General features: G+C 36.0%; 3 protein-coding genes, 1 long non-coding RNA gene and 2 pseudogenes across 8 annotated transcripts in view; 1 reads left to right on the top strand and 5 right to left on the bottom strand.

Moving 5' to 3' along the window:
• Nucleotides 1-1,099, bottom strand: part of LOC109170907 — a 1,805-nt gene extending 706 nt beyond the window's left edge. Inside the window, exons 1-2 of the mRNA XM_019320044.1 lie at nucleotides 871-1,099; nucleotides 1-778 (exon numbers count right to left, since the gene is read on the bottom strand). The exon at nucleotides 1-778 is cut by the window's left edge and continues 273 nt beyond it. Coding sequence (XP_019175589.1) covers nucleotides 1-778; nucleotides 871-1,099 — 1,007 coding nt within the window. The remainder of the gene's footprint in view (nucleotides 779-870) is intronic.
• Nucleotides 1,100-32,737: 31,638 nt separating this feature from the next.
• LOC109170925 lies at nucleotides 32,738-70,284 on the bottom strand (annotated as a pseudogene).
• Nucleotides 34,224-35,592, bottom strand: LOC109170926 (serine/threonine-protein phosphatase 7 long form homolog). Its single transcript, XM_019320057.1, has 2 exons — nucleotides 35,409-35,592; nucleotides 34,224-35,032 (listed from the first exon to the last, which is right to left on the bottom strand). The coding sequence occupies exon 2, from the start codon at nucleotides 35,026-35,028 to the stop codon at nucleotides 34,411-34,413; it is 618 nt and encodes a 205-aa protein (XP_019175602.1). The 5' UTR covers nucleotides 35,029-35,032; nucleotides 35,409-35,592; the 3' UTR covers nucleotides 34,224-34,410.
• LOC109170928 lies at nucleotides 51,120-53,509 on the bottom strand. 2 transcript variants are annotated; one of them, XR_002052506.1, is made up of 4 exons: nucleotides 53,359-53,509; nucleotides 51,417-51,581; nucleotides 51,229-51,304; nucleotides 51,120-51,144 (listed from the first exon to the last, which is right to left on the bottom strand). It is a non-coding gene; the product is annotated as an uncharacterized LOC109170928 (long non-coding RNA). The 2 variants fall into 2 exon arrangements; XR_002052505.1 differs by lacking the exon at nucleotides 53,359-53,509 and having other exon boundaries at nucleotides 51,417-51,744.
• A 2,401-nt stretch (nucleotides 70,285-72,685) lies between the features above and the next one.
• LOC109170923 (helicase protein MOM1-like) lies at nucleotides 72,686-90,407 on the bottom strand. 4 transcript variants are annotated; one of them, XM_019320055.1, is made up of 18 exons: nucleotides 90,270-90,407; nucleotides 90,071-90,178; nucleotides 87,853-88,305; nucleotides 87,034-87,601; nucleotides 86,474-86,558; nucleotides 85,733-85,875; nucleotides 85,256-85,452; nucleotides 84,989-85,119; nucleotides 84,391-84,852; nucleotides 83,393-83,563; nucleotides 81,395-82,310; nucleotides 81,069-81,286; nucleotides 80,480-80,584; nucleotides 76,179-77,891; nucleotides 75,199-75,882; nucleotides 74,817-75,045; nucleotides 73,155-73,958; nucleotides 72,686-73,067 (listed from the first exon to the last, which is right to left on the bottom strand). In XM_019320055.1, exons 3-18 carry the CDS (start codon nucleotides 88,295-88,297, stop codon nucleotides 72,943-72,945), a joined length of 6,996 nt encoding a protein of 2,331 aa, XP_019175600.1. In that variant the 5' UTR covers nucleotides 88,298-88,305; nucleotides 90,071-90,178; nucleotides 90,270-90,407; the 3' UTR covers nucleotides 72,686-72,942. The 4 variants fall into 4 exon arrangements, with proteins under 4 accessions (XP_019175600.1, XP_019175599.1, XP_019175598.1 ...); XM_019320054.1 differs by having other exon boundaries at nucleotides 72,686-73,958; nucleotides 85,265-85,452; XM_019320053.1 differs by lacking the exon at nucleotides 90,270-90,407 and having other exon boundaries at nucleotides 72,686-73,958; nucleotides 90,071-90,255.
• A 15,642-nt stretch (nucleotides 90,408-106,049) lies between these two features.
• LOC109170906 lies at nucleotides 106,050-111,181 on the top strand (annotated as a pseudogene).
• The last annotated feature ends 32,998 nt before the right edge of the window (nucleotides 111,182-144,179 follow it).

Raw genomic sequence — 144,179 nt, 5'->3', positions numbered from 1 at the left:
CTTTGTAATAACACATGACAATCATGACTTTTTAAACCTATCAATTTTCCATCAGTTGTTACACATCTATATATGTTAGAAGCATAACCATCTGGAAACTTAACAGACTCCAAAAATTCAGCAAATTTCAATCTCTCATTTCTTGTTAGCATGTAACATGGATGTGGAACCTCATATGATCCATCTGCTCTCTTAACCAAATGCAATTCTTTCCTAATATTCATATCCTCTAAATCTTGTCTTGTTTTCACTGTGTCCTTATTCTTACCATCAATATTTAACAAAGTTCCAATGATATTATCACAAATATTTTTCTCAATGTGCATAACATCGAGATTGTGCCTCAATTTTAGCTTGCTCCAATAAGGAAGCTTGAAGAAAATACTTTTCTTACTCCAATTAAGCTCTTCAGGATTTCTTTTTCTTTTTCTTATATTTGGATGCTTTCCAAATGGAGTGTCACTTACACTTTCTAGTTGCTTTAACACTTCCTCACCAGATAATTCTAGAGGTGCACTTCGACTCTCCACATGCCCATTAAATTTTTTGCTTCGACGCCATGCATGGTTAGTGGGCAAGAAACGACGATGGCCTAAAAATCCCAACTTACTCCTCAATCTTTGAGAACATGCATCATCATTGCAATTTGGACATGCCATGTATCCTTTAGTAGACCATCCGGACAAATTTCCATAAGCAGGAAAATCATTTATAGTCCAAAGAATAGAAGCATGCAATTGGAAATTTGTTGAAGAATAAGAATCGTAAGTTGTCACACCTTCAATGGTTGCAAATAAACATCAATGTCTCTACCAGGAGCTTTAGGACCAGGTATAAGTAGTGTTAACATAAAAAATGAGTCTTTCATACACATCCATGGTGGTAAATTATATGGAATTAATATCACTGGCCACATGCTATAAGCATTACTCATATTTCCAAATGGGTTGAATCCATCAGAAGCTAAACCAAGCCTAACATTTCTTGCATCATTAGCAAACCATGGAAACTCTTTATCAAAATCTTTCCAAGCTTTAGAATCAGCCGGATGACGTAAGTACTCACCATCGTCAATTCGTCTTTCCTTATGCCACCTCATATCATTTGCAATTTTTTTTTTGACATAAACAATCTTTGAAGCCTAGGTTTTAGAGGAAAGTATCTTAATATCTTATGAGGAATATTTTTTTCCTTTACCACCCTTGACTTTCCATCTAGAAGTACCACATATAGGACAACAATCAGCTTTCTCTAATTCCTTCCAAAATAGCACACAATCATATTTGCATGCATGAATATTTGTGTATCCTAATCCCAAGTTACGAAGCATAGCCTTAGATTCATAGTGAGAATGTGGGAGTGTATTGCTATTAGGTAAGCATTCTTTTAGCAATTCAAGCAGCATGTCAAATGATTTATTGCTCCATTTATTATACACCTTCAAATGAAGCAACTTCACAGTTAATGATAATTTTGAGAATTTAGTGCAGCCGGGATATAATTCTTGTTTTGCTTCTCTCAATATGTTCTCAAAATTATCAACTTCACCACTGTGAGTATTAGGATTTAACTGTGAGTTGGAGTTTACAAAATTTCCGTATTCATTTAAGAACTCATAGACTCCATCTAAATTTTCATCATCCGAATCATCATACTCAACCTGAGAACCATTATTACTTGGTTCTTGAAAAATCGGTGGCTCTCCATGGAATATCCAACGTGTGTAATCTGTGTCTATTCCATTTTGGCGCAAATGCATATAAACCACGCTTTGATTTAAGGATGTTGTGTTTAGACATTTTTTACATGGGCACCTAATCTCACAATCATGTCCCAAGTGATTTCCCACAAAGAACATAAAATTCTTAAGTCCTTCTATATATTCATTAGACCTTTTATTCTATGTCATCCATGCTTTATCCATATTAAACACAGTACCTATTACAACATATAAGTTGTTATTTATAATGTAAACTAATTTTTCATATGAAAAAATCATTACATACATTGATTCAATATTTTAAGATACATACATACATACATGCATACATACATGCATATATATATATATATATATATATATATATATATATATATATACACACACACACACACACACACACACACACACATACACAATTTGAAAAATTAAAATAACGGATTATAGAACTAAATATTGTTTTAAAATTACTACTTACTTGAAGGGAGGTGCTTTACTGGATTCTTGTATATTAGAGCTAAAAAGTGTTGCCTAATCTGAAAAATTAAGATTAGCAAATAATGAATTAAATATTGTTTTGCAATGTAAAAATATTTTTAGAGATTTCATAGTTATTAAATCTCAAGAAAAGTATTTAAAAAAAAAATACCTCAAGAAAAGCAATAAGAAATTAGTGATATAAGTTTGCTTCTCACACTAAGCAATGATCCATTACAACAAGCAACTAAAATCAATTCATATATTGTCATGTCCAAGAACCATGAAACACACATTGCATAGGATAATTATTTAGACTTAGCCTAGAAACATGACACATAAATCATTAATCTTTTAAGCCAATTCCTTGATTTTCTTTTCAGATTTCTTTATGTTGAATAAGGTCCCAAACCTTGCAGAAATCATTTAAATATCAAAGCTAGTTACTAGGTTACAAAACCCATAATTCAAGAGCCAGCAATCTTCTCTTGTTGTACAGTGATCCTTAATTTTCTTCAACATTTTCAAGTTTGATGATTAATGACAAAAAAAAAATTATGTAGAGAAAGTATTGTTATGTAATTATCAAAACAATAGGTATACTTAAAAGGTTATATATGCATACTTTATAGAGGCTTTGAGGTATTCAAGAATCTTAGCATCATTAGTTTATATTAATTGCTAACTAAGTTCTTTATTGATTTTATCCCCTCCTACTTACCACTCAAAAAGAGTGAAAAGAAAAAAAAAATTCACATCATAAAAAAATACAAAGAAAATTTAAGAATCACCACAAAGCAGGCAACTAATAAATTTTTGTTTTCTTCTAAGATCTGTTCTTAATATCTCTTACATTTTATTGGATAATGGTGGGTGTGATTAACATAAACTCAGACAAACAAACATGTTAAGATGGTAGACACAACATCATTGTGAAAAAATAAAAAGAAATGCACAAAAAAAGAAAGAAAATGCTTTATTACCATGTACTATCAAAGTAAAAGATGAGTATTTTCATTCATTCATTCAATTCAAATCCCATCAGAATCATAATACATACACAGAACCCAAGAAACTTATGAAGCTAAGGTCCATTCTCCCCCCTCTCTTCCATCCCTTCTCAAAATTCAAAAACCTGTTGTAGCACTGGTATATCCCCCTCTCATATGTCTTGTTAATATCATTAAACAACACTAACATATCATGTTGCTATTGTTGTTGCAAATGTTGTTATTACAACTACACCTCAAGTCATCTACAAAATATGCCAAAATCAACACTCGAATATATCTAAGCAAAAACTAGATGCCTCCCCCAAAACCTCCCGAACCTGCAGAAACTGTAACAAACAGCAGTAAATTGCTGCTTCCTAAGCCTTCTTAGAGGCCTCATTCCCCCTTAGCTTAATAAACTGAAACCATCATCTGAACCCAACATCAACCCCAAACAAAACACCTCAATATCCATCACCAATCAAAACCAACAACCAATCCACACTAAACTACAACCACCCAAAACTACAGCAGCTAATCCTTGCAACATCATCCCCTAAACTCACATCAAAATCAATGTCTAGCCTCACCTCAAAACCACCTACAAATACCCAAATCCCACCCCAAATCTGCTAAATCATGTAGCCAAAACTACAAGATTCATTAATACCCTATATTAATATGTTTATTACTAAACCCCTTACTTAGGTATGAATAATTCATAATAAATTTAAATATATATAATAAAAAACAAATAAATCACAACAATGTAAAAAAACAAAAACAAAAAAAAAAACCTAGAGAAAAAGCTATCATATTCTAATTAATGAGAGCAAAAATCACCCAAATAATACCAAAAATAGAGTTTATACATGAATGCTTTGGTGGAGATTAGTTGATTAGGGTTTGAATTTACCTTAACATGAATCTTCTCTTGTAAGCTTGGGTCCGATTCTTTGGAAGACTTCCACTGGGTTTTGTAGAGATGAAGGTTAGGTATTATATATGATGAAATAGTAAGATTAGAAGTAGAGAAAATTATATTAAAGTGTAGGGAGATGAGGGGAAAATCAGAGACACAGAGTGCCGCGGTGGTGCCTGGAGCGGTGCCGACGACGGTCCTGTGGTGGTGCCCGGAGCGGTGCCGACGACGGTACTACCGATTGCTGCTGTGTGATGTAATCGTTGAAGAAGAGGAATAATGTTGCTCTGGTTTGTAGAGAGAAGTGAAAGTACTGCTATGCTATTAACGTATTGGGAAGAAATATTTTAGATTTTTTTTTTCTGAAGAGAGTGTGTTTTAATGGCGCCAATTGATAAATAGTTTTCCCGCAAAAATATTTTCACTTTTCCCGACGTTTTATGTTAAAATTGATTTTTAAAGTAAAAATTTAGAGACGTTTATTATGAAACGTCGTTAATTCTATATCTTTACTGACAAAAAATGTATATTTCGTCAGTAAATATTACCAAAAAAATTTATTGTCTCTACCAAAATATATAGTGACGTTATTTAATATAACATCCCAAATTATTATATTTAGCGACGTTTTCTAGAGCGTTGTTAAAATTTTCGTCGGGAAATGAAAGATTTCTTGTAGTGTATATATATATATATACATATATATATATATATATATATATATATATATATATATATATAATATATGTATATATATATATATATATATGTATATGTATATATATATATATGTATATGTATATGTATATGTATATATATATGTATATGTATATGTATATGTATATATATATATATATGTATATGTATATATATATATATATATATATGTATATGTATATATATATATATATATATGTATATATATATATATATATATATATGTATGTATATATATATATATATGTATATATATATATATATATATGTATGTATGTATATATATATATATATGTATATATATATATATATATATATATATACATACATACATATATATATATATATATATACATATATATATATATATATACATATATATATATATATATACATATATATATATATATACATATATATATATATATATACATATATATATATATATATACATATATATATATATATATATATGTATGTATATATATATATATATATATATATATAATAGAAGTTTAGGATAGTTGTTAAAAAGGACTCGACGTGTCAAGCAGAGACGGCGGACGCGTAGAAAGTACCGTGCACTAAGCTTCATTGCAATGAAGATCTTACTTTGGAATAAGGACCTTGATGGTTTTAAGGCACCGTAAGAAATACATGCGACACACAAAATCACCAACGTCATGCGACGTCGAGAGCAGTTAACCAAATGCATTCCAAGAAAGAGAAAGGCATCACTAAGCATTTGGTCGCTAAAGGATTAAATGGGACCGGACGACAAGCCAAACTTCAAGAAAGACCAAAGGGGGCTTGTCGTTAGCCAAGACAAGGGAAAGATAAGAGATTGGATTACAACCAGCTACCTTATGCAGATCTCAAGATTGCCAACTATGAAAGAGACGCGACCTATTGAGCGATTAGTAAGGGCCTACATGAACCCTTGGGCAAAGGAACCATGGATCACCTCAAGGTTTTGACTTTGGTAAACAACTTAAACCCACGTCTCGTTTCCAAAAAAGGTATTATTGATTGTGTTAGTTGTGAAGTTACAGTTGAACCCTACGATTCAACCAACTAGGAATGATTGACAAAAAAAAAAAAAGAAAAAAAAAGAGAGAAACATGCAAACCAAGAAGTCGAGTTGAGAACTTGTGCTATGGATTTACAAAGGCCTCAAGTCAAGCGCTAAGGATGGGCCGAGTTTCTTACAATCTTGATTATCGTTCGCATCCTCAAAGAACTCTTTCAAGAATTTGTAAAGAGCAAGAATGCCGAAACCTGTAGTGCAAGCCCATTCCAGTCTCTAGCCCTTTTGTTTACCTTACCAAAGATCCTCGAATCCGTGTAGAATAAAGGAGACATCCTTTTCGTCCAAAAAGAACAAAAGAAGACGATTAGAGTCTAAGGGACATTTCTTATCATAGGTTTTGTGCATCCACCCTAGGATCGCACGTTCAAGGGAAGTGTAAGGAACACTCTGGTATCCAGACCTCAATTACCCAAAAAGATCAAACAAGGAAGTAAAACGGCTCGCAAGGATCACCAAGTCGTTTCACAACAAAAATCAGTAACCGACTGCATTTTAAGAAGGAGGGAAGTGTGCTAAGAGCTCTCACTACTAAAAACATCACCAAAAAGGGGCGCAACAAGCCAAATTTCAGGGAGGACACAAAGTCTTGCTAAGAACTTCATCTACCAAGGAAGAGATGAACTGGAATAAGACAAAGGAGCCAACCCGAAGTTCCTTGATCCTTAAGGAATCTCAGCAAGAATCGGGAGTTGAGACCTAAGGATTGACTGTGCTAACCAACTAGGTAAAGACTTTTGAGCGTTTTGGGAAAGTATGCATGGAATTCATCACGGGAACTCCTTCAAAAGCAGTAAAGATGGATAAGACTTTAACTTGGGAAGGAAAGATCGATGGAAACCTTAGAGACAGGCAGTGCAAAGACTAAAAGGGACCATCAGTTCGTCGTTACGTCATAATCTAACGAAGCTACAAACAGGAATAATCGCTGGAAGTCAAGAATCCTTGACCCCATTCTAGCCAAATTCCTTTCTTTTCTTTGTCTATCGAATACCGTTTTGTTGAGGAACCCATTCTACCCTTTCAAAACTCATTCTTGATTCCTTATTTCAAATGATACCATACAAGGTGACAACCTTATTTCCTAAGTTGCAACTTTGAAAACTTTGATCCTATTTCCTAAATTGACTTTGTCCTCAAGTTTGAAACTCGAATCGTCCACTCTCATTATCCTTCCAACCCCAATCCTCCCCAAAACCTAGTATACATAGATATATAATTATATATTCTCCCCCGTAGGCTATTTTCCCTTTATAACCACCGTACTAGTTTTGGCTCCTTATCCCCAAAATAATTTCTAAGCTTCGGGAACGAAGCTTCTTGTGAGGGGGGGGGGGGAGGGGGGGGGGAGAGTATAACACCCCATGTTACACCCTTTAATTCCAGATTAATAATTTAATTAATTCCGTTAAAGAATAGTTAAAAAGGATTTAATCTGGTCAGGATCTCTTAATTAATTTATGTGGTCCACGAAGGACCATGGACCCTTAATAAGAAATTTAAGTCTATTAGGAATAAAGAAAGTAGGCATTTACTACTCAGATTCTAATTCGGAATCCTAGACCTATATACCTGTTAGGAATAGAAAGTAGGCTTTTACTCTTCAGACTCTGATTAGGATTCTTAACTCTATAAATAGGGGATTAGAGAGCAATTAGAACCCTTACCACCCATAGTTATATTACACGAAATGATTCCCAGAAGATTCCCCACCATCAAGCCTAGGGAGATCAATCGGATGGAAATCTTAGAGAAGAACCTTAATAGCCAAGGGAGGATTAATTAAGGCTAAGAGGTAACCCATGTCTTACAAAACCTATTTTCCTTGCTATATCTTATTCATTGGCTCCTTTGATAATCGTATGTGTAACTCTGTGATTGAGTCTTGATAGAGCCTTGCCTAGGATTTATATTGTGTTTACTTGATAATCTTGATGTTCTTGATATTGTGATTGACTATATGAATAATCTTGTATTTTGATTATGTCTAGAGCTTGTCCCTAGGGTTTATATTGTGAATCTCGTTGTTGTGATGTTCTTGGTGTATTTGGGTGGGATTATGCATGATCGGGTGTTGAGTCTAGCCTAGGATTTGTCTTTAGGGCTTTGCATATAGATTTCTTGATATTCTTGAGGTTCCGGATGCTCCTGAACCGTTATATGAGTAATGTTGAGTCTTGGCATGCTTAGGAATCGTGTTATAACGTATTTGGTGCGATTCTTGATTTAATCTCGTTAATTGAATACGTGGTGTTGTCGTTATGTGTTTGAATGTGTCTGGACATGGTTTCGAGTTCCACGAGAGATCCCGGGACCGAAAAGTTGCCCGAGTATCAGTGAGGGGGGGGGGGGGGTAGGTGGGGGCACGGGTACCCACCACCTACCCGTTGCCTGAAGGCACTGTTCCAGCGGGTAACTGGCGGGCGGTGGTCTGCCCGCCGGCCACCCGCTAGAGTAGCGAGTGGCCGCCGACGGGTGGTCCTCCACCCGCCACCTGCCCGCTAGAAAATGTGTGTGGGTTGTGATGTTTTCCCCTGTTTGTTGTTTCCCCGTGTTTCGTTGTACCCCGTTTGTCGTGTATGAGTCTCGTTTGGTGTTATGAGTACCGTTCTAGGAATTTATGTGTAGTACGTGTCGTTATTGTTATGTCTTGATTGTTATTGATTGATTATGTGTTGATTGATTGAATAATGATGAGTATCATGGTCATTGTGCAATGGTCGGTGTGATTAATGATGATGATGATGAGATTGTGAATGGTGGAAATGAATTGTTGGCGGTTGGCACCACTTGTGCCCGGTCATTGTACTAAAGGTACAGACCTAGCGGTTACTGTGCTAAAGGCACAAACCCACCATTGACTTGCTTGCCGTTGAGCATGGGTCAGGTTATAAGTGCTACGGTGTCATGTTAGGGCTATATGCGCTGACCCCTTGATATTGGCACTAGAGGTGCGGATCATGTGAATGGCACTGCGGCGCTATCTTGATATGTTGGTGGTTGAAAGGTGGTTTGTCGGTGGGGGCATGTAGTTGCCCGGAGGAATAAGCGAGGCGATATAAGGGTAGCCTGGAGGTATAGGTTGGAACTGATATAAGGACGGAGGGGAGCTACAAGGTTGGAACTTGGTATAAGGTTAGAAGATGGATTGTGTGACTTGATGCTTACTTGCTATTTGATTGCCTTGAATGCCCTTGTTGTCTCTATTTGCTATTTATATGCTTATCTGTCTATTATACCTTGTATCGTATCGTTAGGACGCATGCTAGTCTTTATGATTGTTCTATAATGTTGAGTCTGTTGTTGTGTCTTGAGTCTCGATCTTGGATTTAAATTAGAGTCTCGTAAGTTATATATGTATTCCAGTTTCAAAATGATTTTCTTATATCTACCTATATTGTACTTAACGCGTTGGAGTGGGTTACCAGCATTATTAGCTGAAGGTTGTTACACCGAATGTTTTTCAAAAACAGATGAGTAGCTTCGGAGCGCGCTGGTTGGATTCGTGGACTTAGTTTATATAATTCTAGCTTTGATGAGATGGCCTGTGTGCCTTGATTTATATTTGGATATTAATTACGCTTTGTTAGTTAGTTTAGCCTATGCATCTGAGTTCTCTAGCTCAAGTGTGGCATAGCACCCCTACTATCATGTTTAGTTTTTGCTCTGTTTGAGAATTAATATTAGATTTGTCTTTATTCCATAAGCTTTAAAATTTTAAAAATTTAGGGGTGTTACAATTCCCTATCCTCCTCATCACTCCATTACAGATTAGACCGTGAGCAGCCATAATACTACGCCAACAATGACTCGGGCAATTACCAATAGTTGCATCAATAAAAGATGTTCTATGGAAATAGCGAGCCTTATATACCCTTGCTACCAACGAATTCGAAACAGTAAGAAAACGCCAAGCCTGTTTCCTAAGCATAGCTAAATTAAAGGCACGGAGATCCTTAAACCCTAAACCCCCAAACTTCTTAGGGATACAGAGATGATCCCACGCCTTCTAGTGTATACCCCTTTCTGACCCACTCCCCCACCAGTACCTGTTCATGGTTCTCTCAATGGATAGACAAATTGTCACAGGGAGCAAAAAAACACTCATAGAAAAGGTAGGCATAGACTGAGCCACACTTTTCAGGAGAATTTCTTTACCAGCTTGTGAAAAAAGCTTCTTGTTCCATGAACCAATTCTCTGTTTAATCTTGTCTTCAATATATGAGAAAAAAGCCCTTTTGTTCCTCCCCACAAAAGAGGGCAAACCCAGATATTTCCCAAAGTTGGGTGCCTGACACACGCCAAACACAACTGCCACTTCCTCCCTGACCACATTTGACGTGTTCCTACTAAAACAAATATTGGACTTACCAAAATTCACAGCCTGGCCTGACAAAGCCTCATACGTGGTTAGGCATTGCTTCATGACATTCGCTTCCTGCACATTAGCCTTAAAGAACAAAAGACTGCCATCTGCAAAGAAAATGTGAGATATGGGAGGATCCCCCCTGGCCACTCTACAACCATGAATGGCGCCATCCAGCTCAGCTTTCTGAAGTAACAAAGAGAGACCCTCTGCGCATATGATAAAAAGATAGGGAGAAAGAGGATCACCCTGCATGAGGCCACGGGAGGGCGAGACTGGGCCACTACTAACACCATTGGCCATAATGTTATCCTAGTCACGCAAAGCATAATCAACTCAACCCAATGAATGTCAAAGCCCAACACGAGCAACATTTTCTGGAGAAAAGATCACTCCATCCTGTCATACGCCTTTGCCATATCCAACTTTAGCCCCCCCCCCCCCTAACCCCATAATACCACACTGTTTCCTGTTCATAAGTGCCCAACCTCCGGTGCAACTAAAATATTATCCGTGATAAGCGTCCCTAGGATAAAATCACTTTGGGATTCAGAGATGATATCTCCCAAAAGTGGCTTCATCTTGTTAGCTATCATCTTTGTCATAATCTTGTAGACCACATTACAAAGAGCAATATTTCTTAGATCGGCCACTGTTTCAGGGACACTCTTCTTTGGAATAAGGACAACATTAGTGTCATTGAGACCCGATGGGAAGGTACAGGAATGTAAACAATTAAGCACGAACGCCGACACATCCACCCCCACAACATCCCAAAAATGTTGATAAAATCCCGGATTCATTCCATCTGGGCAAGTAGCCTTATCAGGGAACATAGAAAAAATTGCAGTTCTCACTTCTTCCTCCTCAAAAAGCCGAAGAAGAGAGTCATTATGCTCTTGAGACACACGGGGGGCAAGATTATCAAAGGGGGAATCCACACACACAGAATTGCTAGAACAGAATATGCCATTGTAATAGTCCATGATAACTGAATTCAAAGCATCCCCTCTACCCAATGGCCAGTATCATTCATAAGTCTAGAGAGTGTATTTTTCTTTTTACGAGCAGATGCATACCTGTGAAAGAACTTCGTATTGGCATCCGCTCCCCGTAGCCAGTGCTGCTTCGCACACTGTCTCCAGAACGCATCCTTCTGAGCCTCCAGTTGGCACAACAATTAATAATTAATTGTTATTTTAACTAGACCGCAGCCAGGAAATATGAACCGCAGCTCATGTAGAAACGTCTGATCGCAACCAAACGGTGGACCGCAACCCTATATAATATTTATATACCTGACCGATCGCAACCGGCCTGGTTAACAGTCAGTATGGTTCTCAACCCATCCAACTGCCCGTATAACCAATTTGATCGCAACCAAATTGGGGTATCATGCACACATAACACATAGCAAGCACATGCAACCCACATTAACACATTGGGAAGGGGGAGAAATCGTATAACGAAACCTATGCATGATCATCCACATGCTAAGAATACTCCTAAGGGGTTCATACTCCTTACACCTAGGCCAACGGGATACCAATCCAACTAGCATGCAATATATAAGACTTATTCAGCCTACGAATGGTACCCGAACATCAAACTAGACATAGGTACGATGGACGGGGTCCGTTGGGACACCACGAGGGTCGGGGGAACATCAAACGGGGAAGCTGGACTCCCAAAAGGGGGTATTTTCCAGCGGGTAGCCGGTGGGTGAGGGTTCACCCGCCGGTGGTGTGATTCCGGGCAGCGGGTGCCCGGCGGGCAGCTGCCCACCCGCTGCCGGAACTGCCCATCTTGGTCGCGGGTAGGTGGCGGGTCCCCTACCCCCCACTGACTCTTTCTCACCAAAAACGCCCCGGGATCCTTTGTGGAACCCGAAACCATGCTTAGGCATTTTCAAATGCAATCGACAATGATACGTAGACAATTAACGGATCACAATCAAGAAACATGCGGCACATATCCTATCATGCTTTTCTAAACATAATTAACACCCAAACATGTGAATCCCTGCTCAATGCACCAATAATAATACCACACGAGTTTCACGATGCAACCTAGGGTTCTAATTACTTTTAAATCAACAAGAACACAATTCATCTTTTAACATCAAGATTCGGTAGGAATATCATATAAACCTCAAGATCATCATACGAATACCAAGGACATCATATAATCATCAAGGACATCATATAATCATCAAGGACATCAAGAACACCATATAATCCTCAAGAACCTCTTATTATCAAGATCACCAAGAACATCAATGGAATCATAACGCCAATTATCAATATAACGAATCATCAACACACAATAATATGGGGAATCCTAAGGGGAAATCATAGCTATGAAAATAGGTTTTGTTGAGACATGGGTTACCTCTTAGCCTTAATTAATTCCTTGGCTATGAAGGGTCTTTCTTTAATCTTTCTTCTTTCTTGATTTCTCCTAGGGGAATTCTTGGAATTCTTGGTGTGGTGAGAGATTATTGTGGTGGGGGTTCTAGGTGCCTTCTAAGTTCCCTATTTATATATCTAAGAGTCTTACTTAGGGTTTATTCCTTCTAGGACTAGGGGTTGGGTTTAGAGATGAGGGCCCATGGACTATGGTGGGCCTTTTCCTAGTTAATTATTGTAATTTAATTCTTTCTTTTGGGCAATTGGTTAAATGATTAATCGGTTTTAGGGGTCGTAACACGGGGTGTTACACTCTCCCCCCCCCCTTACAAGGGGCTTCGTCCCCGAAGCCCGGTGTGTTAATGCATTCTTTCACCCCTAGACATCCCGCATCTTGGCCTCCTGGTTAGGAATGTGGCCCTGCGTTTTTGCCTTAGCTGGGGTAGACTGGACTTCTGGTGTGTTGTGGTAGGAAGGTTTTGGGTCTACCTCGGTCTCCTGCTCCTGAGCTGGATGCCCCGCGAGTGCCCAAGGTGGCCTCGATTGCTGCCACCCTCTGATCTAGTGCGCGTGTTGTACGGGTTAATGATTAGAACCCTTCCTCCATGATTTGGTTTTGTCGGTTGAGCTGTGCGAGTATGCGTTCATTGATTGAGCCCTTGTTTTGTTCCCTGGGGTTCCCTCCTGATCATGGGTGCAACGATGGGTTAGGCTCGTTATCCTCCTCCTGGTCCTCATTTCCCTCCAGACCCCCACAATCTTGCATTGCTCGTTTGAGCCTTTTGTTGGAGATGTCCAACCGATCGACCAATTCTCTTCGCTCTTCCTCGGGTTTGAGGCAAATTTCTTCGAGGGTGAGGTAGTGTCCCCTTTCAGTGTAGCAGATATCATTGCGGCGGAGGTTCTGGGCGTTAAAGATCATGCCATTCGAGGTCTTAACCTCGGTGTGGCTTAGGTCCACCCCCTTCTTTTCCATGATCCAACTTAGGATCATCCCGTAGGGTAGGCTAAGTCGGTTGCTTGTTTTGCAAAACTCCATGTGTTTTCGCATGAGGGCCAGTAGGTTGAACTTGATTTTGTGTTTCAAGAGATAGGAAAAGGTGCACTCTAAACTCCCCACGTCTTTGCTTTTATTGTTCGTGGGCAAGAGGCTATCGGTTACAATCATAACCAATATCTTTTGTGTTAGGAATAAAGTGTAATGGTTTTGATATGCCAAATTTGTATTTGTAGATCCCCCAATTTTGTTTATAGGTCTAGTAGAGTCTTAGACCATGATCGGGAAATTATTTAAATTGGAAAAGAGAAAAACAGAGGAAGATGCATGAAAATAGAAGAAGAAGATATAAAGCCTAAAATCAAGAATTTGTCTGGAGAAAATGACAAATTGAAGAAGAAGATGAATGATACAATAATTCACGTCAATGCTACTCAAAGAAGATATCCCAGAAGAATTTTCGTGAAGAAAATTAAGGTTGGAAGAATGCATGAAATTGACTTGGAGATCAAGCATCTATGAAAAGAAAGGAGTACATCAAATGTGATTGGAAATTTAATCAAAAGCTGTACGGACGAAGTGGATGATGCTTGATATGTTATGTGAAATGGCTCAAGTTCGAAACTCACCATCAACAATTTTACAAGGTAAAATTTGAGAAGTCAAATTAAATTAATCTGGAAATTGGGAGCCAATTGAGGTTGTAGTATGGGATGCAATTTCAAGTTGGGGACCGATTCAAAGAAGACATAGGAGATCAAATTGAAAGGAGAAGTTGGGAGCCAATTTCGAAGTCAAAGTCAACAATTCAAATTGGGAAGCAATTGAGAGCTTGGCCGAGCCAATTACAAGGGAGAAATTCAAATTGGGTGCCAATTACAAGCCAATTGAAGTCAAAGTCAATTGGGAGCCAATTACAAGGGAGAAATTCAAATTGGGTGCCAATTGAAGTCAAAGTCTGGGAGAAATTCAAATTGGGTGCCAATTACAAGCCAATTGAAGTCAAAGTCAATTGGGAGCCAATTACAAGGGAGAAATTCAAATTGGGTGCCAATTGAAGTCAAAGTCAATTGGGAGCCAATTACAAGGGAGCTCCCAGAAGTCAAAGTCAATTGGGAGCCAATTACAAGGGAGCTCCCAATTACAAGGGAGAAATTCAAATTGGGTGCCAATTACAAGTTGGGGACCGATTCAAAGAAGACATAGGAGAAATTCAAATTGGGTGCCAATTACAAGTTGGGGACCGATTCAAAGAAGACATAGGAGATCAAATTGAAAGGAGAAGTTGGGAGCCAATTTCGAAGTCAAAGTCAACAATTCAAATTGGGAAGCAATTGAGAGCTTGGCCGAGCCAATTACAAGGGAGAAATTCAAATTGGGTGCCAATTACAAGCCAATTGAAGTCAAAGTCAATTGGGAGCCAATTACGGAGCCAATTACAAGGGAGAAATTCAAATTGGGTGCCAATTACAAGTTGGGGACCGATTCAAAGAAGACATAGGAGATCAAATTGAAAGGAGAAGTTGGGAGCCAATTTCGAAGTCAAAGTCAACAATTCATATTGGGAAGCAATTGAGAGCTTGGCCGAGCCAATTACAAGGGAGAAATTCAAATTGGGTGCCAATTACAAGCCAATTGAAGTCAAAGTCAATTGGGAGCCAATTACAAGGGAGAAATTCAAATTGGGTGCCAATTTCAAATTGGGTGCCAATTTCAAATTGGGTGCCAATTACAAGGGAGAAATTCAAATTGGGTGCCAATTACAAGCCAATTGAAATTGGGTGTCAATTACAAAGGAGAAAAGCCAATTGAAATTGGGTGTCAATTACAAAGGAAATTCAAATTGGGTGCCAATTACAAGCCAATTGAAATTGGGTGTCAATTACAAAGGAGAAAAGCCAATTGAAATTGGGTGTCAATTACAAAGGAGAAATTCAAATTGGGTGAAAGTTCACCAGACGTGAGAATGAAGAAGATGAAGATGAACTTACAGTGAAAATAGTCTCACAAGGAAAAATACTAGTTTTAACTAGTATGGGATTAAATTGATGAATATTTTTAAATCCCAAAGATACAAGAACCACTTCAGAGCTAATCAGAGAAGCCGTTCTACACCCAGATATTCCCACTCAACGTAAAACCAGAGGAAATATCAGATGAAGTTTGGGAACCCATTTACATGGAGATGAAGCTCTAACAACGGCTAGCTTATCCTTTCTGACATCTTTTGCAGAAGATAAGATAAGATCTCTGACAAAAAGATACAAGATTTCAAAAATGAGAGCGTCTCTTTCCAACGGACAGATTCTCATTACCAGCTATAAAATGATGAAGATATGAAGACTTGAAGAAAAGGGGGAACTCACGAACAAGAGAGCAGAAAATTCGAAACTCATCAAGGAGATCGAATAGAGCAATTAAGCTTGAAAGAGCATAGAGCAAAAATCTCATTTGGTACAGAGCATACCAAAAATCTTCAAGTGAGAAGTGAGAAAAGAAAAAAGAACTCAGAGAGCTTCAAAGAAAAATATTCAGAGAGTTCTTAAACAGAGCAAAGCAGAGCAAAAATATCAAGTGCTTTACTTGATATATTCAAAGAGAGAAAACACTCAGAGCTATCAAGAGAAATCATTCCAGAGTGTTTATCTTCATCAAAGAGACCTGCACATCATTGAAGATCATCTATAGAGTCTCAGAAGTTGGAAGCAAGACAACACTTGTTTTGGAGCAAAACAAGAGAAGGGAGGAAAGTAGCACGGAGCTGTGAGATCCGAAGCAGCAGTGTCGGAGGCACTGGGCGTGATTGGTGTGGGCTTGGTGATCAAAGCACCAGATCACGAGATACGTTTCTACCGGAGTGTGGAAGACGGGGGGAAAGTAACGCGGAGTCGTGAAATCCTGGGATAGTAGCGCGGCGACGTGAAACCCGAAGCAGCAGTGTGGTGTCACTGGGCGTGATTAGTGCGGGCTTTGTGATCAAAGCACTAGATCACGGAAATTCATTGTATCTTGGAACCAATGAGTGGTAGATATAGTGAATTGCTCTTGGAGATAAGAGCAAGTAGAGTAGGAGGATTACACCACCTCGCGAACCACTATAATTGTCTTGTGTTCTTTACTGCTTTCTTTACTTACCGCTCTTTACATATTCGCTCTACATGAGATATACTGCTCACACAATCTCACACACACTTTATGTTTATTTATTTCCGCTGTGCACCATACTCTAAAAATCTAGTTAAGAGTTTTGGTTTATCTCTGGCTTAGCAATTGTTGTGCTGTGCGAAAAAGTTTGAAAGTCTATTCACCCCCCCCCCCTCCCCTCTAGACTTTCACCTTACCTCTTTTGGGACCCACAATTGGTATCAGAGCAGGCTGTATATTTAGGCCAAATTGTTATCTAAGCACGTGCCTAACTGGGTCAACCGTTTCTGACTGCTAGACAGATCCATTCTACAAAGTGTGTGAATTGGATTAATCTTTCATATCTCTCGTGATGATGATGAAGAAAGATTTAGCTCAAAATCTATTATTCTCACTTGATAAATTTGATGATTGGAAAGTTCGTATGCAGGTACACTTATCGGCTTTACACGATGAAATGTGGGAAGCTATTTCCACTGGCCCTATAGAAATATTAAAAGTAAATACGGCGTTTGTTATATCCCCGGATGCTCCACAGTACGTACAAAAGCCAAAACCGGAATGGACATCGGACGATAGAACGCGGAATAATCTTGACAATATTGCCAAGGATATTCTATTCAAAGCCGTAGATGATACAATATTTTCGAAGATCTGAAAGTGTGCCACTGCCAAAGAAATATGGGAAACTCTCATCAAGATTGGCGAAGGAGATGAACAAGAAAAAGACAATAAGCTCACAATCACCATGAAGAAGTTTGAAGATTTCAAAATGCTCTCAAATGAAAGTGTTGCAGACATGGAAGCTCAAATGATCAAATTTCTTGGAGAGATTAGTGATCTTGGCAAAAATATTAGCCAAAAAGAAATTAATCTCAAAATCCTACGAGGCTTACCATCTGCATGGGATATGAAGGTTACGGCTATGCGCGATCACCGAGATCTAAGAATATTGTCAACAGACAAATTGTTTAGTGATCTAAAAGCATATGAGTTCGAAATGAAGGCCAAAGATGATGATGTTCATGAAGCTCGAAATGCTGCTCTAATGGCCGAACAACCGTCAACCTCCAGGTCAGTAGAAAATAATGTTGAATTTATGACTGACGAACAATTTGCTCTTTTTGTGAAAAGATTTAAAAGGTTTATGCGAAAAGGAGACAACAAAAATTCTGCTCGTGGAAAATTCATCTCTCGCATAACACAAGAAGAAAAAGTCGAAGAAAATAAGGATTTATGCTACAATTGCCGCAAACCCGGACATTTTAAAATAAATTGTCCATATCCGATCGTTAGCAAGTATCAAGGCAAAAATGTTGAATCTATGCCGAACAAGCGATGAAAGTTCATGTTCGGACGATGATATGACTCTAGTATGCAAGTCAATTGAGTTGAGTACAAGTGAAGATTGTCTTATGGCTCTTGACGCAGAGGAAGAAGAGGTAACATCTAATTCTTTCAATTCTGTTAATTCTTCTTTTTCTCGTGAATCTATTGACAATCTAATGCGAGAATGTCAAGAGATTATGCTCACTCATCCTCAACTCAAGGAGCGCAATAATATTCTAATTCTTGAAAAAGAAAAAATGAATAAAAAATTGCAAGATGCTTTACTTGAAGTGAGTAAATTGAAGAATGAAAATATTCATCTTCAAGAAGAGTGTAAAGCTAGAGAGGTTAGAGAACATAATCTTAGAGCTACTATTGCTACGTTCACCAATTCGTCTAAAATTATAGATAAAATGGTGAGCCTGCAAAAACCATCAGGAGATAGAACCGGAATTGGTTATGACTCCACATGTTCTCAAACCCCTCAAAATCTGACTAATTCTACTACTACTTTAAATAATAAAGTTCAAGTGGTAAAATTTGTTAAAAGTCAGAATAGCACAATGAGACAAGGACTTGGCTATCAAACAAATGCAAATTTGAATGTTGAAAGGCCGAAACAATTCTATGATACGGCAAAACAACAAAAATTCTACAAGCAAAGATATGCCAAAGAGTCGAGTGCAAAAAGATTTTATAGAAAAGAGGGAAGCTTTTCTAGAAATAAAGTTGGTAGATTTCATTCCACTCAAAAAGATTGGTTGTGCAATAGATGTAATATTTTTTATAGACCAAAGCAACCATTCTCTTCCCAGGTGCCAAAATATAAAAATAATTTTCAAAACCCGGCGCCAAAAATATTTTCTAATGTGAGTTATGATTATCGTGTCTCTAATGGTTACAAATCGCCTCATCTTAATTCAATAAGATCAAGGTGGGTTTGGTTACCAAAAATCACTAACAGTAAAGGACCCAAGCAAATATGGGTACCTAAAGTTAATTAATCTTTTTTGCAGGATGTTTGGTACATCGATAGTGGTTGCTCACGCCACATGACTAGAAATAAATCATATCTAGTAAATTTCAAAGAAATCGATGGACCAAAAGTTATATTCGGAGGAAATCAAAATTATGGAATCACAAAAGGAGTTGGCACGATCAAGAAAAATGGCTTGAAGATTGAAGATGTTTCTTTCGTTGAAGGATTGAAATTTAATTTGTTGAGCACTAGTCAATTTTGTGATAAAGGCTATCTTGTAGAATTTTCTAAAGATAATTGCCTAATCAAAAATGAGCTCACAAATGAGATTATCTTATCTGGAAAACGGCGAAAGAATATGTATATTGTTGATTGGAGCACAAGCAAAGATTCAGTGTGCTTAATGGCCAGAAATTCAAATGAAGCTAATTGGGAATGGCACAGAAAGCTCAACCACTTAAACTTCAAGACTATCAATCAGCTTGCAAAGAAGAATCTAGTAGAAGGCTTGCCAAATATTATATTCAAGAAGGACCAAGTGTGTGATGCATGCCAACGCGGAAAGCAAATCAAATCATCATTCAAATCAAAGACACACGAGTCAACGTCAAGACCGCTAAGCTTACTACATATGGACTTATTTGGACCGGTTGATCCAATAAGTGTAAGTGGTAAGAAATATACTCTCGTTGTTGTTGATGATTTTTCCAGGTACGCTTGGACCGTGTTTCTCAAGAAGAAAATGAAGTTGAGCAAGTTCTACCGAAGCTGTTGAAGCAACTACAAAATGAGAAAGAATTGCAAATATCAGAAATACGAACGGATCACGGAACCGAGTTCGTGAATGGAGTTATACAAGCTTTTTGCAATTCACATGGAATTTCTCATCAATTATCTGCCGCAAGAACACCGCAACAAAACGGTGTTGCTGAAAGAAGAAACCGGACGCTCAAAGAAGCCGCACGAGTGATGATTAGTGCTGTCGGTCTCCCGAAACGATATTGGGCGGAAGCTATCAACACTGCTTGTTACACGCAAAATCGAAGCATGATCCATAAGCAGTACAAGAAGACGCCATATGAGCTATATAAAGGGAGAAAACCAAATATTGGTTATTTTCATATTTTTGGATGCAAATGTTTTATTCATATTAATGATAAATTGCATCTAAAAGCTTTTGATGAGCGTGCAGATGAATGAATTTTTCTAGGATATTCGACTACCAGCAAGGCGTTCAGAATTTTGAATAAAAGATCAATGGTGGTTGAAGAATCCATACACGTGGTATTTGATGAAAAACCACAGATCAAAAATGATGCACTGGACGAAGAAATTGCACAAAATGGTAACAAGTGTCATATTGATTTTTGTGATACTAATGATACGTGTGAATATGATGTTTTGCAGGGAATGGATGAGTTGGAAATTAATTCTCTAGAAAATCCCATCCCTCATCTAGAAGAAGTTGGAAATTCCTCAAATAATAATTTTGGGAGTGATGCCTCACGTGATAATGAGGATGCAGTACGGGTTCCAGTTTGTGATCAAGTTGCATGTGAAGTTGGTAATCAATTTCAAGAAGAATTAAATAATGAAATTCAAACCAACACTGGCAGTACACAACATATGGATCCACCCAGTACCATGCACCCATTTCAACCAGATTTAAGATGGCTCAAAAATCACCCTCCAGAATTAATTATTGGGAATATTCATGAAGGCGTGAAAACAAGATCATCTACCATGGAAGCATTGTTCACGTGTTATCTATCTCAGATTGAACCAAAAGAATTGACGAAGCTCTCAATGATCCGGATTGGATAAATGCTATGCAAGAGGAGCTCGATCAATTCAAAAGAAATGATGTTTGGGAACTTGTTCCAAGACCGGCGAACCACAATGTTGTAGGAACCAAATGGGTCTTCCGGAACAAAGCAAACGAAGAAGGCGTGATTGTTAGGAATAAAGCAAGGCTCGTTGCAAAAGGATACTCTCAAGAAGAAGGAATAGATTTTGATGAAACTTTTGCACCGGTAGCCCGACTTGAAGCAATCAGAATTTTCCTAGCCTACGCCGCACACAAAGATTTCACCGTTTATCAAATGGACGTGAAAAACGCATTCTTGAATGGTCTACTCGAAGAAGAAGTTTATGTCGAACAACCCCCAGGTTTTGAGGTAAAAGGCGAAGGTGATAAAGTCTACAAACTTAAAAAGGCATTGTATGGGTTGAAACAAGCACCTAGAGCTTGGTATGATACTTTGTCAATGTTCTTAATAAGCTGTGGATTCACCAAAGGCCTTGTTGACAAAACTCTATTTAGAACTCAAGATGGTGATCATATTTTATTAGTGCAAATATATGTTGATGATATTATTTTTGGAAGCACTAACAATTCTTTGTGTGAGAAATTTTCGAAGCTTAAGCAGAATAAATTCGAAATGAGCATGATTGGTGAATTGAATTACTTCTTGGGCTTACAAGTCAAACAACTGAAAGAAGGAGTATTCATCAGTTTATAAGGGATCACGTTGAAAAGAAAAATCTGAAGATCGAATATATCCCTACGGAAAACCAAGTTGCTGATATTCTCACAAATCCTTTATGCGAAACGAGATTTTCTACCTTAAGGCACGAGTTGGGAATGATCGAAATGAGCTAAGTATCACTGGACTTAATCTCTCTATTTAAATTGATACTTGTGCTCAAAATAAATTGTTTTATATGAATAAATTGTTTTACGAATTTGCATGTATGTTTTTATTCGAAATTATTATGTGATAAAATTGCAATATGTGTTAGGATCTTATTTGTGCATTTGCATGTGTTATTTAACGTGAGATCATATGCCATGCAAATTAATTTGATAAAATGTGCAATTCATGATTTATTTGATAAGTTGTTTAAAATTGCATGTTCTAATGTGTTAATCAGTTTTTGAGTATGTATTCATGTTTCTGTAAATTAACTAACTTGTTTGCATGAACAATTTGCTCTAAAAAGTGATTTGCCATGTTTGTTAAAAAATATATATGTGTTATGTGCAAAATGTGATTTAATGTGTTAATTGTATATGTGTTTCGTATATATGCAGTATATGTGATATAATTTGCAATAAAATGTTTTAGAAATCTAGAAGTTAGTATTTTTGTTAGTTTCTAAAATTTTTTTTTGGAATCTGATTAATGTGCTTTTTATATAAAGTTGTTTCTAATTATAATTTAGGAATATGTGTGTTAATTTTGTTAGTTTCCAAAATGTGTTTAATTTTTGATTGGAAATTACCGTGTATGAGTTTAATATAATTGGTATGTGTGATTAATTATTTGTGGAGTAATTTTTGCTACTAACGAGATGTTTGAGTGTTATTATGTTTGTGGTACACGATTTTGAGAAGGAAATCAGGAGACAAAGGAGGAAAATTAGAGTTTAATTGGGCATCAAACCTCCACCCATATACTCCTACCCTTTCTAAACCTCCACCCAACCTAAACCTCCCCCCATAATCCTCTCCTAGATCAAATCTTTCCAAACTGATATTCTCTCTCTCTCAAATCGGCACCCCATATCTTTTCTCAGCTTAATAATATCAATCGTCTCCCACAGAGCAATTAAAACCTAACCCCTCATTAAACTCTCCCCTCTAAACCGTTGCCCATCAAATCTCTTCACATCCACCGCCATCTCAGCCAATGAGAAGTCTTGCCGCTATCCATCACATCCGTAAACTCTAAACGACGGCAAAAAGAATTAACTCTCCATCGGTAAGTGAACCGTTAAGTCTCCCTGATCGCCCTATTTATTGGGAGACAGCTGAGACATACCTGTTGTGGAAGATTTTGTTGTTTGAAATTTTTTGCAGGTGCAAGATGGTGTCCAGCGAGTCTCAGGAAAACGAGATAAGGAAGCAAAGTCAGAGAACTTGGGAGAAAGTTCTCAAACAACCCCGAAGGGCAACACGAACAGACGGACGTAAAATGGCAGGAGAAACACCAAGCAACCCTCTGGTGTTAATATCTGAAGAAAAGGAGCAAGAAAATGAGTCGCTTCAAATTCAACCTATTGCAGAATCACCACCGCGTGAACCTGGGTTCATATATGAAGAAGATGATGATAAGAACTCGTTGGCAGAACAAGACAAGATGGAAGGGTCTAAGCCTCCATTCATGAAATTCTCACCAGTTGTTCAACCGAATATGTATGCTGAGATTCTGAATATGAGCAATTCAGAATATCTCCACTATTTAAAACAACTGACTTTTGGACCGGTTCTACCTCCTCCCTGTTTCGGTTTTGATGGGCTCTATCAACCTCCACCTCCACCAGAGCCCCTTCCGAAGTTTCCACCAAGTCTGCCAGTTCCTGCACCTCTGCCACAAGAAGTTCCTGCTCCTCCACTGCCTCCTCAACAGATGCCACTCAACCCGTTCATTCGTCCTCGAGTGGACTTTACTAGGTTTTTTAATCAAACCTACTCATCTTCAAGCTCAAACGGATTGATGTTCGAGGAAAGTGAGTCCAGTGGTGACTCAGGACCGGGATATGCTCCTTCACCACCAGGAGGCTATGACTCAGAAGATTGCATGAGTACTGGCTTCTCTGCTTGTTGAACAAATGCTATGTTATCTCTCTCTCTCTCCTTCTCCCTAAGAAGGAGATGAATAAAATTATGGTTATTTTGTGCTTCTGGTTATCTCTATTTTCTCTTTGTCTCTCTCTCCTACAAAATGAAAGATCCCTACGTATATAAAAAGATCAAAAGTTTCGTAGCCAAAAAGATACACAAAAATTATATGAATAAAATAAAAAAAAAGGGAGAAGAAAGAATAAAAAGAAATTAAAAATTTTTATGGCTACAAAAAGGGATAAAAGAAGAAAAGATTAAGAGGAGAAGTGTCAGTACGAGAAGAAGTAAGAGAACAAGTGTCAGAAGAAAGAAGAAGAGATATACCAGTTGAAGTTGCAGTAGAAGTTGCTACTGAGAGTAGACTGCAAATCACAGAGAATTTATCCAGTGTATTGCCGGTACACCATACCGAGTCTACCATGCCTACCATGGACCCTGTTCTAGAAAATGAAGGATTATTTGCAGACAATTACACGAGAACAGAAGTCCTAGAAGAAAAAGTTGGTGATCTAAATCAAGAAGCCGAATCACCTGAAGAAGAAGGGATGCAACTTATTGATACAGTTGTTCTCACAGATCGGAATAGAAGTCCATTCGGATCCCCCCAAAACTTTGTGCAGATGAATGATCTAGATGATGGCATGTTTTCATCCTTATTTTCCAAAGTAGCCGAATCCAGTGATGTTGTTTGTCAAACAATTGGAGAAAAGTTGGTTGAACAAAATCAAAAGATGGATCAACAACACACGGATACACGAGTCAATCTGAAAGAATTAATGGAGCATCAAAATATTTTGAAGACCCAGATTGACAAAGCAGAAAGAATTTTGAAAGGAGAATTGACAAAAGGCTTACTTGAAGTGATTCAGCTCATGAAGAAGGAACGAGAAGCAGCTGAAAAGATTAACAACGAACGTCACTTGAGACAGATCAAGGCGATTCAAGATCAAGAAAGCCGAATCAACAAACTTGAAGCTGAATTCGCAGTTACAACAAACAAGTTGGACAACGTGCAAACCGTTTCCATTGAAACACACAACAGTGTTGAAACTGTGAAGGCAAACCAAGACCGAGATTTTAAGACCCTTGCATTTTTGGTTGATAACGCCAAAAGGGGGGAAGAAATTCTCAGTCACTTGGCTTTGCAAGAACAAGAATTTATTCATGGAAGCCAACAACAGCCAGTAATGTCTACTCAAGGTAGAGGCCGAAGCCGCGGACAATCCTCACAAGGACCATCTCAGATTGGTTTTGCTCAGTTCGCGAATCCTAGTCTTGGTACGAGTACATCAAAGGTTGCTGAACAGCGTGGCTGGTTTGAATGCTCTAAGGGTACCGCCACTCAGACAACAATATGGACTAAGGAAAATTTACCAAGCATGATCAAGAAATGGCCTGCAGCCGATCAAGCCCAATGGATCACGGTGAATGTTGGTCCCGAAAGGGTGGCGAGAAGTCTAGAGGGGGGGGGGGGGTGAATAGACTTCTCTAACTTTTCAACTTCTTTAGCAAACAACACTTTGATAACTTCAACTCTAAGTAACAAGCATAAACAAGTATAACAACTTAGAGTGTGCACAGCGGAATTGTAACGGCAAAGTGTTATGCTTTAAATTGTGTCGTGCTCAAGAGAGATTTTATACATGCATCACATTAGAAACACTTGATATAGATGTAGGATGATGTATATAAAATTTCACTTGCATGCAAACGAGGGAACTATCAAACCCAGACAGATAAAGATACGTAATAAACCGTAACGGGTTAGTTCACAGATAATATAAGCATGCATGAAATATATATGAGCAGTAAGTAAATAGAGAGAGAGATTTATAGTGGTTCAGAGGTGGTGTAATCCTCCTAGTCCACTCTTCTCCATTCACTTCAAGGAGGAAATTCACTATTCTTCGATCACCTAGATACAATAGTGAATAAGTGCCCAACGACACTTCTCCGAGTGCTTCGCACAAAGCTACACTCCACCAAGGTTTTTCGCAAGCTCCTCTTGTTACTCCGCCTTCCCGAGTACTTCGCACCAAGCTGTACTCCTACACCACGAGAACTACGCACAAAGCTACGCTCTCACCGGGTTTTCACAAGCTCCCCTTGTTACTCTGCCCGTTACAACCGAGTGCTACGCACAAAGCTACACTCCAACTGGGTTTTTCACTCTCTCCAGTTACTCTACCCCTTTTCTACACTCAGTAGAAGATTTACAATGAAATACAATTTTTCTCTCACTCAGACTTGAATTTAATCGTGTATAGCTCAATATATCACTTGATGATTGATTGGATAATTTTCTTCGTTGTTCAAGTGTATTGTGAATCTCTTCAAGTGTTTTTTAAATCTCTGCTTGTCTTCAAGTCTGCTTGGGCATTTTATAGCCAAAGAAAGCTATTTGCCCGTTGATCAACTTTCGATCTCGATCATCCAATTTGAAATGTAGTTGATCAATTAATTTTGCCAACTTGGTCTGCAAAAATCATTTCGCCGTCTGTCAGAAGATTTTGAGAAATCTTGCCGTTGCTCTCCTTTAATCTGACAAAGCTTTTCTTTGGAATGGGTAGCCTCCAAATTTGAATTTCTCTGGCATGACTTTTGTTGAATTATTGATCTGATGTGCCAAGTTGATCAAATAATTTATCTGTTGATTCTTGCTTGAGTATTAAAAAGATCTCCTTCGTATATCAGCTTCTTCTTCTCCTTCGACTTCTTCTGCAGAAACAGAGCTTCAAAATAATGTTTCTGTCTAATTCTATCATGATGTCATAGCTCCTTTTGATGAAGTCATGTCCCAATAGTATATCATGTTCCACCTTGTATCATGGACTATATATCATGTTCCACCTTGTATCATGTTCCATTTCATATCATGAGCTAGCTATCATGTTCCACCTTGTATCATGGACTATATATTATGTTCCACCTTGTATCATGGACCATATATATCATGTTCCATTTCATATCATGAGCTAGCTATCATGTTCCACCTTGTATCATGGACCTTGTATCATGGACCATGTATCACGTTCCATTGTATATCATGAACCAATATCATGAATTCATAAAATCGCTTCAAGTGGGAATCAAACTGTGGATCATTTGCTTTGCTTGGCAAGGCTTCTTCCATCTCAGCTGGGTATCCAATTGATAAAATTCAAGACTTAAATTCTTTTGACTTATCTCTTCCACGTGTTCTCCACTAGCTTTATCACATTGTAATGTCATTACCCGATAATTCTCCTAATATTACTACCATGATGACATCATCTCCTAATATTGCTACTTCACGATAGCAATTCATCTTTACATTGCTACTTCACGATAGCAATTCATCTTTACACCAAAATTCCTTCTAATGCGAATCGAACTGTGGATCATTTTGCATTAGGCATGCTTCAACAAGTTTTCTACCGTCTCGTCCATCTCAACCTTTAGTGACTTGATGCTTCATAAATGTGTTAAGCTATGATCCCGCTTTCATTTATTCTTCCTTCAAACTGCTTTAACGTAGACTTCATGTAGGCTTCATGGCAGTGGTGCACTATACTTTGTGAACCAGAACTGACTCAAATAAAATAAAATTGGGGTCTACAAAATACATTTGGCTCATCAAAACTTATTACGAATCATCAACACACAATAATATGGGGAATCCTAAGGGGAAATCATAAGTATGAAAATAGGTTTTGTTGAGACATGGGTTACCTCTTAGCCTTAATTAATTCCTTGGCTATGAAGGGTCTTTCTTTAATCTTTCTTCTTTCTTGATTTCTCCTAGGGGAATTCTTGGAATTCTTGGTGTGGTGAGAGATTATTGTGGTGGGGGTTCTAGGTGCCTTCTAAGTTCCCTATTTATATATCTAAGAGTCTTACTTAGGGTCTATTCCTTCTAGGACTAGGGGTTGGGTTTAGAGATGAGGGCCCATGGACTATGGTGGGCCTTTTCCTAGTTAATTATTGTAATTTAATTCTTTCTTTTGGGCAATTGGTTAAATGATTAATCGGTTTTAGGGGTCGTAACATGGGGTGTTACAGGAGGAGCACCTCTAGCTACTCTGCATCCATGTATTAGACCATTCATATGTTCTCGCTGCAATAATAATGAAAGCCCTTCTGCACAAATAATAAATAGGTAAGGGGATAAAGGGTCTCCCTTGTCTTAGTCCACGGGTGGGTGTCACTAGAGTACTGCGAGAGTCATTAATCAGAAAATTGTATGATACTGTAGTCACACACAACATAATTAACTCCACCCACCTGTCATCAAAACCCAGGGCCAGTAACATTTTATGAAGAAAGGATCATTCTATACGGTCATAGGCTTTGGCCATATCAAGCTTGAGGGCACCCCAACCAACAACCCCACATTGTTTCCTATTCAAATAATGTCCCACTTCAGCTGCTATGAGTATATTATCTGTGATCAATCTGTCGGGTATAAAAGCACTCTGGGATTCAGATATAATGTTCTGCATCAATGGTTTCATCCTATGGGTAATCTTCTTGGCCATTATCATGTAAACTACATTACTCAAGGCTATAGGCCTAAGATCAGAGACCACTTTTGGGATATTTTTCTTGGGTATCAGCACCACATCCGTATCATTTAAACCAGCAGGGAAAGAGCGGGTATTTATGTATACATTTAATTTCTCATATAACAATTATTAATGTGTTCTAATTTTTACATATATATATATATATATATATATATATATATATATATATATATATACATACATATATATATATATATATATATGTATATATATATATATATAAAAGAACTATTCAATTATGACTTTTGTAGAGTTTTAAAGACTTTTAAAATGAAAGATTTTAATAAACTATGATTGACTTTCATAGAGTCGTTCAAAACTTTTTAAAATTTTATAAGAAAGTCTATATAAAAAAAATTCATAGACTTTTATCAACTTTTTATTTTAAAAAATCTACAAAAGTCATTGAAATTCTAAATTGAATACATCTACCCTTACAAACTTTCAATGATTTTGATTCTTATCATTTATAATTTTCTTACAAAATATTTATAATATATCATAAAATTCTTCTTATTATATAGTTCTTCACCCACATCAACATTCTCAACATTATTATTTTTATCCATAATATGCTAAGACTTATATGCTAATTACTTTTATATATATATATATATATATATATATATATATATATATATTATTAATAAACATAAAAAAACTATTTCATTAGAAATTCATACAATATTGAACAATAAAATAAAATTTATAATAAAAGAATTGATCAAATAAAATATTTGAAAATATAATTACAAATTGCATAAAATAAAAAAATAAAATCTAATATTAATAATATATATATATATATATATATATATATATATATATATATATATATATTTGATATATTTGATATATTGTTAGGCATCACGCAAAAAACTATTATTTGCAATAGCAATTTGAGACTGTGAACAACAACAAGGTGTTACTATTTGTAACCCCAAATTGTTGTTGCGAACAGTAGTTCGCTATTCGTAGTAACCTTTTGTTAAAAAAAATAAAAAATAAAAAATAAAAAAGGGAAAAATATAAATTACGAATATAAACAAAATAATAAAAATCAAAATATATAAGTATTTATATGAATATTATGAAATATATACTAAAGAAGGTGTATTCAATCATGACCTCCATGGAGTTTTAAAGACTTTTATGAACTTTAAAAGTTTGGAGGTATTCAATTCAAAATTTAACGATGAAAAATTTGCTTTGTTCATGTATTTAAGGAGAATTAGAGAAAGTTATGGATAAAAAATTCATAGATGAAGATTGTAAAGTTTAGGAGAGAGAAAAATTGGTAGAGTTTAGGTATGAGGAAAATATAGGATAATGAAGAAAAAATAATAATTTTATAGGTTTATAAAGTTTAAATAGGGAGAAAAAATAGAATTTAAATAGAGAGAGAAAACATTCAAAGTAGTTAGAAAGAAAATTTTGAAATCTTGGGGTTGATTGTTGGATTTCAACTATTTATATTTGAGAAGGAAAAGTCTACAAAAGTCTACAAAAGTTCATAACTTTTTGAATACCACGTGACTTTTAAAAATTCTTTAAAAGTCTTAATCGAATACCACACGACTTTTAAAGACTCTTTAAAAATCTTGATTGAATACCGCCTGACTTTTAAAGACTCTCTAAAAGTTTGAATTGAATACCTCCAAACTTTTAAAGTTCATAAAAATCTTAAAACTCTATGAAAGTTATGATTGAATACACCCCCCTTAGTGTAGACATGGTTGGGAAGTGTTGAGGAAAACAAGATCAAGATATCAATAACAGAAAACAAAAAATGAAAAAGAAAGGGTTATGTGGTTTGAGAGCCTACGTAACCTCTCTCTTGTATAATAACTCACAAACCACACAAGAGAAGTAGGGACGGAGCCAGAAAATTATTCGAGTGGGGGGCGAAGTTTAAATGACGTTAGAAATGATAATTACAAAATATCAAAAAGTCATAATAAGGTTAAAATGTAAAATACATTATAAATTACAATATAATGTTTTTGATAGATTACACGATAGTTAGAGTCGAAGCCAAAAATATCAATTATTAGATAAAATAATTTGAATAACATTATATTAAATTTATAAATACTTTTTAATTTTAATTTTTTTAGTTAGATCAACTTTAAGTTTTTCTAAATTAATTTGAATACAATGAAGTATACTATAACTTGCATACTACACTAATCAAATTATTTATAAAAAAGTAGACTAAAAGAACATTTAATTTGTTAATTAAATGGTTCATAAAAGTAGACTAAAAAATATAAACTTGGCTAAAAAATATAAACAAGAAAAAATAAGAAAATGTGTTATTAATGAGTTTTGAACCTATGACCATACACTCATACACTTTTTTAAAAGTCAAATTTAGAATTCAACCAACTAAACTACTCAAATTATTAGCAATTTAGACATAAATATTGATTTTATCAAACATTTAATGCTATATATATATATGTGTGTGTGTGTGTGTATATATATATGTGTGTGTGTGTGTATATATATATATATATATATATATATATATATATATATATATATATATATATATATACACATGTGTGTGTGTATATATATATATATATATATATATATATATATATATACACACACACACACACACACACACACACACACACACACACACACATATATATATATATATATATATATATATATATATATATATATACATACATACAGAGGAGTGATCACATGTGGCCATGTTATTAGGTGTGGTCATATGGTCAATTATAGGCCATTAGATTAGATAGATCCAATGAATCATATTAATCAAGATTTTTCTAGTATTTTTGCGCACATTCTCCTACCTAGCGAACTACAAGGGTAAACTTGTCATAAAACACCGAAATATTAATCAACATTTTGTTGTGTGTTTTATTACACTATTGGTGCATGTTGTCAACACTGTTGGTGTATTCTGGAACCCGGGCACTATAAATGGCCATTGTAATTACCATAACACGGGAATACACCATTGGTGTGCTTCACTGTGGTGTGTTTTTATTACACTATTGGTGTATGTTGTCAACACTGTTGGTGTATTCTGGAACCCGCCCGCTATAAATGACCACTGTAATTACCATAACACCCCCACTTACCAAAACGCGCGAAAATCCTCAGAATTATCACTGCCATTAGATTAAACTGATTCAACGACACAGATACGACCACACGACCACACCTAATGATATGACCACATATGAGCGCTATTCTATACATATATATATATATATATATATATATATATATATATATATATATATATATATAAAAGGGTGGGTGGGGGAGTGGGGGCAGCTACCCCAACTGGTCCCATACTAGCTCCGTCTCTGAAGAGAAGTAAATCGCCAATCGTTATGCTCTGGACCCGTGTCCAGCATGCATGCTGGACACGGGTAACAGTGCCGTTAGGCACTGTTTTCTTTTCTTTTTTTTTTTTTTTTTAATTTCAGACTGCTTCGTTATAGGAGTATATGTTCATAATTTTATTACTATATGTTCATAACTGTAAGTTCATAATGTCAGAGCTCTATGTTCATAATTCAATAACTGTACATTTATACTTCCATAACTGTACATTCATAATTCCGTAACTGTACATTCATAATTCAATAACTGTAACTTCATAATTTTCGAAGCTCTATGTTCACAATTTTAGAGCTCTATGTTCATAATTTTATCACTATATGTTCATATTGTAAGTTCATCATGTCAGAGCTCTGTGTTCATAATTCCATAACTGTATATTCATAATTGCATAACTATACATTCATAATTGCATAACTGTACATTCATAATTCCGTAACTGTACATTCATAATTCAATAACTGTAAAATCATGATTTTCGAAGCTCCATGTTCACAATTTTAGAGCTCTATGTTCATAATTTTATCACTATATGTTCATAATTGTAAGTTAATAATGTCAGAATTCTGTATTTATAATTTTGTAACTTACATTCATAATGTCATAACTGTACATTCATAATGCCATAACTGTACATTCATAATCCCATAACTGTACATTCATAATGGCACAAACGAATAACGCCGTTAACGGCGAGACAAAATTAAAAAAAAAAAAAAATTTAACTGGAATGACGCGTTTTTCTTAAAAACGACGTCGTTTTGGACTCGTGTCCACAATGCATTGTGGACACGGGTCCAGGGCATAATTTGCCGTAAATCGCACTAAGAATGGGTAATGTGCGACGGTGCTCATGTATAATTGCCAGCAAGGTACACTACACTAGGAAGATCCTATGCGACGGGTACGACTAAGAAAATGTTGACAAGAATTGAACTCGTGACCTTCTGAAAGGATTAAAATTTTTTAATTTTTGTTTACCTCTTCGCATGAAGAGAATGTCCACTCAACTACCTATTTCAGACATTCTGTTCATGCGAAGAGGTAAACAAAAAATTAAAAATTTTAAACTTTTCTAACCACCATCCAATTAGGGTAACAAGCGAACGATCAAACCGACCAAATTTGTCCACCACCAAAAGTAGCCGAAAACCACAAATTGTCAATTTCCAACCACTTCTGGGCGGTCAGAAATTATATTTCAGGATTTCTAATTGTGAGATATAATAAGGTGCATTTTTGAATTCAAACCTACGTTAAAGCTATTTCCCAGAAAATTCTTCCTCTTGGATTTGAGTCATAGCCAAAAATGTGTGGATTTGACATGCTTTGGATAAAAATGTGCTGATTCTAAACCCTAGACTAAAATATGTAAAGTACCAATGCCATTACCTTCTTTTCAAAACCCTATTTTAAAAGAATGTAATGGCACTACCTTCTTGTATTTGTCTTTGCTTTGACGGGAAAACCACAAAAGAATGTAATGACACTACCTTCTTTAGTAATATATTAATATATTAATTATTTAGAATTGCAAACACCATTAATTTATTTAATATATGTGATTATATGATCTTCAAAGCAGTTAAAGAATTGATAATGTTCTTCCTAATTCTATATTATATTTAATTAGAACACAACCCTTGTAATTTTTATTACTTCGAATTTATTTTTTAAAATTTTTATTTTGCTAAATATTAATTATTAACATCAAGTTTTCAAAAAAAAATCACATAAACAAAGATTTTAAAATTTTAAATACTCATTTGTGATACGATGGATTGCAAGATAATAATAACGTATTTTAAATATTTGATTATGTATTTATTTATTTATTTATTTATTTTATTATTTGTATTGCGGTGAACTTGACAATTATAAATGTGTAATTATTAATGCAATTATATTATAATTTTTCATGACATTCATATTAATAAAAGAACCAATGGATTACATAGAGGGCATATCATCATCAACGACGGTGACGTCTAAAGTCCATTTCATTAGGAAATCGACTTGTACGTTGTTGACCTCTATGAGCTTTTCGACGGGCAGTTGAGGGTGGCAGGCACGTGAGTGTTGTGGTCAGCTGAACTTGATCATCCGACAATGGATTCAAGTCTCCTGCATAACTCATTCTGTAATACTGTAACGAGAAGACTTGTGGCACAAAGGAGTCCGGGACAGTCCCTCTATAATGGCATGCGGCAATGACATGCGCACAAGGTAAGTCATCTACAGCCCAACGACCACAGCTACATGTCTGGTCAGTCAAATTTACCTTAACATAGCGTGGTTGGCCCAGAGAACTGGAAGTTGATTCAAGTGTTACCTCTTATATCCCTCTTTGGTTGTTATAGGAGCGAATGGGTGCATTGTGCTTGAACTGTTCCCGAGCGGACATCTCCTTATCAATCTCGGTTGGCCAACACAATCCAGCCTGTTGCATTAACTCACCAGCAGAACGTCTGTTTTGAAACATAGCCGAGATTGTTCAAAGGCAATATTCCTTGGGGCCTCACCATAGGTAGTCTTTCCCATGCCCATATCTGTAATAATATGAGGCATCTGCAAGCTGTGGATGACTCAAAGTCGGCAGCACGACACATTGAACTATACAAATACGCTAATACTGCAGAAGCCCAACTGTATTGACCGCATCCTTCAAAGGTATTTAAAAAATTTTAAAAAAATAGCTTCACCTTATTCTTCGTTGTGTCAGGAAAGAGAAAGCCTCCTAACAAGTGAAGAACAAGGCGACGAGTAGCTTGTTCTACTTCTTCATCAGTATGCCACTCGTTCAAATCAGGCACTGCTGGTAACGCGGTAGCAAATATTTTGCTCGTCGTAACGACTTCAAGAGTAGGCCGAAAACCCAACAACCTGTCACATTCCTCAATCCATTCATTAGGTGGACGCTTGTCTTTGCCAGTGACGGCAAGCCCATCAACCTTCAAACCAAATAACACTTCAACGGCTTGAAGTGTTATACCCACTTCACCAAATGGAAAATGAAAGGCATGCACCTCTGGCGGCCATCTCTCTACAAGTGCTGCGATGAGGCTGTGATCGATATTAATACGACGACCTAAATATGCAACACCGTAAAACCCTGCGACCCTTAAATATGTAATCATTCGGGGCTCTCGAGGTTCATCAGTATACATTTTACCGTCATATCTAGACCCACTAAGTTTGGCATTAAAGTTTGGGTCGTCCCAAATATATGTGCATCGATGCCTTGGTTGAAATTCTAGCATAGACGGATCAGCAGGTTCAGGGTGAAATTGTCTCGCATCCATAACTGTTAATAAATAATAATATATTATTTCATGTTATAATCACAGGTCCAAGGTGAAATATTTGTACTATATGCATCAAACAAAAACAAAAATAATAATAATTAATAATAACTACTACACTTCCTTTCCAAAAAAAATAAAAAATAAAAATAACTACTATTACTACTACTGCTCCTATTACTGCTGCTGCTGCTCCTACTGCTGCTGCTGCTACTGCTGCTACTGCTACTACCACTACAACCAGTACTACCACTACTACCACTACTACCACTACTACCGACTACTACCACTACTACCGACTACTACCGACTACTACCACTACTACGACTACTACCACTACTACGACTACTACCGACTACTACCACTACTACCACTACTACCGACTACTACAAACTAACTGCAATTTTCAGTTGCTTCTGATTTAGCTACCAAGAAGAAGCAATGATATGGTGATGGTGAAAGAAGGAGATGTGCATTTTTCATCTTCTCCCTCCAGTATTTATGCTAGAAGAAGGGGAGAAAAATTTGGAGAAAATTAAATAAAGAGAGAAGAGGTAGTTGGAAGTTGGAACTACCTCTTTTCTCTCTCTCACCGTGTGGAGATGAGAAGAAGGTATCTAGGATAACTTCTTCTCTCTCCTTCTACCTGCGCATTTAATGAGGAGGGAGAAGACTCTCTTTGTCAGTTTTTTTTTTTTTTTTTTTTTTTTTTTTTTGGATATAAGAAGGTGAGCTGATTACCTTCTTCTTGAAAACCCTAATGAGAAGAAGGTAATTAGCTTAGTACTTTACACATTTTTATCCACCTTTTTGTTTCTACCCATTTTTGTCTCTTGCTTGTCAGATTTGCACAAAATATTCAACCACCCCTTGGATTTTTGATCTGATGCAATAGTTGAGAGAAGCTGAACAATCTCACTCATGCTTGGCCTAGAATCAGGATCCAAGAGTAGACACTCTTTTGCCAAGAATGCCATAACCTGCATCTCATCTTCCTCAAACTCCCCTTGCACTCTTGCAGATTTGGGTCTGCAAAACCAACTGAACTCACTTGCTCACTATCTTGCAAATGAGGTGCTGCCTGTAATTTCATGAAAACCCAGAGATCACCACTTTTGCTAAACAGTCAAAGCCAAATCCCAGTTGCCAAGGATCAGTAAATGGGAAAGAAAGATAGTATAGAAACTGGTTTGCCCAATGCAACACCATCAGACCATATAGTGTTGCAATATCGCCGGGATGTCAATCTTAGTCTGAAATTGATAACTTAATCCGATAAGTCTGAAAATTTTGAGGGTTAGGAAGTCCAAAATCGATATATCTGATGATTTGAACGAGCTAGCCCGAAATTTAATGAGCTAACTTGATAGCCCGAACCATTTAAAACTATTCTCTTTGTTTGAAACAAAATACACAGGGAATTTATACATAAGCTCATATTTAATAATTTTTTATTAAATTTGTAAATAAAAATTGTAATAAATTATTACAAAATAAAATATTTTTATGAAAAATAAAAAAATCTTAACTATAATATAGTCATATGGTTTGGTGAGCAATTATCGTTACAATTATTATTTTGGTGAGCAATTATTGTTACAATTATTATCTCTATTCTTATTATTATTATTATTATTATTATTATTATTATTATTATTATTATTATTATTATTATTATTATTGTATTCTTTAATTTTTTGGATCTTCTATATTATTATTTAGAAAATTGTGATGATTAATAGTCATTTATATTTATAAAAATAATTGTTTGGTCTTTAAAGGTCAATTGTATGTTGCTACATCTAGAGCTAGAAATCTCAAAGGTCTAAAAATTTGATCTGTGGTGACTCTGAAAATTGTAATTCAATTAATATTGTTATTTACTAAGTTCTTAAAAATTTGTAATATTAAATACTATGTAGTAAATTTTTAATATAGTTAGCCACAAAATTTTTTCTCCAAAAGCATGAATAAATTGGCGCCAATTCCAGCCACCACGTGCGTGTTCATTCCCAACCAAAAAAACTGATTAATATTTATTGATTTGAGAATCCGCCAAAATAGTTATTTATTGCACTCCATATTTCCTGCAAAAAGAAAAGGAATATAATTTAATAATTCCCGCCAGTGCGAGGGAAAAAACTGATTATGATTATTGATTTGGGAATCCCCACAATCACAACATTTATTTATTTCACTTCATATTTTCAGCATATATATATATATATATATATATATATATATATATATATAATTTAATAATGGAATATTGAAGTGGTTGTTATTCTTTGTTGCATCCATTCATTTACCCAAAAAATAGTTCTTTCATTCTCCAGAATCCAATAAATAATTAATTGTTTTATTAAATTAGGAGCATTTTATTTTACAACGTCATATTATGGAGTCCAATCGAGTTCTTCAAAACACAAGTATAAAAGCAACTGTTTATAAATTCAAATCACATTTCTTGAACAGAACAAAGGTAATCCGGTTGTAATTTCTACTTCAAAACAAAAGACTTTAAAAATGGCCACAAGAATCCGGTTGGTCACAACTTACGAATTTTCAGAACTGCGGGGAGGTGGAGGGATAAGAAGATGAGAACGAATGTCTTTTTAATGAAGAAAAGGTAAGCTTAATAGAATAATAGTTGTATTTTCTTCCTGTACAAATTATTCTGATATGCATGTTTTGTTAATAACAAAAATAATTTCTTTTGTTTTATATAGGGTAAAAGCAGGGACGGAGCCAAAGGGGGGCAGCTGCCTCCCTCATCCCACCCCACCCCCACCCCACCCCATATATAATATTTGTATGTATTTATATATTTGTATGTATTTATATATATATATATATATATTTGAATGTTACTGGCCCTATTACATTGTATTATCTGTTCATATACTTTCTCAACCTACTGAAACACAAAGCTGAGGCTCGAACTCATAACCTTCCAAATGAAAGTCCAACCCGGGTATATATGTATATATAGTATATGTTTTAGTATTAGTATAAAAAAATTAATAAATGTCAACAAGTAAGGAGTTAGATTAGTTGGGAGAGCATGTGTTTGGTAATAAAAATGGTCTTAAGTTTAAATCCTTGTATTAACATAGTTTTACATATTTTTGAGTCATTCTCCTATGACTTCAATACAGTCACTTTTTTAATATTTAATACACATACACACACACATATATAACATTCTTTTATATTAATAGTGAGAAGTGTAATTTATAATGTGTTTTCTATTCGAATTATTTTATCAAATTAATTATGTTTCATATTTTGTTATGAATATTTTTATAAAGTTTCGATGTGTTTTATTTTTTCGCACATATCTAACAATATTTACAACTATATTTCTTAGGTAATGGTTATAAAAATAAAAAATAAAAATAAAAATAAAAAAAAAATCTTAGGTAATTTTTTTTTAAAATTATCTCTTTTGTTTTAATGTTTCACTTTTACTGAAAAAATTTCTGAATCCGTCCTACTTCTTCGCTTCCCACCCCCCCCCCCTCCAATCGAATTTCTGACTCCGTCCCTAGATAAAAGCATACATGATAAAAACACAATGACAAAGACATCAACAAATCAAGTTCAGACTTTATGTAATATGTACACATTAGTTCAGTTCATATTTCCTGCAAAAAATAGATAATTTAATACCTATTATTTAAAATATTTATAATATTTTCAGTAATTTTGAATATGAAATATATATATATATATATATAATCGGAATATATAATCGGATTAATCAAATATTTAAGTCCAATATTTCCCTTTACCAAATTAATTTTTTTTTTGAAAAAATATTTTCCATAATTTCGTATATGAAAAAAGATGGAGATTACCTATATCAAAATGGTTTTTTTGAAGATCCAATTTGTACATATAAGAAAAAATATAGATAGAAAAGGAAGAACCGGTGAACCGATCGAGGGAGAAGAGTCGGAGGATTCGAGGCTAAAAAATCGGAGGATCTGAGTGCAAAGAACCGGATAATCCTTGGTCGAAGAATCTGATGATCCATGGGCGAAGAGTCGGGGGATCCATAGGCGAAGAACCATAGTAGCCGAGAGCGGTGGCCGATAGACGGAGGAGCGTGGAATGCCGGAGAAGGAAGAAGACGTGGAGAGATTATCGGCAGGTGTATTTGAGTGAGAAGCTGCGCAATAGTAATGGATTAGGGTTAGGGTTTGCAGATTTGGTATTTATGTGTGTATATATATATATATATATATATATATATATATATATATATATATATATATATATATATATATATATATATACTATCTACTATACTAATAAGAGCCCAAGAGAGTTAGGCCTATAATGGGTAGAAAAAATGGCGGTCAAATTTTTTAATCAAATGAATGGCTCAGATTGATTAGATTTTAATTTTTCCTTTCAGATTTCCTAATTTATCCTTAATGAATATGATTATCCGTTAACTTTTCCGTTAAATATTATTTTTTTCGTTAATTTCTGTTAGTTCACCGTTAACTTACTCATTGATTTCAATAAGAATTAAAAGGTCTTAGGTTTGAACCCCATCCCATCAAAGTTGGCATAATTAGTACTCTATTTTACTCTTATTAAATTAAATAATAATTTAGTAGCCATAACAAAAAATAATACATTTTGCATTTCTTTAATTTAGAATTTTGTGTCTACAATGTCTTTATTCAAAAAAATAATTCATTATCAATAAATTAAATAAGAGAAATAATTTCATTAGTTATATTGTCTTTATTTGTCTCCAATATAAAAATTCTTTACATTCAAATTCATCAATTGATTATATTCGCTACATTGTCTCTACAATGTCTTTATTATAAAAAATATATATATTCATTATCAATAAATTAATTAAGAGAAATAATTTTATTAGTTATATTGTCTTTATATTTCTCCAATGTAAAAATTCTTTACATTCGAATTCATCAATTGATTATATTCACTAAATTGTCTATTATCTTTTTTGTACACTATTTTTTAATTAAATATGCAAAAATTAAAAAAATATATATAATTATAACTGCACTCATATTAACTACTTGAGGGATTTGTTGACAAAAAGAGTATTCAAATCACACAACAAATTGAAGTGAGAACTACATCGCAATGTCCTTGTTTGACAATCAGCAGTTAGCGGTTAGCGTTAGCGGATTATATTTGCGGATTTGACCAGCGAATTATATCAACAGTTGGTAAAATGATATTTGAAAAAATTAGCTGTTTAGATTAACATGTAAAATGACCTAAGGGTATACATAATAATAATAATAATAATAATAATAATAATAATAATAATAATAATAATAATAATAATAATAATAATAATAATAATAATAATTGTTTTAAAAAAATAAAAATATATAATTAAGCCAATCATATTAACTACTTGAGGGATTTATTGACAAAAAGAGTATTAAAATCACACAATAAATTGAAGTGGGAAACTACCTCGCAATATCTTTGCTCTCCTTTAAGTCCAGTATTTGGTTTCAACCATACCTATACAATTATTTTATTGACAATTATAATCAATCTTGACTATATTATCTTGCATTTGTAAACTTAGAATTATCTATTTAAATGCGCAAATTCAACATTCAATTATCTATACAAGAACAATTTCAATATAATATAATCTTGCATTTATATACTTTAAAGTACTTATTTAAAAAAACATTGGGCATTATCACAATCGCGCAATGCGCGTAAAAAACTAGTATATATATAAAAGGGTTGGGTCTAGGGTTAGTTATTTGGGTTGGGTTTTGTTTTGTATTTTTAGTTTTGATTTTGGACCGATTTTTGGCAAGATAAATAAGGATTTTTATTTTAAGATATGTATTAATGTATTAACTTTTTAATAATTTGAAATTTTGGTTAGTATTTTAATAATATATAAAGAAGATGTTAATAATTTGTAATTTTGATTAGTTTTTTTTTTTTACCGATTATATTTTTATAGTCAAAATAACGATTGATATAAGAGCATAATATTTATGCTTAAGTTTTTCATACCGTGCATCGCACGGGTAAAATACTAGTTATTATATTATAGTGTAAATATATTAATTATTTTTAGTTAAAATTTGGAAATAGAAGTTTAAATTAATTGAATGATGTATAAGTTTATATTTATTAATGTGAATGCGCTAATTTATTAAAATTGAAAGTTTAAAATGTTGATTTGAAAATGTCAAAAGTTTTAGTTGAGCATGTCCGATAAGTCCGACAACCCAATATTTAGGGTTAGGGTTAAGAATTTTAAATTCGACAAAAAATTAAAAAAATATTGATTAGCCCAAATCAATAAATCTGACGGTCGGATAAGACTAGCCTGAAACTAAATGGGCTGGCTAGATTGACATCCCTACTCAAAAGTGAAAGAAATGGTTGGATATCGTGTACCCATCAATCGTTATGCTATGGAACCGTGTTCACAAAGGATTGTGAACACGGCTCCAAACGACACCGTATTGATTTAATGGAGTAACGGTGCCGTAATTGGCACCGTTAACCTCCACCAATCACAATATTTTTTTTCATTTTCGCGCTTATATACACACAAAGCGTCTTGCACAAGCTTCTTCGTCTTCCATTCTCTCTGTTCTCATCCATTTTCACCATAATCTCCAGTTCTCATCAACGCTGTCTCCATCATCCATTCTCGTTGTTCTCGTGATCGATTTTCACCATTCTCTTAGTTCATCAACACAGATTCCATCACCATTCTCACTGTTCTCGTAGTCCATTTTCACCGTTCTCTCACTTCTCTCCGGTCGTCAAAGCTACTTGACTTCATCACCATACAGGTATTAAGTATCTTACATTCTTAGGGTAGGGTTTATAGAACATAAAAACGTACATTCTGTATACATTTTATGATTTTGAAATAGGGTTTTGAAATCGTAATATTCTATACATATAGTTCAAAATGTTATGAATATAGAGTTTAAAAATTGTAAATATACATTCGAAAAATGTGTGAATGTTCATAAATTTCGTGAAATATGGAGTTATGATATTATGGATGTGTGGTTATAACATTATGAATATATAGTATGAACATTATGAATGTAGAACTCTAAAATTTGAACAATGTGAATACAGAGTACTAAGATTATGAATGTGTGGTTATATGATTATGGACATATAGTACAAACACTATGAATATGGGACTCTGTAATTTGAACAATGTGTATACACAGTTATAATATTATGGATATAGATTTATATCATTATGAATATGTAGCACAAACAATATGAAAATGTAGATTTATATGGCATTCCCCATCTCCCCCTACTTAAAGATTATATTTCCATCAAAATCATTTTAATTCCCTTCTTTATTGTACTTTGTTATATATAAAGACAACATTTTAACATTTTTTATGTCAACAATAGACACGAAGATCCTACTCTAAAGAACGTACAAATGGAAGCTCAACAGAAATGGACAAGAGGGAGAGTAACAAAGTTGGTGTTAGGTTCACAAGGTGCGGAGCCCTTAGAACCACATCCTGCACAACAAAGCACTGCAGTGCAGGTTGAACAACAAAGGAAACGAAAAAGAACCACACGAGCCATTTTAAATTCACAATCTGCTGAAATATCACAACCACAATGTGAGCAGCAAATCACCGAGGATATTGCCAGAGAACAGAGAACCAAAAAAATGAATGATATGAAAGGAAAACAGATAGCCCAACAACTAGAACAAATACAACAACAAGACGAAGAACAAGAGAGTGATGATGAAGATTCTTCGTATTTTAACACACGGATGGACCCAAAAATAATGTTTCAACTTGTACAGGGGCTAACGGCAGAGCAATAACAATCTGTCACAGATATTGGGTTTGGATCCCTCTTGCAACTCCAGTTGTGCACAAGTGAGTCGCAGTTGGTGCAGTATTTGATCAATAACTTTGATGTTTGCAAGTCTAAATTCATATTGGAGGATGGTAAGCTCCATGTTCAAGAGGAGGACATAGAGTACACATTAGGCATCCCACGGGGTCAAAAGGAGGTTGAAGTGGCCCCAAAAAATAAAAAATAATTCAGCGCCTGAGTACAAAGCTGTCTTTCGTGCTTGGAGGAATAGGTGGGGGATTAGGACTGGTTCACTAATAACAACTAAAATGGGAGCTGTGATTGTGAGCCTGGGAGATTATGGTGATGAGTTTAAAAGAGACTTTATGGTATTGACGGTTTCATGCATGATACGAGGATACCAGTCACGGAACTGCAACTTCAGAGTCATCAACTCCTTGATCAACATTGGGGAGATAAAAAACTACAACTGGTGTAGCTACACATACAAGTCCCTTATTAGATCCATTGAGGAGAAGGTCAAAAAGCCTAAGCATTTCTTTATTGGACCAATGGCATTCATTCTGGTAAATTCTTGTCTTTACTGAATTCATTGTGTTTAGTGATGATCTGACTTTGAATACAGTGTTATGATATATGCATATATGATTATGAAATTGTGAATATAGATTTATTAATTTATGGTTAAAAGTGTTGTGAAGTTGTTAATATATAGAGTTCTGGCAATAAATCTCTGAGATTATGGATATACAGTTTATATATTATGAATATTCAGATATGGATTTATGAATATAAAGTTATACAATTGTGAACATGGTTCTTTGAAAATTATGAATTTGCAGTTATTATATTATGAATATGTAGTTATGAAATTATGAATTTACAGTTGTTATTTATGAATGTTCATTTATGGATATATGAATAAGTTATACAATTGTGAACATGGTTCTTTGAAATTATGAATTTGCAGTTATGATATTATGAATATGTAGTTATCAAATTATGAATATGTGCTCGGCAATTATGAACATATAGCTCTGACATTATGGATATACAGTTATCAAATTATGAATATATAGTTATGAAATTATGAATTTACAGTTCTGTTAATTTTTTTTTTACCGGTGTTTTTTTCAAAATTGTAGTTATTCTACTTCGATCGGGTTCAATTCAAAGGGATGAAGGTCGACAGGACATACCCCACACTTATTGCATAGACCTCTAAGCTTGTAAGGAAGAGAGTTTCTGCGGAGAGGAAGGCTGGTGGGTTTGGGAAGGGAAAAGTTATCCCAAGAATAGAGAAGCCTGCTGCTGCATCTGTTGTTGATCACACTGCTAACCCTGATGCTGATCAAAGAGTTCCCCCAATCTCTGTGCCACCTTCAAGTGTTGATAGAGTTACCCAGGTGCTACAAAAGCTTACAGCCAATGTCCTAGAATTTGGAGAGGCAATGGCTGCAATTGGGAAGCAAGGCGCACATGTAGATGTTATGAGGACAGCCTTCTCTGGAATTTCTGGCATGCTTACTGTGGCTAGCACAATGGAAACCTCTTCAACACCAACCTCCTCACAGCTTGACGACATTTTCTTTGGCCAAGAGAGTTTCACAGCAGCAGTCGATGCTATGGTGGACGCCTTCCAGAAGACAAACAGGCAAATGGAGATGGAAGCTCCCTCCTTTGATCTAGGGATATCTCTAACCCCAGTACCATTGCATAAACGACCAGCCAAACCGAGCACATTGGAGGAAAAACAGTTAGATGCCCTTGTTGGGAAAATTGGAGGTGGTGCTGCTACTGTTTCAACCTCTGAAGACCAAGAAGTAACTCCTCTCGTTAGGGTGCCATTCAACCAACCTACTGATGCTACTACCCCTACTTCTGAGCTTGATGATGTTGACAGGTAAACTAATATAATTATGTATGTTTAAGATCAAGATTTTCAGCCTCAGTTTTAATATACAATTATGAGTTTGCAGTATTTAGATTATGAATTTATGAAATTATGAATTTACATTTATTAAATTATAAAATATTGTGCTTTAAGATTATGAACATAGAGCTATGAGATTATGGATGTACAGTTGTCAAATTATGAATGTGCAGTTATGGATTTTTGAGAAAAACAGCTTGTTGCATTAAATCATTAGCCAGGCAGCTAATCAAAAAATCGGGTGGTACATCAAACCATTCCCCGCAACCTGCCACAGAAAAGGTCTCCCTAGCAACAGTGTGGGCGGCACAATTCGCAGATCGCCTAACACAACCGAATTGGACATCTCCAATCATAGATGCCAATTCTCTAATATCATCTACTAAAAAAACCATAAGCCGAACTAAAAGGGCTAGCAAAAATTGCATGAAAAACTAGCTGTGAATCTATCTCTACCACAACATCACCCATGCCTGTATCCTTTAGCCAACTTAAAGCTTCTCTCAGACTCATTGACTCAGCCTCCTCAACAGTGTATGATCCAGGAACCCGCACGTTTTTAGCTGCCAGGAAAGCACCATCCTCACCACACAAAACCCACCCAAACCCCATTGCGTTTGCCAAATGATTTAACGCGGCATTGGAGTTCAGCTTCAACTTACCAACTGATGGTGGTATCCAACGAGAGACATTGGCAGTAATAGGGCCATACGTATGGGTAGCCTCTTGAACCTGCTTCCAGTTCTCCCAAAAACCCAAGGTCCTCTGCAACATCACGTTTATGTCAAATGCAATACCACTCCACACATTATCATTTCTACTAGTCCAAATGCCCCAACATGCCATCACGAATTTCGCCAACAAATCACCACATAGCTGCTCAATATTTGCGAAAAACCAGTCCGAAGCATTATACCCATGCGCCAAGCCAGTGACCGGAATCCCCAGCAAAGTCCACACCCTCCCCACCTCAGTGCATGTAACAAAAATATGGCATGCACTCTCACTTTCCCTATTACACATATGGCAAAGAAGATCACAATGAATACGCTTCATATTTAGAGCATCTCGTGTTGGCAAATATGAACTGGCAAGCTACCAACAGAAAAGCCGAACCTTTGGAGGCACATCAAGGTTCCAAATACGTGTCCAGGGACGATGGTCCGGTACTACACGAGTTAGCCATTTATAACAAGACTTAACTGTATAGGCCCCTTTTTGGTCCCAATACCAATACCAAGAATCATGTGGGCTACGCAAACTTACAGGTATATTCATAATCAAAGACACATCACGGGCATTAAAGATGTTAGCAATTTTATTTATATCCCATCCCGTACCTTGATGGTTGAACAAAGTTGCTACCGTGGCCATTATGAAATTATGAATATAGATCTCTAAAATTCTGAATATAGAGTTATAAAATTATGAACATATAGCTCTAACATTATGAATTTGCATTTATGAAATTGTGATTATATTGATATGAAATTATTAATATATAATATACAATTAGTAAATTGTTAGTATTATATTCTGTTATTATTAATTGACTACCTGCATTATATGTAAACACAGTGCATTGCAAGACAGTGAAATTGATGGTGAAGATGTAACTGTCCGAAAGCGGCCAACAACAAGATTCAAGAATATCCCGCTGAATCTAAGATCACCTTTCTGGACTAAGAATGAACAATTTGTCCACAATGCAACTGTTAGAGAGAAAATCATATCTAACTATGCATTCCTGGATGTTTCTAGTGATTATCCATCAGAGTATGTTTCAATCTAAACTAAATACTTGAATATTTAAAATGAATTAGCATGAATTTATTTGTTTATTTATTTATTTGTTTATTTTTTTTGTGTTGTAGAGAGATACTATTCAGCTCTAATGACTTCTATTTGACAAGAGGTCACTTCCACACACTGAGCACTGGAAGGTTGACAACAACTTACTTGATGTATGGTCATTGCGTCTTACAATTCTTAACACACAACGAGCACTGGGGCAACCAAAGTGCATCTACTTCAGCATATCAGTACATGTAAGTGTGTTATGATTTGCAACAAACTATTTTTTAAATTTGAATTCACATTAAAAGTTCTGTGGTTATATAGTTATGAAATTGAGAATGTAAATCTCAATAATTCTGGATATATATTCTAAAAATTCTGAATACAGAGTTGTCAACTTTTGAATAGTAATTTCTGAATTTGTGAATCTACATTATCGATAATCTTGGTGTTAATACATGATTTTTTCCATAGCTGCAAATTGACCCAGTTGATTAGTGGATGAAGGATCTTCCACTAGAGAAAAAGAAGAAAATTTTCAATGACAGGTTGCGTTATGAAATAACAAGATTTGGCAATCTTGACATCACTGATGCAAATTTGGTAATTTCTATTACACAAACTAAATTTTTATTTATTACATCCAAAAAGACTGACAACGCTTTAATTCTTCCTTATTTGAAATTTAGATATTTTTCCGTGTGCTTCGACATGGTCACTATTTTGTTGTCTGCATCAACACCATTTCAAAGACAGTCCAAATTATAGACGACAAATCCCTACCCCCTGATGTTTTAGAAGTGGACAAATATCAAGATTGCCCACATTTACTGGTAACTTGATCAAAAACTTGAGTCTCTTATCATTTCTTATATATTTACTATAAAACATTATGAACACTGAAATTTTTTTTTTTGTCCAGCTGACTGCATTCAAGGAATACCTTGCAACAGAAACTTCGCCCCTGCTATGGAAATTAGATGACATTCCTGTAGAGTTTGTAATATGCACTGGAAAGAGCTGGATAATGCAACTGACTGTGGTGTATATGTCATGCGACATCTGGAAACGTATAAAGGAATTCCAAAAAAATGGACATCTGGATTTAGGCGCAATACTCGTGTAAATGTAAGAGTATAAAATATATTAGTTATACATTAAATTTTCTTAATTGTTTTTTGACATTTCATTAAACTGATTATTTAATGTTTTTTCTTTCTTTCATTTTTTTGAAGGCTGACTTCATTTGTGAACTCAGAGCTAATTACGCAGCTAACATTATCACATGGAGTGCGAACACCGTAAAACACACAGTTATGAAGGCAGCAAAGCAGGTGTCCAAAAAGAAGTGAGACTGTTGTTGTGGTCTATAAACTTGGTGAACATGAAAGCAATGATTTTGTGAATGTTTAATTCTGAACTTATGACTGTGGGTATCTTTTTTTGAAAGGCATGAATTAGACACCTAATTATGACAATCTGGTGTTTTTTGAAAGGCATGAATGTAGACACCTAATTCTAACAATCTGGTGTTATGTAATGTGAGCATATATTTCTGCTCTTTTGAATGTATGTCTATTAATATGAACACATCGTTCACATAGTGTGAACATTTAACTCTAAAGTGTTTTGAAATTGTCAAAATGTACTTCTGTAGTTTTAATTAGAAATTATGAATATATAGTTGTGAGATTATGAACATGTAGTTATAAAATTATGAATTCACAGTTATTAGATTATGAACATGTAGTTATAAATTTATGAATATACTGCTCTAATATTCTGAACATAAACCTTTAATAAATTATGAATTTACACATATGAACTTATGAATGTATAGTTGTGTGATTATGAACATGTAGATATAAAATTATGAATTCACAGTTATGAGATTATTAACATGTTTTAAAAATTTATGAATTCACAGTTATGAGATTATGAACATGTATTTATAAATTTATGAATATACTGCACTGATATTCTGAACATAAACCTCTAATAAATTATGAATTTACACATATAAAATTATGAATATATAGTTGTAAGATTATGAACATGTAGGTATAAAATTCTGAATTCACAGTTATGAGATTATGAACATCTAGTTATAAAAATTATGAATTCATAGTTGTGAGATTATGAACATGTAATTATAAAATTATGAATATACTTCTCTAAGATTCTAAACATAAACCTTATATAATTATGAATTTACACATGTAATTATGAATTTATATTTATCAAATGAAATTATGAATTTACAGTTATGAATTTATGAATATACAGGTCTACAATTCTGAACATAGAACACTTTGACATTATGAACGAATAGATCTACAATTATGACCAACTAAATCACAAATACTATGAACATAGAGTGCAAAACTTGTGAAATTGAAAATAAAGAATTATGAACATAGAATTCAAATTAACCAGTTCTTTAATAAAAGGCAAAAGAATAGTTCACATTGTGTTCATCACATCACTATACTGTATTTCTATTAACCAGCTCTATTAACACAATCTCAGTCTAGAACTACATTGTCATCTAAACTCTTATTAAAATGAACAAACTGTAAACCCCCAGAACTTGGATGTACAAGGTACCCATCCCGAGCAATCTCCGATATATTTTCCAAAACCAAAGACTGTATACTGCTCTTTGTAATTGAAGCAACCTTATTTGCAGCACTCTTTCTCGCCCTTGCTATACTGTATTTCTTCTCGATAACACTCCTCCTCCTTCTATTACGCTCACCTTTCAACCTCTTGGTTAAAGGATTTTGTACAACACCACTTGAGGATGAAACACCGCACTCTTCAATGTTTACTTCCCCAATCTCAGCTTCAACCTTTTTCTTTGCATTCTCGACAGCTTCATCACAAAACTGTCTAGCAACACTGTTGTCTTGACTAGAAACAATCAACCTTTGGAATTTTCTACTAATCTCAACAACCCAAATTGAAGAGGGGACACCAACGTTATAGAACAAAGAATCAATTTCCACATTTCTACCATCAACAACCTTTTTAGTCAATCTTTCAGAATGTATTTATCTGGAATACAAGAAACACAATTCACATGAAGTATACGTAAACAATGGCAGCAAAGTATTCCCAATTCAGAAAACAACTTGCAACTACAAGAAATTTCCACATTGATTGGCTTAAAACTTACTTCATGTCTTATAATATCTATATCTGGTCGCCACACATGATACTTGTATTCAAAATCATCATTCAAAACAATTTCTTGATGACAAGAACTACCTTTCATAAATTGTTCCTCAAACAAATAGTAGATCTCAATAGTATATACCTCTCTAGCATGTGAAAGAAGTTTCACATGCTCCATCATCATAGCAGGTAGTCCTTGTGCACACCTAAAATCTTCACCATTTTCTTTACTTCTCCATTCAGAAATAACGCCAACAAAATATGAGTAGAAATCACAAAGACCGGCAGTCTTAGATAGCCTTCTAGAAATAGAATGATTCGTAGTTTCACTCCTTTGGGAAGATAGAATGCCCCCCAAAAAATAATCCTTGCTAAATGCTGGACATCAATTCTCCCTACAATCATAAAACTTTTCAAACCAAGTATTCTTATGACACTTATACTCAGTCACCATCCTGAAAATATACAGGACACATTCACTAACAGCACGTTTGGTTCACGGGATAAGTTTTGAGGTAATAGAAATGCTATTCCATAAGGAATGGAATATGCAAGGAATAGAATAGGAATTGCATTCTATTGTTTGGTTCGCGGAAGGAATAGACTTTATGAATTATATTACAGTGTTTGGTTGATTTAAATAATAGAAATGAAATATGTTTTAAAAAACATAAATACCATTATAAAAATATGTGATGGTGGCGGTGGTAGTGCTAGTGGCGGTGGTGGTGGCGGCGATGGTGGTGATGGTGGTGGTGGCAGTGGTGGTGGTGGTGCTGGGGTGGTAGTGGTGGTGGTGGCGGTGGCAGTGGTGGGGGCGGCTGTGGTGGTGGTGATGGTGACGGTTGTGGCAATAGTGGTGGGTAGGGGTGAGCAAACGGTCGGTCGGTTACATAACCGACTGAATAACCGACCGTGAAATTTGACCCTCGTAACCGACCGAAACCGATCGAGGGTTGTTCCATGACCGACCGACGGTTATCGGTCGGTTACCAAAAAACCGATTTACAAAAAAAATCAATCAAAATCTAAAATTCTAAATTCAAAATACAAATAAATACACACTATTTTGTTTACTGCCAATGGCCCAATGCCCAAATTCAAATTAGTCTAGGATTACTAGCTGTCTACTGTCTAGCACACTGCCAAGTACAAATTAGTCTTACAAAAACAATCCAATTGTCTTACAAAAACAGTCTAATTGTCTAAGTACAAATCACAAACAATCCAAACCAAAGTCACAAACAGATATTAATTTAATACAACGATATTAAACACATAAATTCATAGACTCCCCAAAATAACATTCTGAAAAAGTGTCAAGCTTCAAATCTTCAATTCCTTCAAACCTATCAAATGAAATATAATAAAACCATTAGTATTATTAGTGTTAATACGATAAAACAATAGCAACTATCAAGTGAGCATTTTACCTTACGATAGTAGAACTCTTCCAAATTGGCAACTTCTATTGATCAATCACAGGCTCCAAACAAATCTTTGAAAATTCTAAAATCACATCAAATAATATAAAAATAATTAGATAAAGATAAATAAGAAATTATAAGTTTATAACTTGAATATTTGAACACAAAAAATAATAAGTAAAGAAAGGATGTACCCAAGTCAACTTTATCAATCTCTCCAGTTTCGTACTCAATTTCACCATCACTTGAGTCTTCAGTTTCATTCCTTAGCCAATCTTGAGCACAAATGAGAGCTTGTACAACTCTAGGAGTTAAAGAACTCCTATAACTATCAAGAACTCGACCACCCGTGCTGAACGCTGATTCAGAGGCAACAGTGGAAATAGGTATAGCCAATACGTCACGAGCCAAGCTTGAAAGGATGGGAAGTCTTTGAGCATTTGTTTTCCACCAATTAAGTATATCAAACTCATCATCCTCACCACCATTCTCAAGTTGTTCAGCAAGGTACTTATCCAACTCTGTGATCTGATTAGCACAACCAGTTTGTTCCAAATACTTTAAGAATTCCTTATTAACAGCTTTTGGTTTCCCTTTCTTTGGAGGTTGAGGTATAGAAGGGATTTCAGCACTTACAAGCTCACTTGATTGAAAAGTCTCATTTATTGAAGATGATGAAGATTCATGCAACCTCTTGTATTGATTAAACAAATCAGCCATAACTTCTCTAAGATTTTTAGACAATTTAGAGGCTTCATCATCCGAATACATCCGTTTGAAACAAAAATCAGCATACACATACTTTCTCCTAAGGTCAAGCACAGTTGCAACATACAACAACATATTCATTTTGTCCACATTTCCCCAATACTTGTCAAATTTATCCTTCATCCTTTGTGCCATTGCACTAAATTTTGGATCCCTACTCTTTATCCAATCACGCAAAATAGAATACACTTCACAAATTTCAGGAAAATAAGCATTTGAAGTAACATACAATGAGCCAGAAACTTTCACAGTAAGATCATAGAAGTGTCCCAAAAACATGCACAACCTCCTAACATTTTCCCAATCATCATGGTCCGGAATTCCTTCACTATTTCGGAGGTCTTGACCATAATGTGGATCAAACTCCTCAAATCTCTCAAAAGCTCTCTCAAATTTTTGTGCCGAATCCAACATAAGGTAAGTAGAATTCCACCTAGTGCATACATCTAAGCTTAACAAAGCTTTGGATTGAATTTTCTCCAATTTAATACATTCTTTAAACTTCTCCAATCTAGATGGTGATTGTCTCACGTATCTCACTGCCCCTCTAACACGACAAATTGATTCATTACTTTCTTTCAAAGCATCATTGACAGCCAAATTAACAATGTGGGCAACGCATCTCATGTGAAGAAATTTCCCACCTAAAATAGAACTACTCAAATTATTAAACTTCTTCCTCAAATATCCCGTGGCAACATCATTTGAGCTAGCATTGTCTACTGTGATAGTGAAAACACTATCAAGTCCCCAATCACGCAAACATTTCTCAATTGCCTTACCAATATCTTCCCCCTTATGACTAGAAATTGGACAAAAATTAAGTATTCTTTTGTGCAATTTCCAATCATTATCAATATGATGCACTGTAAGACACATATAATTCACCCTTTGCAATGATGTCCAACTATCAGTCGTAAGACAAACTCTAGCACAAGAAGATTTCAAAAAGTTGGACATACTTTTCTTTTCATCCAAATAAATTTTGTAACAATCTCTAGCAACAGTCCATATAGATGGCATACGAAACCTAGGACAAGCAGTAAACATGCATTTTTTAAACCCCTTTGCTTCCACAAACCTAAAAGGCAATTCATCAATTATGATCATTTCAACCACAGACTTTCTAATTGCAGTTGCATCAAACTTCCCATAACTTAAAGACTCCCCTTCTGATGATGGGACAATTAGTTCAGTTTGAGTAGGGTCAATACTACTATGAGGACATTTTGGGCAGCTTCTAACATGAGCTTTTAATGAGCTTGTGCCATTCAATTTAGGGTCAGCATGAAGTTCTTTTGCACAATAATTACACCTAGCTTTTTTTTGATGTGCATCATTTTCAAATTTGGTAAAATGATCCCATACCTCAGATTTTGCCCGGCTAATTTTTCGTTTCTTTGACTTAGATGCACCGGGTGTTTTAGTACTTGCATTTGCATCAAGGCTAACCCCTTCCATTTCGATTGCTTCATCTTCAGAATCAGACATCTCAATTGAGTGCGTTGACATCTACAATTTACACACTAATAAGAAAATTAAAAACAGTTTACAGTTTACACAAAATTAAAAACTGTTTACAGTTTACACAAAATACACAAATGCTTAATCAGTTTATAAGTTATAACACAAAAATTTAAAATACTTAATAAACTATTTAAGTATTAACAGTTTATATTAACAGTTATAACACAGTTTATATTTTATATTTTATAATTTAACACTAAACAGTAAAATTATAATTTAACACATAGTTTATATTTTATATTTTATAATTTAACACTAAACAGTAAAATTATAATTTAACACACAGTTTATATTTTATAACACAAAATACACAATGCATAATCAGTTTATACTTTATAACACAAAAATTAAAAATACTTAATACACTATTAACAACTAATAAACTATTAACAAAAACATAAACACTTAATAAACTATTAAGTGAATAAGTATTAACAGTAAAAATATTAAAAATAAAAATTAAAAAATTTACCTTTGGAAGACGGAAGACCGTAGACCGGTGAGTCGGTGACTCCGTGTGACCGTGTGGAAGCCGTGGAAGGAAGAACTGAAGAGTGAAGAGTGAAGACTGTGACTGCCTAGCTGCCTCCCTGGTGCTTGTGGCATGAGCCTCTGTGCTTCTGTGGTGAAGAACTGAAGTCTGAAGACGGAAGACTCTTCAGTCTTCAGTCTTCACTGATGAGATGCGAGAGGCGAGAGCGGAGAGGGGAGCCGGGAGCGACTGAGCGAGAGACGTGAGTTGAGAATTTGAGATTAGGGATTTAGGGTTGTCTCACTTGTTTGACTTGTCTTTACTCTCTTTGAAGCTTTGTCTGATTACAGCTTATGGGTCGTGGGCTTGGGGCCTTGGGCTATGACTATTAAATATTAACTATGGATAGTCATATTAACTATGGGCTTGACTATCTAATATATTAATATATATATAGGTCACCGACCGATAACCGACCTCCACTAACCGTATTATAACCGAAAAACCAATAATTTTTTAACATTAATAACCGTGACCGACCGAAAACAAAATTTTTCGGGCGGTTCGGTTATCGATTAGCGGTTTTCGGGCGGTTAACCGATATTTTGCTCACCCCTAGTGGTGGGGGCGGCGACGGTTGTGGCAGTAGTGGTGGTGGCGGCGGCGGTGGTGCTGTTGGGTGGTGGTTCTGGTGGCGGCGACGACGGTGATGGTGGTGGCGGTGGTGGCGGTGGCGGTGGTGGTGCTGGGGTGGTAGTAGTGGTGGGGGCGGTGGCAGTGGTGGGGGCGACGGTTGTAGCGATGGTGGCGGTGGTGGCGGCGGCGGCGATGGTGGTGGTGGTGGTGGCGGCGATGACGACGACGGTGGTGAAATAGGATAAATTTATATATAGGATAAAAAAAATTAGGTTAAAGAAAGGGGTAAAAAAGAAAATAGATTATAAAATATATTCCTGAGCTTTCAGTAATAGGCTAATACCAGGGGGCTCTAGTAATAGCTATTACCTTATTTGAGGTAATAGGCTATTACCAGGAATATTATTCCTGATAATAGAAATGATTACCAAACAAAGGAATAGGCCTATTACTAGGAATGTTATGCCATTCCCGGCCGGCAAATTATCCTGTGCGCACATTGCAACGTGCGCACGTTTCAAAAACGGCGTCGTTTTCAGGGAAAACGACGCCGTCCTAATTAAAAAAAAATCGAGATTTTAGCCGTTAACGGCGTTATTTTTTATTTGGCAGCCAATTCTTTTGAGATTTTGGTAGTTGCAGTCGTGATTTGGTAGTTTCCATTCGCAAGTTTCGCAATTTTATTTCCTTCTTTCCTTTCGCTTTTTGTTGTGCGTTGGTGTTCTGTTTTGCGTTATTGAGTTCGTCGATGGAGGAGGCAACAGATCGGGGAGATCTAATCGGAGAGGGTTTGTCTACGATTCCAGGTTTGTTTCCATTCGATTTTTGCGTTTTTTGCATTTCATTTATGTGATTTTTCTGCTATTTGAGATTTATGAGTTTAAGATTTGTTTTCAAATTTATATTTGTGTCTGTTATTGGGGAGAATTTGCAATGTATGTGATTTTTGGTTGTTTTTATTTGTGATTATTGCAGAATGTGTGGTTTCTACTTTGCATACAATCCTGAGAGTTATACATTCATAAATTTTGAATCTGTAAATCCATAATTTTTGAGTTCTACATTCAGAATTTTTGAATTGTATATCCTCAATGTTATTTGGTAATCTGTATCTGCTTGTAAAATCCATATTCATAAATTGCAAGTTACATGTTCATAATTTTACACTTGTATATTCATAATTTTTACTGCTATGCTCCTCTGTTTTCTATGTTTCAGTGAATGAAGATTTGGTGGGTGATTCATTAATTGGTGATCAATCAGATGTTAACATTGATGGATCTTCTTCGATTCCAGGTTTTTTCATAGTTTTTTACTGTGTGATGTGTGGTTTGAAACCATTGAATTGTGATTCATAATATTTGACATATATATTCATCGTATTGTACATTCCTGTTATGTGTTATATGTTTGGATGAAAATTTTATTCTTTTTGTAGAGCATGGCTGGATTTATTCGGCATTCCCCATTCTCCCTCTACTTAGGAATTATATTTCCATCAAACATCAATAGTTGTTATAGTTGAGGTTATATTTTATAATTGCAGCTGTTGAAGACTTGGTTGGTGCTGTAGTTAGTAATGGTGATGAAGCTTTTGAGCTATACAACGAGTATGCCTATAGAGTTGGTTTTAGTGTGAGGAAGGGTCAACAACGTTACAAGGCCTCTACTAAGACAATTCAAATGAAGAGGTTTTTCTGTCATAAGGCTGGTTTTAAGGCAAAGGCATATAGTGGTGTCAATTTGTATTCAAAAATTGATATAAGGACGGGTTGTGGTGCATTTGTTCAGTTTGATGTGGGTGGGGATGGGAGGTGGACAGTTACAAAACACGTGAAAGATCACAATCATGAGTTATGTGGTTTAGACAAGAGTCATCTACTTCGTTCACATAGAAGAGTGGGGAATAATCAGATTTCCTACTTAAAAGATCTGAAAAAGAGTGGGGTTGCAGTGGCGGATGGTATGAGGTTGTTGAAACATCAATGTGGGGGGTCTCCATTTGTTGGGTTCACTAATCGAGATGCTTACAATTCACTGGCTTATGATAGTTTGAAGTGTTTGGATGGAAATGATTCTAATTCCTTAATTGAAATATTTAGGAGGAGGCAGTTGAATGAGACTGAATTTTTTTTTTACTTTGAAGTTGATTCAGATTCAAGATTGTGTAGTTTTTTTTGGAGGGATGGTCGAATGAGACAAGATTATGAGTTGTTTGGGGATTTGCTAGTGCATGACACAACTTACCGCACAAATAAATATGATATGATTTGTGGACCTTTTGTAGGGATGAATCATCATTGCATGAACGTAATGTTTGGATGTGGTTTTTTGATGAATGAGAGGACAGAATCCTTTTTGTGGTTGTTTAAAGCATTTTTAAGATCTATGGATGGCAAGTGTCCACAGTCTATCATGACATATCAATGTGCAGCTATGGCTGCGGCTATTTCTCAAGTGTTTCCAACATCACGTCATCGTCTTTGCATATGGCATATCGGTGAGAATTCAAAGAAGCATATCAAGACATTAAGGAATAATAAAGATTTTTTGGATTTGTTTAACTGTGTGTTAAAATACACAGACACTGAAGCTGAATTTGAATTTTATTGGACAAGGTATGTTACTATTCACTGTTTTTTTACTGGTTTTTAAGCATTGGAGTTGAATATTACTAGTATGGAAGTTTTGAACATATAGTATTTAGGTTTATGAAATTGTGATTGGGGTATGATTTTTGTATCTGTTTGTTTTTTTTTTCTGGATTATATTTACTCATCTTGTCTATTTACAGTATAGGAATTATGTGTTGCTGTTTAGGAATTATGAATCTTTTTGTTTAAAAATTATGAATCTAGAGTATAGAGATTATGAATTTACAGTACATAAATTATGGATTAACAGTGTTAGGTTTGTGAACATGTGTTAAAGATTTGTTGATCTCATTGCCTTTTTTCATATAAACTTAGTGAATGCGTCTTGTATATTTTCAGGATGATGACTGAGTATAAGTGTCATAAGAATACTTGGTTAGAAAAGCTTTATGATTGTAGGGAGAAGTGGTGTCCAGCATTTAACAAGGATTATTTTTCTGGGGGTATTCTATCTTCTCAAAGGAGTGAAACTACGAATCATTCTATTTCTAGAAGGCTATCTAAGACTGCCGGTCTTTGTGATTTCTACTCATCTTTTGTTGGCGTTATTTCTGAATGGAGAAGTAAAGAAAATGGTGAAGATTTTAGGTGTGCACAAGGACTACCTGCTATGATGATGGACCATGTGAAACTTCTTTCACATGCTAGAGAGGTATATACTATTGAGATCTACTATTTGTTTGAGGAACAATTTATGAAAGGTAGTTCTTGTCATCAAGAAATTGTTTTGAATGATGGTTTTGAGTACAAGTATCATGTGTGGCGACCAGATATAGATATTATAAGGCATGAAGTAAGTTTTAAGCCAATCAATGTGGAAATTTCTTGTAGTTGCAAGTTGTTTTCTGAATTGGGAATACTTTGCTGCCATTGTTTACGTATACTTCATGTGAATTGTGTTTCTAGTATTCCAGATAAATACATTCTGAAAAGATGGACTAAAAAGGTTGTTGATAGTAGAAATGTGGACATTGCTTCTTTGTTCTATAACGTCAGTGTCCCCTCTTCAATTTGGATTGTTGAGATTAGTAGAAAATTCCAAAGGTTGATTGTTTCTAGTCAAGACAACATTGTTGCTAGACAGTTTTGTGATGAGGCTGTCGAGAATGCAAAGAAAAAGGTGGAAGCTGAGATTGGGGAAGTAAACATTGAAGAGTGCGGGGTTTCATCATCAAGTGGTGTTGTACAAAATCCTTTAACCAAGAAGTTGAAAGGTGGGCGTAATAGAAGGAGGAGTAGTGTTATCGAGAAGAAATACAGTATAGCAAGGGGGAGAAAGAGTGCTGCAAATAAGGTTGCTTCAATTACAAAGAGCAGTGTACAGTCTTTGGTTTTGGAAAATATATCAGAGATTGCTCGGGATGGATACCTTGTATATCCAAGTTCTGGGGGTTCACAGTTTGTTCATTTTAATAAGAGTTTAGACGACAATGTAGTTCTAGACTGAGATTGTGTTATTAGAACTGGTTAATAGAAATGCAATATAGAGATATGATGAACACAATGTGAACTATTCTTTTGCCTTTTGTTAAAGAACTGGTTAATTTGAATTCTATGTTCACAAGTTTTGCACTCTATGTTCATAGTATCTGTGATTTAGTTGGTCATAGTTGTAGAGCTATTCGTTCATAATGTCAAAGTGTTCTATGTTCAGAATTGTAGACTTGTATATTCATAAATTCATAACTGTAAATTCATAATTTCATTTGATAAATATAAATTCATAATTACATGTGTAAATTCATAATTATATAGGTTTATGTTTAGAATCTTAGAGAAGTATATTCATAATTTTATAGTTACATGTTCATAATCTCACAACTATAGATTCATAATTTTTATAACTAGATGTTCATAATCTCATAACTTTGAATTCATAATTTTATATCTACATGTTCATAATCTGACAACTATATATTCATAATTTTACATGTAAATTCGTAATTTATTAGAGGTCTATGTTCAGAATATCAGAGCAGTATATTCATAAATTTATAAATACATGTTCATAATCTCATAACTGTGAATTCATAAATTTTTAAAACATGTTAATAATCTTATAACTGTGAATTCATAATTTTATATCTACATATTCATAATCACACAACTATATATTCATAAGTTCATATGCGTAAATTCATAATTTATTAGAGGTCTATGTTCAGAATATTAGAGCAGTATATTCATAAATTTATAACTACATTTTCATAATCTAATAAATGTGAATTCATAATTTTATAACTACATGTTCATAATCTCACAACTATATATTCATAATTTCCAATTAAAACTACAGAAGTACATTTTGACAATTTCACAACTATACTTCACATTAATAGACATACATTCAAAAGAGCAGAAATATATGCTCACATTACATAACACCAGATTGTCAGAATTAGGTGTCTACATTCATGCCTTTCAAAAAACACCAGATTGTCAGAATTAGGTGTCTACATTCATGCCTTTCAAAAAACACCAGATTGTCAGAATTAGCTGTCTACATTCATGCCTTTCAAAAAAAGATACCCACAGTCATAAGTTCAGAATTAAACATTCACAAAACCATTTCTTTCATGTTCACAAAGTTTTTAGATCACAACAACAGTCTACATTCACTTCTTTTTGGACACCTGTTTTGCTGCCTTCATAATTGTGTGTTTTACGGTGTTCACACTCCATGTGATAATGTTAGCTGCGTATTTAGCTCTGAGTTCACAAATGAAGTCAGCCTTCAAAAAAAAAAAGGAAAGAAAAAAACATTAAATAATCAGTTTAATGAAATGTCAAAAAACAATTAAGAATATGTAATGTATAACTAATATATTTTATACTCTTACATTTACACGAGTATTGCGCCTAAATCCCGGTGTCCATTTTTTTGGAATTCCTTTATACGTTTCCAGATGTCGCATGACATATACACCGCAGTCAGTTGCATTATCCAGCTCTTTCCAGTGCATATTGACAAACTCTACAGGAATGTCATCTAATTTCCATAGCAGGGGTGAAGTTTTTGCTGCAAGGTATTCCTTGAATGCAGTCATCTGGAGAAAAAAAATGTCAGTGTTCACAATTTTTTATAATAAATATATAAGTAAGAAATGATAAGAGACTCAAGTTTTTGATCTAGTTACCAGCAAATGTGGGCAATCTTGATATTTGTCCACTTCTAAGACATCAAGGGGTAGGGATTTGTTGTCTATAATTTGGACTGTCTTTGAAATGGTGTTGATGCAGACAACAAAATAGTGACCATGTCGAAGCACATGAAAAAATATCTAAATTTTAAATAAGGAATAATTAAAGCGTTGTTAGTCTTTTTGGATGTAATAAATAAAAATTTAGTTTGTGTAATAGAAATTACCAAATCTGCATCATTGATGTCAAGATTGCCAAATCTTGTTATTTCAAAACGCAACCTGTCATTGAAATTTTTCTTCTTTTTCTCTAGTGGAAGATCCTTCATCCACTGATCAACTGGGTCAATTTGCAGCTATGGAGAAAATCATGTATTAACACTTAGATTATCGATAATGTAGATTCACAAATTCAGAAATTAATATTCAAAAGTTGACAACTCTGTATTCAGAATTTTTAGAATATATATCCAGAATTATTGAGATTTACATTCTCAATTTCATAACTATATAGCCATAGAACTTTTAATGTAAATTCAAATTTAAAAAATAGTTTGTTGCAAATCATAACACACTTACATGTACTGATATGCTGAAGTAGATGCACTTTGGTTGCCCCAATGCTCGTTGTATGTTAAGAATTGTAAGACGCAATGACCATACATCAAGTAAGTTGCTGTCAACCTCACCAGTGCTCAGTGTGTGGAAGTGACCTCTTGTCAAATAGAAGTCATTAGAGCTGAAAAGTATCTCTCTACAACACAAAAAAATAAACAAACAAATAAATAAACAAATAAATTCATGCTAATTCATTTTAAATATTCAAGTAATTAATTTAGATTGAAACATACTCTGATGGATAATCACAAGAAACATCCAGGAATGCATAGTTGGATATGATTTTCTCTCTAACAGTTGCATTGTGGACAAACCGTTCATTCTTAGTCCAGAAAGGTGACCTTAGATTCAGCGGGATATTCATGAATCTTCTTGTTGGCCGCTTTCGGACAGTTACATCTTCAACATCATTTTCACTGTCTTGCAATGCACTGTGTTTACATATAATGCAGGTAATCAATTAATAATAACAGAATATAATTCTAACAATTTACTAATTATATATTATATATTAATAATTTCATATCAATATAATCACAATTTCATAAATGCAAATTCATAATGTTAGAGCTATATGTTCATAATTTTATAGCTCTATATTCAGAATTTTAGAGAGCTATATTCACATTCATAATTTGAGAACTGTACATCTATAATCTCATAGCTCTATGTTCATAATCTTAAAGCACAATATTTTATAATTTGATAAATGTAAATTCATAATTTCATAAATTCATATTCATAATCTAAATACTGCAAACTCATAATTGTATATAAAAACTGAGGCTGAAAATCTTGATCTTAAACATACATAATTATATTAGTTTACCTGTCAACATCATCAAGCTCAGAAGTAGGGGTAGTAGCATCAGTAGGTTGGTTGAATGGCACCCTAACGAGAGGAGTTACTTCTTGGTCTTCAGAGGTTGAAACAGTAGCAGCACCACCTCCAATTTTCCCAACAAGGGCATCTAACTGTTTTTCCTCCAATGTGCTCGGTTTGGCTGGTCGTTTATGCAATGGTACTGGGGTTAGAGATATCCCTAGATCAAAGGAGGGAGCTTCTACCTCCATTTGCCTGCTTGTCTTATGGAAGGCGTCCACCAAAGCATCGACTGCTGCTGTGAAACTCTCTTAGCCAAAGAAAATGTCGTCAAGCTGTGAGGAGGTTGGTGGTGAAGAGGTTTCCATTGTGCTAGCCACAGTAAGCATGCCAGAAATTCCAGAGAAGGCTGTCCTCATAACATCTACAGGTGCGCCTTGCTTCCCAATTGCAGCCATTGCCTCTCCAAATTCTAGGACATTGGCTGTAAGCTTTTGTAGCACCTGGGTAACTCTATCAACACTTGAAGGTGGCACAGAGATTGGGGGAACTTTATGATCAGCATCAGGGTTAGCAATGTGATCAACAACAGATGCAGCAGCAGGCCTCTCTATCCTTGGGATAACTTTTCCCTTCCCAAACCCACCAGCCTTCCTCTCCGCAGAAACTCTCTTCCTTACAAGCTTAGAGGTCCATGCAATAAGTGTGGGGTATGTCCTGTCGACCTTCATCCCTTTGAATTGAACGCGGTCGAAGTAGAATAACTACAATTTTGAAAAAAACACCGGTAAAAAAAAAAATAACAGAACTGTAAATTCATAATTTCATAACTATATATTCATAATTTGATAACTGTATATCCATAATGTCAGAGCTATATGTTCATAATCTCAGAGCACATATTCATAATTTGATAACTACATATTCATAATTTCAAAGAACCATGTTCACAATTGTATAACTTATTCATATATCCATAAATGAACATTCATAATATAACAACTGTACATTCATAATTTCATAACTACATATTCATAATATAATAACTGCAAATTCATAATTTTCAAAGAACCATGTTCACAATTGTATAACTTTATATTCATAAATCCATATCTGAACATTCATAATATATAAACTGTATATCCATAATCTCATAGATTTATTGTCACAACTCTATATATTAACAACTTCACAACACTTTTAACCATAAATTAATAAATCTATATTCACAATTTCATAATCATATATGCATAATATCATAACACTGTATTCAAAGTCAGATCATCACTAAACACAATGAATTCAGTAAAGAAAATAATTTACCAGAATGAATGCCATTGGTCCAATAAAGAAACGCTTAGGCTTTTTGACCTTCTCCTCAATGGATCTAATAAGGGACTTGTATGTGTAGCTACACCAGTTGTAGTTTTTGATATCCCCAATGTTGATCAAGGAGTTGATGACTCTGAAGTTGCAGTTCCGTGACTGGTATCCCCGCATCATGCATGAAACCGTCAATACCATAAAGTCTCTTTTAAACTCATCACCGTAATCTCCCCGACTCACAATCACAGCTCCCATTTTAGTTGTTATTGGTGAACCAGTCCTAATCCCCCACCTATTCCTCCAAGCACGTAAGACAGCTTTGTACTCATGTGTTGAATTATTTTCATTTTTTGGGGCCACTTCAACCTCCTTTTGACCCCGTGGGATGCCTAATGTGTACTCTATGTCATCCTCTTGAACATGGAGCCTACCATCCTCCAATATGAATTCAGACTTGCAAACATCAAAGTTATTGGTCAAATACTGCACCAACTGCGACTCATTTGTGCACAACTGGAGTTGCAAGAGGGATCCAAAGCCAATATCTATGACAGATTGTTTCTGCTCTGCCGTTAGCCCTTGTACAAGTTGAAACATTATTTTTGGGCCCATCCGTGTGTTAAAATATGGAGAATCTTCATCATCACTCTCTTCTTCTTCGTCTTGTTGTTGTATTTGTTCTACTTGTTGGGCTATCTGTTTTCCTTTCATATCATTCTTATTTTTGGTTCTCTGTTCTCTGGCAATATCCTCGGTGATTTGCTGCTCACATTGTGGTTGTGATATTTCAGCAGATTGTGAATTTAAAATGGCTCGTGTGGTTCTTTTTCGCTTCTTTTGTTGTTCAACCTGCACTGCAGTGCTTTGTTGTGCAGGATGTGGTTCTGAGGGCTCAGCACCTTGTGAACCTAACACCAACTTTGTTACTCTCCCTCTTGTCATTTTCTGTTGAGCTTCCATTTGTACGTTCTTTAGAGTAGGATCTTCGTGTCCATTGTTGACATAAAAAATGTTAAAATGATGTCTTTATATATAACAAATTACAATAAAGAAGGGAATTAAAATGATTTTGATGGAAATATAATCTTTAAGTAGGGGGAGATGGGGAATGCCATATAAATCTACATTTTCATATTGTTTGTGCTACATATTCATAATGATATAAATCTATATCCATAATATTATAACTGTGTATACACATTGTTCAAATTACAGAGTCCCATATTCATAGTGTTTGTACTATATGTCCATAATCATATAACCACACATTCATAATCCTAGTACTCTGTATTCACATTGTTCAAATTTCAGAGTTCTACATTCATAATGTTCATACTGTATATTCATAATGTTATAACCACACATCCATAATATCATAACATAACTCCATATTTCACGAAATTTATGAACATTCACACATTTTTCGAATGTATATTTATAATTTTTAAACTCTACATTCATAACATTTTGAACTATATGTACAGTATATTACGATTTCAAAACCCTATTTCAAAATCATAAAATGTATACAGAATGTACGTTTTTATGTTCTATAAACCCTACCCTAAGAATGTAAGATACTTAATACCTGTATGGTGATGAAGTCAAGTAGCTTTGACGACCGGAGAGAAGTGAGAGAACGGTGAAAATGGACTACGAGAACAGTGAGAATGGTGATGGAATCTGTGTTGATGAACTAAGAGAATGGTGAAAATCGATCACGAGAACAGCGAGAATGGATGATGGAGACAGCGTTGATGAGAACTGGAGATTATGGTGAAAATGGATGAGAACAGAGAGAATGGAAGATGAAGAAGCTTGTGCAAGACGCTTCGTGTGTATATAAGCGCGAAAATAAAAAAATAAAAAAAAAAAAATTATGATTGGTGGAGGTTAACGGTGCCAATTACGGCACCGTTACTCCATTAAATCAATACGGCGTCGTTCAGAATCGTGTTCACAATCCTTTGTGAACACGGTTCCATAGCATAACAATTGTTCCCGGCCTATTCCGTGAACCAAACGGGCTATAAGTTTATATGAAAAAAGGCAATGAGATCAACAAATCTTTAACACATGTTCACAAACCTAACACTGTTGATCCATAATTTATGTACTGTAAATTCATAATCTCTATACTCTAGATTCATAATTTCTAAACAAAAAGATTCATAATTCCTAAACAGCAACTCATAATTCCTATACTGTAAATAAACAAGATGAGTAAATATAATCCAGAAAAAAAAAATCCAAACAGATACAAAAATCATACCCCAATCACAATTTCATAAACCTAACTACTATATGTTCAAAACTTCCATACTATAAATATTCAACTCCAATGCTTAAAAACCAGTAAAAAAACATTGAATAGTAACATACCTTGTCCAATAAAATTCAAATCCAGCTTCAGTGTCTGTGTATTTTAACACACAGTTAAACAAATCCAAAAAATCCTTATTATTCCCTAATGCATGTCTTGATATGCTTCTTTGAATTCTCAACGATATGCCATATGCAAAGACGATGACGTGATGTTGGAAACACTTGAGAAATAGCCACAGCCATAGCTGCACATTGATCTGTTATGATAGACTGTGGACACTTGTCATCCATAGATCTTAAAAATGCTTTAAACAACCACAAAAAGGATTCTGTCCTCTCATTCATCAAAAAACCACATCCAAACATTACGTTCATGCAATGATGATTCATCCCTACAAAAGGTCCACAAATCATATCATATTTATTTGTGCGGTATGTTGTGTCATGCACTAACAAATCCCCAAACAACACATAATCTTGTCTCATTCGACCATCCCTCCAAAAAAAAACTACACAATCTTGAATCTGAATCAACTTCAAAATAAAAAAAAAATCAATCTCATTCAACTGCCTCCTCCTAAATATTTAAATTAAGGAATTAGAATCATTTCCATCCAAACACTTCAAACTATCATAAGCCAGTGAATTGTAAGCATCTCGATTGGTGAACCCAACAATTGGAGACCCCCCACATTGATGTTTCAACAACCTCATACCATCCGCCACTGCAACCCCACTCTTCTTCAGATCTTTTAAGTAAGAAATCTGATTATTCCCCACTCTTCTATGTGAACGAAGTAGATGACTCTTGTCTAAAGCACATAACTCATGATTGTGATCTTTCACGTGTTTTGTAACTGTCCACCTCCCATCCCCACCCACATCAAACTAAACAAATGCACCACAACACGTCCTTATATCAATTTTTGAATACAAATTGACACCACTATCTGCCTTTGCCTTAAAACCAGCCTTGTAACAGAAAAACCTCTTCATTTGAATTGTCTTAGTAGAGGCCTTGTAACGTTGTTGACCCTTCCTCACACTAAAACCAACTCTATAGGCATACTCGTTGTATAGCTCAAAAGCTTCATCACCATTACTAACTACAACACCAACCAAGTCTTCAACAGCTGCAATTATAAAATATAACCTCAACTATAACAACTATTGATGTTTGATGGAAATATAATTCCTAAGTAGAGGGGGAATGGGGAATGCCGAATAAATCCAGCCATGCTCTACAAAAAGAATAAAATTTTCATCCAAACATATAACACATAACAGGAATGTACAATACGATGAATATATATGTCAAATATTATGAATCACAATTCAATGGTTTCAAAGCACACATCACATAGTAAAAAACTATGAAAAAAACCTGGAATCGAAGAAGAGCCATCAATGTTAACATCTGATTGATCACCAATTAATGAATCACCCACCAAATCTTCATTCACTGAAATATAGAAAACAGAGGAGCAGAGCAGTAAAAATTATGAATATACAAGTGTAAAATTATGAACATGTAACTTACAATTTATAAATATGTATTTTACAAGCAGATACAGAGTACCAAATAACATTGTGAATATACAATTCAAAAATTATGAATGTAAAACTCACAAATTATGGATTTACAAATTCAAATTTATGAATGTATAATTGTCATGATTGTATGCAAAAAACCTGGAATCGAAGAAGAGCCATCAATGTTAACATCTGATTGATCACCAATTAATGAATCACCCACCAAATCTTCATTCACTGAAATATAGAAAACAGAGGAGCAGAGCAGTAAAAATTATGAATATACAAGTGTAAAATTATGAACATGTAACTTGCAATTTATGAATATGGATTTTACAAGCAGATACAGATTACCAAATAACATTGAGGATATACAATTCAAAAATTCTGAATGTAGAACTCCAAAATTATGGATTTACAGATTCAAATTTATGAATGTATAACTCTCAGGATTGTATGCAAAGTAGAAACCACACATTCCGCAATAATCACAAATAAAAACAACCTAAAATCACATACATTGCAAATTCTCCCAATAACAAACACAAATATAAATTTGAAAACAAATTTTAAACTCATAAATCTCAAATACCAGAAAAATCACATAAATGAAATGCAAAAAAACGCAAAAATCAAATGGAAAGAAACCTGGAATCGTAGACAAACCATCTCCGATTAGATCTCCCCGATCTGTTGCCTCCTCCATCGACGAACTCAATAACGCAAAACAGAACACCAACGCACAACAAAAAGCGAAAGGAAAGAAGAAAATAAACTTGCGAAACTTGCGAATGGAAACTACCAAATCACGACTGGAAACTACCAAAAACTCGAATGAATTGGCTGCCAAATCAAAAATAACGTCGTTAACGGCCTTTGGAAGTAATTTTTTTTTAATTAGGACGGCGTCGTTTTCAGGCCGTTTTAGAGACGTGCGCACATTGCAATGTGCACACGTGCGCATAGGATAATTTGCCGTGTACCCATATCACAAGGCTTTCCTCTCCTTTGTCTGCTAACTTCTGAATAGGTGGCCACCCGGTTATCAATTCAAGAAGCACAACTCCAAAGCTGAAAACATCAGATTTCACAGAGGCTCTTTGGCCAATCACGTACTCTGGTGCAATATAACCGAAGGTCCCGTGCATTCTAGCTGGAGAACTGGGACAACTGAGCACTCCATCATTTTGCAGGCATTTAGCCATGCCAATGTCAGACATCTGTACATATATCCAAACAGATAAGTCCTAAAAGGGAAGTCTTAAAAAAAATGCAGATATCTTCCCATTCTAGTACTTGAGAGGTTTCTAATCACCTTGGCTCTCCAATTCCCATCCAGTAAAACATTTGTGGACTTGACATCCCGGTGTAAAATCCTTGGCGCTGCCGCCTCGTGTAGATACTCCAACCCCCGATCAGCTCCCATGGCAATTGCAACCCGAGCATTCCACTCCAAACATCTCCCCGACGAAGCTCCATCCAGACAGTCTCGTAGACTTCGATTAGGCATGTACTCGAATACAAGCAGCCTGAGAAAGCGTTTCCCGTGGCGTTCTGAGCAATAGCCCAGCAATGGCACCACATGACAGTGATGCAGCCTCGATATCAGTTCTATCTGAGCAAGAACACACAAAACGTATTGGCCTGCAATAACCTAACACCGCACAGAAACATTGTTGTCGTTTTAACCTCAAACTCATACCTCTGACAAGAAAGAGGATTCTCTGTCTGGTTCTCCCTCCTCGCCGCCTTTTATTTTCTTAACTGCAATAACTCTTCCATCCTTCAGCTGGCCGCGGTAAACGCAGCTGCTCCCTCCAACTCCAATCAGATTGGAACATGAGAACTTACCCGTTGCAATCTCTAACTCGATGTATGAAAATCGTGTGATTGTTCCATATGATGTTCCCACTTTGTTTCTGAACAGCAGTGGAACATTGAACAACACACAACCTGCAAATTAAGGTTACAATAGATACCTGTGTTAAGAGTCCTGCATTGGAAATATAAGAAAGAATATATGGGCTTATAAGGCCATCGGTTAGACTAACTAATTTATTGGATTCAGTCTTTTAGTGTGGTTTGACCCATGTGCATTATTCTAGAAGAGGATGGCACTACCAAAACTCATTTCTTGTTCCGACTAAAACTGAGGGAGATGGATGGAGTGTTTATTCCTTAGGTGGATATAGAACAGCATCAGAGCAACAGAAGCAAGAGTTGCAAGTACAGAACAAAGCAAGAGACCGGGCAACGAAAACGCCTTTGCTGAAAATCCACTTATTTGGAGAGTGCATTTCACTCACAGCCCCTAAAAAGTAGCAATGAAACACTGCATAAGCAAATCAAGAATTGATTCCTTCTGCCCTCAACTTTGTCAGATCGTACGAGCCAAATACCATAACTGCAAGCGCAGGAAGTGAAACAGCCAACATCGTTACGTTCAGCAGCAACTAAAGGCAAGCAGTCTGCAGGACATAACACATCCATCTACTTTCACTAAACCCTTCTGCATAATGTATATTGTTAAGAGTCTAACATTGAAAATATAAGAGAGAACATATGCCTTTATAAAGTCATGGGTTAGATTAACTAATTGATTGGATTCAGTCTTTTGGTGTGGTTTTCAGGGGAGGGTTGTTTCATAAACAAGATCAAGAGGCATACCAAGATTGCAATCACAGGACGAAGAACAATTGGCAGGGATCATACGTCTCGAGTCACTGAAATAGGCGCATTCCCACTTATTTGTCATGAATGCCATTATAAGGCCCCTCTAAGTCAGAGAAGTAAGTAAATAAAACAATGTTCTGTACAGTCACACAAAACAACAGAATATCCACATCTAAAATAAACTAAAGAGGTCAAACCTGAACACCTCACATACACAAGACTGAAGAAAACAAGATCGAAGCACTAACCACCGCGAATTTGATGTATCCATGTTGCACTAATCAGGAAAACAAGGACATTTGGCATGGAAAACCTCATCTGTCATATCGCAACCGCTACTTAAATTAGGCAGAAGAGAGGGAGCAATGCATATTTTATAGTAACTAAAAGTAACTCAAACTGTCAAAGAATGGGTAGGAATTACGACATGGTTGGCCAACAAATCCATCTATGTCCCAACTTCTCTACTACCCTTACAACAATCCAATCAACCCACAGATCACATATACATGCATATCTGCCATTTTCTTCTAAAGTTTCATTCAAGTAGGATGCCTGAACTATCAGTAAGTGTTCAATATACAACTAGGGAGATGCAGCTGCTTATACTTGGCTAAACTCGGTGTAATAGTCAATGCTTCTGAAACAAAAACTCATACCATCAAGGGGTAACCCAGCCAAGTTGGTTAGATTGCTGACTTGGTAACCACGTGGTTACAAGTTGCAACTCCCAGTAGCTATGAACAACCTCGGCTGGTTTACCTGTGGTCCTTTGACGGCTATGGTCATAAGGCAAGATTTAGCCGTATAAACCCTCGAGTAGGTAGTGGCTATGGGTTTCCCTCGTCACTCCCTCAAAGTCTAAACCCTGAGAACAACCCTAGATTTGCCTATAAGCAGATATGTCAAGTTCAGTGTAGAAAGAAGACTAAAAATGAAATGCAGACAACAGACAAGGCAGCTAACATGAAAAAAAAATAGATTTCTTTAAAAATGTGTACTAATAAGTGGAAAGGTCCAGCAATGAAACCTTGTGAAAGCAAACCAATCAAGCATCAAAGTAGAGAGTAATTCAATAAAATAAGGCATTAAAATATTCCGTGCTTCATGCCAAGAATATTATGATCAACATATTCAATGAAACAGACAAAGTGCTTCTTCATTATGATCAAGAATAGAACAAAGAACGTTTCTGGGATAAATTAAAGATTTACTGATATAACCAAGGGTGATCAGATAGATAGATACTCACATCTATTTAGCTTGATGATACTGTGACCCCAATCTTTGTAGTATGTACTCACCTCCTCCGCTCTTGCTACTCTGGACTTTGAGGATGTTTGCTCCGAAATGACTTGCATTATTATTATTATTATTATTATTATTATTATTATTGTTATTATTGTTATTATGTTACTGTGGACTTGAGGATGTTTGCTCCGAATTGACTTGCATTATTTTTTTTTTTTGTTAACACGAAAACTAATATTCACTATTCAAAGGTGTGTACTAGACGAGGTAAACTAACATAGGTTGTAGCCAATAGTCCTCTCTTGAGAATCAAACATATCAAAAGTCAACACCGACTTAATTAAGGTTGCCTAGAAATTGACTTGCATTAGAAAAATGCTACTTGGACTCTCTAATTCTACTTCCTCACTTAAACTTTTGATATAGACATTTTTCTTGAAATTCACATAATAAAGATAATTTATCAATGATTGTCAAGTCATGAAGTAAAAATAAGAAAATAGAGATTAAAAGTCGTTTGTAATAAAACTCTTTACGAAAACTCCACGCTTGTTTTCTGTCGGCAACAGAGAAATTGGAAACGGGTAAAGGAAAAAGGTCCCCTCAATCCATCATATGCACATAACTCTAACTGGTCATCTCATAAATTATTCTCATTTGTCATTTCATCAACTAATATAATTGTCTTTTCTAGTTTTTTTTTTGTTTTTAAGGAAAAATAGATTGAAATAAGGATGTGTTGATTTTATTCTATTCACAATCATAGATTTCTATTTTATTATATTAGCAAAGAGTAGCATGCAAAAAATATTAGCAAAGAGTAGTACATAGATTTCGTTTTTTTTTTTTTTTCCATTTTTTATACCCTACTAACACAACATATTTTAATTTATTCATATCATAATTAGTTGGTGGGAGTTTTATTCTAGGTAGAGGTGAACTTCAATTGACTACGGTCAATAACAAATAGCTACTTTTTAATATTCATAACAGACCAATAATAATATAGATATAACTAATGGAAAATCAAATTTTGTTTTTCAATCGGTTATGTCAACTATTGAAAAACCAAATGTCGGAAAATTATGTTGTGCGTCCGTATGCACCAGAATCGATGAACTATAATTCCAGAATCGATAAACTATAATTCCAAAATCTATGAACTAAAATTTCAAAATCTAATCCATGAACTAAAAATTCCAGAATGAATGAACTAAAATTCCAGAATATATGAACTAAAATTTCAGAATCGATGAACTACTATTTATAATCGATGAACTAAAATTCCATAATCTATGAACTAAAATTTCAAAATGAATGAACAACATAATGTTGTTGCTAGGAATCGAACCTGAATTTTTTTTTTAAGGGGAGGCGCATTTTTAATAAAACGACGTCGTTTTTGCATCTGTATGCACCATGCATGGTGAATACGAATGCACAGCATAACTACTCCCAAATGTCACCCTATCAAAAATATTTTATTGGATTGACAAGTCATTGTGCTTAATGATTAGCTAAACTATATATATTATCAGTTATTCAGTGACCAAGGTTTTTTAACGTGACTAATAACCCATTTACCGAATAACCAAATTTATTGAAAAACTAACAAAAACCGACCAAATTTTACTTTTCCGCTACTACATAAAGGAAAGGAATAGCGATTACTTAAAAAGAGTTATTACTTAAAAAGAGTTAAAAAGGAATAGCGATTACTAAAAAGAAACCAAAAATATAAGAAGGGTGAGAATATTAGCATTCACCAGTACACTACGAAAGGATAGATTTTACATATACCTGCAGCACTTGATTCACCAAAACAGAAAAGAAAAAAGAATTGTATAATCTTCAGTCCACGGGATCTTCACAGCGCAGGCAGGCAGGCTAAAACAAAGAAACGCAGAACTCCATGTCACCAGCACGAGCACAAACCAGCGAGCCAAAGAACAAATCATGCTACAAATAAATAGGTCAATCATCATCAGACAGACAGACCACATCAGCACCAGCATTTGGTTCAGCTGCAGAGGTGCCCGCTGCATTGCCTGTTGTTCCAAAGTCAGATAGGTCTATTGAATCAAATGTAGTACAGATTTCTGGTAAAGGAGGTAAATCATTACGTTGGTTTGCAAAAGGTTGGTTATCAAGATCTCTGAGCAACAAAGCAGATAGTGGACTATTACCCGTTGTCACGACTCTATTGTTGGGTTCTGAGTTCTTATTTACAGTGGTTGGCTGTAGCTGTGGTGGTGCTGGTACCTTCTGATGTGAAAGATTAGAGGATACGACTTGTGGCTGCTGAGGTGCAACCCGAGGGAGGGAGGATGAAAGTGTCTGAGACTGAGGTGCAACCCGGGGGAGGGAGGGTGAAGGTGCAACCCTAGGGTGGGAGGATGAAGGTGTCTGTGGCTGAGGTGCAACCCAAGGGCGGGAGGATGAAGGCGCCTGATGTTGAGGTGCAACCCGAGGGACAGATTGTGAAGGCGTCTGATGTTGAGGTGCAACCCGAGGGACAGATTGTGAAGGCGTCTGATGTTGAGGTTCAACCCGAGGGAGAGATTGTGAAGGCATCTGCATTTGAGGTGCAACCCGAGGAACGTGGTGTGAAGGTATCTGCACTTGAGGTGCAACCCGGGGGAGGGAGGGTGAAGGTGTCAGCTGTTGAGGTGCAACATGGGCGAATGAAGGTGAAGATGAAGGCATGTTAGCAGCCACATTACAACCTAGCATAGCAGTCGGGAGAGGTGATGGACTGGCAGCAGAAACAGATGTAGGTCTGAATTGATGTAGGTGTGGTGCTGGGGCACGAATGTCTCCAGCTAATCGTAGATTTCCAGCAATTGATTGTGGTGGCCTCATACTCATACAAGCTGGATTAGGAGTTTGCTGTCCGGCTGAAGATAAGCCAACAGGAGATCTCAATGTGGGCTGCTGCATCGACGCATGCTGTAGATGCTGCTGCTGCTGCATATAACTGGAAGGTACAGCTGTGCAGAGAAAAAGAATGTTCAGTTCTAATTTACGCCAAGATTAAACACAAGCACAAGTATAATAATTAGACCTTCAGAAACCAAGACTGATGCTTGAACATCTTTGGAAAAGGCAATGTCAAAGCCAGCCATATTAGAGATGGGCAGCAGAGAAAACATGATAACAAGAGGTTCTCCAAGATATCATGATACACATCGTTTTGCAAGGATCAATAGTTAAAGTGTGTTTGGTTCACACATGGGAATCAAATACTTGGTAACGGTAATGGTAATGGATTTTGGTGAAAGTATTTTGCATGTTTGGTAGTAGGATAGAATTGGAATAATTACCAATATTAATGTTTGGTTATGTATGACCCTATAATGGGATAAGAGTTTTAAAAATACAAAAACAAAAAAATCAAGGCAATTGATCCTAATATAATGACATCCAAAGCACCAATATGAACAAAAAAATCAAAACAAAAATCTTAAAGCACTAATCAAAACTTAAAATCAGATTACCAATAAGATGGAATGATACTCGTTTTTAATTAGGGAATAAGATTTTTAATTGAAGGGGTAATCAAATCCATAGTTGTGTTCTAAAAAGTTTTCAACCAAACACTAACAACGATTTTGATTCCAATACCTGGTGTATAAACCCATGAATCAAACACACAATTAGTAATCCTAATAAACCATTTAGCCCAAAGTACTTGTTCATACCAAAAAATCACAAACTTAACCTCTAACCCCCCTTTTAAATCCCATATAGAAAAATAAGTAAATTTATAGTTCAATACAGTTATGCTTAACCACTATTAAGGAAGCAATAAGCTGGCTGCTACCTCAAACCAAATAGAAATACCATACCTTGCTGCATTTGTGATGGCAACACAGTGGGCCTGGGATCCAAGCACTTAGATCTGAAAGCTTCAGCCAATATCCTGTTCATAAGAACTTTGTTTTGATTCCCTTCAAGTTCATTCTTTCTCAGGAAAAAAGCATTCTCACCCTCCAGAATTTTTGTTTCAAATTTGTTGCGTATTCGTTCAATCATTTCCTTTATTTCCTTTTCACAATCAGATCTCTGCTGCAACTTCTGTTCAAAGATGAAATGAAGTGTTAAAATACAAAGGCAAAAGCAGGGAAGAGATTCGGAGAATAAATACTAATCAACCAAGCCTTAAACTGAATCTAGTTGGAGTTTCCTGGATAATCAGAGCAAAAAGAAGGAAGGAAAACTAGACATTACCCAATCTTCATGGGACTTTACTGCTTGTTCTATTTCTTTGTGTATCCTTTCCAATTCCTTTGAGAGAGGATTAACTAGCATACGAATAGGTGAATTCAAGGAAGGCATAAAATGCGCATGATGCATTCGCATGTCGTTAGGTCCCTGAATAGAGGTCAGATTCAAAGGTTGTAAAATTGCTTGGTTAGGAAGTTCACTTGTGATCCTGACTTCATGGGGCAAAGTTTGAGTGTTCTCAGAAGAGCAATGCAGTTCACCACTAGGCTGGCAGTCAATTCTACTAACTGATGAATCTGTTGGACTGCAATCAAGTGTCATATTAGGGAGATGAACTGAGGCATGCAGTTCCGAACTTACCCTGCCTTGAGAATCAGCATTGCACAAAGGCTCTGCTGCTGTCTCAACTTCAGCTAACTGGGGAGAAGTCTCAGAGCAATGTAAATCATTGCTCCCATGATTAGGAGACTCATATGCAGCTTCACCAGGAGGAGGCTGATTGCCACCAGAAGGTAGTTGCTGTGGCTCACTATTTCCAATCAGTATGGACTCGCAATTTGCCTGTGTAACCCGTCTGGCATCATCCACTCTAGGAGACCCAGCTTCAAATTCTGATAACTGCCCCTGATTGAATTGCAATTCATTAGATGCTAAATGCGGGGAGCACTGATCTTGAGGTACCCGATCCTGTAAGTCATCAACCAAAGATGAATACAGACACTGTTTTCTAAATAATCTAAATGAAGTGCAAGAGTCAACAAAAGCATATACAATTATGCTCCTCACCCAAGAGTTTAAAATATTTCTTGGCACACATGCCAGAGGCAAACAACATTCATATGATAAAAACCATAAATTTTATTAGAGATGTAATAGCTAAATTGGAGGAAAACTAAATATTATGGTAGAAGCAAACAGGGTAATAAAAAAGAATGAAAATAGATGTATATCAGAAAAATATACAATTACAAAAATCCACATACTTGAGTTTGCAGTAATAGTCCATTATCATCTGAACAAGCACCGGCCTGTAAACTGGGCAAGGCCACTAACAATTGCTCTTGGGATGTTGAGTTTCCATCTATGGATTTGTGAGCTATATCATTCTCATTTCCATCATTATTCAGGAAATCGGTATTATTAGCAGGTGTACAATTTTTTACCATTGTTGTAATACTTGCTCCTGCAGGATGCTCATGTCTCAGAACTCCATTATGGGCAATTCCGCGCACTTCTGATGGATGGTTGTGTATAACATCTTCAGTACGAGCACATTCATGCACTTCTATTGAAAATCCATTAGCATGCTCCCCCAGTGAGCTTTCATCAATAGGATGCTTTTCAGAAGTCAGTGGGACCACTGGAACAGTATCCTCACAATGATCATCAATATTACCCACATTATTGGGCTGATTAAGACTAGATACTAATGCTTCTGCAGGGGATATAGTCGCCATTGGCTTCTCAGAAACTGTAGCTGATAAGACATCTTTGGATTGGACCTCATCTGTGGTAGTTGTGGGCACACTAGAAGGTGCCATGCTGCTCTCTGATTCATTCAAAATATTAATAGGCTCATTTGCTTCTAAATGACACTCAGACACAGAAGCAACACCTGGAGGATCATTGACATCTGCATTATCTTGACTGTGGCCAATGTCATCCGCAGAAGCAACATTTGCAGAATTGCTTTTATTGTTGTTATGATTATTGATATCCACATTATCTTCAAGGTTGCAAATGTCATCTCTAGAAGCAACATTCGTAGGATTATCATTGACATCTGCAATATCTTGAAGGTTTCTAACATCATCCCTTGAATCAGACATCTCTCTATTGTCATCTTCAATATCTTGAAGGTTCCCATTGTCTTCCCTGGAATTGGATATACTATTATTATCGATGTCTGCAATATCTTGGTCTCCAGTGCCATCTCCTGAATCAGATATATTATTACCAGTATCTACACTGTCTTGAAGGTATTCAACATCATCTCTGGAATCAGATGCATACAAATGCAGATTAGTTACAGCATCTTCAGTACTGCACAATTCAGCTTTAGAAACCCAAAAAGCAGTATTTTGAATTTCCTCATTTATTTCCTCTTTATGCTTCTGCTCAAATTCTTTCATTTTCAAGTCCTTATGGCAGTTGAGTTCCTCTATTTCCCTTGAAAACCGATTATTTAAGTTCTTGAGGTTGTTCTTTGCCAGAGGAGTCTCACAATGTACAGCACGGACAATGGCAAACTGCACTCTGTAATGTTTCTCAATAGCCACTCTCTTCTCCTCACAGTCTTTTTTGAAGTTCTCAATTTCCTCCTGTTGCTTTTCTTTAAGCCTTGACATCCTCATGTCACACTTGGATTGAACTTTCTTAATCATCTTTTCTGTTTCACTTTCAACCACTATATCCTTTAAAGTTGTGGTCTGCTCTGCAACAACATTTTCTTTCGTAACATTCTCCACCCCTTTTGACAGTCCACCCGTAACAGATACCAATGCTGGTTCAGAATGCCTTGAGGTGATTTCATTCTTTTCCAAGTGCTGCAAAAAAGCTTTCTTCAATGAACGCAACTTCCGGTGAACATTAGTTGCCTCATCTTCAGTACATTCAAAACCCAGATGCTCTTTTGTTAACATAAGCATCTCATTCTCATCAAGTTTTTGCTTTAAAAGTGAGGCTGCCACCCTACACTGAGAAATCACAGCACACAATCAAGTAAGAATAGTTGAATACAGAGTTAAAAGCACTAAAAAGCAAAGTTCTGGTGTGATAAATGCATAGCCAGAAAGCCCAAATCTCTCCTTCATAGGTTGATTAGTTTACTGTGTAGAAGTGTGAGATCACATCTACAAATATACACAAATGTTAAACAAAAGTCTTCCTAAAAGGCTATGTCAAGATGTGAACCAAAAAGTCATTAACACAAAGACAGCTCTCCTTTGTGGGCTTATGTTTACAGTTAATTTAATGCTTGGAATGGTAAGCAGCAATAAAAATTTTATAAAATTAGACTATCACCAAATATATAAAAAACTACGGCAAATATAGACCATTGTATTCCCATCCTTGAGAATACATAAAGGTATGATGCCAGTTCTGATGTATGAAAAAATCATGAGATGAGATGGTGGTCCAATGAGAGGCAAGGAGCCAATACTCACTGCCAAGGCAGAATTAATGAGAAAGGGGTAGGCCAAGAACAATAGAGAGAAACGCACCATGTTTTAAAAAATAAAAATAGAAAATACAGTATAAAGAATTGCAGCAGTGAGTACTTTACCAATAAGCTAGTGTCACACTATTAAAAAATCTAAGAAAACTTAGAATTTACAGTATTGCTAAACTACAAGGAAACAAAGCAATCAAACAATGACTTCTACAATCTCTAAACTTATTCAACATAAATGGCTCATCAAAAAAAAGACATAAAAGAAGATCAACCCTATGTCTTCTTCATGGAGAAAAGTTGAACTGTAACACATAAGGATAGAACCAATCAACCATACAAGACGTCCTTGGAGATCGAAGGCTCTTTTTATGATTAGGAGCATCATGAAAAGGAGAAAAAGAGACAAGACTGTTTGGTGTACACTGGCTCATAAGAGTGGGGATAAAAATTACAGCTATTTGAAAATGAACTACACAATCGCCCCTCAAGACATGCAAGAACTTGCAGAAAGACAGAATGTGACTTAATAGAGGCTAGAGTAAAGGCTATATCAGAAAAACCATGCATGCAGTAAAATAGAACAATATTAGCCAAGCAAATTTTAGTAATTAGTCGGGAAAACATGCATTTCCTAATTTTCAAACATTAAGGATCAAAGACTCAACAAAATGTTCCCAATAACAAACAAGAATCATACATATAAATGTATACAACACATTAAACTAACAGTAAGGAAGATGTAGCTCTACAACATATGGAAAGCCCTTAAAATGGCATGTGGTTCCTTTGTGGCAATGAACAGCCTATTTTACTTTTTGTATAGTTAAAACTGATAATGAAAAATAATTATGGAATGTCTGCCAAAATATAGGAAACTGATTGTAAATTATTAGTTATTAAAATAATAAGTTGAATAAAATTTATTAAATGTATACTTACTAGTATCAATGCTATTTCACATATACTTCAAATAAACTAAACTAGACAAACCATATACTAATGTACATATATGTACCACACATATATGTACATATATTTGTAGTACACACCTGAATCTGTTAACAGCTCTTCAAATTCTTATTTTGCCATTTGAAAACCATTTCGATGTTAAAATTTAAATAGTTCATGAAATAATCTAGGAAAAAGGGTCAAATTAGCCCCCTAAGTCAATTGGGTCACCTAAATAAAATAAAATAAAAAAAAGCTCCATTCAGATCCCCAAAACCTGTAAAATTGTTCAATTAAGTCCAAGTTGACCTATTTAGCAGGTTATTTCTTCATAAATTTGACACGTGTCTTTTTTAAATAATTTTTATTTTTGTAATTTAGTTATTAGAAATTAAGAAAATTAAAATAAAAAAAATAAAATAAAATAAAAAAGATTACAGCACCGGCTGTCCTCGCCGGACAGCCAGTGCGGTCTAAGCATGACGGCCATGGCAGTCTGGAATGAGGGCATGGCCGCCGCCCTCGTTCCAGATCTGGACCTCAAGTTTGAGGTCCAGATCTGAGGTCCAGATCTGGAAGACAGATGGTCATTGCCATCTCAGACACGTCTCAGACGGACGGCCATTGCCGGTTCCATGGCTGTCTGAGATGGCATGCTAAGACAGCACTGGCTGTCTGGCGAGGACAGCCGGTGCTGAAATCTTTTTTCTTCTTCTTTTTTTTAAATTCTTAATTTTTAATAAATAAATTAAAAAACATTTAAAAAAATAAAATTTATTTAAAAGACACGTGTCAAATTTTTGAAGAAATAACCTACTAAACAGGTCAACTTGGACTTAATTGAACAATTTTACAGGTTTAGGGGATCTGAATGGAGCTTTTTTTTACTTAGGGGACCCAATTGCACTATCCACTCGACGTAGGGGGCCAATTTGACCATTTTTCCAATAATCTATACAAAGTAATTGCTAATAAAACACATCTTAATCACTAGTCACTACTTAGAAATAAATTAGACAGACATACAAATGATACTTATTTTTAAAAAAAACAATAATAACAAAATTATAAAAATAATAATAATAATAATAATAATAATAATAAGAAGAAGAAGAAGAAGAAGAAGAAGAAGAAAAACCAGGATAGCAAAGAGGTCCTAACCAGAGATATTTCTAATGCTTGTAAGAGTGTTGCTGGTTCCCTACTAACACGATGGTTCTCCATGATGAAATCTAAAAAAATTCCAACCATATGTTTGATATCATCCTGCATTAAGAAAATGATATGATACAGTTAGCAACTAAAGCAAACACAGCAAGATTGAACCCCCATGACTGAAAGCAACTGAATTGAATGACCAAACTATTTAGGAAAGAATCAGAACCTACAGCAAACTGATGATACATATTTTCAACAAAGCCAAGCAAAAGTGAAATAGAAAATCTAGTCTTATTGGTTTGCAGTGGTAACTATGCTCAAGAGCCTCAAACCATCAACACTTGCGCCACTCCTTTCACTATGTAAGAACTGGTGAAATTTTTTAGCACATAAGCCATGGTTTCCATTCTGTGGCATGTAAACACCAAAAGTTTAAATAAATAAGACACAGGAACCTTCAATGTGACTAGTTCTGGTCGTGGAAACATGCAATACACAATGTCGGATGAAATGACATCAGATGTATGGGTAGAAGTAGACACAGTATCAGTAGAGATTCATAAACAATTGAATGAAAAGTCAAGACAGCTACCGAAAGTTTTAGCACTTCAAAAACTTTAGCCATCTCCGCTTTTAGATAGATGTGAAGGCTCTTCTGCTCATCAGGAAGGGCTACTCTCTCCACAGGCTCAACATTAACCTCATGTGACAGGCTGCATGAAGAATTAAAGGCATGGTCTCCGATGTGTGCACTGTTTTGACAGGCAGTAGATGTTGGCAATGACTGATTAGCAGCTTTAATTGTAGGACCTGCAATAACACAAAAATCAATAAAACAATAGCACATTCTTCTACAATGTTAGGCATCCAGCACAACAAGAAGATCGGTAGCAGGACTATCAGCAAAAGATTGTTCACCATCATTCAAAGCAGCAGGTTGACTGCTTTCAGATACAGGCAAAGTGGAAATAGCATCCACACTACTGTTCACTGTCTTCCTACGTTTCTTTCCTGCATCATCATTGCCAACCTCTGGAGAACATGGTGAGTCCTCAAAGTACTGGACTCTCTTTCTGTTTCTTGGGGTCGGCCCACTTATATGTCTCCATTGTGGATTTCTTCCCTCCAACAGCTTTTTCCAAAACACTTGAGGCTCTTCTCCACATGTATACTTAAATTTCTGCTCACCAAATAATGGAATATCCGTAATGCAAGGTCCCGAACTCTTAAGAACTTTGGAAATAACCGAATTATGAATATCATCAATTTCACTATTTTGTGAAATTATGGCACAGAATTCCTTGACAACATCATTTAAAAGTAACTGTCCACATGATATATCCAAAGCTGATGCCTGGCTGTCACTGGCATGGTACTCTTCTAATCTACTGAATAAATGTGATGCACCCCACATGAGAGTGTTCTTCACATTCCTGTTTAAACTTTGTAAGTTATCAGCATTAGGATTTTGCTTTGTAATCACAAGCACTTGCTCCTCCACTGTATAACATGAATATAACCGGAAAACTCTAATTGGTTTAGACTGTGACACAAATGATAATTTTTGTAGAAGCCTCAAATCATTCTGTGGATTAGAATCACCATCATATATGATGACACCATCCACTGATGATAGTTTAATACTTGTATTACAAATACGTTTTTCTAATAGAAGTACAAATTGGCCAGTTTCCTGCTTCCTGAACCCATTGAGAGCAGCTTGCCTCTTGGAAGTACTGAGACTAGTCTCAACACATTCAAAAGAACCGGCGCCAAATCTTCCTCGCATAAAATCATCCAATATATTACCAAGTAGTGCTACAGGGCCAATAGACTGCCAAAATAAAACATTTTTTGAGGATTTAACAGCGCCAAATTGGAAAAATAAGCATGATGATTAACATGCACATTAGGTTGTACTGAAGCCAACATGGATGCACTCACATATACAACTGCATCTTCAGTTGCATAAAATTCTATAACTAAGGTCATCAGGAGAGTACGTCATAATTAAAGGCAATCACCCTTTCAAATTATTAATAATGACAAAGAAACAACACATAGCTACGGAACTCCTAAAAATTATTTAAATGTAATAATTAATCAGCACTCTCACTCTTCCAAAAGCATCCAGTGAAATCAGAGAGGAGAGAGATTCAAGATACACCATTCAGTAGACCTCCAACACTAAATGACATAAAACTTCATTTTTTAGGAACAGCTAGTCTCCTGTGCTTCGTTTAGCTAAGCTAAACTGCATTATAATGCATGGAATAGACTCAAAAATATAAATTAGTTCCCTGAACCAGGAACCACTCACATATACAACTGCATCTTCAGTTGCATAAAATTCTATAACTAAGGTCATCAGGAGAGTACGTCATAATTAAAGGCAATCACCCTTTTAAATTATTAATAATGACAAAGAAACAACACATAGCTACGGAACTCCTAAAAATTATTTAAATGTAATAATTAATCAGCACTCTCACTCTTCCAAAAGCATCCAGTGAAATCAGAGAGGAGAGAGATTCAAGATACACCATTCAGTAGACCTCCAACATTAAATGACATAAAACTTCATTTTTTAGGAACGGCTAGTCTCCTGTGCTTCGTTTAGCTAAGCTAAACTGCATTATAATGCATGGAATAGACTCAAAAATATAAATTAGTTCCCTGAACCAGGAACTTACTTGTATTTTACTTAAAGACTTCTGCATACAATTTAATATACCCAACAGAAAGATTTAAAGCAAAACAAACAAGTTTTCTTTTTCTTTCTTTTTTGGTTTTTTATTTTATTTTGTATGGACATGTAGGGGTGCGAGGTTGGAGGGTAGACAATCTTTCCAGTGTCACAAAGAAGCAATTAAAAAGAATAAGTTTGATATTAACACAAAATAAACAAATGCATACCTGATAAAAGATAACTACTCTTAGATGTTGGCTTTTCATTTCTGAGAGCATCTTGTCAAGAAGATGCAATTTCCCACTTGCTTTTATTCCAAAATCCAAAATCTCAGATGGAGACAGCCCCTTGTTTAAGGGTAGCACGGTTTGATCCAAAATGTAGGGATGAACACAACACTGAGAAAACCACAAAATAATCACTTTGCAAATAGATGTGCCAGCACTTAAATTGAAAAAAGAATATTAAACTTAGATGATGCAAACTAAGGCCTGGTTTGCATGAACTTATTTGTAGCTTATCTTGTAGCACTCAAGCTGATATGTTTTATTTTACGGCATTTAAATAGACACCTGAAAATAATTTATAGCATTTGAAAAGCTGCTTTGGATTTATCTCCCTAAACTAATTCAAGAAGCTAAAAGCTGAAATTTTTTTAAACCCAACTAAAAAACTTAAAAGGACAACCCCTTATTAAACTATTTTTCACGTTTTGAGCTTATTGAAAATTGCAAATCTTATCACTGCTTATTTTAAGTTGTTTATCCAAACTAGATTTAAATGTTGGCATCAGCCATAGCACCAAGCCACCAGCAATCTGGCATAAAATAGGAGTTGATGAATTGGGGGGTTTGTAACCAAATGCACCATAACTCTTTACTTTGATCTAGTTGAAAAGGCTTACATTTGCAAGAATTAATTAAGTTCCAATAACAGATAAAAGTTATGGATTTGACTCCAAGGTGGAGATAAATATTTAATTAGACTACCTAAGAATGTTCTTTTTAACTTTTTTTCAAAAATCAAGGCTGTCCTTTGCTAAGTGTCACCAATGAAACAGTAAAAAGTGCTCTCCTACACAAAAGGGTTGTACACTAATACATTTATACAAGTATCAAGAGATGTGCAACCTAACATTCCTCAGCATCCACAAAGAAAAGTTGAAACCAATATCACGTCAAAGACAAAAATTGAATTTGATGCTCAAAGTGATTTTAGACCAAACCTTTCGAACAGCGAGAAGAACTTCATTGAGCACTCCAACAGGATCACTTTTTTTGGAGTGAGAGCATAGAGCATTGATATTTGCAAGTAGTGTATTACAGTACTGCTCAAGCTGCAAATTGGAAACTTGAACCGGAAGCCAATACTCAATAAACTTGGAAAGCTCCAATCTATTATCCGATGCAGTAAGCTGTGAGAACATCATGTTCTGTTTTCCTTGACAAATCTCATACTCCTTAATGAGGCTCAGACCATGAGATGAACAAAGAAAATCAGCATTCCCCAATTCCCATGTAGCACTCTCAACATCAAGGCCCTGCCACATCACAAGCCACTCACATTGGCAATCTAATTTATCGCCAGCGTCAAGAATTTGTTCGCCACCATGCAGCTTGGAGAAAAATAACAACCTTTTCTTCAATAAACATTGAGGCTTTGTCCATTCTGAATTCCACCTTAAACCCTGAATGAAGAAAATAAAATTGTTGGTCTTTAGGTTATACAAAAATCAATGGAAAAGTAGAACCCTCTTAAAAATGTGTAAATTCAAGGTGCAGGTTATGGTTAGTTGGTTACTAAATAAATAAATAATAACTGACCGGATCTTTATGTTTAAAATCTTCAAGAATAGATGGCGCTTCAATAACTAACTGTGCTTCAGGTAGCCAATGGTTGTGAACATGGGCAAGACCTTGATACTTGACAAGATACTGCTTCTGCCTTTGTGTTCCTAACATGAAGGAATAGAAGGCAAGAGCAAATATACAACTATTAGGAAAGCAGAATACACTAAAACAATTTTTAAAAAGGTTATTACAAGTTCATATAACTTATGTTGCCAAATACAAAATGCAGGTCAGGCAAACCTTTCACACCTGATACCTCCTCCACCTCCCTAGCATCCCAAATTGACTCTATTCCTTTTGACACTGAGTGGACACCATATTTAATCTTCTTCTTCACACACCAGAGACAATGCCAGACTCCAGATGGAATATCATCTAAATTAGGACCCAAGCAAGAGAGGTGATAGCATCTCCTGCAACCTTCACCATAACAGAGCCTGAGAAGATTGTTAAAGCAAAATTTTAAAAAGGTAGGTAGAAAAACAAATGAAATAGTAGGATATCATAAGAAAAGGCCCAAATCCTAATTAAACATTTCAATGAATGTTAGTATCTAAATGGATCAAAGACAACTGATATAACACCAGCACTGTCATGGTAATGAGATGCATTATGACACCAAGTAGAGCCACATTTAGTTAAAAAATTATATCCCTATCATGCCATTATTAACCCTTGGAAAATAACCTTACAGCAAAAACATAAGAGATTACCCACAGGCTCTTTCCACCTTGCTTGCACACAGCACAAACATTTTTGTGATTATCCACCTGAGAATCCATGTTAGCACCTCCAGATTGCCCAGCGCAATGTCTTTCAGCAGATCCCATGATAACAGTACTTTCAACACCCACTCTATCCTAATATGCAGTCCATCAATAAGAAAAATATCAATTGAACATAAACAACAGATACAATAAACTTAGTTCTAATAATCTAATCTGAATTTGACTTTTTATCTGAATAGGCAACTTATATAGTTATATTACAAAAGATTTCTTCTTCAAAATCTCAAATTTTAGTTCAACCTGATATGAAAGAGTAAAATAACTAGAGATGAAAACTAGACTAGCAGGAAATCTCCACCTACAAAGTGAAACGTAGACTAGACCAGCAAACAAAAACCATGTCTTGGAACAGATCAACTAAGAACTTCAAATTTTCAAACTTAAAAATAACAAAAACTCCCCATCTATCATAAGGTTTTATAACCATAATTGTAGACATTGAACATAAAGAAGTTCCTACATGTGGTGACCCCATAAGCTGCTTCTACTGGTATTGATCTGAGAATGTTAGTAGTCAGTTCAGTGGGTTTAAATTGAACTAATAAACTTAAGTAGATAATCTTTTTTCATATTGTACTCACTCTCTCTTTACACATGCGTGTATCCCTGTTTCATATTTTAATCTATTCAATTCTCACACAGCATACATCAGCTGGCACCATAAACCTACCTTATGATTAGCTATGTTACCAAAATCCATCTTTGGCATGGCAACACATGTGCAGAGATCTACTTTTGGAGAATCATGATCCAGCCTGCAAGTCAGGAAGAAAGATAAGAAACAACAAGCCATTTTGAAAGTCTAGCAACAAAATCAAAAAATTCAAAAAATCAAAATCAATAAGCAAGACCATATGAAGGTGAATAAAAAATTTTAAAAATTTACCGAAATCATCAAAAACAAGGAGAAAAATGTCTTCCATTTTAAATTGGCCTCTATCATTTTTCCTTTCTGATTTTCCGACTGCTCCAGTTGTTTTTATTCCACCATTTTAGGTGAAGGAGGGAGCGTTCGCAATATCAATAGTTATTTTGACAAGTGTATTAAATGCTAATAAATCTAAACACTGTATACTGGGACACTCCCAGATTAACATTAACAGCGTACCTATCCACACTTCTAAATGTAGCTAATGATGACAAGCCTAGAACTCTTTTAAGGAAAATTGCATAATTTGCTATAATATGAATTATACTACAAGTCTACAATCCATACTGAAATATAAGTACCTTTTCTGTTTCAAACATACACCACAAGACCAAGTAAAGCAATGTTTATCATGCTTCACCAATGTTGACTGAGTGGTTGCACAAACTAATCCGCACACAATTTGGCGATCAGCTGATTTTCTTTGAATGCTATGCTCTCCATTTTGTGAATTAAATCCACCACTTGTAGGAGTAGAGCCTATCAAATCTGGGAGATTCTTTGTTGCAGTAGAACACCCCTCTGGCAGACTTTCAGTTTCATCCAAGGTTTTGCTGATTGTACAACCATTTATGGAACCTTTTAAACTATCCCCTTCTGGTAGAGCAACAATTGGTTCACTAGCCAAAATATGTATATGGTTTGCATGTGACAATTCTGCCTCTCCATCAGTATGTAAATTTCCTGTATTTAAACCCTCTGAACTAGAGAGGGAATCTACTTCATCAGCTTGTGCAGCATGGTCTTCACTATACTCTTCTGCAACCTCTCTGTGGCAATCACCACCCCCAATGACTTTGTCCCCAACAAGCTTGGAGTCACTACTAAGTCTAGGAGACTCATTTGGTATTTGTGAAACCTCATCAATTGCTACTTGGAAGAAACAGAGAATTTCACATCAGCATTAAAAAATCTAGTATAGCATAAAAGAACAAGGAACAACTATAAAATCTATGGGCATCTCATTTTTAATCTTTTTGGCCTATATATATAAAGATATAAAAAAGGAAGAGTGACCTAAACACAAAATAACATCAGCAGCTTCAAAACAAACAAAAGGAAGCAAAAAATGTATCTACGAGGCTTGGAGGAGAGGGTCAACAGGATAGTGACTCATATACCTGGCATTGCATCTCTTCTTCGTTGCATTTTGAACAATGATCTAAAACTGCGCCCATCAATGCGCTTTCTTTTTAGGCATATATTCTGGTTACCACTAGTGCTAACTTTCTCAGATTCCATTGTGACCTGCTTCACACTCTTCTCTTTCTTTGTGGCAGACAAATTCAACTCTTCCTCGTATAGAATATGGCTTTTATCTCTATCAGGGGTCCTTAAAGGACTAAGAGTGTTCAGTTTCTCAGGTCTCCTAGACTTTATCTGTGTACAAGGTGTAGGTGGAGGCTGCTTCTCAAGCAGTTTAGACTTTGAAGTCCTTGATGGGATTTCCTGAGCAGACTTTCTTAAACCTAGGCGATCCATCTTTCCCATGCCTGAACTGGATGATCCATTCCCATTAGCCTTGTCAACATTAATTTTCTTCCACGAACGTGTCTTATGAACCATCTGTATGGCTGAAAATCAAACAAAAAGGTCCAAAGTTCTCAACCTATATTATCAAATGGAAGGCAATAGAAAAGCTTTTAATCACAAAATTTGCCTCCATAAGCATAGTTAGAGCAACAGCTTCAGTTGGGGTTTTTAGTGGGTTTTTTTCAGAGCCAAAAAGGAAAGAGAAAATGGGAGAGAGAGAGAGAGAGAGAGAGAGAGAGAGAGAGAAAAGCAAAAAGAAAAAAGGAAAAGGCACTGTGACGCACCCAGCTGGTGCGTGTGCTGAGCACGGCACAGTGCTTTTCACGCGCAACCTTTCTCCCATTTTCCCAACCAATGGGTACCACAAAGAACCTCAATTTGCAGGAGAAAAATATCCACAAAAAAAAAAAAAAAAAAAAAAAAAAACCTCCCCATTTGTTCAAAAACCCATCCCAAGTTTTTTCTTCTGAAAAAACTTCTCCAAAATGCACAAATGGGGTTGCTCTTAAACAGAGGTTAACATGTGCATAGTTAAAAAGGCTTAAAAGTCAACATTTTGATCCAGATGATAAACTTGAATATAAAATTGCACATTATCTATAAATTTATATACATTATCTTTTGACAGAAAACACTGAAAATTCCAGTGCCACTAAACACAATATTGCTCATGCTGGTATTCAGTTTCAGGAATTAAACAGTTGTTCCATTAAACAATGTAAAATTCCAGTCAAAGGGGGGAAAACTTTAGTGCATATTTAGTAACTATGAAAATTCTCCAGTTTTTAAGGAAAAGAGAGTTTCTAATCTTCTATGTTTGAATGAACTATTCTCTAAATTAGATTATTAAAAAATGTAATATTGTTTTCCAACCTAATAAATAAATGAATTTGGCGAACACTGAAAAGGTATTTTAAACATTTTTTAAATGCAAAAGCATACATCACGAGAAGTCTTAGAGAATGATCACCATCACCACTATCTTTCAACCCCTATCAACCTACCCACTCCATTTGTTACTTCACCCCCATCAGCCTACCTACCACTTATACCGACCATTACTTCAACTAGTAACTACCTATCTACCTACTTGCCCTCAATCCCCACCTTCCTAATCACTTCAACATATCTACCTACCGATCCTCCATCCCCACCGATGCATAATTACTTTGACCACCACCGCCTATCTACCTACCTATTTGCTTACTGTTCCCTCATCTCCGCCTACCTACACCACCACCTATTCAGCTATTCTCCATCTCCACCAACACCTAAATACTACTCACTTCCACCATCGTTACTTACTATTCACTCATCTCCGCCTACCTACACCACCACCTATTCCCCATCTCCACCAACACCTAAGTACTTTGCCACCGCAGCCGCCACTTACTTCCACCACCATTACTGTTCCCTCATCTCCGCCTACCTACACCACCACCTATTCTCCATCTCCGTCTACCTACACCACCACCTATTCTCCATCTCCACCAACACCCTGAGTACTTTGCAGCCACGGCTGCCACTTACTTCCACCCTTACTTCCACCACCGTTCCCTCACCACCCCTACAACGCTACCATGACACAGTAGAATTGTAACTTACCACTCTGCATGGGCATTTTAATATAAATAAAGTAATATAATTTCAAATAACTAAAACCCTCATAGGCTCATAGTATTCTGCATAAAGTAGCATAAACGCATCATATCATATCATGAACCATTAAAAACTGCTTTTCTCCGCTATGCAGGACCTCAATCATAACAGCAGCATTGTTGAGCCACAGTGGAAAAAGTGGATTACCTTATAGTCCAAAGAGAGAACCCTTAGGTTCTCGTAAGTGTGCGATTTCGATTCCGTTCGACGAACTACGCGATTATCCACGAAATATCGCTGCTGAGTTTCAGAACCCTAATTTCATCCAGGGAATTGAATTGCAAATGTGGATATAAAAATGAAGAAAAGCGAACAAAAAAAAAAAAAAAACAGAAAAACTAAAAACCCGCGGTGGCAAGTAGCGCTTAGAGTATGGCGTCTGCCGCCTGGAACGTAAAGGCCAGGCCAGTGAGGCGGTGAGATTTTCAGAATTCCGGATTTCCCCCCATGGAAATTGGAAAGCTCTTCAATTAGCGTCCAGGAGACAAACTATATAAGGCCCCCCCATACATGAAATCGTGAATTTTTAGATTGTAAATTTGTAATAATGTAAGCCTGTAAGCTGACGTTTGGTTGGTGAATTTTTAGTTTTTTACTCATAATTTTTTTATATTGTATAATTTTATATTTTTTAATTATTTGTAGATGTCGTCATACTACATAATAATTGACGAATTTTGATATATATTATTATATTTATTTATTTGTCAATTTTTGCTATCCAAATATCCAAATATCGGATTAAAATTTTTAACAATTATAAAAGTTACTAGCTTTTACCCTCAATATTTTTTTTTAAATAAGTACTTTAAAGTATATCAAGGCAAGATTATATGAGAATTGTTCCTCCATAGATAATTGAATGTTGAATTTGCGTATTTAAATAGGTAATTCTAAATTTACAAATGCAAGATAATATAGTCAATATTGATTATAATTGTCAATAAAATAATTGTATAGGTATGGTTGAAACCAAATACGGGACATAAGGGGGAGCAAATAAAAATTAGGACATAAAATATTAAATATATACTAATATTGAAAAGCTAACTGCTGATTGCCAAACAATGACATTGCGAGGTAGTTTCCCGCTTCAATTTGTTGTGTGATTTGAATACTCTTTTGTCAATAAATCTCACAAGTAGTTAATACGATTGACTTAATTATACTTTTTTATTTTTTAAGACAATTATTATTATTATTATTATTATTATTATTATTATTATACCCTTAGGGCATTTTACATGTTAATCTAAACAGTTAATTTTTTTAAATATTTTTTTAACCAACCGTTGATATAATTCGCTGGTCAAATCTGCTAATATAATCCGAGCGCTAACCGCTAACTCATGATTGTTAAACAATGACATTGCAAGATAGTTCTCATTTCAATTTGTTGTGTGATTTGAATACTCTCTTTGTCAACAAATCCCTCAAGTAGTTAATATGATTGACTTTATTAATTATATTTTTTTCAAAGTATTAATAAAATACTTGGTAAATAAATAAATAGCATTATTTTGTATTATAACTTTGATATTTAATTAAAAAATTGTGCACAAAAAAGATAATAGACAATGTAGTGAATATAATCCATTGATGAATTTGAATGTAAAGAATTTTTACATTGGAGAAATATAAAGACAATATAACTAATAAAATTATTTCTCTTAATTACTTTATTGATAATGAATAATTTTTTTTAATAAAGATATTGTAGGGACAATGTAGCGAATATAATCAATTGATGAATTTTAATGTAAAGAATTTTTATATTGGAGAAAAATAAAGACATTATAACTAATGAAATTATTTCTCTTATTTTTTTTTTTTGAATGTTACTAGCTCTATTACATTGTAGTATCTGTTCATATACTTTCTCAACCTATTGAAACATAAAGAACCAATAACGCCTTCACTAAGGCTTGAACTCATAACCTTCCAAATGAAAGTCCAACCCGGGTACCATTAGACCACATAGTCTTGGTTATTTCTCTTATTTAATTTATTGATAATGAATAATTTTTTTTATAAAGACATTGTATACACATAATTCTAAAATAAAGAAATGCATATGTACTATTTTTTGTTGTAGCTACTAAATTATTATTTTTAATTTAATAAGAGTAAAACAGAGTACTAATTATGTCAACTTTGATTGGGATGGGGTTCGAACACCTTTCTTATTGAAATCAATGAGTAAGTTAACGGTGAAGTAACAGAAATTAACAGAAAAGATAATATTTAACGGATATTCATATTGGCATTTGGCTGAGCCATTCATTTGATTAAAAAATCTAACCGCCATTTTTTTCACACATTATATGCCTAACTCTCTTGGGCTTTTATTAGTATAGTAGATTATTTTTTCTTTCCGTCTCTTTTTGAACAATGAAATTGAAAATGAGAAAATTAAAAATTAAACAGTCATTGTTAATGTATTTAATATATAACTTTACACCATGTTTAGTTCACGAAATAAATTTTAAAGGAATAGCAATATTATCTCATAAAGAATGAAATAGGTAAAGTATATAACAATAATCGTATTATATTGTTTGGTTCGTAGAATGTAAGGATTAGCAAATTTTCGGTTAATCGCCTAATAACGGTTAACTGAAAATCGAATCGATCGAAAAAATTAATTTTTGATCGTTTTGGTTATTAGATTTTAAAAGTTTTTTACTTTTTCTATTTTTTATCCTTGGTTTCCGTCGGTTACCGAAAAACCGACATGTAAGGTCGTCTCCCACGAAGACGGCAAATGCCAAAATGGTGAAAGATTTGGCGCAAAATCGTCTCCAACGAAGGCGCAAAATCTCTCGCCATTTTGGCATTTGGCTACAGTAGATTAACGCCAAAATGGTGTTAATATTTTTAATTTCAAGTTTACCTTTTGTCTTTTTCGTTAATTCCTTTTGTATCCTTATTTTATTTTTATAGATTTACAATTTTTTTGTTAAATACATAAACATAAAATTTGAATAATTAAAAATAAATTATACCATTTAAAATATCTCATCAACACTATTAAAACAATACTAAGTTGGAGAGAAGCGCCGACTCCTGATGAAGTTGATATAGGTAGATATGATGCTACTCTATTTCAATAATTTCTTGCTCAACATAGATAAATAAAAGACAAAGAAGCGCATTATGCACTTCGAAATACATTGATTGAGCATATGTGGGAATGATATGGTAATTTTAAAAATTAAATGTAATAAATTGTTAAATATTATATTATTGTGGAATAAAAATATTATTTGCATTACAATTAAAATTTAGATTTAAAATATAAAATTTTAATTTGTGATAAACAAATTATTTTATGGTAGGAATGAAATTTGGTGTAATGGATTGAAAATGAATAAAAATTGGTGTAAGAATATGTTAGGAATGTTTATTTTGGCGTAAAATACTAAAATTTGGTAAAGAATTTGGTGTTTTGGGTTGGAGATGGTCTAATATAATGCTTTGTTTGCTCTGTGTGCATGTATATATTTTGCTAGCTTTTCTATTCCTAATTTCAAATCTTTGCTTTTGTAGTTCAATGTGAATGTGCGTCAATGTATGCATTATTGTGTACTAATAATTGTCCCGTGTGATGCACAAACTATTATTAATTTAATAAATTTACCAATTAAAATTTTGACATCCTATGAATTAGCAAAGAAAGTAATGATTGTGAAAACAGAAAAACCTACTAGAGTTCTTGAACTCAGAATTAATTTTATTAAAAATGTAAGTATAACTTATACAATGTAATATATAATAATTTTAAAAGCTTAATTATGCTATTATTATGTTGATTTTAAAGTTTATTGTTACTTGTATTATTATTTGAATTTGATTTTTTAAAAGAATTTGAAATTGAAATAACTACTTTAATTATATAACTAACGTATTCAAATAAAACTTGTAAATAAAATAACATGTAATATTTGTCGAAAATCTCCACAAAAAACTTAGTCATTTGAAAAATATTATTTATGTAAAAACTATATTTATTTTATATCTAATTTATCCTCTTTATATATGTAGAGTCAAATTAATTATAATTGAGGTTTAAATGAATATATAAACAAATTATATTAAATATATGTTGGTACCGTTGGTAGGAAAACAAATAATAATCAAATAAAATTGACTATTATTTTCTAGAAAGAAGGGAAGAAAAGATGAAGAAAAGTGGCTAGTGTTTGGTGTTGGGTTTTTGCAAGAGTCGAGTGAGCACTCTTTCCTTAAAACCTTATTTGCCACCTCCCAAAGATGCTAGGAGCGTTGTGGCCTAGGCTTCCCAGGATAAAACTTGCTAATGATTCAATGTTTGAGCACTCAAACAAGGAATCCGACGAGCAAGACAATGGCTATGAACACAGTAGGCCAAGAAAGAGTAGAAGCAGAGAGGTTTTGAAGCTGAAAAACGAACTTTCGTGTTCTATGTTTCTGTGTGTAAAACTCTACTGCCTCTACCCTCTCTTATATAGGGTTGAAGGAGCCAATAGCCTTTATTATGGCAATTAAAAATGACATTAAAGCTGCCTTCCAACAGCTATAACAGCAGGCCACTACCTGGGAATTGAATTCAGAATTCAAAAGTGGAATTAATAGACAATTAATTCCGTAACAGATGAATTCAATCCCCTCAACAGTCAGAACTTTCGGGTTCCTGACCGTTAGTGTACAGGGTTCGGTCTCAACTTTCGACCTCATCCAGTTTCGGCCCTTGCACCTCTCGTAAACTCTGTTGCACGAGAGTTGTGCTCTCGGTGCACCACTGCACGAGAGTAGGTGGCTGTTGCACGAGAGTTGTGCTCTCGGTGCACCACAACCTCTCGTGCTCTCTTGTAGCACGAGAGTAGGTGCTCTCGGTTCGGTTCTGGCCGAGTGGCTATACCAGTTGGAAAATGATACCGAAGTAAGTTTGGCATAACTTAGCCCGCAAGGCCAGCCAATTTTCAGACGACATTCGTGCCCCCAGGTGCCGGCGCACACGAGCTCGGGCTTGAATCAAGCCTTTTTCAAACTCTGCTAGTTAGAATTTGATTTGCACCCCTCCCCCGCGCGAGAGAGCCTCTATGCTATACAATTCTACAAGCTTCAAAAGAGCTCTTGTATATAAGGGGGAAAAATCTTCATTCCAAAGCAATGTGGGACAAAAAGCTCACTTTTTCCCCTTCATTTTCCAACTCAAATGGGTCTACTTTGAGAATCAATATCTCATTCACCCATTATCCGTTTTGAGCGTACAATATATCGATCTCTTCGTCTCACTACGAAGAATCCGAATCCACTTTAACCCGACCCAAATCGAAAGTGGACCCCACTGATAATTGTACCACAAAATAGCCACTTAACATGCCATTTTATGCCATTTTAAGCTATTTTTTCCAACAATATAAAACTTTATGAATAAATTTGAACACAATAAACTTTTTTCCATACTTCATTATGCTTTAATATATATAGAGATAAAGATAGAACTATAATAATAAAATATAATTTATAAAATATAAATACATCTACCCACACAATTAATGCATTCATACTTGCTAATCTTGTTTCTATCAAAATGCATTCACACTTTGGAGTTTAAATTTTGTGGCTAGATTCTGCTTTATTATATATATATAATAATAATAATAATAATAATAATAATAATTTCATAGGTTTGAACTTTGAGAATGCATAGATTTTGACTATTGCATATATGAAATTTTTAGTTTTGAAGTATTAAATATAAAATAAATTTTTAGTTTTTCACAACATGTAACTCCCTACGAGTTGCATGTTATTGTTGGGTGCAGGAAAGTGGCAAAACAATTGTCCGCTATTTCATGTTTCTTTTTTTTTTTTTTATTGAAAAATAAACTACAAATTATATATCCATGTATACCATAATGGTACCCGCATGGGTAGCTCAACTGGTCACAGAAGAATGACCAGGGATCGAGTCTCACCAGCGGCAGTGTGGGAGCAACCTCTCAAAGTGGGAGGTTCCTTGTGCGCAGTGAGCAGGTCTAGCCTCTGTGGTTCATGTTCAGTTGAGTTACCATGATTTACATCCTCTCAAATACTCTGTCGGGTCGGGGTGTGGGGCCCTTAAAGTTGGGGTTCGGTAGGAATGTATACCATATTGGTTGCCACACCACACTACGCCTAACGGGTTGCGTGCTATGCACATGCAACGTTTACAACTTCTCTATTCTTTTTTATTTTGCTTTGCTTTTTATGCTCATTGCACCTCTATGAGTGCTAATGTTAAGTCAATTACAATAACTAAAAAAATATTAGTATGGGGGTGGCATAAATGTGAATAAGTATTATTTACTTCATTTGGACTTACTATTGCATAAATGTCAATAAATATTATTTATTTCATTTGGACAAAAAAAAAACAATAATCAAATAAATCACTTGTTTGTCGAAGTTTTAACATATTTAGTCACCTACCTAAAGGTAGAACCGTCAAAACGGGCTTAGTCCTCCGCCCCGCCCCTACTTAAGTAGGGGGCGGGTTTCGAAAATACAGGACCGTTTAGAAGCGGACTTTTTTGGCTCACCCCGCTTAGGCCTATGGGCTACCCGCCATTGTTTTATTTTATTTTATATAAAATATTTTTTATATAAAATATGCACTTTAAAATTATTGTTATGTGTAATGTTTTTGGACTTTGAAGTTGTGACTAGTTTGATGTTTGATGAATTATGAACTTTGAACTTTATGTCTTATTTAGTGTTTGATTATTATGTTTTATGTGAGTTATGACTTATGTATCAATTTATTTTAATTAGTTTGATGTTTGATGAACAAATTTTTTTTTTTTTTAAAAGAGGGGGTTTGGGCATGGGCCCACCTAGCCCACGGGCTACTTGCGGCGCGGTCCGGGCCTGCCAAACTCAGGACCGTTTAGGAGCGGGCTTTTTAGCCCGCCCCGTTTAGGCCCGCTAGACTTTGGCCCGTCCCGCCCCGCCAGCCCGTATTGACAGCACTACCTAAGGGATTGAATGAGATTTAGTTAAATCATACTCCGTAATTCTTTAGAGGTGTTGCTAATATGTAGTTAGGGTCATAGTTCTAATATGTGTAGTAGCATTTAGTTTTTTTTTTTTTTTTTTTTTTTTTTTTTTTCATATTGTAATTACATAAATAAAAAGGTATAAGATATTACCCTTGTATAACATGCCAATCCTTTTATGCAAAACATTTTTGTAGCTCCATATAATTGTCTATATTTGATCGATAACACTTAATCCAACATTTCTCTATTCTCTATATATCATGCAAACTATTTTGTTACAACTTCATAGATTCGCGATCAAACTGATAACATGACATATCAGACCCATTTTAATAATATTTAAGGATAAATAATCATGATTATTCTTAAATTTCTCGTAAGGCGTCAACGACGCTAAACAATATCATGACTACCCAATTGATAATGAAGTGATATTATACTAAACATTTCTATTACAATTATTGTACTTCCAAGAAACACTTGTTGTTTTGTTTGGTGCTTCAAGAAACACTTGTTATACTAAGGTAATGGTCATTGTCAAACTAATTATAGTGAGCATGGTCATATTATTTTATTCAGTAATAATATGAAGTCAAACTTCAATTCATTAAACTCTTACATAGATTTTCATAATAAGATTTTCGAATGCCATAGAACATCCTTGTTATCTCAAGGTAGTGAATCATTTAGTAAAAATATGTTGGGTAATATGGTTGTAAAATCCCAAAATAATAATAATCCTACGGAAAGATTAATATTATATGGGAAAACAGAAACTGGGAAGGAAAAGGTTGAGTGTTTGGGGTATAGGTTTAACACGAGTTCGAACACAAGGTTCTTTTCCTTAAAACCTTATTTGCTACCTCTCACAAGTGCTAGGAGCGTTGTAGCCTAGGTTCCCCAGGATAAAGCGTGCTACGATTCCTTGTTTAAGCACCTAAACAAGGAACCCGGCAAACAAAGCACAGTATGAACACTGTTGGCAAAAGAAGAGAATAGAAGCAGAAGTTTTGAAGCTGAAAGCTACTGATTCCTTGTTTAAGCACCTAAACAAGGAATCCGGCAAACAAAGCACAGTATGAACACTGTTGGCAAAAGAAGAGAATAGAAGCAGAAGTTTTGAAGCTGAAAGCTACTGGAATTATAAAATGGGCATAGCAAGCCCAGCCAATTTCCGGACGACATTCGTGCCCGTAGGTGCCGGCGCACGCGAGCTTGGGCTTGATTTTAAGCCTTTTTCATGTCCTCTTGATTTGCACCCCCCCCCCCCCCCGCGAGAGAGCCTCTATGCTATACAATTCTACAAGCTTGAAAAGAGCTCATGTATATAAGGGGGGCAAATCTTGTTTCCAAACCAATGTGGGACAAAGTCCTACATTTCCCCTTCATTCCCCAACTTAAATGGGTCTACTTTGAGAATCAATATCTCATTCACCCATTATCCGTTTTGAGCGTACAATATATCAATCTCTTCGTCTTACTACGAAGAATCCGAATCCACTTTTACCCGACCCAAATCGGAAGTGGACCCCACTGATAATTGTACCACAAAATAGCCACTTAATATGCCATTTTATGCCATTTTAAGCTAATTTTTCCAACAAAACAAACATCTTTGTATGAAATTATATTAAAGTTTCAATTGAGTACGTTAACATGATTTACATCCTCCCAAATGCTTTGTCGAGCCAAAGTGTGGAGGACCCTTAGCGTTGGGGTTCAACCTTTTGGAATAATGGAATTATATTAAAGTTGTCAAGTATATTTATAATTGATGGGTGATAATGACAATTTGATAATAGTAATATAATGTTGTAGTTATTATAACAATTACGTGCGTTCATTCTTCCACTATGAGTGCTAACGTTACAACCGTTACAGTCATTAAAAATATTATTATTATGACATAAATGTCAATAAATATTATTTACTTTTAGTTGGGAGGTTAAAAAAAAAAAAGCAACAATAAAAGTACTTAATTGTCCAAGTTTTAATGTCTTCGGTCACTTACGCAAGATTTAGCTAAATCAGTATTAATATAGGTCTTTCATTAAAAATGCACATGTCTCCATATGGAATTGTACTAGAGTTGTCAAGTATCTAATCTAATCTAACTACCATATAAGAGCCAATGCAGGTTATGTCCCTGAATTATGTCATCATTTTTTTATACTTATTAAGTTGTACATTATGTTTAAAATATTGAGCTTTAATATTTTCAGACTAAATTGTCATTTTATCATTAAATATTCCGTTAATTAAGTATCAGTTGCTAAATCAATACATAATTGTTTTTTTTTTCCTTTAATACAATGCATAATAGAAATAGTTTACCTACTTATTAAGTATTACATTAAACCAAATATGTTTTACTATGAAGTATCATTTACATATATACCAATTATAATATATAACTAACGAACGCAAATAAATATGAACAAAATTATTAAATTGATCACATATAAATAAATCATTTACAATATTTAACTAGACAAACATCTCTCTATTATAATAATAATAATAATAATAATAATAATAATAATAATAATAATAATAATAATAAAATAATAATAATAAAATAATAATAATAATAATAATAATAAAAAATACATATATATAGAAATATAACATAGATTCTATGACTTGTGTTATTTATTTATTTATTATTTTTTTGAAATAATTTAATATAATATCATAATTCTAAAATTGACACTCACTCTCGCACATCCATTGTATAAAACCTAGTGTATACTTATAAATGATAGATGAAAGTGTCAATTTTTTGGGTGAGCAAGTGAAACTCTCAACTATTACTCGTGAGTGTGTAAAAGTTTGCAAATTACACAAGAGAGACAAATTGCACTAGGAAGACCATGTGCGACGGGCTCGACTAATAGAATGTTAATAATAATCAAACTTGTGACCTTTTTATGTACAATAATCTTACTATATTCACTTGGACACCCATTTCGGGGCAAAAAATATCATTTTCTTAAAATTAAGAATTAAAGTAATCTTAACTATAATATAGCCATATGGTTTGGTGAGCAATTATTGTTACAATTATTATCTCTATCCTTATTATTATTGTATTCTTTTAATTTTTTGGATCTTCAATATTATTATTTAGAAAATGGTGATGATGATTAATAGTCATTTATATTTATAAATAATTGTTTATTCTTTAAAGGTCAATTGTATGTTGTTACATCTAGAGTTAGAAATCTCAAAGATCTAAAAATTTTGATCCGTGGTGACTCTGAAAATTGTAATTCAATTACTATTGTAGTTTACTAAGTTCTTAAAAATTTGTAATATTAAATACTATGTACTAAATTTTTAATATAGTTTAAGATTTGTTGTAATCACCCACCTTAAATATCAATTCTTATTTTAATTGTAAATATATTTATGTTCGTAATTTTATCATAGCAATTCACACATAATTATTAAATAACAAAATTTTTATATATGAATAAACCTCATATAAGATATATTTTTATAACATATTTTACGTGCATCGCACAGAACAAATACTAGTTATTATAATAATTACTTACGCTCATTATGCCACTATAAGTGCTAACGTTACAACAATTACAACCATTAAAAGGGCATTTGGTTCAAACATTAGAATCATAATGGTAATTAGAATCAAATATTTGGTAATGGTAATGTATTTAAGTATAAGAAGTCTCTCTTTGTTTGGTAATAAATAAAAATTGTAATAAATAAATAAATAACCGTTACAAATAAGAGAAAAAAGAGGATATACATGGATGAGCTTATTTTGTTATATAGAAAAATAGGTTTATTTTATTGTTGACTTACCTATTTTGATGGAAGTTTAGAATTTTGCTTTAACAAATTTGTCCCTTCATTGATATTATGGGGGATTTTGATTGCTGATTAAGTGGATGAATTTAGGGTGTTGACTTTTAATCATAGCCATAATATATATATATATATATATATATATATATATATATATATATATATATATATAGTGAAAGGTTCCCGTGCGGTTGGATGTTTCCCGTGCGGATGTGCGGTTGATTAATGTGTGTGAGATTTGTACTCAATGTGCGTGAGTGTTGTGCTTAATGTGCCTGAGATTTGTACTTAATGTGCGTGAATGTGTAAAATGCAGCAGAAAATATTGATGTCAGCTTCTTCCCCATCCCCAGTAGCCATTTGCCCCCTCCCTGTTGATGATGATGCGGAGGCGAGCTATGGTAGTTAAGAATTATGAGAATAATACAACAGAAATCCACACTTAGCTACTGTGCAAATTTTACTGTGCGTGCGTCATTTATATAAACATTCAACTGCATTAAAGGTAGCTGATAATCCAGAATCCATGGCCAAATTGAAGGAAGAAGTAACAAGAAGCTTGGGCGTTAATGTGCGTGAGTTTCTGTTCTGCTTCCTTCTGAGCTCGTAATTCTGAAATACTCACGCACATTAAGCACAAATCTCACGCACATTAAATACAATACTCAGGCACATTAAGTACAAAACTCACGCATATTAACATGACGCACATTAAGTACAAATTTCAGGCACATTGAGTACAAATCTCACGCACATTAAGTACAAACCTCACTCACACTAATCCACCGCACATCCGCACGGGAAGCCACAAATGCACCTGATCCCTTATATATATGTATATATATATATATACATATATATATATATATATATATATGTATATATATATATATATATATATCTATATATATATATATATATATATATATATATATATATATATGTGGTCTGGTTCATGTGAGAATCATTGCTTGGGTGTTAACCTGTAAACTCATATGCACCGTTGAGATATGAGATTGGACGTTCGAGATCAAAGGAGCGGTGCAATTGTGCATCCGATGCAGTTCTGCAGTAGTGTAGTGATGTATATTTACCATGTCAAAATCATTATAAATCATAAGATTGATCAAGATCAACGGTGCACAATGATATAGATGTTCAGATTTTAACAGAGGTTCTCATTTGAACCTAATAATCACACACACACGGTCATAATAATAATAATAATAATAATAATAATAATAATAATAATAATAATAATAATAATAATAATAATAATAACAACAACAACAACAACAAGAATAATAATAGAATTAACATAAGACAAAAAAAATAATAATAATCTATCTATACTGTATATAAAAATAAAATCCTTCATTTTAACTTTCCGTCCAAAACAGTCCTATACTATTAAGATTTGCGTAATATTGTAAAATAGTGTAATGCAATTCCTAATAGAATATATTATTTCCTACTTTCCAATTCGTACTACAATTCTACATTAAAATTTCTATTCTAATCTATACTTACTATATATAAAAACAAAATCCTCAACTTAACTCCCCGCCCAAAATTCTCAAATTTTAATATATTGTTTTCTAATTTTCTATTCGTACTATAATTCTACATTAAAATTTCTTTTCTAATATTGTAAAATAGTGTAATACACCTAATAGAATATATTCTTTCCTACTTTTCTATTCGTACTATAATTCTACAATAAAATAGTGTAATAAAATTCATAATAGAATATATTGTTTCCTACTTTCCTATTCGTACTATAATTTTACATTAAAATTCCTATTTGTAATATAATATGACAATACTGTTGGTCCCAAAAGAGGTAAGGTGAAAGTCTAGAGGGGGGGGGGGTGAATAGACTTTCAAACTTTTTCGCACAGCACAACAATTGCTAAGCCAGAGATAAACCAAAACTCTTAACTAGATTGTTAGAGTATGGTGCACAGCGGAAATAAATAAACATAAAGTGTGTGTGAGATTGTGTGAGCAGTATATCTCGTGTAGAGCGAATATGTAAAGAGCGGTAAGTAAAGAAAGCAGTAAAGAACACAAGACAATTATAGTGGTTCGCGAGGTGGTGTAATCCTCCTACTCCACTTGCTCTTATCTCCAAGAGCAATTCACTATATCTACCACTTCTTGGTTCCAAGATACAATGAATTTCCGTGATCTAGTGCTTTGATCACAAAGCCCGCACTAATCACGCCCAGTGACACCACACTGCTGCTTCGGGTTTCACGTCGCCGCGCTACTATCCCAGGATTTCACGACTCCGCGTTACTTTCCCCCCGTCTTCCACACTCCGGTAGAAACGTATCCCGTGATCTGGTGCTTTGATCACCAAGCCCACACCAATCACGCCCAGTGCCTCCGACACTGTTGCTTCGGATCTCACAGCTCCGTGTGACAATCCAGGATTTCACAGCTCCGTGCTACTTTCCTCCCTTCTCTTGTTTTGCTCCAAAACAAGTGTTGTCTTGCTTCCAACTTCTGAGACTCTGTAGATGATCTTCAATGATGCGCAGGTCTCCTTGATGAAGATAAACACTCTGGAATGATTTCTCTTGATAGCTCTGAGTGTTTTCTCTCTGTGAATATATCAAGTAAAGCACTTGATATTTTTGCTCTGCTTTGCTCTGTTTAAGAACTCTCAGAATATTTCTCTTTTGAAGCTCTCTGAGTTCTTTTTCTTTTCTCACTTCTCACTTGATGATTTTTGGTATGCTCTGTACCAAATGAGATTTTTTGCTCTATGCTCTTTTCAAGCTTAATTGCTCTATTCGATCTCTTGATGAGTTTCGAATTTTCTGCTCTCTTGTTCGTGAGTTCCCCATCTTCAAGTCTTCATATCTTCATCATTTTATAGCTGGTAATGAGAATCTGTCCGTTGGAAAGAGACGCTCTCATTTTTGAAATCTTGTATCTTTTTGTCAGAGATCTTATCTTATCTTCTGCAAAGATGTCAGAAAGGATAAGCTAGCCGTTGTTAGAGCTTCATCTCCATGTAAATGGGTTCTCAAACTTCATCTGATATTTTCTCTGGTTTTACGTTGAGTGGGAATATTTGGGTGTAGAACGGCTTCTCTGATCAGTTCTGAAGTGGTCTTTGTATCTTTGGGATTTAAAAATATTCATCAATTTAATCCCATACTAGTTAAACTAGTATTTTTCCTTGTGAGAATATTTTCACTGTAAGTTCATCTTCATCTTCTTCATTCTCACGTCTGGGTGTTCTCAGACTTCAAACTGGCTTTGAACTTCCACCCAATTTGAATTTCTCCTTTGTAATTGACACCCAATTTCAATTGGCTTGTAATTGGCACCCAATTTGAATTTCTCCATTGTAATTGGCTCCTAATTGACTTTGACTTGCAATTGGCTCCCAAACTGCTCCTGGTGCTTTCAATTGCTTCCCAATTTGAATTGTTGACTTTGACTTCGAAATTGGCTCCCAGACTTCTCCTGGTATTGAAATTGCATCCCATACTACAACCTCAATTGGCTCCCAGACTTCTCCTGGTATTGAAATTGCATCCCATACTACAACCTCAATTGGCTCCCAATTTCAACATCCCATACTACCTTGGCTCCCAATTTCAACATCCCATACTACCTTGGCTCCCAATTTCAACATCCCATACTACCTTGGCTCCCAATTTCAACATCCCATACTACAACCTCAATTGGCTCCCAATTTCAATGGCTCTCATCTTGAATTGATTGATTCTCATGTGAAACTTGCTCCCAATTTCAATTGATTTCAATTCCTCTGAAACTGGCTCCCAATTTCAATTGCTAACTAGCATCTTGAATTGATTGATTCTCATGTGAAACTTGCTCCCAATTTCAATTGATTTCAATTCCTAAGTGCAATTGCCACCCAAGTGAAATTGCTTCCCAATTTCCACTTGTAATCGGCGCCCAAAGCTTAAACTAGCGCCCAACTCCATCAGATTAATTTAATTTGGCTTCTCAAATTTTACCTTGTAAAATTGTTGATGGTAAGTTTCAAACTTGAGCCATTTCACATAATATATCAAGCATCATCCACTTCGCTCGTACAGCTTTTAATTAAATCTCCAATCATATTTGATGTACTCCTTTCTTTCCATAGATGCTTGATCTCCAAGTCAATTTCATGCATTCTTCCAACATTAATTTTCTTCACGAAAATTCTTCTGAGATATCTTCTTTGAGTAGCATTGACGTGAATTATTGTATCATTCATCTTCTTCTTCAATTTGTCATTTTCTCCAGACAAATTCTTGATTTTCGGCTTTATATCTTCTTCTTCTATTTTCATCCATCTTCCTCTGTTTTTCTCTTTTCATAATTAAATAATTTCCGGATCATGGTCTAAGACTCTACTAGACCTATAAAATAATATTGGGGGATCTACAAGTACAAATTTGGCATATCAAAACCATTACACTTATTCCTAACAAATACTCTTATTAAAACACTGCTATAATACTCCGTGCGTTCCAACACTTTGAATGGACAAATAGACCTAGCACTACAAATACAAGAAATCTTATAATCCTGCCCACACGATTTGAGATCTTATAATCCATGCGTTCCAACAATATTGTTCTTTCACTAATGGGTTCTGTTTTTGTCTCTGCTTCTAACCTATCTCCCAAGACGAGAACAAACTGTATGCGACTCCGGCTTATGTGTTCTTATTTGTCAAGGGAATATCCACGTTCCACAGTCAACCAACAGACACTGGAGTGCTTACTCCATGACTCCCAGGTGAATGTTATTAATTATAGCTCTATTATTTTTAGTAAATGTTGATAGTTTTGATTTTGTTTACCTGAATGTTTTCAAACAACTTGATTTTATAGTACAGTTATACAAAATTAAACCAAAGTCTATATGAATTAGAGCCGGCAACTACTGAAATTTCTTCCACTATACAATATATTATACTAAGAATATTATAGTGCAGCTTGATTTTCTCGTGAGTATGTTTTCAATATTTTATGTTGGCATGACAAAGTATATATGAAATTGGAAAAAGAGTTTGTGTCTATATCCTGGCCAAATTTAATTCTACTTGGCATTATGTAGTGAACAACTCCTTAGTCATATTTAAATTCAAATTGGGCAGCCGACCTCATTTGATAAAAACCTTTTCTGCAAAAATTATAATCAAAATTTACAATTATGAACTCATCCATGATTAAATTATTACCATCTGTGAGATAGTCGAAGATGTAATTTTAATTAAATAATGGAAAATGAGAAGTAAATGGGTTAGTATGCATGCAATAATAAATGAAAGCAGTAAGTAAATGAGAGACAATTTATAGTGGTTCGGAGGTGGTGTAATTCTCCTAGTCCATTCTTCTCCTTTCACTCCAAGGAGGAAATTGACTATCTCGTTCACCCAGATACAAATATTGAATTAAGTGCTACCCAAGAACTTCCCGAGTGTTTTGCACACAACTACACTCAATCCCGAGTATATCGCACAAAGCTATACTCCTACACCAACTAAGTGTCTTGCACACAGCTACACTTAGCAACTCCGAGTGCCTCACACACAGCTATACTCAGCAACCACGAGTGTTTCGCACACAGCTACACTCACGAGTGTTTCGCACACAGCTACACTCATAGGGTAGTGCCTTGCACACAGCTACACTCAACCCTCTTTCTACACACAGTAGAAAAAAGATTTAGAGAAAACAAATTTCTCTTCTAATGACTTGGAGAATTCTTTGTGAAAGCTCAGACTAGATATTTCAAATTTTTTGCTCTTCTATTTTGTTGTGATTGCTTGCTTCACGTCTTCAAGTCTTCTAGTATATATAGCTGAAGAAGCTATATTATCGTTGTAGCATCATTTAATCTTGATCGTTCATCTTGATCAACTACGAATTATTGCCAACTTGCATTGCGGTGAATTAATGCAAGAGATGGGCTCTTCACAGTGAGTTTGAAAATCCTCACCTGACAAATCTTCAAAAGTCGTATATATCGGCTAATCAGTTGAAATTTCTACGAAAAATAATTTCCTCATCTTGACGGATTGAGAATGATGAAATCTTCTAAAAGATTTGCTGCTGATTCTTGCTTGAGTGAAATAATGTACCTCCGAAAATTTCTTCTGCTGAAAATGATGTGTAGATGTACTCACGTGCATCTTCCTTATCATGTCCACAAACTTCCAAAGTTGTAGTCAACTTAGCAAGACATGTGTCCACATTGCAGCATGCACTTAACAAGTGTCTTTTTCTAAAAAATGTTTCTAGCAAAACTTAAACATAATCCCAATGAAATATCTCTCCAAAGCTTTTACCACTACACCATATTAACTCATTAGTTAATATTTTTGGATATAATCTTTACTCCTAGAATGACCTTAGTAGCATTTTAGATTAATTAATAAATTAATTCGAGTCTGCCTCTTGGTTTTCCTCTATCAGCTTCTCCATCGTCCCCTTGCCTCTTAGTCTTCCTCTATCAGTTGATCTCTGACTTAGAGACCTTGTTCCATATCCATTCCACCGCTTGATCCTTTGGTGTTTTCTAAGATAAACAATTCTCAAGTAGTAACCTTCTGGATAAGTTTATTTTGCTAAGAAATTCGTAGGATTTATGGCTTGATTTGGGACTTAGACTAATAGACAACTAGACTCAAAATAAAATAGGGGAGTTCTAAAAATACAATTTTGGCTCATAAAAACTATTACACTTTATTCCTAACAGATCCAAGAATTGTTCAAACGCCTTCTTCAAGTGACTTCTTTTCTTGGTGAGACTTCTGCATCCACCACAGAACAATCTGCTTTTGTGGTCCAACGAGGTCGAGGTAATAATCTGGGAAACCGAAATATAGATCGTAGTGGGCAGAAAAATGCTAGATATTGTGATTACTGCAATAGATTTGGACACACACGGGACCAGTGTTGGAAGTTGTATGGGAAACCGTTGCCTGCTCCTACAAATGTAGCTCAGCTCAAACAAGAAGAATCATGTTCCAAAACTATCTCTTTGGCAGAATATGAAGAGTTTGCCCGCTTTAAAGCTAATGCCCAAGCAGCTGTTGTCACTCCTTTGGCTCATATCGAAGAGACTCATACTGCTCTTATTTCTCAGTCTGGACCTCTCGAACCATGTGTCCTTGATTCAGGTGCCTCTGAACATATCTTTGGTAATTCTTCCTTATTGACTCATCCCACAAACTCTAAATCTCTTCCGTTGTGTTTGGTAATGGATCCATATGTTTTGCTAACGGAGTAGGTAAAGCAAGACCTCTTCCTAATTTACCTTTGTCATTTGTCTTGCATATACCTACATGTCCCTTTAATATGATTTCCATTCGTCAACTTACTCACTCTTTAGATTGCCTTATCAATTTTTCTTCTGATTCTGTTATTATACAGGACCATCGTTCAGGGAAGACGATTGGCTCGGGGTATGAATCAAAAGGGTTATATCGTCTATCCACTCCTGCTTCCACTGTCTGTAGTACTACTATTCCCCCTTTCCTTACTCATTGTCGTCTAGGTCATCCAAGTTTGAAGAAACTACAACAACTTGAACCGAGTCTCCCAAAGATGTCTTCACTAGAGTATGAATCTTGTCAATTAGGAAAACATTCAAGAACCTCCTTTCCTGAACGGGTTAATAAAGTGTCCTCATCCCAGTTTTCCTTAGTTCACAGTGATATTTGGGGACCTTGTCGTGTCACTTCTGTGTTGGGTTTTAAGTATTTTGTTACTTTTATTGATGACTTTTCGCGTTGTACCTGGGTTTTCCTAATGCAACGACGTTCTGAACTATTCAACATCTTTCAAAAATTTCATAATGAAATTAAAAATCAGTTTGGAGTGTTTATTAAAATTCTTTGGAGTGATAATGCCAGGGAATATTTCAGTACTCCTTTGTCTACCCTTCTTGACTCTGAGAGTATCCTCCATGAGTCTTCTTGTCCAGATACTCCACAACAGAATGGTCTGTCTGCTCGAACTATGCTTCTTCACTATAAGGTTACCTTTTATTTCAGGGGAGATGCTATCCTCCATTCATGTTACCTTATTAACCGTATGCCATCGTATGTTCTTCACGACAAAATACCCTATAACATATTGTTTCCTCAAGAGCCCTTACACAAGCTTCCACTATGGTTTTTGGTTGCACTTGCTTTGTTCGGGATATTACTCCTGGTCGTGATAAACTTTCACCCAAGTCCTTGAAATGTATTTTTGTGGGGTATTCTAGGGTTCAGATGTTATTGTCCTAATACACGGTGATTCTATGTATCACCAAATGTTACCTTCTTTAAGTACACTCCGTTCTCTTCATCTGACTCTACAAAGGTTGTGGATCCTTTTCCTGATGTCCTACCAGTTCTCTCATTTGAAGGAGGGACAGAAATACTGCTATCTCCTGGTTTCCTTCTTCCCAACACATCACAAATACCTCCCAATACATCACAAACCCACACTATTTTTCCTTTCCAGTTCACCTATCATCGTCGGTCAAAATTACCACCAACCATCTCCTGGTGTCCTTCTTCCCAACACATCACAAATACCTCCCAATACATCACAAACCCACACTGTTTTTCCTTTCCAGTTCACCTATCATCGTCGGTCAAAATTACCACCAACCACTACCGCTGCAAACATTGAACCCGCTGATTCATCTCCTAGGCAGCCTCTTCCATCAGATCCGGTTCCTGCTCCAATCTCCAGTCCACCCATTGCTAGTCGAGTAGGTAACAGGTCTACTCGGAATTCCTACCCTATATATAATTTTGTCTCTTATCACCATTTTTCCCTTGTTTATAATGCTTTCATCTCCAGTTTATCCTCTGTTTCTATTCCTAAAACGATTAGGGAAGCTCTTTCCCATCCTGGTTGACAACAAGCTATGGTAGATGAAACGACTGCTTTGCATTCCTCGGGAACATGGGACTTAGTTCCATTACCTCCTGGCAAGACGATTGTTGGTTGTCGATGGGTTTATATGTCAAAATTGGACTTGATGGCCAGATAGATAGACTCAAAGCTCGACTCGTAGCCAAAGGGATATACTCAAGTGTTTGGCGTTGATTACACCGATACGTCCTCACCCGTGGCCAAGATCTCTTCCATCAGAATTTTTCTATCAATTGCTTCTATGCATCATTGGCCTCTATACCAATTAGACATCAAGAATGCCTTTTTACATGGGGATCTAAAAGAAGAAGTGTATATGGAGCAACCTCCTGGTTTTGTTGCTCAAGGGGGGGAGACTGACTTGGTCTGCAAATTAAAACGCTCTCTTTATGGATTGAAACAGTCTCCACGTGCCTGGTTTGGACGTTTTAGTACAGTTTTACAAGAGTTTGGGTTAGTTCGAAGCAAAGTGGACTATTCTGTGTTCTATCGGCATCGACAAGGTAAGAACATTTATCTTATTGTTTATGTCGATGATATTGTTATCACAGGAGATGATGCAGAAGGAATACTCCGGTTAAAGCAACATCTTTTCCAACACTTTGAGACAAAAGACTTTGGAAAATTAAAATACTTCTTACGGATAGAAGTTGCCTAGTCAAAGCAAGGAATTTGTATATCTCAACGAAAATATGCTTTGGACATATATTAGAGGAGACTGGTATGCTTGATTGCAAACCAATTGGTACTCCCATGGATCCTAACATTAAACTTGTACCGGAACAAGGGAACCCCTTTTCATATCCTGGAAGATATCGAAGGTTGGTTGGAAGATTGTTGTACTTAACAGTCACTCGCCTTGACATTTCCTTTGCAGTTAGCGTTGTGAGCCAATTTTTGGCCTCTCCGTGTGATAGCCACTGGGATGCTGTCATTAAGATTCTTCGATACATCAAGAAGTCTCTCGGGAACAGTGTTTTATACAAGGATCATGGGAATACAGAGATTATTGGCTATACTGATGCAAATTGGGCTGGGTGCTCATGGGATAGAAAATCAACATTAGGATACTGTGTTTTTCTTGGTGGCAACCTAATATCTTGGAAAAGTAAGAAGCAAAATGTTGTGGCTCGATCAAGTGAAGAGGCAGAATATCGGTCGCCTTGGGAACATGTGAACTAATCTGGTTAAAGCATCTCCTGACTAAATTAAAATTTTGCATGAAAGGGCCTATTAAATTGATGTGTGACAATCAAGCAGCCTTGCATATTGCATCCAATCCTGTCTTTCATGAGAGAACAAAACACATCGAGGTCGATTGTCATTTTATTTGCGAAAAGATTACATCCGGGGAGATTGTTACCTCATTCGTGGGCACGAATGATCAGTTGGCTGACATCTTCACCCAAGCTTTAAGAGGTCCCAGAGTTGAATATTTGTGTAACAAGCTTGGAGCTTTTGATATTCACGCTCCAGCTTGAGGGGGGATGTTGAGATTCATAGTGTGCCTTTATTATTTCTTGTGCCTGTTTATATTCGTGTGTCTGTTAGTATCCGCAGGCTTTTTTAGTATTCCTTCTACTGCCTATATATTGTAGTTAGTGTACTTGTTTGTTTAAAGAAGTGTAAATAACAGTATAGCATTTTCTTCTTCAACTTCTTCAACAGAAACAATCCACCCCCCGACGGTGACCGTGGCGTAGACACCCTTTGGGCAGCGTTACAAACGCATATTGACAACCATAACAGGGATTTTCAAGAAATTCGAAAATATCCTTGCAAGCATTAGCCTTCGACTTTACAGACGCGGAACACTTCCTGCCTTCAACCATAGAAGACAACAACATGCTAGAATGATGCCGCAAGTTAATCCACCTCATGGGAATATGAGCAGTAGCGATTCCGAAGAAGAAGAAGCACCCCTTACTTATGGCCAACAACAGTACCGACCAAAAGTGGATTTACCCTGTTACGATGGAAATCTTGATGTTGAAGCTTTCTTTGATTGGATTTATGAAGTTGAAAAATGTTTTGAGATGCTAGAAGTTCCTGAAGATCGTCAAGCTAAATATGTGGCTCATAAGTTGAAAGGTCGAGTTGCTGCTTGGTGGGAGATGACCCAAAATAACATACGAAGGCAGGGTAAAATGGTTATCAGTTCTTGGAGAAAGATGAAGAAACTTATGATGGCAAGGTTCTTCCTCCCTGATTACTAACAACAATTATTCCAAAAGTAACAAAGGTGTTCTCAGGGCGCTCGTAGCGTGAATGAGTATACTGGGGAATTTTACAAATTGAGTGCTCATTGTAATTTGTCTGAAACTCTAGAACAACAAACATCACGTTATATTGAAGGACTGAGATTTAACATCCGGGAAATGATGACTCTTTCACCTATTTGGTCAGTTGATGAGGCATACAACATGGCCATTAAAGCAGAAGCACTTCTCGCACAATCAAGCCAACGCAGACAATATACTCCATGTAACACCCCCTAAATTCCATGCTATTTAAAGCCTTAAACATGCAGATATCTAAACCAAAACATCAAACACAGCGGAAGACTGAAAGAGGAAATATATAAACTGGAAGAAACAGGGTGCTATGCCACGCTCACCCAGAGGTGAACGCACAGGCTAACATCTGCATTGTTCAACATCTAAAACCAACATAACAAAGTACTAAGTCTAAATTGGCTCACAGGCCACAAAACATAAGGGAGGAGCTACACTAGCCGGCACTAAACCGCGCACTTGTCTAAGCATCACCTGAAAGAAACATATAAAACATGGGACGACGCCCGGTCAGTGAATAATGCTGGTAACCCACCAATACATGTGAAATATCATACATAGATAAGATATAGGTTTTTAAAGCCATTTTCGAGATGGAATACATATATATAAGTCCAAAACCAAGAGTAATAGTCAACACAAGACTCAAACACTCTCAACAAGAACACGGGAACACATCCCAAGACTACGAGGAACAACAACGACTCACAAGAAGTCTCAAGGCATAATCTATCATCACACAATAGGTTAACACCCGACATGCATGATACAAGAGATTAAGGACACACCCAATGGCAACACATGCCTTTGTGACTACACACGTCACAAGAAGAGAACTCACAACAACGGCTACACAAGCCCTCGTGACATCACCCATCACGAGTTGATATGCCTTCCTTATGCCCGGTTCCAACCTTATAGCTACCCCCAACCTTATATCTAGTTCCAACCTTTACCTCCAGGACCCCTGTATACCAAGTCCAACCTTATTCCTCCCGGAATCGTCGTTCCCCCTCCAACAGTCCCTCCAACAGAACCACCGATTTCATAGTACACGAGGGTACTGATCACACACACGGCAATACATGCCTCCCAAGAAATACGTGAACCTTACACAAAGGTCACAACTCCATAATCACGTCATGGCCACCACGAGGACCACTGCAATACCTTAGTGACTAGTGTGCCATACCACTAATCGTGCAATCCAACTAAAACCACACACACATCACACCTCAACAGGAATCAATCAACGGATCACAACGAAGATATGAAACCATACTCAATCAAGGAATGGATCACAGTCCAACAACAACAAAAATGAATAACACAAGTCATCATCAACAATAGGAAGGTACAAACAACACACACGCTAGCATTTAAACACCGAACTAGCATGCTCATCAAACGGGTAAACCAAACGTAGTTCCGAAGAACACACAAGACTCATCACGGTTCAACGAAACACAATGTTGAACACTTAGCACGATTCAAAACACCAAAACCTACATGGATTCCTACCATATAGTTCTAGACATACGAAACATCAAGAAGACGCTCAAATAGTTCCATAAAAGAACAACGGGAAGTCAAAAGACCAAATACCGAGTCAAAAGAATCACGGGGAACAAATCCCGAACATCCACCATGATGTTCCCCGCGGGTGGACCCACGAGTAGGCTCCCACCCGTGGTTTCGCCCGCGGGTACATACCCACCGGCCATATGTTCTCCGCGGGTGGGCGGCGGGTGTCTACCCGTTGTTCCGCCCGCGGGTACATACCTGTGCCCAAAATAATCCCTTCGGGGATTTTAAACTCCAAGCTCAAATTCAAGTCCAAAACATGCCAAATCTCACCAAATACAACAAAATGACTTGAATCAAAGGAATAGCCAAGCAATGGCATACAAGAACCCTAAACACAAGCTCTAGATATGCATTTTCACAAGACAATGCATAAACACTCACATTTCATAGCAAAATCACATGTAGAATCCAATAAATCATCATATAGGTAAGCAAAATAGATTTTGTAGAGCATGGGTTACCTCTTGTAGACAAAAACCTTCACTTAACACTTCACCAAGCTCCTAACAAAGCTCACCTTCCAAACCCACTTCAAGAACACACCAAAAGATCATAAAGATTCTATCTTTAAGAAAAGACACCTAAGGAAACACTAAAAACAAAAGATGAACATGGATCTTACCCTCCTAGATGCCCAAATGTATGAAAGGTAGAATCTTGGAGACAACTCTTGAAGTTTTGACAAAGCTTCAACTTGCCTTGGAAGAAAAGCTATCTACCTTTTTAGAGAGAAGGTGGAGCTAGAATTTGGAAAGTGTAAGGAGAGAAATGAGGGTGTTCTACTAGGTTAGCTTACAATACTAACACAAGGTGAAAAGTCAAGAATACCCTTACTAACATGAAGAGGTGTAAGGGAACAAGGGAACTCCTTACAAAGCTTAAGGTACAACCTTGACTTTGGGGTTGACTAGTCAATTACTAGTCCTCGACTATTGAATTTTCAGGATTTTAGGAATTAAATTACCAATTGGTTTAGGATTAATTACTTAATTAATTCCTTAATTGAATTTGGATTACGGGGTGTCACACTCCAACTCTTCCTAAGACCACATCAACAATTCCACCCCAAAACTCCACTACCCACCAACCTATTACCCAACACACATAAACAAATGAGTCTGGCCATTCAAAAACACAACGTCAAAGGCAGGAACGAAACTCCCAACCACAAAACACAACATCAAATCCATATGCAAAGCCCTTCGTCGGAAAGTGTTTTAAGTGTGGTGAAAATGGTCATCGATCAAATGAGTGTAGGGCTCGGAGGTCTGTTAACTTGATAGAAGAAAATACAGGGGAGGAGAGTGAAGAATTCCATGAAGAAGATGTTGAGGTAGCGGAAGAGGTTGGTGAGTATTTGAGTTTTGTAGTACAACGACTCTTATATATTGCAGAAGATAAGAACCATGTTCAGTGTAATCACATTTTTTGGGCTTACTGTAGCATACTTGGCAAGGTATGCAAGCTCATTATTGACAATGGTAGATGTGACAATATTGTCTCTAAAGCTTTGGTGCAACACTTCAATCCCTACCAAGCCACATCCAAAACCATATAAATTGGGTTGAATCAAAGATGGTCCTTTAGTAACAGTTTCAGAAGTTTGCCTTGTCCCAGTATCTATTGGTAAGAGTTATGAAGACATAGTAGGTTGCAAGGTGATTTTAGATGGATGCATGTCACATCCTTCTCGGGAGACCTTGGCAATTTGATGTTGGTGCTACCCATCATGGGAGGGATAATACTTACTCATTCGTTTGGAATAGTAAGAAAATTATTATACCTCCTGCACCTTGGGCTGAATTGAAGAAACAAAATACATGTGCCGTTACTATTAGTAATAGCTGAAAAGAGTTCATAATAGATTCTCAAGACAACATAACCATATTCTTGCTTTTGACAAAGGAGGTAAGCTTAAATTCTAAACTTATACCGAAAGAGTTTCAGGTTTTGTTAGATGAATTTTCAGATGTTGCTCCCGAAGACCTCCCTGATGGCGTACCACATTTACGAGACATTCAACAACAAATAGATCTAATCCCTGGAGCTAGCCTGCCGAACCTCCCACATTACCGAATGAACCCCATAGAAAATGAAGCATTGAATGAAATAGTTGCAGGGCTGTTAAAGAAAGGACTCATCCAGGAAAGTACAAGTCCATGTGTCGTACCTGCATTGCTCACACCTACGAAGGATGGTAGTTTGAGGATGTGTGTTGATAGTTGGGCTATCAATAAAATCACAGTGATGTGCAGATTTCCAATCCCACGTCTGGAAGATATGTTAGACCAACTTCATGGTGCTACAATGTTCTCAAAAATTGATTTAAGAAGCGGTTGTCACCAAGTGCACATTAAGCCTGGAGATGAGTGGAAAACGGTGTTCAAAACCCGTGATGGTCTTTACGAATGACTAGTCATGCCGTTTGGATTGTCTAATGCACCAAGCACGTTCATGCGAGTTATGAATCAAGTCATAAGACCTTTCATTGGAAAAATTGTCGTCGTTTATTTTGAAGATATTTTAATCTATAGTCAAGGGCGTGAAGAACATGAAGACCACTTAAGGGAAATTCTACAAACCTTGCGAGAACAAAAACCGTACATTAATATGAAGAAATGCTCTTTCATGAAGCCAAAATTGGTTTTTCTTTGGTTTGTGATTAGTGCCAAAGGAGTTCATGTGGATGACGAGAAGGTCCGAGCTATACGAGAATGGCCGAGCCTGCGAACAGTGGGAGAGGTTCGAAGCTTCCTTGGCCTAGCATCCTTTTATAGGCGATTCATAAGAAATTATAGTATTTCCGCTCCGCTCACCTATTGCCTAAGGAAATGAGGATTTCATTGGGGAGAAGTGGCTGAGAAGAGTTTCAATGAACTCAAGGATAAGCTCACAACTGCACCAATTTTAGCCTTGCTAGATTTTTCAAAACTTTTTGAAGTAGAATGCAATGCCAGTGGGGTAGGCATTGGGGCTGTGTTGTCACAAGAACAAAGACCCATTGCATTTTTCAGTGAGCGATTGAGTGCAGCACGAGAAAAATGGTCTACATACGAGCAAGAGCTATACGCTGTAATTCGAGCTCTACGGACTTGGCCACACTATTTGATGGGTCGAGATTTTATTATTTATACAGACTATGAAGCTTTGAAATATTTTAGAAATCAAAAGCATTTGAATAAATTGCATGCTCGTTGGGCATCTTATCTGGAGCAATTTTCTTTCCTCCTGAAACACAAGTCAGGCTCCACTAACCGTGTAGCAGATGCCCTTAGTCGGAGGAGGAGTCTACTAATCACTATGCAAGGAGAGGTAATTGGATTTAAGGTGTTAAAAGAGCAGTATGAAGATGACGAGGATTTTGGTCTTATTTGGAGGAAGGTCAAACTACATGAGCCATCACAAGATTTTTATATGGCAGATGGCTACCTTTTTAAGGGTAATCGACTTTGTATTCCAAGAACATCTCTGCGCGAGAAACTAATCCGAGATCTTCATGCTAGGGGATTAGGAGGACATTTTGGAAGGGATAAAACCATTGCCTCCATTGAAGAACGATATTACTGGCCTCAACTGAAAAGAGATGTAGGGACCATTGTGAAAAGGTGCTCTGTTTGTCAATCTTCAAAAGGTCATACACAGAATACAGGATTGTACATGCCGTTGCCAACTCCTGAAGATATTTGGGAGGATTTATCAATGGATTTTGTCATCGGATTACCTAGAACACAACGAGGTGTGGATTCAGTGTTCGTGGTGGTTGATCAATTCTCGAAAATGGCACATTTTATTCCCTGTCAAAAGATTTCTGATGCCATCCATATTGCTCGACTATTTTTTCAAGAGATAGTCAGATTGCATGGCGTTCCATGCTCTATCACATCCAATCGAGATTCCAAGTTCCTATCCCATTTCTGGACTGCTCTATGGAAACGGCTTGATGCTAGATAAAAATATAGCAGCTCTGGCCACCCACAAACAGACGGTCAGACCGAAGTTACCAATCACACATTTGGAAATTTAGTCTGTTGCATTTGTAATGGGAGTATTAAACAGTGGGACTTTGCCTTGGCACAGGCTGAGTTTGCATATAACAGCTCTCTTCATGTTTCTATTGGACGATCACCATTTTCTGTTGTGTATAGAAAAACGCCAAGACATGCTGTTGATCTCCTTCGTCTTCCACCTGCGGCTAAACTGTTAGGAATAAAATGTAATAGTTTTGATATGCCAAATATGTATTTGTAGAACCCCCAATTTTATTTATAGGTCTAGTAGAGTCTTAGACCATGATCGGGAAATTATTTAATTTGCAAAAGAGAAAAACAGAGGAATATGCATGAAAATAGAAGAAGAAGATATCAAGCCGAAAATCAAGAATTTGTCTGGAGAAAATGACAAATTGAAGAAGATGATGAATAACATGAAATTCATGTCGATGCTACTAAAAAGGAATTACCAGGAGAATTTTTGTGAAAGAAAATTAAGTTTGGAAGATTGCATGAATTTGACTTGAAGATCAAGCATCTATGGAAAGAAAGGAGTACATCAAAGATGATTGGAAATATAACCAATAGACCGTATGGACGAGTTGGAAGATGCTTGATTTATTATACGAAATGGCTCAAGTTTGAAACTCACTATCAATAATTTTACATGGTAAAATTTGAGAAGCCAAAATTAATTAAGCCTGATGGAGTTGGGCGCGGAAGCAATTTCACTTGGGTGGTGGCTAAAATTGTGGCAATTTCGTATAATAAATCAAATTGGGGACAGATTTAAAAAAGACGTTGGGAAGCAAATTGAATTGAGATAAAATTCAAAACTAGGTGCCAATTACAATGGAGAAATTCAAATTCAAATTTGGTGCCTATTACAAGTCAATTGCAATTGGGTGTCAATTACAAAAGGAGAAATTCAAATTGGGAGGAAGTTCAAAGCCAGTTTGAAGTCTAAGAACACCCAGACGTGAGAATGAAGAAGATGAGTAAAACTTACAGTGAAGAAATTCTCAAAAAGAATGAGATTAAATTGAAGAATATTTTTGAAGCATTTAAATCCCAAAGAAACAAGAACCACTACAGAGCTGATCAGAGAAGCCGTTCTACATAAAAACTAAGACCCAGATATTCCCAAGAAACGTGAGAACACCAAAGGAATATCAGATGAAGTTTGGGAACTCATTTGCATGAAGTTGAAGCTCTACAAACGGCTAGATTATCTTTTCTGACACTTTGCCAGAAAATAAGATAAGATCTCTAACAAAAAGATACAAGAATTCAAAAATGAGATCATCACTTTCCAACGGGCAGATTCGCATTACCAGCTATAAAAGGATAAAGATATGAAGACTTGAAGATAGAGGACAATAGAGCAAGAACACGAACTCACCGACAAGAGCTTAGAAAGAGCAAAGAGTTTCAATTGGTACAGAGCATACCAAAAAGAAATCTTCAAGTGAGAGAAAATAAAAAGAACTTAGAGAGCTCAAAAGAGAAATATTCAGAGAGTTCTAAAAGCAGAGCTAAACAGAACATAAAAATCAAGTGCTTTACTTGATACATTCAAAGAGAGAAAAATACTTAGAGATACAGAGCTTTCACGAGAAACCATTCAAGAGTGTTTAATCTTCATCAACAAGAAACCTGCATCATATTAAAGATCATCTACAGAGTCTCAGAAGTTGGAAGCAAGAAGAAAACTTGTTCTTGAACAAGTGATATTCCTACCGGAGTGTAGGAAGGGAGGAAAGTAGCACGGAGCTGTGAAATCCTGGATTGTCACACGGAGCTGTGAGATCCGAAGCAGCAGTGTCGAAGACACTGGGCGTGATTAGTGCGGGCTTTGTGATCAAAGCACAAGATCACGGAAGAGCGTTTCTACCAGAGCGTAGAAGACGGGGGGATAGTAACGCGGAGTCGTGAAATCCTAGGAAAGTAGCGCGGCGACGTGAAACCCGAAGCAGCAGTGTTGTGTCATTGGGCGTCATTAGTGCGGGCTTGGTGATCAAAGCACTAGATCACAGAATTCATTGTATCTTGGAACCTAGAAGTGGTGGATATAGTGAATTGCTCTTGGAGATAAGAACAAGTGGAGTAGGAGGATTACACCACCTCCGAACCACTATAATTGTCTTGTGTTCTTTACTGCTTTCTTTACTTACTGCTCTTTACTTGTTTCTCACTCGATATACTTGACACAATCTCACACACACTTGTCTTTATTTATTTCCGCTGCGTACCATACTCTAACAATCTAGTTAAGAGTTTTGGTTTCTCTGTGCCTTAGCAATTGTTGTGCTATGCGAAAAAGCTTGAAAGTCTATTCACCCCCCCTCTAGACTTTCACCTTACCTCTTTTGGGACCAACAATTGGTATCAGAGCTTGTAGCCTATTTGAGTCAGCTTGTCTTTCGACAAATACCAAACACCGGTATCAAAGCACGTTGCCTATTTGGGTCAACCTGTTTCTGACTGCTAGGCAGATCCATTCTACAAAGTGTGTGATTGGATTAATCTTTCATATCTCTCGTGATGATGAAGAAGAAAGATTTAGCTCAAAATCTATTATTATCATTTGATAAATTTGATGATTGGAAAGTTCGTATGCAGGTACACTTATCGGCGTTACACGATGAAATGTGGGAAGTTATTTCCACTGTCCCTATCGAAATATTGAAAACCAATACGACATTTGTCTTATCTCCGGATGCTCCACAGTACATACAAAAGCCTAAACCGGAATGGACATCGGATGATAGAACACGGAATAATCTTGACAATATTGCCAAGGATATTCTATTCAAAGCCGTAGATGATGCAATATTTCTGAAGATCCGAAAGTGTGCTACTGCTAAAGAAATATAGGAAACTCTCATCAAGATTAGCGAAGGAGATGAACAAGAGAAAGACAATAAGCTCATTATCGCCATGAAGAAATTTGAAGATTTCAAAATGCTCTCAAATGAAAGTGTTGCAGACATGGAAGCTCGAATGATCAAAGTTCTTGGAGAGATTAATGATCTTGGCAAAAATATTAGCCAAAAAGAAATTAATCTCAAAATCCTACGAGGCTTACCATCTGCATGGGATATGAAGGTTACGGCTATGCGCGATCACCGAGATCTAAGAATGTTGTCTATAGACAAATTATTTAGTGATCTAAAAGCATATGAGTTCGAAATGAAGACCAAAGATGATGATGTTCATGAAGCTCGAAATTCTGCTCTAATGGCCGAACAACCGTCAACCTCCAGGTCAGTATAAAATAATGTTGATTTTATGACTGACGAACAGTTTGCTCTTTTTGTTAAAAGATTTAAAAGGTTTATGCGAAAAGGAGACAATAAAAATTCTGCTCGTGGAAAATTCGTCTCTCGCACGTCATAAGAAGAAAAAGTCGAAGAAAACAACAATTTATGCTACAATTGCTGCAAACCCAGACATTTTAAAATAAATTGTCCATATCCGATTGTTAGCAAGTATCAAGGCAAAAATGTTGAATCTACGCCGAACAAATCTGAAAGCAAAAGGTCCAAGCGCGATAAAAGAAAAACTCTCGTTAGCAACGAACCAAACGAAAATGATGATTCGGAGGAATCATCATCAAGCAATGAAAGCTCGTGTTCGGATAATGATACGGCTCTAGTGTGTAAGTCAATTGAGTTGAGTTCAAGCGAAGATTGCTTTATGGATCTTGGAGCAGAGGAAGAAGAGGTAACATCTAATTCTTTCAGTTCTGTTAATTCCTCTTTTTCTCGTGAATCTATTCGCAGCCTAATGCGAGATTGTCAAGAGATTATGCTCACTCATCCTCAACTCAAGGAGCGCAATAATATTCTAATTCTTGAAAAGGAAGAAATGAATAAAAAATTGCAAGATGCTTTACTTGAAGTGAGTAAGTTGAAGAGTGAAAATATTCATCTTCAAGAAGAGTGTAAAGCAAGAGAGGTTAGAGAACATAACCTTCGTGTAACACCCCCCAAACAAGACCTATATAAAAGCCTTAACACATGCAGATTAAACGACAAAGCTAGCACAGCGGAAGATAAAACGAAACTGGATAAAAGAAATCCAATGGGGTGTCACGCCACGTCTACCAAACACGGTAAACGCTACGGCAAACAATCTGCAAGTGTATACATCTATCCCAAAACATCAGTCTACAACTACATGGGCACACAGGCCACAAAACAGGGATAAAGGTGCTAAGCTACCAGGCACTAGACATCGCGCTCGTCTAAACATCACCTGAAAGATACAAAGATAAACATTGGGACGACGCCCGGTCAGCGAATAATGCTGGTAACCCACCAATACCGTTAAGTATCATATATAGATAGATATAAGTCATAAAAAACCATTTTTGAAACGGAATACATATATATAAGTCAAAACCAAGATCAACAGTCAACACAAGACTCATCACTCACAAGGATAACACGGGAACACATCCCAAACCACAAAGGTTAACCACACGCAAAGCATAAAGACTCACCCAACGGCAACACATGCCAAAACAACACAAGCCTCCGTGACTACACACGTCACGAGATAAGATCACACAACGCCGGCTTTACAAGCCCTCGCAACATCACCCATTACGAGTTGGTATGCCTTCCTTATGCCCTGTTCCAACCTTATGGCTACCCCCAACCTTGTACCTTCTTTCCAACCATTACCTCCAGGACCCCTGTACTTCTTAGTCCAACCTTATTCCCCCGGGACCGTCGTCCCCCACCAACGACCACCAACGAAAACCACTAATCACGGCAACACATGCCCGGATAACACATGTTATCCCCCAAAAACGTGGACCCATCACTCAGGCCACAACTCCATAATCACGTCACGGCCACCACGAGGACCGCTGCAATACCTTGGTGACTAGTGTCCCATACCACTAATCGTGCAATCCAGGTAAAGCCACACACGCACCACAACTCAACAAGAGTCAAACAATGGATCACAACGAAGGTATGAAACATACTCAATCAAGGAACGGGTCACAGCCCAACAACAACAACGATGGATAACACAAGTTATCATCAACCAAACGGAAGGTACAAACCACACACACGCTAGCATTTAGACAACAAACTAGCATGCTTATCAACGGGGAAACTCAAGATAGTTCCGAGGAACACACAAGACACCTCTTGGTCCAACGAAACACAATGTTGAACACTTAGCACGATTCAAGACACCAAAGTCCTACATGGATACCTATCATATGGTTCTAGACGTACGAAACATCAAGAAGATACTCAAATAGTTCCACAAAAGAACAACGGGAAGTCAAAAGACCAAATACCGAGTCAAACAAATCACGGGGAACAAATCCCGATCCAACTCCACTCGTGTACCCGCGGGTGGATGGTGAGCTGTCGTAGGCTCCCAAATTAAAACCTTACAAACGTAGTAGCGGGAGTAAGGATCGATCCCACGAGGAGTAACTAGTTTAACTTTTGTGCTCAAATTAAAGGTAGGGGGGTTTGGAATATATCGAGAATAAAGATAAAATAAAAGAGAATTTAAATAAACAAGAAATTTAATTGAACGAATAAAGCAATGAAAACAATATATTGAAAACACTCAGAATAGAAAACCTTGGTTAGTAAAGATCCACCACCGGAATATAACACTGATCATTGATTCATAAAGCAATTAATATGCAATTGAATATTTGTCGTGAAATTATTTCATTTCCGTTTTCCCTTAGTTGTAGGTAACTAAAGCACACGCGGTTTAATTACCCCTAACTACTAAATAACCTAAGACAAGCGCTATAGATTTAATTTAATAGCAGCAATAGGAACTAGGAAAACCGACAAACTAAATAACACAAGCACAAGCGGTTGCATTTAATTTAGGAAAATATTCTACCCGAGTCCAATTATCACTAAGCCGTCAATAATTAACCCAGTTGCTACTGAATATTAGAGTAATTTGTAGCACAACATTATCTAATATAGCAAATAATTATATCAAATAAATAACTAGTAGGCCTCCCTAGCAATTAAATGACACAATTATTTCAAATAACTTAGAAGAATATTTAATACTCAAATGCATAAAAAATATATAATAAAAATAAATAAATAACCTTACAGCGTAATGAACTCCGGGGCTTCAATTCACTAAACCAAACAAGAAATTAGTCGCGGATGGGCATTGATAACAACCTTAAAGAATATTTGAGAGGGGAAGAATGAACGTAGAATTGTACGACCTAATCAGAAAAATCATCTACTATTTATACATTTCATAAATTAAGCTCAAACTATTTCTGCCATGCATTTCCCTCCATTTTCGCTATTTGAAGAGGACTTCCCGGAATTCAGTCAATTATGCCGTCGAAATCTGCGCTGCAAGTTGTGGAGTCGACCATTTCTTCACTCATTTGGTACGTGAGCTAAGCTGCATAGGGAAAAACAAACAAAACAAATATTTTTTGTTTAATTAGTAAAATGATTACGTATTGGGCTTTGAAGTCATGAAATAAATAAGGAAATGGTTTCATGAATAACATAGGAAAAATAAAACTTAAGACTAAGCCCAAAGAAATAATATAAAATATTTATTTTGACTACTTAACTCTTGGACTCTAAAAACATTAAAATAAAATATAATATCAAACAATTAATACGAAAATATTATAAAAATGTACCTAAAATATGAGTGTAAAATGTGCACATCAAATCCCCCCACACTAAAACATTTGCTTGTCCCCAAGCAAAAATATTATTTGCGAAGTAAATAGAAATGAAATTCCCAAAACTCATAACATATCATGAACAACAATCTGAAGCACCCTGTAATTAATAAGTTAGCACCCTGTTTGAAAATGGAGAAAACTAAATAAGTAAGCCCTCACAGGAATATCACTCATCACTCAAGTGTTTGATGGGTATAAATTTCACTCAAGTTCATTCCTATAAAATTGATCTACCATAGGCTTGCATATCTTCTCAATCACCACTACAAGAGTCATGCATGACCACAAATCATAAGGACTTTTCACAGGTTGTAATGGGGCTAGGGTTAAGGTAGGGAATTTTTAGGAAATTAGCTTAAACAAAAGCTTCAAACTAGAGGAACAAATAAATACAAGTAATCCAACACCCTCAATTTCCAATCAAAAAACACATCCCATTGAGGTACAGAATGCTTCCTCAGTATTACCAGAATTTCCCCTTACTTCATTTATTTAGAAGTAACTTCAACTCAAAATCAATTGCTGATTCTTTTTCATTTTCTCATAAATTTTCAGCAATATTCTTCTTTTTCAAACGTATATTCTTCATTTTTCCATTTCATTTTTTTCAATTTTTCATGCTTTTTTTTTTTTTTTTAAATGATGAACTGCCTTCATTTTCTCTTAGAAGACTAATGACAAATTGGCAATAAAGGTACAACCCGCCTCACTCTCAAAACAAATTAATAAGAGTAGGTGATCTCCCCCACACTTATCCTTCACAAACTCACGTAGATTACAAGAATAATCCATAATTTGCTCCACTAGTTATTAAGCTGGGTGAAGGCATTATTTTTAGATATAAAAGGCTTGTAATGTGGTTCAAGATAAAGAAAAGAATGGTCGTAAAGCTCAAAGTGGGTTAACGAAGGAAAATAAATCATGGGACAAACCGGTTATTTGGCTAGTGAGGCTCAAAATCAAATAATGGCCTTAATCACACTTGAATCATGCATGGTCTAATTAGCTTTAAAAGAGAATCAAGGCAAGTTTTAGAGAAACAAAATTATGGAAGAAATCACACAATAGAAAGAAAATAGGACCGAAGTGTCAGTCAATGGCTCAAAACACTCACAGGTTTATTGCTTACTTAATCTAGCCACTACACATCGAACAGGAAATGCTAACAAACTAATCACAACTTGCCAAACTATTTATTCAATCATGTCATGAATTCCAAGAAAGGAAAATATGATCATTTTTCAAAATAATACTTATTTAGCATAAAATACTAAGAAAATATTTGTGAAAATTTTTTGAAAATTTTGACATATGCACACAAATAATAAAACTAAATTCCCTCCCCCACACTTATTATCAACGTTGTCCCCAATGTTGAATAAAAACATGTAGAATAAGGGTTATTGAATGAGAATAGGGAATAAAAGAAAAAGAATGGAACAAACACACCTTAGGTTGCCTCCTAAGCAGCGCCTTTGTTTATCGTCATTGGCTCGACTTATGATATTTCTTTAAATTTCCACCGTCTCGTTGAGTTTCTTAGATGATTACGATTCAAAATAGTCCCTTCATGCAGATTAGTACTCAAAGATGATTTATTATTTGGTTCTTCTTTATTCTCAATAGAAGCAATTTCATTAAATTTAACAAATTTCAAGGAATCAACAAAAATTGCAAAATTATCATCACTAGGAGATTTCATGGTATTATAAATACTAAAATTCACAAGTTTACCATTAGACTCCATAGTAAGCATACCACTATGAATATCGATTTTAGTTTTTGCAGTTTTTAAGAATGGTCTTCCTAACAAAATATGAGAAATTTTATTACTATTTTCCATATCAAGCACATAAAAATCAGCAGGAAAAACCAAGTTATTAACTTCAACAAGCAAATCTTCAATCACACCCCTAGGATATGTAGTAGATCCATCAGCCAATTGAATTATTATACTAGATTTATTCAAGGGTCTAAGATTTAAAGAAGCATACACAGAATATGGCATAACATTAATAGAAGCTCCTAAATCTAACATAGCATTTTCAAGTTTCACACCACTTATCATGCACGGAATAGTAAACATACCTGGATCTTTGCACTTTTCAGGAAGATTGCCTTGACTAGCCATAGAGACATTCTCGTGCACTTTCACTTCATCAACTCCTTTATTTTGTTTCTTTTTCAATGTGCATACCTCTTTTAGAAAATTTGCATAGCGAGGTTACCTTTTTTCATAGAATCTAAAAATGGTTTATTAGCCTCACATTCATGAAATGTCTCATATAAATCATTATTTGAGTTTCCTCTTATTGGTTCCAAAAGAGCTTGAGGAAAAGGGGGTACTGGTTCATAATCAGAAAAAGAAGAAAGGTTACCTTGGGACTTCTCTTTATTGGTAATGTTACCTGCACTTATTTCCTTGTCTAAATCAACATTCTTTTCCAGCGACATACTTCCCACAGTAATTGCACTTACATTCTCTTTAGGATTAACGATCGTTTGAGAGGGTAATTTGCCAGAGCTCTGTGCTTCCAACCGACTTACCGTAGTTGCTAGTTGGCCCACTTGCCTTTCTAAGTTTTGAATACTAACCTTTGTTTCTTGAATACTAGCTCTTGTCTCTTGTTGGAATAGTTGTGTTTCTTGTTGAAACTGCAAAGTGTTAGTAGCAAGAGATTTAACAATATCTTCTAGATTCATACCTGAGCTAGAGCTTTGGGCTGGTTGTTGGCTGGAAGGAAATTGTTGTCTATACTGTTGAAAGTTGGAACGATTCTGAACAAACTGGTTCCCTTGTGAGTTCCCATAGCTAAGGTTCGGGTGATCCCTCCATCCAGGATTATATTTATTAGAAAATGGATCATACTTACCTTGAGGTTGTCCAGGAAAACCTCCAGCCATGTTGACTTGTTCAACTTCTTGAAGAGTTGGGCAGGCATCAGTTTGGTGCCCAACTACCGAGCAAATTCCACATGCTTTTACAGTTTGCATATTGCCTACTGCTAATTGACGAACAAGAGTAGTTAAACCAGTAATTTGTTGTTCAAGAGCAGAAATATTTACCTCATTCACTTGCTTAGACGGTTGGACAAGTCTATTGCCAAACTGTTGAGAATTTGCAGCCATGTTTGCAATTAGAGTTCTTGCAGCGTCCGGTGTCTTGTCAACTAAAGCACCACCGCTTGCGGCATCAATCATGCTTCTATCCATTGGAAAAAGTCCTTCATAAAAGTATTGAATGAGTAATTGATCACTAATTTGATGGTGTGGGCAGCTTGCACATAGTTTCTTGAAACGCTCCCAATATTCATACAGGGACTCTCCATTGTTTTGCCTTATACCACAGATTTCTTTCCTAATGTTGGCCGCCCTTGAAGCTGGGAAATATTTTTCAAGGAACATTGTCTTCAAGTTGTTCCATGTGGTGATGCTCCCAGAAGGTAGATAGTATAGCCAATCCTTCGCTGAATCTTTAAAGAAAATGGGAAGGCTCTCAACTTGATTTGTTCTTCAGTAACCCTTGTGGGTTTTATACTTGAACACACCACATGGAATTCCTTCAAGTGCTTGTGAGGGTCTTCACCTGCAAGTCCATGAAAAGAAGGCAAAAGATGAATTAATCCAGATTTCAGTTCAAATTGTACATTAGCATCTAGAGCGGGAAAAGTGATGCATAAAGGTTGCTGATCCAAATTTGGAGCTCCAAGCTCTTTTAAAGTCCGATTTTGAGCCATGGGTTCCTCTTCTAAATCAGAATTGGTAGAATCGGTAGCCAGATCACTAAACTCCAATTTTCTCAAAGCTTGTTTCTTCCACCTGCGTATAGTTCTTTCAATTTCCGGATAGTACGACAAGAGTTCTTGATTAGCAGATCGAGTTATAGGCATAAACAAAAAGAAAATATATTTTGATTTGCAATTATGTAAACGTAATGAAAGAAAAGAAAATTATTATTTTTATTTTCGTTTGGGACAAATTGAAAAACAAATAAACAAATAACAAAATAAATAATTAAATAAATAAACAAACACAAAATAAGCTAGAAAATCTCCCCGGCAACGGCGCCAAAATTTGGTAAGCTGTCGTAGGCTCCCAAATTAAAACCTTACAAACGTAGTAGCGGGAGTAAGGATCGATCCCACGAGGAGTAACTAGTTTAACTTTTGTGCTCAAATTAAAGGTAGGGGGGTTTGGAATATATCGAGAATAAAGATAAAATAAAAGAGAATTTAAATAAACAAGAAATTTAATTGAACGAATAAAGCAATGAAAACAATATATTGAAAACACTCAGAATAGAAAACCTTGGTTAGTAAAGATCCACCACCGGAATATAACACTGATCATTGATTCATAAAGCAATTAATATGCAATTGAATATTTGTCGTGAAATTATTTCATTTCCGTTTTCCCTTAGTTGTAGGTAACTAAAGCACACGCGGTTTAATTACCCCTAACTACTAAATAACCTAAGACAAGCGCTATAGATTTAATTTAATAGCAGCAATAGGAACTAGGAAAACCGACAAACTAAATAACACAAGCACAAGCGGTTGCATTTAATTTAGGAAAATATTCTACCCGAGTCCAATTATCACTAAGCCGTCAATAATTAACCCAGTTGCTACTGAATATTAGAGTAATTTGTAGCACAACATTATCTAATATAGCAAATAATTATATCAAATAAATAACTAGTAGGCCTCCCTAGCAATTAAATGACACAATTATTTCAAATAACTTAGAAGAATATTTAATACTCAAATGCATAAAAAATATATAATAAAAATAAATAAATAACCTTACAGCGTAATGAACTCCGGGGCTTCAATTCACTAAACCAAACAAGAAATTAGTCGCGGATGGGCATTGATAACAACCTTAAAGAATATTTGAGAGGGGAAGAATGAACGTAGAATTGTACGACCTAATCAGAAAAATCATCTACTATTTATACATTTCATAAATTAAGCTCAAACTATTTCTGCCATGCATTTCCCTCCATTTTCGCTATTTGAAGAGGACTTCCCGGAATTCAGTCAATTATGCCGTCGAAATCTGCGCTGCAAGTTGTGGAGTCGACCATTTCTTCACTCATTTGGTACGTGAGCTAAGCTGCATAGGGAAAAACAAACAAAACAAATATTTTTTGTTTAATTAGTAAAATGATTACGTATTGGGCTTTGAAGTCATGAAATAAATAAGGAAATGGTTTCATGAATAACATAGGAAAAATAAAACTTAAGACTAAGCCCAAAGAAATAATATAAAATATTTATTTTGACTACTTAACTCTTGGACTCTAAAAACATTAAAATAAAATATAATATCAAACAATTAATACGAAAATATTATAAAAATGTACCTAAAATATGAGTGTAAAATGTGCACATCAAATCCCCCCACACTAAAACATTTGCTTGTCCCCAAGCAAAAATATTATTTGCGAAGTAAATAGAAATGAAATTCCCAAAACTCATAACATATCATGAACAACAATCTGAAGCACCCTGTAATTAATAAGTTAGCACCCTGTTTGAAAATGGAGAAAACTAAATAAGTAAGCCCTCACAGGAATATCACTCATCACTCAAGTGTTTGATGGGTATAAATTTCACTCAAGTTCATTCCTATAAAATTGATCTACCATAGGCTTGCATATCTTCTCAATCACCACTACAAGAGTCATGCATGACCACAAATCATAAGGACTTTTCACAGGTTGTAATGGGGCTAGGGTTAAGGTAGGGAATTTTTAGGAAATTAGCTTAAACAAAAGCTTCAAACTAGAGGAACAAATAAATACAAGTAATCCAACACCCTCAATTTCCAATCAAAAAACACATCCCATTGAGGTACAGAATGCTTCCTCAGTATTACCAGAATTTCCCCTTACTTCATTTATTTAGAAGTAACTTCAACTCAAAATCAATTGCTGATTCTTTTTCATTTTCTCATAAATTTTCAGCAATATTCTTCTTTTTCAAACGTATATTCTTCATTTTTCCATTTCATTTTTTTCAATTTTTCATGCTTTTTTTTTTTTTTTTTAAATGATGAACTGCCTTCATTTTCTCTTAGAAGACTAATGACAAATTGGCAATAAAGGTACAACCCGCCTCACTCTCAAAACAAATTAATAAGAGTAGGTGATCTCCCCCACACTTATCCTTCACAAACTCACGTAGATTACAAGAATAATCCATAATTTGCTCCACTAGTTATTAAGCTGGGTGAAGGCATTATTTTTAGATATAAAAGGCTTGTAATGTGGTTCAAGATAAAGAAAAGAATGGTCGTAAAGCTCAAAGTGGGTTAACGAAGGAAAATAAATCATGGGACAAACCGGTTATTTGGCTAGTGAGGCTCAAAATCAAATAATGGCCTTAATCACACTTGAATCATGCATGGTCTAATTAGCTTTAAAAGAGAATCAAGGCAAGTTTTAGAGAAACAAAATTATGGAAGAAATCACACAATAGAAAGAAAATAGGACCGAAGTGTCAGTCAATGGCTCAAAACACTCACAGGTTTATTGCTTACTTAATCTAGCCACTACACATCGAACAGGAAATGCTAACAAACTAATCACAACTTGCCAAACTATTTATTCAATCATGTCATGAATTCCAAGAAAGGAAAATATGATCATTTTTCAAAATAATACTTATTTAGCATAAAATACTAAGAAAATATTTGTGAAAATTTTTTGAAAATTTTGACATATGCACACAAATAATAAAACTAAATTCCCTCCCCCACACTTATTATCAACGTTGTCCCCAATGTTGAATAAAAACATGTAGAATAAGGGTTATTGAATGAGAATAGGGAATAAAAGAAAAAGAATGGAACAAACACACCTTAGGTTGCCTCCTAAGCAGCGCCTTTGTTTATCGTCGTTGGCTCGACTTATGATATTTCTTTAAATTTCCACCGTCTCGTTGAGTTTCTTAGATGATTACGATTCAAAATAGTCCCTTCATGCAGATTAGTACTCAAAGATGATTTATTATTTGGTTCTTCTTTATTCTCAATAGAAGCAATTTCATTAAATTTAACAAATTTCAAGGAATCAACAAAAATTGCAAAATTATCATCACTAGGAGATTTCATGGTATTATAAATACTAAAATTCACAAGTTTACCATTAGACTCCATAGTAAGCATACCACTATGAATATCGATTTTAGTTTTTGCAGTTTTTAAGAATGGTCTTCCTAACAAAATATGAGAAATTTTATTACTATTTTCCATATCAAGCACATAAAAATCAGCAGGAAAAACCAAGTTATTAACTTCAACAAGCAAATCTTCAATCACACCCCTAGGATATGTAGTAGATCCATCAGCCAATTGAATTATTATACTAGATTTATTCAAGGGTCTAAGATTTAAAGAAGCATACACAGAATATGGCATAACATTAATAGAAGCTCCTAAATCTAACATAGCATTTTCAAGTTTCACACCACTTATCATGCACGGAATAGTAAACATACCTGGATCTTTGCACTTTTCAGGAAGATTGCCTTGACTAGCCATAGAGACATTCTCGTGCACTTTCACTTCATCAACTCCTTTATTTTGTTTCTTTTTCAATGTGCATACCTCTTTTAGAAAATTTGCATAGCGAGGTTACCTTTTTTCATAGAATCTAAAAATGGTTTATTAGCCTCACATTCATGAAATGTCTCATATAAATCATTATTTGAGTTTCCTCTTATTGGTTCCAAAAGAGCTTGAGGAAAAGGGGGTACTGGTTCATAATCAGAAAAAGAAGAAAGGTTACCTTGGGACTTCTCTTTATTGGTAATGTTACCTGCACTTATTTCCTTGTCTAAATCAACATTCTTTTCCAGCGACATACTTCCCACAGTAATTGCACTTACATTCTCTTTAGGATTAACGATCGTTTGAGAGGGTAATTTGCCAGAGCTCTGTGCTTCCAACCGACTTACCGTAGTTGCTAGTTGGCCCACTTGCCTTTCTAAGTTTTGAATACTAACCTTTGTTTCTTGAATACTAGCTCTTGTCTCTTGTTGGAATAGTTGTGTTTCTTGTTGAAACTGCAAAGTGTTAGTAGCAAGAGATTTAACAATATCTTCTAGATTCATACCTGAGCTAGAGCTTTGGGCTGGTTGTTGGCTGGAAGGAAATTGTTGTCTATACTGTTGAAAGTTGGAACGATTCTGAACAAACTGGTTCCCTTGTGAGTTCCCATAGCTAAGGTTCGGGTGATCCCTCCATCCAGGATTATATTTATTAGAAAATGGATCATACTTACCTTGAGGTTGTCCAGGAAAACCTCCAGCCATGTTGACTTGTTCAACTTCTTGAAGAGTTGGGCAGGCATCAGTTTGGTGCCCAACTACCGAGCAAATTCCACATGCTTTTACAGTTTGCATATTGCCTACTGCTAATTGACGAACAAGAGTAGTTAAACCAGTAATTTGTTGTTCAAGAGCAGAAATATTTACCTCATTCACTTGCTTAGACGGTTGGACAAGTCTATTGCCAAACTGTTGAGAATTTGCAGCCATGTTTGCAATTAGAGTTCTTGCAGCGTCCGGTGTCTTGTCAACTAAAGCACCACCGCTTGCGGCATCAATCATGCTTCTATCCATTGGAAAAAGTCCTTCATAAAAGTATTGAATGAGTAATTGATCACTAATTTGATGGTGTGGGCAGCTTGCACATAGTTTCTTGAAACGCTCCCAATATTCATACAGGGACTCTCCATTGTTTTGCCTTATACCACAGATTTCTTTCCTAATGTTGGCCGCCCTTGAAGCTGGGAAATATTTTTCAAGGAACATTGTCTTCAAGTTGTTCCATGTGGTGATGCTCCCAGAAGGTAGATAGTATAGCCAATCCTTCGCTGAATCTTTAAAGAAAATGGGAAGGCTCTCAACTTGATTTGTTCTTCAGTAACCCTTGTGGGTTTCATACTTGAACACACCACATGGAATTCCTTCAAGTGCTTGTGAGGGTCTTCACCTGCAAGTCCATGAAAAGAAGGCAAAAGATGAATTAATCCAGATTTCAGTTCAAATTGTACATTAGCATCTAGAGCGGGAAAAGTGATGCATAAAGGTTGCTGATCCAAATTTGGAGCTCCAAGCTCTTTTAAAGTCCGATTTTGAGCCATGGGTTCCTCTTCTAAATCAGAATTGGTAGAATCGGTAGCCAGATCACTAAACTCCAATTTTCTCAAAGCTTGTTTCTTCCACCTGCGTATAGTTCTTTCAATTTCCGGATAGTACGACAAGAGTTCTTGATTAGCAGATCGAGTTATAGGCATAAACAAAAAGAAAATATATTTTGATTTGCAATTATGTAAACGTAATGAAAGAAAAGAAAATTATTATTTTTATTTTCGTTTGGGACAAATTGAAAAACAAATAAACAAATAACAAAATAAATAATTAAATAAATAAACAAACACAAAATAAGCTAGAAAATCTCCCCGGCAACGGCGCCAAAATTTTGTAAGCTGTCGTAGGCTCCCAAATTAAAACCTTACAAACGTAGTAGCGGGAGTAAGGATCGATCCCACGAGGAGTAACTAGTTTAACTTTTGTGCTCAAATTAAAGGTAGGGGGGTTTGGAATATATCGAGAATAAAGATAAAATAAAAGAGAATTTAAATAAACAAGAAATTTAATTGAACGAATAAAGCAATGAAAACAATATATTGAAAACACTCAGAATAGAAAACCTTGGTTAGTAAAGATCCACCACCGGAATATAACACTGATCATTGATTCATAAAGCAATTAATATGCAATTGAATATTTGTCGTGAAATTATTTCATTTCCGTTTTCCCTTAGTTGTAGGTAACTAAAGCACACGCGGTTTAATTACCCCTAACTACTAAATAACCTAAGACAAGCGCTATAGATTTAATTTAATAGCAGCAATAGGAACTAGGAAAACCGACAAACTAAATAACACAAGCACAAGCGGTTGCATTTAATTTAGGAAAATATTCTACCCGAGTCCAATTATCACTAAGCCGTCAATAATTAACCCAGTTGCTACTGAATATTAGAGTAATTTGTAGCACAACATTATCTAATATAGCAAATAATTATATCAAATAAATAACTAGTAGGCCTCCCTAGCAATTAAATGACACAATTATTTCAAATAACTTAGAAGAATATTTAATACTCAAATGCATAAAAAATATATAATAAAAATAAATAAATAACCTTACAGCGTAATGAACTCCGGGGCTTCAATTCACTAAACCAAACAAGAAATTAGTCGCGGATGGGCATTGATAACAACCTTAAAGAATATTCGAGAGGGGAAGAATGAACGTAGAATTGTACGACCTAATCAGAAAAATCATCTACTATTTATACATTTCATAAATTAAGCTCAAACTATTTCTGCCATACATTTCCCTCCATTTTCGCTATTTGAAGAGGACTTCCCGGAATTCAGTCAATTATGCCGTCGAAATCTGCGCTGCAAGTTGTGGAGTCGACCATTTCTTCACTCATTTGGTACGTGAGCTAAGCTGCATAGGGAAAAACAAACAAAACAAATATTTTTTGTTTAATTAGTAAAATGATTACGTATTGGGCTTTGAAGTCATGAAATAAATAAGGAAATGGTTTCATGAAGAACATAGGAAAAATAAAACTTAAGACTAAGCCCAAAGAAATAATATAAAATATTTATTTTGACTACTTAACTCTTGGACTCTAAAAACATTAAAATAAAATATAATATCAAACAATTAATACGAAAATATTATAAAAATGTACCTAAAATATGAGTGTAAAATGTGCATATCAGTGGACCCACGGGTAGTGCCCCACCCGTGGTTCCGCCCGCGGGAACACATTCCCACAGGGCCTTGTACCCGCGGGTAGGTCGGCAGGTGGTGCCCCGCCCGCCGTTCCGCCCGCAGGAACATTCCTGTTCCAAAACAAATCCTTTTGGGAATTTTCTTCTCCAAACACAAATTCAAGTCCAAAACATGCCAAATCTCACCAAACACAACAAAATGACTTGAACCATGGAAAATTCCAAGCAATGGTATAAGGAACCCTAAACACAAGCTCTAGATATGCATTATCACAAGACAAATGCATAAACCCTCACATTTCATAGCAAAACACATGTAGAATACAAGAAATCACATATAGGTAAGCAAAATAGGTTTTGTAGAGCATGGGTTACCTCTTGAAGACCAAAAGACTTCACTTTACACCACAACAAGCTCTCCACAAGGCTTACTTTCCAAACCCACTTCAAGATTAAACCAAAAGATCATAAAGATCCTACCTTTAAGAAAAAGACAACTAAGATGGAACCAAAAACACAAGATGAACTTAGATCTTACCCTCCTAGATGCCCAAATAGGTGAAAGGTTGAATCTTGGAAGCAAATCTTGGAATCTTGACAAGGGTCTCAACTTGGCTTGGAGAATAAACTACACTTCTTTTCTAGAGAGAAGGTAGAACTAATTTCTAAGAATTGTAGGGAATGAAATGAAGAAGTCTTCTAGGTTAGGTTACAATACTAACTCTTGGTGAAAAGACAAGGATACCCTTACTAACCCTTAGAAAGTGTAAGGAACAAGGGAACTCCCCTCAAAGCACAAGGTACAACACAACTTAAAGGTTGACTAGTCAAATTCTAGTCCTTGAGTATTAAAAATCAGGATTTTAGGAATTAAATCCTCAAATAAAATAGGATTAATTACTCAATTAATCAATGGATTGAATGTGGATTTTTGGGGTGTCACACTTCGGGCAACCATTGCTACGTTCACTAACTTGTCCAAAATAATGGATAAGATGGTGAGCATGCAAAAGCCATCAGGAGATAGAACCGGAATCGGTTATGACTCCACATGTTCTCAAACCCCTCAAAATCTGACTAATTTTGCTACTGCTTTAAATAATAAATTAAAGTTCAAGTGGTAAAATTTGTTAAAGGTCAGAATAGCACGATGAGACAAGGACTTGGCTATCATGAGAAAGCAAAGTTGAATGTTTAAAGGCCGAAACAAGTCTATACTACGGCAAAGCAACAAAAATTCTTCAAGCAAAGATATGCAAAAGAGTCAAGTGCAAAAAGATTTCATAGAAAAAGGGAAGCTTTTCTAGAATTAGAGTTGGGAGATCTTATCCCACTCAAAAGGATTGGAAGTGTAATAGATGTAATGCTTTTTATAGACCAAAGAAACAATCCTCTTCCCAAGTGCCAAAATATATAAATGTTTTTCAAAATCCGGTGCCAAAAATGTTTTCTAAAGTGAGTTATGATTATCGAATCTGTAATAGTTACAAATCGCCTTATCTTAATTCAATAGGATCTAGGTGGGTTTTGTGACACCCTGTAATCCAAATTCTATTTAGGAATTAATTAAGTAATTAATCCTAATCCAATTGGTAATTTAATTCCTTAAATTCCTAAAAATTCAATAGTCGGGGACTAGTAATTGACTAGTCAACCCAAGTCAAGGTGTTGTACCTAAAGCTTTATGAATAGTTCCCTTGTTCCCTTACACTTTGTCATCTTAGTAAGGGTAAAGAAAACATTACCCTTATGATTGTATTCCAAGCTAACCTAGAAGACATCTTTCATTTCTCTCCTAACACTTCCAAATCAAAAGCTCTTCCTTCTCTCTAAAACCTAGCTAGCTTTCTCTCCAAGCTAAGATTAGGCTTTCCAAGATCTTCAAAGTTTGTCTCCAAGATTCCACCTTTCCTACTCTTGAGCATCTAGGAGGGTAAGATCTATGTTCCTTTTGTGTTTTTAGTGTTTACTAAGGTATCTTTTTCTAAAGGTGAAATCTTTATGATCTTTTGGTGTGTTCTTGAAGTGGGTGTGGAAGGTGAACCTTGTTAAGGGCATTGAGAAGTGTTAAGTGAAGGTTTTTGTCTTCAAGAGGTAACCCATGCTCTACAAAATCTATTTTGCTTACCTATATGATGATTTATTGGATTCTACAAATGATTTTGCTATGAAATGTGAGCGTTGATGCATTGTCTTGTGAAAATGCATATCTAGAGCTTGTTATTAGGGTTCTTGTGTGCCATTGCTAGGCTATTCCCTTGATTCAAGTCATTTTGTTGTATTTGGTGAGATTTGACATGTTTTGGACTTGAATTTAAGCTTGGTGTTGAAAATCCCCGAAGGGATATTTTTGGTACAGAGGTTGTACCCACGGGCGGAACGGCGGGTGGGGGACTACCCATCGCCCCACCCGCGGGGTACAGGGTGTTTGGAAAGTGGTTCCCGCGGGCGGAACCACGGGTTGGGGTCTACCCGTGGCCCCACCCGCGGGTACACGAATGTTAGATGGTGGGGATTTGTTCCCCGTGATTCTTTTGACTCGGTATTTGGTCTTTTGACTTCCCGATGTTCTTTTGTGGACCTTTTGAGTGTCTTCTTGATGTTTCGTATGTCTAGAACTATATGGTAGGATTCCGTGTAGGTTTTGGTGTCTTGAATCGTGCTAAGTGTTCAACCTTGTGATTCATTGAACCGTGATGAGTCTTGTGTGTTCTTCGGAACGATGTTTAGTTTACCCGTTTGATAATCATGCTAGTTCGGTGTTTAAATTCTTGCGTGTGTGGTTTGCTCTTTCCTATTGTGGATGATGACTTGTGTTAATCATCGTTGTTATCGGATTGTGATCCTTCTCTTGTTGAGTATGGTTTCATATCTTCGTTGTGATCCGTTGATTGATTCGTATGTTGGTGTTGTGTGTGTGGCTGTACCTGGATTTCACGATTAATGGTATGGGACATTAGTCACCAAGGTACGGCAGTGGTCCTCGTGGTGGCCATGACGCGATTATGGAGTTTGTGACTTGAGTGATGGGTTCACGTTTTCTTGGGAGGCATGTGTTGCCAAAGTGTGTGATCGGTACCCTCGTGTACTATGAATTAGTGGAATTGTTGGTGGGGGACGACGGTCCCAGGAGGGAAAAGGTTGGACTCAGAAGTACTGGGGTCCTGGAGGTAAAGGTTGGAACTAGCTATAAGGTTGGGGGTAGCCATAAGGTTAGAACCGGGCCTAAGGAAGTCATATCAATTCGTGATGGGTGATGTCACGAAGGCATGTGTTGCCGTTGTGTAATTCTATATTCGTGACGAGTGATGTCGCGAAGGCATGTGTTGCCATTGTGTGTCTCTTATTCTCTTGTGTTTTGCATGTTGGGTGGTGTTCTATTGAGTGATGGTAGAATACGCCTTGAGCCATTCTTGTGTGTCATTGTCACTTCTTGTTGTCTTGGGATGTGTTCCCTTATCCTTGTTGTGGGAGTATTTAGTCTTGTGATTGACTTCTATTCTTGGTTTTGAACTTATATATATTGTACTCCGTTTCGAAATGATTTTGTATATATCCTATCTATGTATGATATTTCACATGTATTGGTGGGTTACCAGCATCATTCCCTGATCGGGCATCGTCCCATGTATTTATGTGTTTCTTTCAGGTCCCGAGTAGAGGCGAGCGAGATCTAGTGATGGATAGTGTAGATCCCTCAGACCTTGTAGTTTGTTTTGGCCTTTGTGCCTCCTATGTTAGATTTTAGACTTATGGATTGTTTGACCTTGTCATTTGTAGACTGATTATGTTGATGTTGTTTACGCCTGTGCGTTCACCTTGGTGTGAGCGTGGCATAACACTCTTCGTTTTTCATCTGTTATATAGTTAGACTTCCGCTGTGTATGCTTATTATGGTTAGTTTATCTGCATGATTAAGTTTTTAATTTGCATGGAAATCGGGGGTGTTACAGTTGGTATCAGAACCTAGGTTTGAGCCTAGGATGATAGAGTCTAGACTTCTACGTGGCTAAGTGTGGTTTGTGACCTTAAGGTGACCGTAAGAATCTAAGTGTTTAGGTTTAGGATTCTTAGGATGCGCGGCAAGTTGAGTGTTGTTTATAGTTGTTTGCTTGTTTGTTGTCTTGTTGGTAACAGTGTTTATTGTAGAAGCTTTGCGATGCCTCCCCGTCAGCGTGCACTTACACCGGAGACCCCGACGAACGAGCAACTTGCCCAGAATCTGCATCAGTTGACGCAGACCATGAAAACCCTCAGCGAGGCGTTGTTGCACAACAATCATCCCGTGCCGCCTCCGCAGCCTGCCGAGCATAGGGATATAGGGCGCCTTGTGTCGAGCCATAGACCTCCGACGTTCGCGGGCGAAGAAGATCCCGTTGTCCTGGAAGAGTGGGTGAGGACGTTTGACAAGATCTTTTCGGTTGTTGGATGCCTAGAGGAGCGGAGAGTAGAGCTTGCGATGTTCTACTTCAGCCACGAGGCCGACTTGTGGTGGGTACACGAGGGCCCAACTTGCCTCGAGGAGCCTGGTTTTGATTGGACGGCCCTGAAGGATTGGATGCGTGAGAGGTTCTATCCGGCGCATGTGCGAGCCGCGATGTACGAGGAGTTCCTCCATCTTCAACAAGGTTCTTTATCGGTGGTTGAGTACCACAAGAAGTTTCTAGAGCTCGCTCGCTTCGCCCGTATGCTTGTTCCTACCGAGCTCGCCAAAGTTGAGAAGTTCGTATCCGGTTTGAACTACGAGGCATGGAAGGCTTTAACCGTGAGTAGGCCGAGTTCTTTGAAGGAAGCATACCTGAGTGTCACGAACTTGTATCGGGTACAGCAGCTACAACGTGGTTCCTATGAGCTTGCAAGGAAAAGGACTGAGAGTGGAGGATCTTCCAACTTCAAGAGGCCCAAGCAAAACTTCCAAGCCAAGAATGCACCATCTCCAACCCAAGGACTAACACAAGCGGAGCCCGGAGATCAAGTCAAGACGTTCGCGTGCCGAAGATGTGGGAAAGTGCATGCGGGTCAAGATTGCCATCGTCAAGCGTTCCGATGTTTCCGTTGCGGGGATAGAGGACACAAGATCGCCAAGTGCCCTCAGCAAGCCAACCAAAGGGCGTTGCCACCACCCGCAGGATCCGGGGGAGCAGCAGGAGGTAGTTCCAGCCGTGGAGTAGCCAGGGCCAGACCGTCGGGAAGAGTTTTTGTGATGGGGCGATCGCAGGTGGAAACCGAGGGCTTAGTTGAGGAGGAGATCGCAGGTAATCCTTTTTCTAGCCTACCCTTGTCTTTGGAACGCATCTTGCTCCTTGTTGCTTTTATGCGTTGTCTTGTTTCCTTCGTTGTATGTTTGAGATTGTTTTGTCTTCCTTGCCGTGTTTTCCCCTTAATGTTTGATTCTTTTAGTCTTAAGTGTAAGCCTTTCATAGAGTTAGTTGTCTACCCCTAAAATGAGTCATGCTTGAGTTAATTCCACAATCTTTGCACATGTATAATTTGTAACCCGTCCTTCTTGTGAGTCACCTAAATCTATCCAAGTACTCTTTGAATTCGGAATAAAAATCCATAGACTTCCTTCCTGTAAAGCCTAAAAAAACCAAGTAAATTTTATTTGCAAGCTTTAAGTTTCAAACCCAAGTATATCACTTACCAACCCAACCCTTGAACCACTTGAACTATGTTTCTTGAAACCTATCCAATTTTAATTCTATCTAACCTATAAAATCTCACGTTACCCAAAATCCCCAAATTAAATCATCTTCTTTTCCCAATTTTTCCCAAATCCCAAAACCCTTATTTCTTTCCCTTTTCCCCCTCTCTACCCGTGAGACCACCCAAGAACACCCCTCCCCACCACCCGTCGCCGACCTGCCGCCGCCGCCGTCTGCCGAAACGCCGCCATCGCTGTCCGGAGCATCGCCGTTGTGCCGACGCGGAGAGAGAGAGAGAACAGCGCGAGGGAGAAGAAGAAGGAAGAAGAGGAAAGTCTTGGGTCCTTTTTGTTGAGCTTTGGGTCACCTTTCAATCATGCCTTGAAGAACAAGCTTAGCAAGGAAAGTGGAATGGGTGGATGCCCATTATCTCATTCTTGAAGGTAAAGCTTTCGACCCGGAATATTTTCCTAGTTCTTTGTTGAATATGCTTAGATATCAAGGCTTGTTAGATGGGTTTCTCGCCATAAGGGCCAAGACATACCCAAACTTAGTTAAGGAGTTTTATCATCACATGGTTGTGACCAATGATGGAGGAAAGCTTGAAATCACCACCAAGGTGAGGGGTATGAAAGTGGTTCTGTCTGAAAAGAGGCTAGCTCAGCTCCTAAGTTTAACCGCCACGGGAGTTTCTCTATACAGTGGTAAATCTTGGATTAGTACGTATACCATGGGGTACCGGGACTATTTGAGTTACTTGTTGGGTCGCACGAGTGGTTTCACTCAAGCCTCAAGACCAGAGAAGAAGTGGTTGTCTGCCGAGCAAAGGATTTTGGTGATGCTGGTGTCAGATTGTTTGTTGCCCAATAACAACAAAAGTCGGTTGTTGGGAAAGCTAGAATGTACCTTTGCTTTTTGTCTGAAGAACATGGTAAAGTTTAATCTGCCTGCCCTGATGTTGCAACATATGGTTTTCTGTCGAGACAACAACCAGAAGAGCCTAACTTATGGGATGGTTTTGAGTTGGATTTTCACTAAGAAAGGCGTGAGTGTTGAAGGTTGTGTGCCAAAGCCTGTAGGTAAGATGGTGTTGGATGCTATCAATCTGCGGAGTTGCAACTTGTTTCAGTTGGACGACGGTGATTACATCACTCTCGAAGAAGTTGCTAGGAAAACCCCCGAAGAGAGAGATGAGTTGGCGGTTGATCTCAAGATTCCTGTTGGGAAGTTGAACCTTGCGGTCCAGAGCTTGGGAGGTGATGTAGGGGATGATGATGAAGCAGACCATGAAGAAGAGGTGGAAGCGGAAGAAGCTGCCGAGGTTGAGGAAAGTGATCCGAAAGTGAAGAGAACCGAAGGAGAAGAGAAGCCCGAACCAAGAGGGAGCACGATGTTATGACGCACGAGGAGCGTGTGGTCACCCTTCTACGCCAATAGAACCGGATGATTGAAGAAGGCTTCGCTTTTATGAAGACGCAGTTTGTTGCCATCCATCAAAGGCTAGATCAGATAGAGGCCAACTCGAGCCGAAGAGGAGACGATGACGAGGAGTCCGAGGAAGATACCGATGAATCGGAGAGCGAGTCATTCTAGCGCGGTGTTGTGGTAATCCCGCTCAGCTTTCCTTAGCTTGTTGTTATCTTTCTAGTTGTTGTTACCCGTTGCTAGTTGTTTGTTGTTTGCTTCGTGTGTTCGTTTTTGCTTTCTTGTTTGGTTGAGTAGTTAGCTTTGTGGCTTGTGCTAGGAGCTAGTTGTTTAGATCTTTGGTTGTTGGTTAGAAGTTGGTGGTTGTGTTTGGTTTAGAGTTTGTTATGCTCAATATCTCCGTTGGTTAATTCTTTCAATCCTTGCAATGATATGACTTCTTGCTTGCTTTTGGTATCTTTTGAATCCTTTGAGTTTTGACTCAAAAAAGATGTTCTTGACGCTCTTGTCACATTGTTGTTTCGTTTCACCGTTTGTTTTACTTCGCCATACCCAAGCTTCGGGGACGAAGCTTCTTTTAAGGGGGAGAGGATGTGACACCCCGTAATCCAAATTCTATTTAGGGATTAATTAAGTAATTAATCCTAATCCAATTGGTAATTTAATTCCTTAAATTCCTGAAAATTCAATAGTCGGGGACTAGTAATTGACTAGTCAACCCAAGTCAAGGTGTTGTACCTAAAGCTTTATGAATAGTTCCCTTATTCCCTTACACTTTGTCATCTTAGTAAGGGTAAAGAAGACATTTCCCTTATGATTGTATTCCAAGCTAACCTAGAAGACATCTTTCATTTCTCTCCTAACACTTCCAAATCAAAAGCTCTTCCTTCTCTCTAAAACCTAGCTAGCTTTCTCTCCAAGCTAAGAATAGGCTTTCCAAGATCTTCAAAGTTTGTCTCCAAGATTCCACCTTTCCTACTCTTGAGCATCTAGGAGGGTAAGAACTATGTTCCTTTTGTGTTTTTAGTGTTTTCTAAGGTATCTTTTTCTAAAGGTGAAATCTTTATGATCTTTTGGTGTGTTCTTGAAGTGGGTGTGGAAGGTGAACCTTGTTAAGGGCTTTGAGAAGTGTTAAGTGAAGGTTTTTGTCTTCAAGAGGTAATCCATGCTCTTCAAAATCTATTTTGCTTACCTATATGATGATTTATTGGATTCTACAAATGATTTTGCTATGAAATGTGAGTGTTGATGCATTGTCTTGTGAAAATGCATATCTAGAGCTTGTCATTAGGGTTCTTGTGTGCCATTGCTTGGCTATTCCCTTGATTCAAGTCATTTTCTTGTATTTGGTGAGATTTGGCATGTTTTGGACTTGAATTTGAGCTTGGTGTTGAAAATCCCCGAAGGGATATTTTTGGTACAAAGGTTGTACCCGCGGGCGGAACGGCGGGTGGGGGCTACCCGCCACCCCACCCGCTGGGTACAGGGTGTTTGGTAAGTGGTTCCCCGCGGGCGGAACCACAGGTGGGGGTCCACCCGTGGCTCCACCCACAAGTACACGAATATTGGATGGTGGGGATTTGTTCCCCGTGATTCTTTTGACTCGGTATTTGGTCTTTTGACTTCCCGATGTTCTTTTGTGGAACTTTTGAGTGTCTTCTTGATGTTATGTATGTCTAGAGCTATATGATAGGATACCATGTAGGTTTTGTTGTCTTGAATCGTGCTAAGTGTTCAACCTTGTGATTCGTTGAACCATGATGAGTCTTGTGTGTTCTTCGAAACGATGTTTAGTTTACCCGTTTGATAAGCACGCTAGTTCGGTGTTTAAATGCTAGCGTGTGTGGTTTGTTCTTTCCTATTGTGGATGATGACTTGTGTTAATCATCGTTGTTGTCGGGTTGTGATCCTTCTCTTGTTGAGTATGGTTTCATATCTTCGTTGTGATCCGTTGATTTATTCCTATGTTGGTGTTGTGTGTGTG

This window comes from Ipomoea nil, unplaced genomic scaffold, assembly GCF_001879475.1.
Source record: "Ipomoea nil cultivar Tokyo-kokei standard unplaced genomic scaffold, Asagao_1.1 scaffold3377, whole genome shotgun sequence".
Taxonomy (NCBI): domain Eukaryota; kingdom Viridiplantae; phylum Streptophyta; class Magnoliopsida; order Solanales; family Convolvulaceae; genus Ipomoea; species Ipomoea nil.
This window is presented reverse-complemented; position numbering and strand designations above follow the sequence as displayed.

What these genes read in the sequence shown, in the direction of transcription:
- LOC109170926 (XM_019320057.1), bottom strand. Translation starts at nt 35,028, where the DNA reads ATGGATGCGAGACAATTTCACCCTGAACCTGCTGATCCGTCTATGCTA.
- LOC109170923 (XM_019320053.1), bottom strand. Translation starts at nt 88,297, where the DNA reads ATGGTTCATAAGACACGTTCGTGGAAGAAAATTAATGTTGACAAGGCT. An exon ending in GAGTAGTTATCTTTTATCAG is followed by an intron (nt 82,311 to 83,392) that starts GTATGCATTTGT and finishes TTATTTTGGCAG; the next exon opens with TCTATTGGCCCTGTAGCACT. An exon ending in GCCATCACAAATGCAGCAAG is followed by an intron (nt 73,959 to 74,816) that starts GTATGGTATTTC and finishes TTCTCTGCACAG; the next exon opens with CTGTACCTTCCAGTTATATG.